Here is a 133,784-nt window from a genome sequence, read left to right as displayed (position 1 = left end):
CATTACAATAATACCTGAAACAAAGCAACATAGAGAATATCTTTAACCTTAAGACTACTTTTAGGTTTTGCTAACATTTTTAAAAAGTTATTTTATTTTTATTTGTTCATGAGAAAAATATAAAATGAAGTTGAATTTTTTTACATATTTCAATTATATTTCTGTTGTGTATCTCAAATCGTTGTTTCTGGGTCCATTTTCTCCACGGAGCTTTACTAGTAAACATATATTTCATTTGAACCTGCTTCAATTTCACTTAAATGTAATTAAACACGCAATAATTCACGATCGATTGACCAGAAGAAGGCTTTTCAAAATACTTTAACAACTCGGTAATACCACGAAATACAAGATAAATCATCCTTTGACGTCAAGTTCAAGTTCAAGCATAGTTCATAATGGATCGCTGGTCATCAAGCAGCGGTACACAAAGCCACCGGACTCCTAGCACGACCGGTTGCATGCTTACGAACATTTCCATTCAGTTAAAACGCATAATTATCAGTGGAACAGCTGTTACAGCTAGCAAAAACGAAACGAAAAAAAGCTGCATTGAGCTGCACAAAACAAAAGAAACGACGCTTATAGCACCGCATCGCTAGTAAGCATAATTTATTACGAAAATGACCATGTTTAGTGCTCCATTCGCGCTAGCTGCAACCGAGGAAGCTATGCCGGTCGTTGCAGCACGAAAAAGCCGTGAGGAAATCGACTGTTATTTTTTACGACAATGTTATACGCTTTCGAACGGCCTGCCCTGATTGGGTGATGATAGATGGATGCACCGGCATTGATCGAGGCTGGCAGGGATCAGATATGGGTTCGCTCTTCATCAACAGATACTTGACATCCGTTATATGTTAATGTAACGCACGGTGGGCTCATTGCTGGCAGTAAGGTAAATTTTTATGCGTCCCTTGCGTGTGCAGGGAAAAACCAACACTCGATCTATATTAGATTATGGAGGCGCAATAGAGCCTATGATCGACACGCACCGGCTGCTGATCCTACAGCAATTTTGATCATGTCGCGTGACGAACGAGCTGGATGCTGCACAGCACACAACTGTCGCACGGAGGTCCATCAACTCTGGTGCTACACGAACCGAACCCGACGCTGCACACCGCTCGATCGGGCGCTTACGTCACATCTTTCATCCCTTCTACTGATCATCCCCCGTCTTCAGCCACCAACCAACCCCACTGGGAGCTTTAGTGGCGTCATCGTCACGATCACAAACGAGCACGCGCGTTCAAGTTCAATGCTGAGGCCAGTCTTCAGCATGCTGGGCAGCGTGTTTCGCGTGTTTGTCTTCCTTCTCGCTTCGGCTGCGGTGGGAAACAGGCGTCTCGCTTCAATTGTACGTGTTTGTTTACCGTCGGATCGTTTGCGACCGCGTGCCACTAAGAAGCAAACCACAGTCGGCATTGCCTCTAGCGGCCAGCACCAGTCGTTCCTCTGCTCCTCCCCTCATCCCACCGGGCGAGTGAAAACTAGCGCGCACCAACCTTCCTTTGCCACCTACCCACCCTCCTTTTGGGGGGGTTGAACTCGATTCGTATCCCGGTTGGAGCTTCGGGTTGGCTGTCGCGAGCCCCGACTGAAGAAGTGCTTCCTGTGGGATGTCTTCGGAAAGAGCGTTGTCTTCTCGCTCACAGTTCCCAGCCATTCTCCCTCTATCATTGTGTTTCTATCTCGCTCGCTTGCGCGATTGTAGAATGATGGGTTTTTTTGCGTACTCGATCGCATGAACTTCCCGAAGATGCGGCTTCAAATGCGCTCTCGCTCACGCCAAGCTTTCGGCTCCCTCCTGGGGATGACCGGCACTGTTGGTGCGAAGGGGAGGAAGAGGAAGTAGAACCGTCGGAGAATGATCGCGAACGGTGGCCGAACCGGGGTGGACGGCAGAACAAACGATCCGCGCGATCCGCAAACCGCGATCCCGATGAAGGTATATAAGTAACCGCTGTAATCAGCACTGGAGCAATACTTTGTATCCGTCCGCGACTGGCCGCGGTCACAGGCGCAGTCTGGCCGTTTTGTCCGTGTAGGTGTAGCTAGTTACGTGCGTGACAGTGTCTGTAGATGAGTGTTTCCGCTGGAGGATCATTGCCTATTGAGATCCCGACAAAGAGCCAGTTCCGTATCAGTGCAACACAATAATCGATCTACCAAACCCAAATAGTGTGAACTTTGCTCCTGAATTCATTGGCCCTTAAGCGTTGGAAATAACTTTCCACGCCGTTCAACACCCGAGTGCAAAACGGAATAACAGAAAATTAAATTTACAGATACTGCCAATCTCGCATCTTAGTCCTGCAGGATCGCGAAACGATCTTTTTGTGTTAGTGGCAGGGTACAGGAACGGAAAAATTGGTGAAAGTTATCGTTCTTGCTCCGAGCAAGTGTGTTTCTTGTCAAGGAACAATTGTGGAATGACCGGACCAGCGACCTCAACAAAGTGAAGAAGCTGCGGAGAACATATAGCAGTGTGTGTATTTTTTTTTTATTCGCTTGTCCAACCGCAATCCAGTTAGTGCTAGTTTTTTTAACTCTAGTCCAAGGTATGTTGTGATATTCTTTGTGTTATTGTTAGTTTAAAGTTGTTCTAAACCTAAGCTGCACAAATTTATGTTTCGTATACAGCAATGTGAGGTTGTTTTTTCCCAAACCCGCCCAAAATTTGTGGCCAAAGATTTACGAGCCGTGTAAGTGATAATCATCTTGATGTCATGCAAATTATCAACTCTCTTACGGGTATGGTGTATGGTTCGTGACCCCAGCACACATGACGAAGTAGCGCCGAGGGTGCCAAGTGGATTCGGTCATAAATTTCTCACTCCATTCACCCAGATTCACCACTGATAGTGTGGTGGCTGAAGAATCCATTCCTATCTGCACTTTGCCACCGCAAAACCGGTACTTTTGGCGAAACGAGACGAAATCGAACCGATTGCCCTTAAGAACAGGCTATCATTATACGAACAGTACTTGTCGTGTTTGTAATGTAAAAAAAGGAAGAAACCGACGACTAGTGTTCTTTTTATCTTGCTAATGCAATATTCTTCATTGGTGAAAGTTGCTCGAGCATGTTAGGTTCCTCGGGTCATCCTGTTCGCCCAAATTGCGCGTACGCCGATATAGCTACGTTGTGCGATTGGCTTTTTGCTCGGTTTGTAAAAAGTTTAAAAATACCTTTGCGGGATAAAATCAATTTTCCATTTATGATAATTTAAATTTATGCCCCACGATTGCCCGATGGCAAGTGCGTAAATCACACAAAATATGGGAACACTTTTCCATTTAAAGCGAATAACGCGGCGACCAGTTCTGCTTTATTACACCCATGTTCAATTGGTATTTCATAATGAACTCGTGAACCACATTCGGAACGAGTTCTACGTTAAAACTTACTGTTCTCCGGCTCAAGTTGCACATCTGATCGCGAACGACAACGAAGTTGGTAACGCGTGGAATGCATCCGTCCCTTGGCAATCGCCTCTGGAACATGTACTTTCTGGTGACGTACCTCATCAAAAGAAGACAAAGAAAGAGAGAATAATGTAATTATGATTGATCTTCCTTTTTTCCTCATCGGTCCATTTGCTGGACGTTTTGCTCCCAATTATGTTGTATATGATTATGGATCCGACAAGAACGTCAAACAAGCGTCACGCATCGGAACCTTTGCGGTAGCGCGAAACCGGTGTAAAGAAAACGGCACGTTGCAGTCCATTTAATTTTTGACAATAATCGATTCTGAACGCTTACTCACCGCAACGGCTTTCGCTCGGAAGGACATAGCGAAATGGTTGTTATTAAGTTGTGTACTTTGGAACCGTTTTGCTCAATGACATTACCCAAATGAGTGTGACATTTCGTCGTTCGCCGTGGTTTTTCCGGAAGAAAACAAGGGTGAGCTGCCAAATTCACTTTACACACACACACATACTTTACGCCACCACGAAACTGGCTCGTAACAATCGCTGTTCAACATGCCATTCGACAGCAACGGATGACCTGTTGGTGCTGGGTTGTACTTCTCACGATTATGCTAATCATCGTCCGGTCAGATGGTGTACCGGTAGTAGCTTGTCGAATCGACCAATTTGGAGCACTTGAGCGCCAAAGAAGATGCGCGCCGCGTCAAAGAGATCACACAACCGGAACCATTCTGACGAAATCACGATGCCACGATCATTCTTCATTAGAATCGATCATACCTTCAACTGACTGCGGATGTTTTTGCTGTTCCTGCGGCTCCGTAATGGACTCATCAACGCTGACCCGCGAGGTCACCCGGGAAGCAGCCGTCACATTCCGACGCGACCTAATCATCGCCCAGCGTGCAGTTGAGGAGTAGTAGAATAAAAACAAATCCAAACATCGCAAAGCCCTTTTACTCATCGCTCATCATGGTGGAGGTCGCCATTTGAGTTCGCTGAATCGCACGCCATGTCACGTGAATAAACATATTCCAAATTATCGCACTCAAGCTCACACACCGATAATTAATAGGCAGGCGATCTAAGCGTCGCTCTTGGCGCATCTTTGCGCTCACGAAGCGACTAATTAATTTTGCCACATTACCTTCAACTGCGCGGTCAACGTATCGCCACAACAGCTCCAGCGACTAGTGCTACCCTTAGCTAAACGTCTAGAACCGATCGGATGTGGCAGCAATGATGTGTTATGTCTTTGGTTTTATTGCACCCAGCATCGTTACTGAAGTCATGTTTTCGAAAAGATTGATGATTTCCTTTCGCGCTTCGATTCCACGATACGATGAAGAGTTCGCTCATTGGTCAAAATAGGGTTCATTCCAATTAACCTACCGATAGACCAGTTAAAGAGCCTCTAGACAAAGCGATAAGAAGAGCTAACGCCGTATGGAAAACATTTATTTATCAGTATCCAATCAAGTTATTTTAATCAAATCGTTTAGCTATTTCTACCCTTAAGTAATTATTTGCTGTCGCGTTCCTAAGAGCATTTTATTTTTGCTCAAAATTCTTCCAAAAAGTAAACGAACACCCATTCATTCAATCACGCGATATGGTGAATGACCTTGACATTCGTTCTGCTTCATGTTTGGTCATTGGATTTTCCGCACAGCTGTCCGAGTAGCTCATTTTCATTTTTCCCACACAGTCTACACACACATACATACAGAAAATTCACTACCCCAATGACGCCGCAAAGCTTCCACCCAACTAACACTTGCTGTGAATCGTTGCCTGTTACCAAACTTGCTACCAAAAGCGACGTAATCGAGCGCTTCGGCATGCTTGTCCATGAAGACAGTTTTATTAACATTAACAGGCATGAGCCGCACCATCACGTTGCATGTTTGGTTGGTGCAATCGTCACCCGGAACACTGGTAACACGGTAACTGTCAATTGTCCAATTTAATGATAAGAACAACGCGCTTCCGCAATGTGAGCGTTACGTTGCGTATTCTACACCATAATCAGGCCTAGATTTTGGCAATGATGATCACTGCATTTAAAGCCACAACCTCGCAAGTTGAATGTTTTTTTTAATACGCTTTTTTGTTTCTTCCATCCTATCCGCCTCACCTAACACACGTCTCGCATCAAGCCATCTAAAATATACACAACGCTATTCAATGCATTCCAACCCATTTGCCAGTAGCTGTGGATCTCCTGCCGAAAACGTGTCGGAGTTTGACTGATTGTGTTTGTGTGAATATGTGTGTGTATGTGTCTACTCATGCCGTTGGCCTGCTTGATCAATTACCGAATTTTAATTTGATGACACGCTTCTCTACGCCACCATGAATACTGACAGCGTAGCAGAAGCAGAATGTCCTCGTTCACCCTGAAAAGACGACGTGCGCCCGGGATGCTACCCGGTATGGTGCGAACTCACCAGTCAAAAGATTACTATAAGATCGGTCCCAAAATCGACATTGATCAGTATTCCGCATGGGTGGCGAACGATTTGAGCATTCGCAGTTATGATTTTGCTTGGCGGTTTAGCCATTTTCTTCCAGCTAGCGTTGCGAGCCGAGTTTAAAAAAGCCTGCAAGAAACGAAGGAGAATTTCACTTGCAATGACGACAGCGCCGTTTATCTGGGACAGACGAATGAATACTGATCAGGAAAGTGGAACCATATGTAGAATACGATTTCCCTTTCTTGCCACTTATTTTGGCCAAATCAATTGAGTTCTTTGTTTTTTGTTGGGTTGTGTTAGTGTAAAACTTGTAACTTTTCTATTATTTAAAAAGCTCGAGCGATGCACAAAAATTACATTATCATTCTAGGTTGAATTTCATTTTTATCTCAATTAACATTTTTTATGAAACTAAGGAATGTTTTTAGAAATCTTGTCCCAATCCAATTCTGGAAACAGACTCAAAAACAAAGCGATCGTAAGTGAACGTACGCTAAGCTGATTCACGCATCCCGGTACAAAAGACTCCAACAGTACAACAAGTGACGAACCGGAAGATCCCCGACGCAGCATTGTATCTGCTTCTTGCTATCCACAAACCCGACGGCTTTGTTCATTGGCCGCTAGTTAATGTAAAAAAAAACCCTAATCGGTTAATAGATTGCGTCTTTCTTTGTGCACAGCGTGCTCCAGCTGTTGCTGATTATTAATGATGTAAAGATGCCTTATTCCATTGTTCCGCTGACACATTCACTTATCGCCTTTTGAGTCATATTTAAATCCCATCAAATTGACTGATAATCATGGTGATTTTGTTCCCCATTCTAATGAACATCAAACAACGCACATCGCCAACTTCAACCCCGTAGCTGGCAGGCGTCATGAGCGAACGACCTGCGCTTACCAACCTGTGATTTGGAACAAAACACCTCGCATTGTGTGCAGGCGCAAAATTCACTCAAGCACAAACATAAATAATTTGTTTGCTCTATCTATTGATCATTTTTGTGAAACTCAAACAGTGCTAAAAATCTAATTTTGTTTATAGCTTTTCAACTATCGAATGTCAATAGTGAGGATAGACTTTTCTACACAGCGACTTTAACATTCTCACCTTCACAAGTACGCTCGACATCATCAAACTTTTGCAGACATCGTTCGCTAAACTTTTACGATCTCCATTCGTCCCTTTTTCAACCTGCTCTTATCGCTTCCCTTGCTGTCGGTACGTCTTGCTGTTGTTAAGCTTGGCACGGCGTGAATCTTTTGGTGTAGTTTTCATCTTAAACCGCAGCAACCACTGCTAGTGTGTGTGAACCTTCTTCTGCGAATCTCAACGGTTACCGACCATTTACGACATGCTCCAGGAATTTGCATAATTTCGTCATATAAAATAATAAACGCTCTCGCGTGTACACCGGCACGGGTATGAAGATTCGCCTCGGCAAACGGACCAATCGACGCTAGGTACCGAATGACATAAAGACGGCTAGGACGCCTCAGCATACAAACTGGAGACGAGTAACCGAACGATTCGACCTAACACCATGGCGAATCATTAGCTCGGTACGGCTGCATTAACTACCAACATCCGCGCGGGTCACCCGCATGTAGTCAGCGTGTAGTGCCGACACAAGTCGCAAGTTCAAGGCCTATGGCATCATCATGATCATCATCATCATCATTTCATGATCTTCCTTGCCGTCGTCATGGTGCTGCCTCTTCCATTAGGTTCTTAATTCTTCGTTCGCCCAAGAACACCGAGCCAAAGAAACATTAGGGCACCACATACACAAACACACAAAGACAGGCTTTGGGTCTTGCTTGGGTTGGCGCTTCAAAGACGCGTTTTGCTGTATTATATTCCCGCACACATGCTGTAGATTGAAAAGAATGTCCAAGCGAAAGATCGTTCACCTCTATCGATGTGAAAGTCTGAAACTGACCAAAAATTGGGCCACCGGTATTGGTTGGTGACAATTTTTCTGCCACACGCAAACACACACACACACACACACACAAACCAAACAAGCCTTAAAACCTTTCGCATCCTGTTCTGTCTTTTGTTCGACGCTCGAAACATAACAACTGTGAATGCCAAGATTGCGACGCAGTGGCGGATGAGCTTCGCAAACTTGAGCCATCGGACCGGAAAGAAGATAATTTTTCGTTCTTCCCAACACACCGCCACTCAACAAACACATTAACCTGCTCCGGTGTATTCCAACGCCGGATTAAGAGAAATGGGTGGCACGACATACATTTTTACCGATATCTCTTCGGCCTCACGTCCTCCATGCGATGCGAACCATCCACACAAGGGCGTTAAGCATGAAAATACGGCCAGTAAAAATAAGAATCCGCACGCTCTGTAGAACTTTGATAAACAAAATATTCGCTAAAAATAAGGCCACCGAAGGGACCGCGATCTCATATGCATATCGGATAAAACCAGTTTATTTTGTTGTGAGTGTAAATATCTCCTTCTTTGCTCTTTCTTTCTTTGCCTTTTGAAAATGGCAACATTTCAACGAATTCTCCTGGACTGGATGGGCAACAAACTTGGCGACAGCTACAGTACAGTGCCAGCACCGGCTGAGAAGCCGAAAACCGATTCATTCAAGAGACATACAACAAATCGTACAACTACAAAAATCCCAAACAACAAACCCCTGCTCCCTATCGGTCAAAAACTGCACATGAGGACCACTACCGCTCTTATAAATGGCAAATAGTGACTGGCTTTTTTTGTTTGCTGCTAGCTCCCACGTAAAATCTGCATCCACAGCAGAGCGTATTTGTGGTTGTGGAAAGTTGTGTCCTCCTTCTCCTCCTCCTCCTTTCCTTGCGAACGAACTTCTTTCCTCCGTTCGCTCTCACGTACCTATCGCGACCAAAAACGGTGCTAATAAGACTGAAAATTAGACCAAATGTCAGTTCGCCGCAACCTCACGCAAACAGCCACAAACAGGTGGTTCGTTCTGGTTTCGCTTCCCTCTTTGCCTACTTCTTTCGGCAGGGCAGCGCTGGGAGCAGCAACAAAAAGAAAAGCATGCAGCTACTAACATGCCGCAAGCATGCACAAGCGACATCTAAATCTGACAAGTCTTTGCCGAACTAGGATTAGCGCGGTGGTGGGCTAAATTCGCGCTCAATGAGATGCACGGGCGTGATACTGATCGCGAAAAGGGGGTAGGAGCCGCTTGAATTATTCATACGAAGCGCATTGAAGGGGAAGAGGGTGTGCAGCTTGGTCCCAGATTGGCAGGAACGACCTTTAAGCATGCACCGTGATCGCACGTAACGATGTAAAACCACAGAAACGTACCGGGAAGTGGGGGACGGAGAGACCCTGGCTGGCGTCTTGGCCGAGTAGCAAAGCAAAGACAAAACAAACAAACACCCGCCACCACTTCGCCTCCGATAGGATCAATTCCCATTTTCCCTCTTTAGGTGAGCAGATTGATCAATCTGCGGCTTGTACAACGTATCGGTAGGATGAGATCGCAATACGAAATCGGGACTGGAAGGAAGAAAGGCAAGCGCACGGGCCCGTGAAACCCGGAGACCGTGCCCTAATGCCCCCGTATTCGATCGTACGGAATCAATAAATTAACCTCCTTGAAGCGGGAGCCATTGGCAATGAAGGCTGTACCGGAACCAGCGAAACACGGTAGAGAAAGTCGGAACAAGGATAATCCTGCTTAAGCTGAAATGAGACCAATGGTTGTAATAATATTTTATTTAAAAGAACATCATCCACTCACGGTGCCCGCCTGCCCGTGGGATGTTGCGGAGCTGCTTTGCGTTCAGAATTTCTTGCATCTTGTTCGCGTTTTTACATGCAAGCTCCTCTAATCCACTGAAGTTGGTTCATAATTTATCCCCTTTCTCCCTTTTCAGTCATCCGGGAACCCTCCTTCGTATGACCTTGTTGTGTTCGAACACTGTCTTACTTTAGCCGAGGTCGCGCCGTTTGCTTGTTTAATATGCCGTGGGCATCTTTCCGAATGGTCCCCATGGATGCATTTCTCCTCCCTACGGTTGCATCCAGGCCAGGCGCCTTACGTCACTCGATTGCAATGCAGCCACCGGCAACGCAGGAGTGTCACACTTCAGAACTGATTTTGAATGGAGATGCAAAGCCACACAAACGCACACACACACACACACAAACAGCTCTCCATCCACCGGGCACAACCATGGCGTGGCAATTTTCAGCAAGAGTGTGAAGTGAACCTGCACCAACCTTGCACCAAGGCCCCCGTTTAATAAACTCATCAGCAACAAAGCGCCGCAGAACAAATAATTGAACGCAAGCGTTAATACGCACGCATTGTTGTTTCGGCCCCTTTGTGTATTTGCTTTGGGGCGGGTTTTTATCCTGCTTTTGTTTTTACCGTTTCCCATCGGACGCGCGGGCACGCTCGCATTTCCAAAATGCAACCGCAAACAGTTTTCCATTCTGTTGCCAATTTTCGTTCCGGGTCGTGTTATCCGTTTTTTTTTGTCACTTTTTTACATCTCTATTTCGCACATGCACATGCATGCCTCGGTTGCTCCCCATCTTTTTTTTTTTTTGGTTCCATTTGGCATCTCAGGATGGGGAACTTAACGAACCATTCATAAATTCTCATCACTACCATTACCCTTCGAAAGGAGTGCACGCTGCATGCCGCAAACCTCAACCGACAACCACAATCGCTACCACCGCTCATCACCGCGAGACTACCACCAATCCGATGCACACCCGTCACACAAACCAAGCAATCGTAATCGATTGCATTTCTGAACGAATGCACCAATCGCGCACCAATCCCACACGGTGGATAAAGTTGAAAATGGTACAAAAGAATGCTTTCCACCGAAAAAAAAAGCACAGGCATTCCAACCCTGAACGGCAACACAAACATATACACGTTCGCGTCCTTTAATAAACACGCTCACGATTGCCGATGGGTTGAGACCAAGTAACGGAACACGCTTTGAAAAATCGACCGATAAACTGGAATCGATGGATGAATCCACATCTTCCTTTCCCTTCCTTTCCTGCAGACCAGCCACAGGAAATGGAAATGGCAAAACCTTTCTCCGCTCTGTCCAGTTCACTCTGCATGCGGCCTTTCGGTAGCGGAAAGGTGGGAAAAATCAACATCGTCCCAAAAGAATGGTTGGCAAGTGGTACTGGGGATGAAAAATCGTTCTCTCCCGTTGCATGGTAGCAGCCCAAACAAAAAAATGAGCACACATTTTTATACCAACCCCCGCCTCCCCTTGCCTCTCGTGTTGTCCCAGCAGCGTTGATGTTTATGTCTCCACCCTTTTCCCTCAATTGGAGCGTTATTATTTAGCAGCTCAATATCGGTCGGTTAATTTTCGCACCGGTCCCTCGCGCTCGATCCTTTCCCTCAGGTCTGACCAAAAACGGGCCGGGACATTCGATTGAAAATTGCATTTTTTACGTGCCGGGAATATTTGCGCTTTTAGTATTTTTGCAATTCACCGTACTTTCCGGTCTTCTATCAAAATGACCGAACCGCACATCTGAATGTTTGCTAGCCGAACAAACAACAGCAATATGGGCGGGCTGGGCTGGCGATGGTGCTGGGTGGGCCTGATTTATTTATTTCTAGACAGTTTGTGCCGGAATATACTGTACCTCGCTTACGCCAACATTCGTTTTCCTTTTGAGATTTGGTGATTTTTGTTTTTATTGAAATTTTTCATTGCCTCTAAATCCTGCGTTATGTCATGTTAGCATTAAAGAGAAGCATCGATGATGCTACACACATTCACTACAACTCACATGAGGTTTGAGGCGAACAATACAATACAATTTGAGTGCAATGCATTGGAATTTGGTCACTATTTGGCTAAAAATGTCAAGCATTTGGCACATCAAAGCTTAATAACCCTTTATGTTTGATCTTTTCGTTCGATGTTCGAAATGTGTAATTTCCCCATTATTCTACAGCCAAATGTACACCTCGTTGGCATGTGTTATCTGGTTCACGCATTACCCGATCATCATTACTGATGGCAAAATGCAAATGCCGATTCCCGGCTAGACGCACGCCCCTCCAAACATCAGTTGAACGTGCCGCGTTGCGCAGACAGGTGCTTAAAAGCTTACGCTTCGATTGGAATCGTGCGTGAATAATGACCCCCGAAGAAATGATTTTCCGCTCTCTTGACTAGTCCGCCATCAACAACTGTCGCTCGCCGATATATATGTATGTATGGCTACCCGTCGCCTCGCGGGCAACTTTGCACTGCACCAGAAAGATAATTATTGCATGCCATTCGTGCAATTATTACCGCTTGCCGGAAGGTGAAAATATATTCGCACGCGTGGCCACCCGTGTGCAATCCTCACATGCTTGAGATGAAAGCATCCCGCCGAGGATGCCCTTCAAATGGCTAAATTTGCGCTAACAGCGCTTCTGCATGGGGCCCACAGCCCGGTCACACAGGGCGTCGCGTTGGCCAACTCTAATTGATTTATGGCTTTGGCTCGTTGAAAGTCCTCCCTTTCCCGGCAGGCCTTGGACACCGCAACACCAAAAAGTCCAACACGTCCGGGCCCGGAAAGGATTACGATCAATTTTCCACCAAACATCGTGCTACCTTTGCCTTTGGTTTGGAAAAGCCCGACTCGTCCAACTCGTGCCCGTGTTTGGCCACCGATGATGTATTTCGGTCGGCGCTCGACACTGATGGCCTGGCTGGCGCCATGCCCTATCGTCGCCGGACCGAGGCGGAAGGATCAGTTCTAATTAGACGCCAATCGATTCTGATTACCACCGTGCAATTAGCGAAAGTGTTTCTACGACATCGGGCCAACCGTACTCTGTACGCGATTGGGCCGCCCTTATGCAAGTTATGGCATATTCTTTAATCTTTTGTTCGTCTTTTTTTCTTTCAGGTAACCTGTTTGTGGAAAATTTAGAATACACTTGGAATCAATAACAAACGATAACAAGAAGACCGACAGTATAACAGTGTGAGTAGTTTCGTTAAATCAACGTTTTACATAAAATGTTCATATTGACTGTAATATTCAAACCAAACACTTGAATAAAACCCCCCGAGTTACTGTTTAGAATGCAGCAAATGAAGAAAGATTCTTCAGGAATGAGTCAAATAGGACCGTCAGCTTCACGAGTAACCGGTCAAAACTGGTAGCTTTAAACACGTTACACAGCTACAGTACCCGGCTTAGGAATGTTTATGTCTCTTCACATCAAAAACGCCATAAAACGAGCCCCATCTTCACCGTTCTATGTTGTCTTTCCAACTCTCTTATCACCCCAAAGCGTTAAAAGTTCATAAAACCAGCACGGATTAAAACGCCATAAAATTTTTGCATTCCACCCGAGAGCAGTTCAACAATGGCATAGCTACGAGTCCAATTTTCATCCGATTAAAGCACAATGCAAACCCATTAACGAATGAATCGACTCCATTTCACAATACACACACACATCCCGATCTTCCGTTTTAGTCTTCCCATTCCCACCAATCGTCGATGATGATGGTATTTTATTTGTCAAACGTTTGTCTAATGACTCAACTCCATTGTCGCGGTAGCTGTATGGGGGAACCTTCGGGTGCGTCACAATTTCAGTGACCTACAAAGGCCCCGAAATCGAGCCACCGCCTTAATCCACCGACGCTTGCTTTCCTTCGAACGTGCCGGCACGTGACATCAGCGCGTACGCAAATGGGGACACCTTCGCATGCACACCCCATTTACTCCTTGTTCTTTGCCGAGGGCGCATCTTGGCACCGCGCGCCGAGGGTTTGCTGAGATTCTGCATCACCACCACTGGAATGGACCACGGCTTTATGTCGTGTGCGCTTGTTTGCGCAAAAATTGCAACAAATCTCCAGTGGCCGTGTCGCGAGACGCGAGCTTATTGAATTACCGAAACGTAGAAATATGAGCATCCTCCTGGCTTCGTGGTTTGAAATATTCTCCCCACGTACCCACCGCGAGGCAACTACGGGGAGGATGACGATAAAGCGAGGGCTGGAACTGCGAGTGGCGACAACACCACCCCGTTGACCCATTTCGCGACGTACGGCGAAACCGGTTCGATAAAGATCACCCCAAACTCATGTCCTCACCTATTTATTTTGTAGCTGTTGGAGTTTTGATTGTTTCTCCCTTTTTTGTTGTTGTAGTTGTTGTTATTTCACTGTGTCCCGCTTTTCACGGCACCCAAGCATCCTACGTGGAAGCGATCGCGAGCTTCGTGGTCGTCCCCCTTTTCCGTGGGTGCTCGTGGTTGGTTGCTACGTCGACGATATCCTGGCGTACACCGCTGCAAGTGCAAGTGCACTAACCACGGGAACCACGCGAACCACCATTAGAACGACAAAAGTTCAGGTGATGTGCCAGTTCGATTGGCCGCGCTGGCAAGAAGCTCGCGCGCTGCTACGGCAAGATCTAGCGGAATTTTGTGTCCTTACCCTGCGTCTTACCTTACCCGCTCTACCAGATGCACCGCATGTGTGTGCATCCGTGGACCAGGGCGACCATAATTTAGCGCAAATCGTGATGGTTCACGTACCGTCTGCATCGTTCTCGGGTGTTCTTTTTTTCGCTTCTTTTTTAACCTTTCTCCTGGTCCCTACCGTAACCTGATGGGGAAAGATTCTTCTCTATCGCGAACCGCGAATCCGAAACCAGTCTCAGCGAAGGTTTCACACTGGAGCTGCCGTTTTTGTGTGTCTATCAGTATCATCGTTACCGTCGCTGCCTGAACCCGGTTCAGCAAACACGGGGATACATGCACACTGATAAGCTATTATTAAAAGCTGCACATACGCGCATGAACGACGAAACTTTTAATACAAACCGATAGGGTACCCTGATTCACCGACACACTTGGAAACAACCACACAGGAGCAAACAAAAAAAAAGACTCACCGACCTCAATGAACAACTTTTTGTTAAGCCAAGTGAAGCACTCCATCAAAGTAGTGCCAGCTAGCGACAACACATATGCTTGTCATCCGTCAAAGTAGCATCTTTTGCCAGCTTTGTTCTTGCTCTACGAATACTCAACATCGATCCAACCATCCGCCGCTCTTGCCTATCTATCCATTCATCCATCTTGTCCAATCACAACATTCCAAACGTCAAACGGCGGCAAAGACGACACACTCACGTCAGCAAAAACGGAGCCATTAATTAGTGCCTGGGCACAGCAAGTTTATCGCCAATCACCAACCTGAAAGGGTTTAAAGCGCAACACAACCAAACTAAACCCTGCACAGACAACCTCGAAAGTTTGTTGCACGCGGTTGCGTTTTGCAGTGTGCATTAGAAGATTAGGGGCTGATCCATAATGCCCCTGTCTGAGGCTGAGCGAACGCGATACATCGCTGTCTGTGGCTGAGAGAACGCGACACATTGCTAGTAGACAAGGCGCTTTTTTTCAACGCCACATTGCACCGCATTAGTTCTGCCCGCGATCCATCTCATCTGACAATTGCTCCTGTCATGTCGTACATTGTGCTAAACTAGCCGATCAAAGCACGTTTGCTTTTTCTTCTGCTTTGTGCTTGAATCTCTCTTCAAGAATTCACAGCATTTAAATCATCACACAGACGAACAGATGTGAACTACGCTCCGTGGTGCGGAGTTCTCATCTTCCACGCATCCGTAACCTTCTCCTCATCCCCCCGGGGGAACGGGAATGATTGATTGCAGACGGGAAATATTTGATGAATCATTTCGAACAGGCACACTTTAGTCATTGAACTTTATCATCATATCATCATCATCATCGTCATCGCCACCACCAATAGTCTCGTGCTTTGGTCCGCATCTGGGGCTTTGAAGCCTGTGCGAAAAATCGCAACCCGCGGTATAATCATCGCTCGTGTGCTTCTCTGGCTGTCCTCGCTGCCGGGAAGCATGGGTATCATCCCTTCGCCAAGCAGCCGCGGCACCAGCTAAACATTAAGGCGTACCGAACTTGGGTGCTCGTAGCCAATTTTAGCTCCCCATGAGATCACTCTCGCACAACTTTACCATGTTAGGGAGGTGGATTGATTTTCCCTTGCACGAACACATCCCGATATTTTTATTTTGTTATTGCTAACTGCTCACATCCACCGGCCGCTCATTTTATGCGGTGGCGGCGGCGCAACAACACGGACCAGGATGGGTTATAAATTACCTTAGCATCCGGTTTCAGTGTCGGTTTCGGGATCGATCCACCATTTAGCCCATCCAGCACTGCCATCTCGTGCTATTTTTATTCCTCTTCTTAAAGCCCGAACTTGATTGATCGCTAACAATCGTTCAGTTCCATTCAGGGTTTAGAAAAGGGGTTCGCCGATTCAAACTTTTGCCTGCCCTGACTCGTCTTTTCCGGCACCAACAACGCCGCAATGGGAGATCGCTTCACGAAACCGCCAATGCTCATGCTAACCTACCCATGAGGCGGCATAATTCGCTTCAGCTAGTTTTACATCAAACACACCTTCCGCGACTCGCGGGCCACCCTCGGGCCATGTTGTTTATAGCAAACAGAAATTGTCAAATCAATTTGCTCAGCACACGTGTCCAGTGGAAATGAGAATTTGACTCCGTTTCGAGAAACGGGAGCTAGCGCCAGAACGCCACACAAGCGCTCGGGAAGGGAAGCCCGAATGCGTAATAGATTTCAAACGATCCCACCATGAACCGGCACCCGCAGCCTCGCCCACAAACCCTATCTCGACTTCCCGTCCCGTCCCGTCCACCCAAACGATCCAATATCTACTGTAGTGCGCCGGCGGTGGGAGGAACACGTGGGCCAGCTAACACGGCACGGTTGCGTTTGCTTAGCCATGTACGTGTCTCGGCAACTTGATGATAGGTGCCGTACCATTTGCTTCAATCAAACGAACCTCCCCAAAGTGTTGCCCGAACGCAGCTACCGTGCGCAGGATCCGGCAGGTAGGATCCTTGAAACCCGTAGCGTCGCTCCCACCTCCATTACCAAACCATTTACCACTAATCGTGAGGTAAGGGGCGGAGAAGTAGACGGAGTGGAGTCGAGCAGTATTTACGGTAGCTCCGTTTAGCCGGACCGTTCCTCCCGCCATCCATCGCTCACTGCCGTTTGATTCTTTGTTCTCAAAATGTGGAATATTTCACCTCCCAGCCGGCCGAAACTGCAATGGCTATTTTTACAGATGAGAAATACGTGAGGTGCCTTAATATTTCGATTAGCGTGCCCCATGCCCGCGAGAGTTCCTCCGCTGTGTGTGGAAAGACTTTGACGATTCGCATGTGTGGTAGCTGCCCGTCCCGCCCAATGCGCCCATGAAGTTATGCTGGGAAGCTCGCTGCTGTCGAAACAAATGGCTGGCAGTAAAAATTTATCCCACATTTACGCTCACCCTGCGTTTGTTTGCAGGCCTTCCCGGGTAGTCCCAGGGTCCTTGGGCAGTGCGTTTCGTTAATGTTTCATGGTTTTAAGGATGGGTTGAGCGACGGGCTCGATTCGGAATGGTGTGATGGAATATTCCGGGTTTGTAAAATGGGTTTGGAAAACGGCTATTAGATCCAATCGATAGGGCTATCGGCAGTCGTGGGAAAGCTGGGATATGCGTACGGTTACACATCCTTTCCGACAGTTTCGAATCAATCAACAACTGGTGGGCACGGTTTGGCGCATCGCTAACAGAGCGGTTTGGGTGTAGCAGTTTCGTTCGAATGCGATGGGTTGGTTTGTTTGCCATTTGTTTAGCATTGCAAATGTAATTTTAATACATGCAATACAAAAGATGTTTATGAGGCATCTAGTTTGAATGTGCAGTGGAATAACTCGTGACGCAAGCAAATTGCACATTTTCAGCAGCTCTTTTATGGGGCCTTTCATGTAGTTTCATCAAATTACTTCAGTATTTAAATCTTCTACATAATTTTAACTGTTATACAAGGTGCATAACACCGTTATTTTGCGACATAAATACAGCTAAATGAAGCGGCTAACCTACTCACATATTAAGCAAACTAAACCCCTATCATCACATAATACAGTTATTGAATTTGGAATTACTTCATTAAACTCGTTTAATATAAACTCATTGTGTATACATATATTACATAGTTATATGTTTAAACATTCGAAATATTTGCGAATGATTCTGAGTGAGAGCCTGAAAGATTTCGAATCTAATGAGTATTTAGCTGGCTTTATCTGTTAGTTGAACGATTCTCCGACAACAATCCGGAAAATTCGCTCCCCCTCTTTCTTATCGCATCTCTTCTCTGGCCTGGCCTGTAATACCCTTGCTGCATCTACAGTAAACGTTGATCCTCTACGCCTGCGGTGCAGCCTGCCTATCGCAAGAGACACAATTAACAAATAATTGACATCACAGACAAAATGTAATCCTCGATAAGTTAAAGTCTCCATAAACAGTCTAGCTGCATTCCGACAGCACAGCAGCAGTCCTTGTCTCCTCGTTATGGTGGTGGTACCGCCCATCCCATTTCTCCAAAGGGATCCAACGCCTTTTGCCTTTTACTGCCCATTACAACCGGGCCCAACAACGTGTAGTAGCGCCAATTGCAGAAAGACGGTGACTGCGGGTGACTGTGCTCCACGCAAGACGCGTCCATCTCCTACATTGGAGAGCAGAGGGGAAGATTCCGATCCGGTAAGCGTTTGTATAAATTATTAAACAGCGCACCAGAACAGCACAGCCCCACAGCCTGGTCCCGCTCGAGCCGAGCGCGAGGGTTTGGATCAAAATATTTTCCAGTCCATAAAGAAATGGCCGGCCGCGGGGAGGAAAGCTACGGCGTGTCCAGCAACACCCGTTAAAACCTATCACTCGAATAGGTGACGAGGGCCGAGGTGAGTGGCTCGGATAGGAAAAATGCTCCACCGCGAGGATCAGAACGAAGGTGACGATGGCACGAGGGAGGAATCCCAAAGATAGCTGTAAAATATGTAAAATAATTCCTCCCTTACCCATCGAAACCTTCTGGCCCGCAACAGGGCCCATTTGGGGTGGCGGTTTTGTTGCCGTTCGGTGTGCCTTTTTTATACTCTATTTGCCCATTCCTGTGGCTCATCCTTCGTGCTAACTCCCTCTTTCCCTCTCTCTCTCTCTCTCTCTCTCTCTCTCTCTATCTATCTATCTCTCTATCTCTCTCTCATTCTCTATGTATCACACTCTTTTCCTCGATCATTACACATTCTTTCTGGGCGTCCTTCGAGTGAATCTCTGATCCTTGTATGTGAAACCCCAAATTGATAGCAAGGGTAAAAATGGTCCATGGTTTACTGCTGAGGGGTAAACAACTTTTTAACGACCCTAACGCCACCATCCTCTACCTTAAACACACACACACACACACACACACACACAGATACTTTCAAACAATTCCAAAAACTGTGCCAACTGTTGCACGATTGCATCATGCCAGTGATCTTGCAGGAAGGTTCTACAAGCTCGAAAGATATGCAAATTAATTAACACACACACACACATTCTTGCTGCACTACACTTGTAAGATAAAACACACACACACGCTAAGAGTACGCCATAAAAAAGTCATAAAATCCGAATCAACTCCTCTTCTTTTTCATTCCGGCTTGACTCGCAGACGGATCAATCCGATTGCAAATTGTCATCACACTTCTGTACATCGCGGTGGTGCATCGCTCCACGAACGTATGGGTGAGAGATCAATGATCTCTACGGTACTTGCAGTTGCGCGAAGAAAAAATCCCACTCACACACCATCTCCTGCTCGTGTTTACCGTTGCGATTATCGCGTCAACAGTTTACACAGACAAAGCTGCCCAAGTACGAAGCAAACGCTCTGGAACACGGTCTAGCATAACGAGATCGCCCGCCGTGCCGTTTGTCACAGTTAGACCCTTACCATCCCCTTTCCCCCCGTCACCCTCTCGTCCCTTCCCAGAATGATACATCGACCTGCTACCACTGCTTTGTCATCGAGCCTCGCTGACTAATTGAGGCAGAAGTGCAGCAAGAGTGCACAAATATTTATCAACTCCTGTGTCACCCCGCGAATCGAAAATCCCTCCAGAACACAAAGAACGCGACACGGTGACGGCGTGCGAAGAACGGTGAATCAAATTAGGTTCTAACGATTTGTGCAATTGGTTCTGCCGCTACTTGTCGGCCCGGGTGTTCGAAACCGTGCACCGTCACCGTCCAGTGTGTTTCGTACGCCTTTTCCCAAAGCGCCTCACTGCAAGCTGCCTTCGTTAGCCCGCGGGCAAAGCCATTCAAAACACCGTTTGCCCTTTTCCGGTGACACTGAATCCATCGTCCGTCCGGTTACATCAGGATAAGGGAACTCCCCAGGACTCGGCCATCATTTAACCTCCTTTTTCGGATACTCTCCCTGTGCTGGCTGTTCGGTATGGTTGTAGCAAAGAGTCAACCAATTTCCTTCGAACAGGAGCATAACGATCACGATCGGTGAGAAATTTTATGTCCCCATTGTTTAAGTTCTTGTGCTGGAGTAAAAGGGAGCATTCGATTAAACGGGTGCAAGGCGAAGGGTTCCAATATGGCCACAGTATCTAACTGTAATCAAAAGCGTTTATGCTCTTACCTCATACCTATTTCACTGACTATTTTTGTACTGCATCTCTTCTTCGACTCCTTGGCGTCCAAATAACCTCTCAAACCTGCTCAAGTGGTACGCCCTAACTTCATTGCTGCTCGTCGCTTGGCTATGCAATTTTCTCCAGCCCTTCCAACGAAAATATCGGAACTTTTGGTCAATTACGTCGCGGATTTTCCAATTATCGGCCTTATTGCCTCATTAGTGGGTGAAGTTTTCAGCGCCGTTTCGTGCAGATTTCACACCCAACTTGCATCGAAGATTGGCAAGCCGAGATTGGCGCATTCTGATCATTAACGCGAAGTGCAATTCGAGATGGTCCCGAGACTTCCCCGGCTCGATAACGACACTATCGTGATCGTAATAAACTTCATTGAACGACTATGGCCCACAGGTTCACTTTGCAAATTAATGAAACAGAAAAAGAATTCTAATCTTCCATTACATTCTGTTTATTAAGCTAGCATTAATTGCGGTTGGGGTGCACTTTAGCTCAACCTAATCAACGACCTAATGCTGATATAATCTTTACCTAAGAATGTACTAAAAAGTATTCTTGCTATACACAAAAATTATATTGTTGCAAGCAACGCGTGACCATTTTTGATATTTTATAGGTACTTTTAGTTGAACGATGGACCATTTCCTCCATAGAATTTTTGCTTTGACAATCATAAAATTTAATTATCGTTGTGCAAAACTGTATAGTATATTGAGGAAGGCAAAATTGGTAAATTATTGAATAAAATTAGGCTTTGAACAATAAACATCCCATGTTTGCTTCATTATTTTATCGTACATCAATCCGTTTAGGTCACTAGGCTACACACCTGACTGTAAGATCATGAACTTGTATAATAAATTATCAAGTAAATATTTCAATAAAATCACCGTCTTGTTTTCTTTCCCTTGGTCTACTTTTTGTATAAATAATTAAAATAGTTTAAACCAACCACATAGTTTAAAAACCAAAAAGTAAGACCTTCGGTTCAATGTGTCGTTACTAGTATTGAATTCGAAACAAATGATGAGTCACTTTTTGGACCCAAAAGGTGATCGGTCAATCGTCTTGCTCCATTCCAAGTAATCGTGAGCGTTGGAACAAACAGCTCGGATAATGATCTTTTTCTCGGTTCAAATTCATCTGTTAGCCCAACTGTCCCGTCCCCTGCCAATGAACCTATAAATAAGCCGCCCGCAAACAACCACAACAAGGCAACTATAAATCCTTCCCTCGCTCTTGAGCAAACCATCAATCCAACGCGCTTTCGTTGAGAACAAATTGTTAAAATAAACAAAACACGGCCAATAGCATCTTTCTAAAAATCTTTCTTCTGGCCACGTTGCACGGCATAGGTTTTGCAACGTCGTGACATTGATCCAACCCTGCAACAGTTCGGTTTGCAACACGATCATCATGTCACACTTGAACTTGAACGTCACGCACGCAAACGGTTGTTGTCGGCGCGGTTGTTGACGGTGCGGTTGTTGGCTGCTTTACATCACTAGATCAAGGCGATCGTGTTTTTTTTCCTCCCAGACCGTTACGCTCGTAAACCTGTGAACTACACGATGACGCCGCTCATATTGGAGACTGTAGCGTTCGGTCCGGATGATGTGAATGTCCGATGCGTCCCCCGCTCCAATCACACCTTCTTGTGGTCCTTCTTGTGATTTTCTTGTCGCCGAAGAACCAGTTTCTTCATTCCGATAAAAAAGGTGCGATTCACGGCGTTCTCCCGTTTTAGCTTCGTCTACCCTCCCGCCTGTATCGCTCCGTAGTTTTGGCGAGATTTTATTTTCATGAATCATATGTAAATTTCTACTCGCTCTTTCGATTTCGCGTAGTACCGTTAGCGCACGGGAATGTGCATATGTGTCCAAGCTCCCTGGACAGAATTGGCTGTCCGCTAGTCAAGTGTCGAAGCGTGTCGACGTTAGCAGTCCACAACTCCACCAGCTCAAAAAGTGTAAATGATGACGAGAATGATGATGATAATGATGCTCTTCGGATCGTCATCATCGCAGCAGCACTCTGGACGTGCCGGAGCGTGCTTGTTAGAAGCGGACATCATTAGGATGCATGTGAGACTCGGTCAGCTGGACCGCGCACCGCACAGCTGGAGCCGTGTACAAATCATTTTCGCATTATCGATGCACTTTTGCCGAACTGCACTCACGCGGCCCTCAGCAGCAGTTGCCGCGTCCGGGCGACCGCACAGTTTGCAGATGGTAATGGGGAGCCCATAATTATTGCTATCGATTCCCTTTGCCAGCAATCGACGAGAGCTTCGCTTGGGAGAGAGATTCGCGTCGGAAGAATAATCACGCCTGTTCAGGGTTCGGTTAGGCTCACCGGCTGCTGCGTTGACTCGGGCCGCGTACTCATTAGAGCTCTCGGTCATCCCGTTGCCCATTATGAAGTATGTGGTAATGCTTAATGGCACTGATGTGTTATAATGCGATTAGGACGCGTTTACGCCATCGAACGCTGCGATCGTGATTTTCGCTTGCTTTTCGGTTAAGCGCTTCACTGGCCACAGTTTGGCAATTTGCAAACCCGTAACCGTAGCCTGACAGTGATCAAAGTACTTCAATGTCTCCCCGCTACCGTTCTGACCGTTCTCAAGGGACGGGTATGGGAAGAAGGCAAACGGCAAGATCCAGAACCTAAAATCAATATTTTTCCATCAGCGAACGTGTTATTTACCCTTGACTGAAGGTTGCATTCGACCGTCTCGTCCCAATTATTGAGGTCAGCGTTTGCAATGTGCTTTAAGTTCCGGGCAACAGCGTGCTGCAAAGCGTTAAAGGGTGTATGTGTTGTTTTTTTTTGTTTGTAATTATTTTCTTCTCACTCGCGCACGTTTCTTTGTGCCCATCACCTCGTAGGCTCAGGGCCAAAATACGGATATTAATAAACGATGAATAAAATTAAATACAAATTAAATCATCGCCCCCGGTAACCTCTCCGATGGGTTGCACCTGGGCCCCTATGTAAATCAGGTCCACAGGGCCATGCATCGCCAATTGTCGACAAATTATTAACAACGAAATTGATTTAAGATAATCGACATTGACAAGGGGTAGGTCATAATTTTTATTTTCCGGCCACTGTGCCACCCTACCCGCCTTGCATCCTCAACCACAGCAATCGCTTTGTTTTATCCCGTTGGCCATCGCAAACAGTGGAGATATTTTAAGCCCATTGTACAAGCCCCCCATCCTTCCTATCAGGATGCTGATTCACCGCCATTTCACTACGCCGGAGCAACCAATGTGATCAATTTCGTTGACACATGCGATTATTCATGGAGTTTTCGAAACAACAGGGACACCGCACAGACGGGCAAAACTGAACACGCGATCCCTGCGAGCTTTCTGCCATAAATTTTGCACCTTAACGGTAACTTTCGAATGCGACACTGGAACTCCATGGACTCGATATTGTCGTGTTAAAGTTTGTGAATAACGGCCATTGCTTAGGAAGGAATCCAATGGGAAGGAGTGGCAAATGGTTCTAGTTTTCTTGAATACTCCGCTTCTTGCACTACTATGTATTCATGTATTCGATTACATCTTGCAACCCGTTTTCCTAGCTTTCAGAACATACTGTGGGTTCGATGTAGGTCAACAAAACTAACTGAACCTGCTGATCGAAAATGAGTAGGAAGTGATTATTAACCTTTTGCCTGTTTGCTTTTATGGTGCGGCTCAAGGGCTTTTCGTTAGTAAAGTCGCATATCCAGAAATATCAAAGTTTACCTATAAGAATTGAATTGACTTGTCGTCTTCTTTATCTGACCACTTATCTCAATAATTTATTCAGACTCGGTCTGATCATATAACATCATGTCAATATGAATATAAAAAAGAATCTCCAACACCTTCGAGTTAGCTAGTGCCTAAACAAAAATTTGCATTATCATACCACCCTTAAGCCTCAACGACTTACGAGATCCAAATTCCTCGAATTAAATCCTATACTACCATCTTGACATGAGCCAAACAAAAAAATACACAAACAACGCGAAATTAAATTCTGCACAATTAAAACGGACCTCACGGATGGAACTTATCCCACAAACAAACGCACACATAACAACACCAAAAACAACAACACAATCCCGGCACTAACTCTGCTGTTGAAGGACACCGACGCCATCCGAAGGGGTCAAACGGAAATTGTGCCTCTAACCGGTTCAACCATCATTATCAATCATTCTCTTTCGACCGGCAACTCATCATTCACGCTCAATAGAATACGGAACGATGCTTTGTAGCGGAGCCATCCCTGGTCCAGCATCCGACCGGGGATGGACACATCCAGCCATAAAAAGTCCATTCCAAAGATTGCCATCGTAAAAGACTGCCAGGATCCGGAAAGTGCGGGCGCGAAAGGATCCCCATTTGCCCGTTGATCCTCCCTAATAGTAGAAACTCATTAAATCGTTGCTCACAAGCTCTGCCCGCTCGGTTAGCACAGTGCTGAGTGTTCCGGGCTGTTAATGCTGTGTGTCTCAATTTCCACCCCTCCGTTCCTCCCCACTCCATCCCAGACCGTGGGCAAACAAACGATAAGACGTTTTCCTTATAAGGGACGAGAGGTGGACAGTGGATTGCACCCATTTACTATTCCCCCCTTTTCCGCTTGATGCTAACCTGTTTGCAGCAAATGCATCGGGATAACTTGCACAAACATCTTCAGCGAATGAATGTACTGTGATGCTCCAGCAGGAACACAAACGATGCTGTCAATGCTGTGCAATTCCATCAAAAATCAAATCGAGCCCATTCCTTGCCCTTGGGGAGGGTAAACCGTCCGCCAGCGCTAAGAAGAGGGAAATAAAATTTATGATCAGTGAAATTAAATCCATCATGACTGCTCGTCTACCGTCTATCTGTCTGCAACTGACACTGGACCATTCCGACGTTGTTAGCTAGCTAGAGTAACAAGAAAAATCGATTTCAATCTTATCTATTCTCCTGATGATATCTATCACTGTCGTGGAATGATGGCACAGTAGGATTGCTCGTGACCGACCGCGCGTTAGCGAAGTCCGGGCACGGAATTTACTTTTCACCGACAGGGCTAGAGAAAGAACAAGACAGTGAAACATATTCCACCAGACAAGCTGCACCGTAAGCTTTAGCGTAATCCCATAATTTTCGTGCCCCTTAAGTGCCGAGCTAATTGAAGGGCTGGTGGTGGCTGGGCAAATTGTCACCTTTTACGTGAGGGAAGTGCTGGAATTATCGCTACCAATAGCGCCTTAAGGAGGATTTCAAAACAAAAACGGAAACAAAAACGCAACCAACTCCAACCATTCGGCTACAGATTTATGCTTCCGACGTACCCACTTCGCATGCCACTTTATCAGGCGGCACTCCTCACCTCAGACACCTTTCGGCAGTTGGGCAAGCTGTGGAGTCAATTTTTCGGGAAGTATTAAATTAAGCTCTCCCCCGGCATACCACCCTCCCAGGTTCCCCTCACCCCCTGCTCCTTGCCAACCATTACTTTGCCACGTGGTGCTCCTTTTTCAGCGAAGGAAGTTTGTGTGTTTGCCTGGTGGGCGCCTACGCACTGCCGAGCCTGCACCATTTCCACGGAAAATCGACTCGATCGAAACACGCACACGCCGTAACTCTTGGCTGACGCCGACCGGGACCAAAGGGCCTGTTGGCCCAAACTTTTCCCCTCTTTCTTGCCCCTAACCCTCCGAGAAGGGACCTTGCCCCCCACGCCTGGTTCGCGGCACCCGCCGAGCCAAAGGGAAACCGCGCACACACACACACACAACGCCACCATCTTAAAGTCCCGCTCGGCCGGGAGAGAACGCAATAAAAATAAATTAGCTGTAGCGATTGCTGTGGTTTATTTTACTTTTTTCGGCATTCTGCGTGTGTGTGTTTGTGTTTGTGTGCTTTCACGTTCTCCGCATTCCTTCCGAATGGTTGATCTCGATGAAAAACGGCAGGCATTTGGCCGTGGGCGAATGTGGAAACCTTACTGGCTAAATCCCAAATGCGAAGGGAGAGTGAGACGGCGCGTGTTGCAAAAAACAACAACAACAACAACAACAACAGCCAAAGCCACAATACCAAGGGAAAGGATGCAATGGGAAAACAAACGGTTCGGGCGAATGATTCCGAAGCAAAAGAAATGCCAGCGAACCGGTAATACGGTTGCTACACGTTGTTTATTGCAAAATCTCATCAGCCTGCTTAATTTAATACCCACCGCTCATTCAAAACCCATTCAACGTCAGCCAACCGCTGATGATAAGGACTCGCAAGGGGGTATTTCTCGGGCTCACGCTTTTCTCCTTTCTTTTACTGCCACGCGTTGCCTTCGTCTTTCCAGACACAATGCGGGCGGTACCGTCGAACGCGTCCTGTTGAACAATGATTCGACCATGTGGAACAAATGGATGAATGTGTTGAATTGTGAGATTAGTGTTGGATCGACGCGCCTTCAAGATGAGTGCAGGGAAGTGAAAAATATCATCCGAATCACTGAGGCGATCCTTATCACAGACAGGATTGATTTGATTGGCAAATTATTTGATGCACAGAGACAATCATTTTCCGCGTCTGTACATTATTGAACAGGAACAAATGTAGTCGAAATTTCTTTTATATTTCCCAACAAGTTTAAAAATGTTCAAAACGGACATATTTCACTAAAAAAAGCAAAAACTGTCGGCATGTGCGGTTTTGTTCACACTTTATCATGCAATATACTTACACTTATTATACACTTTATTTATTACGAAACTTATCGTTTCATTCCCATCATTAATTTGCATTAAAAAATAATTAAATCTGATAGCTGCCCACTGCTGTCAACCTATTGTGACGTTGAACTTCCCATTTTAATTAGCCGCCCATTCATCGAAAACTTGAAACGATTTAAAGACCGCAAGAGAAAGAGAAAAATACACCTTGAATTCATACAAAACACGCCTCCTCGCTCAAGCTGGCAGCTTCAAGTGCATCGAAACCGTTGCATTTACTGCTGCACCGCGTCCTCCCCGATCGCGTAGGCCGTTCTCCCTTGCAAAACAATATCCAAGCTTAAGGGCGTACGTTTGAAAACGAGCCACCGGTCAGCAACTCCTGACAGGTCGACGTCAAAACGAGCCACAATCGTGCAGCTCTGCCCCACCCGACATCGGGAATCATGAATAAATTAATGAAAATCCAGTTGCCCTGCTGCCGTCCTACGCCCATTGGCGTGGGGACGTTCTTGGGCAGGAACATCACAGCAGCAGAAACATTCCGAGTCGCGCTGGGTAGGAAAACCAGCCAGCAGGAAGGTAGTTTCCAATGGCATTGCTTGCACCAAGGGCGACCGGCTCAAGGATGTCCGCCTGCTGAAGTGCAAGATCTTCGGTGAGGGTAATGAGAATGTTGCATGATTTACGCCACATTGCGTCGATGGTCCCTCTCGGTGGGGGCTTATGTAACCGCGGGCGCAGCATGACCACGATCGGCCCATAACAGGTCTACCGGTTTCGTGGGTTCCAACGCCGGCTGAACAACTGGATGGTACGATCGCGACCACATCGGCTCGTTACTTTTAATTTCAATCGCAATGCGGGAAGGCTTGGCCACTGAGTTGAACGAACTCCCGGGCACGGCGTACCGTTGCCCGACGGGCGTACCGTTCTGACAGCAGTGCCAGACAAACCGAAGGAATTTACGATATGGAGCAAGCGTTGCGACTGAATCCAATGGGCTCGAGGGTGGACTGGTTTTGTCCTCCGATCAGCCTCCACTCCAATATACGTCTTAGAAGATCGCTACCAGCCGCAGCCAACCTTTGAAGATGCTCCCGGCAGCTATCATCAACAGCTTGAAACGCAGAAAGCAACGTCACCGAATGAAGTTGCTACCGTGTGGCGGCGGAAAGCTTCTGCCCATCCCCTCCGGCATCACGGGTCTCTATCAAATGGCTAGCGGACAGGGGCGTAAGGCAAAACAAGTTCCCGCGCTACCGTTCCATCGTGGCCGGATGGACGATCGGATGAATGCTTGCGCGAATGCATTCGTTCGTTACCGCGACAAATGAAGCGATCGGAACCGACGGTACAATCACTATCTAAACATGGCAAGTTACAAATTTCCCTGTCCAGCCATCGTTCAATCACGGTTACCAGTGGAATGTGATTGCAATCATTGCAAAGGGGAAAATGAGCCCCCCGTCTCCTTGTTAGCCGTTTGCAAGCCCATGCATTAGTTTTGTTTCCTTTATGCGGCGTCCTGCGTGGCTGCGAACAAAGAAAAACAACATAATTTGTTGGTTGACTGTCCCCACCCATACTCAAATCGGAATATTTGCAATGAAAATAATTAGATTTATGACAATTACGATTCATATTGCATTGGTGATTTACCTTTCATAATGTATTGCTGCAAATGTTTGTCATACTAATTATGCAATTTTGCGGTCATAAATAATCTTACATAGGGAAATAGTGGTAATAGTAGCCTTATAGGTAAAGGGAACAGACATGTTTGTATAGTTAAAATATTCATACAACTAGCAAAAATAGTTCATGGGGCCCTTCATGATTCTAGTCAGTTTTTTGTATGGAGTTTGACAGTTGGATGGCTGATACCATGTTAACACTTCATACAAAACCACACGCAAAACTAGCCTGCAATTTTCAGTCTAGATTACTCCAGCCTCAAAACTAGAATTAGATTCGAGTACCTGCTTGAAAAAATGGCAAAACAAGGTGGTGTTTACATGTATCCCAAGGTGCATTAAAGAGATTTGGTGATGGAATCTAGAATCAAAGTGTATCCAGGTGGTCTCATAGCATGTTTTCTATAACCAAATTTGAATATCACTTTTTGGCAGGGTTGGTGAAAACTTTTGTTCAAACAAGCTTTATGGAGGCTTGACGATTACTCAAAACACTCTTAAAATCTTCATGCAAAACCAGAAGCGATAAAAATCAGCCTTCTAAATTCATACACCTTGGGAGAATCCCAATATGATAAATGTGATTTTTTTCTTCGCTATTTGTTTTATTTCATGATAAAAAACGATTATTTTCGCACTAGACAACGTGTTGTATTCAGTAGCGGGTTTACAGTGTCGGGGGCCCCAAGCAGTAAGAATTGTTGAGGCCCTCTGTACATAATTACCGGGGGGTACTTGGCATCCGTCTTGAAAAATGTAACATTTCAACTTAAATTTTGTTGCTGCCGGGGGGAGGAGGGGGTGCTGGGTTGTCTAGCGCGGGGTCCCAACGTCCATCACCCACGGGGCCCTCCTTGCTAATACAGTGCCATATTCTATGAACTGTTATGGATAATCGACTAAAGATTCCGGGGCCCCTCATTGACGGGGCCTCCCGCAATTGCTTACTTTGCTTACCGTTAAATACGCCACTGGTTGTATTTCATTTGCAATTTATTGATAAATGCTTACATGTTCCTTATTGGCTAGTTCAATCATAAGACAATAACTGTACTTCACTTCATTTCACTTCATTTCACCACTATTACTATCACTACATTTACGTAAGATAATGATCACCATGGAGTTTTTCAGTATACATGACTTTAGACCTTCAGATACCTCGAGAGATAATAAAAAGTCACTGAAAGCCAAGCCCACTTCACTAGTGAGGACAGGCAGACCATGACCTTGAGAAGAATGGTCACCATGAATCAAAATAATTAAGCTGAAGAATATAATATTACTGTACTACATCAAATTCATACATCACTTCTCTTTGTCTTCTTCTCCGTGAGTACTAGCGTGGTGAGTATAGGCCCATCTAGCGCATTTTAGGAAGACATTGAAGACGGAGACGGATTTGCCAATCGATTCAAATACTGACTCATATAATCCGACGATCCTATCCCTTCAACCAGCACTCATTTAGACACTTAATACAGTTTTACCTATTTTACATTATGTTGAGGTCCACTGTAACTGGGCATTGTTAATTACTGCAACTCCTCCTATCGACATAAATTGAGCCACCTTTAGTGGAATACAGCTTGGTCTAGCTTCTATAGCATTGTGATGAAAATTGTACGCAAGGATTCTTTAATTTCGTATAAACCACTCACCGTCTGAGCTGTGAAGCTGTGCAAAACGATCAAAATAATATTAATGTACCAACGAAACAAACACAAACAACAAACGAATGCTTTCCCATTCATACCAGAAGCTACCCATCCATTGCCTTCCGATGTTAGCCACAGCAGTTCCACTGCTCCGATAGAACCGATCATTAATACGCCAAACAACTGTTTGCTGAACGAGCGAGCACTTGAGCATTTCCCCCAGAACTGCAGCCGCTGAACCGTGGCAGCAGTGCCAATAAATAGCGTAATCAATAAACCGTGCACAGCATAGCACAGCCAGCGTGACCCCTCTCCCAAGCATCTCACGGAGGCGGTGGTGGCTAAGAGAAAGGAATTTTCTCTCCACCGTGCTGCAATTTATGATTTTCCACAAAACACATAGCATACCAGACCGCCTCAGAAATAGAACGCTCGGGTCGGTGTTTTACGATAAATGTCTATTGCCACCGCCGCCACGCACACCGCAACCGTTCGGCATACGCTACCCGCGCACTGCATGACGTCTTTATCGCGATTGCTTCCAAGGTTGCGATCAGATAACAGCATGATGATGGCTGCAAATAAATTAAGTGCATGAGACAAGCATCCTTCTAATTATTTTTTTCATAATTTTATTTCCCACCCACCCGCAAGTCACTCGATACCCGGTGGCTTTTCATCACCGTTACACTAAGTGAGTCGAATGAAAACAGGAGAGAGCAGAAAGAGAGAGAGAAAGGGAAGAGAAAAAAACAAACCCAGCAGGAAAATGCGCCTGCAAAACGATAACAAGTGGGAAAGATTAATTTGACAGTTCACAAGAAAATTATCATCTGTCAAAGCGTAGCGTACGTTTGCTGCCTCGTGGGACACTGAGTGACGGGAGGCAAAATGACAGGGTGGGGGGGAGTGTAAAAAACACCATTCCAGCAAACAAAATAAATAGCTAGGATTGTGCGCATCAGCGAAGCATGTTGGAGGGATGAATAAGGACGCGGGTAGAATGGAGCATTTCTCATTATGATTTGGCCTGGCAGCGGGAGCGACCGGTGGTGGGGCTGTAGTATTGCTTTTAATTGGTGCCCAAGAACCAAGCTCGAAATGAGATACCAGCGGAGAAAACGGAGTATGCAAGAAGCAAAATGTACTGATTTTATTAATTAACTAACTCTCAACTCCCGCAACTCGGTGTTGGAGGGTTTGCATGGGTCCCGAAGTTTCCTATGGATCGTGTTTCGCTGGATCCTTTCTGACGTTTTTCATTTCTGAGTTGGGTTTTTTTTTTGTTTTAAGGTTGCTCTTCAAGTCGCTTGTACATACGAGGCAATCCGTGACTGCTCCCACTACTCACTTCCAGCTTCCTTGAATATCTTTTTCCTTTTTTTCCCGCTCCGCTTGCTTCTATTTGCCAAAGTCCGAAGGATATCCACGAACAAACACGAGCAAACACAAGCGTTAAAAAAAAAAAACAGGAAAAAAGGAGATGGAGATGCACACTCCATGCAAAAAAGGATGAGAGAAGCCGGCACAAGAATGATGATACATTATTAACGAGAAGGATGGTAATTTTGCGCTGTAATCATAAAAAATAATTGCTTCTAATTTATGCTTTTTTTAATCTACCTTCTCGCCTACCCGTGGCGCCCACATCATGATGCTATTAATTTTCCCCAGCTAGTCGCCTTTTTTTCACTGCATTTTGCTCCGGCTCTCGCCCTCTCGCTTCGATATTTTTTTTCCAAACCACCGCACACCCCCCCCCCTCCCCCCCTCTCCCTGACTGACCACATCCTGACATTGACGCATCCTTTGACCACCCATCCCGCGACGGCCTGCAACGGTTCAGCCCTTCCCACGTAGCATCGCCGAGCGCGATGCAATTAAGTGCAGCTTCCTGTGCGTATTTTCTATCTCACTCAATGGTTGCTGCTCGCCTACTTCGTCTTGCATAAATTGCATTTGCATTCTCGTGGGAGGTGAGAAAGGCGCAACGAAAGGCGATTCGATGCGGAAGCGAGAAAAATGCGTGTTTCAACATCACTCTGCATAACCGTCCCTGTACGGCTCTCACCCTTTCCACCCGCGGTCTCACGGCCGCGTGGACGTACCAGGTGCTTACTCAAATGACATTTAATTAGCTGTTCGTCACATAGGCGAAATGCATTCAGCACTCCCCCTGGTAGGGCACATCACACGGGGCCATAAAGAACGCATTCAATGCAAATTGGCCTCCTCCATTTTCTTTTGTCCCCCCTCCGCACGGAATGCCACAATCGCGCGCGAGTATATTTGTTTCATCTTATTTTGTTTATAAATCGACTGTAATAATCGGCAAACGCTGTACGTGCCGATCCAGGTGCAAAGATACATAACTAATTTTATTATCATGTAATGCAGCTAATCGAAACACTAGCACAGCAGCTCGCTGTGCACGCTACCAAGTTTACCTGTTGAGTGCATCGCGTTTAAAATTATCGTATCGGAAAGTGATCTGAGGGCGACTAATTGCGTTAAACTTTGCAAAGCTCTTATTAACCTTTTACTTTACCATTTTTTTCCTCTTTCCAGAATAACTTCATCATCGTACGAGCGGACGATCTACTGAAGTCAGGGCCGGTAGCAGGCTAACAAGATGGAGAACAAGCGGATCGTCTGGTCCGCGATGCTGCTTACGCTCGCAGCACTGGCAGCAACGGCTGAAGGTAACATTAACCAGCAACTAATTGTAGTGGGTGTAATGGCAAAAATCAAATCAGCTGGGTGGGCTGCTTTCTTTCAAAGGCGAACATCTGCCCTCCAAACTGCCTTACATAATTCATGCTCACCTCGTCGTCGTCGTGCGTCGTCTGGGCGGATTCTTTTCACTATCTCTCGCGAGCAGGGGAAGGGAGATCGTTCAATTTTCTTTCCCAAAGACATCTGTCTCTACGGCGCAACCGATTATTGTGGGCCAGCCTCCGTTTGTACACCAGCCTCCGTTATGTCAATTACCGTGGCTCGCAACACCTTCTGGGCACAGACAGCAAGAGAAACGACCTTGACAGTGAGTCCTTCCCGAGCCAGTTGTGCTGCGGGAAGGGCCGTGGCAGTGGCACAAAGAAACCAACATAAATAATCGTTCGTTTGACGCTAAGCCCGCGTGTCTCGTTGGCTCGGTTCAGCAACCCGCCAACGAAGGGCGGTAGGCCTCTTCAGAGCTATTTATCACCGAGGACGTCGAGCCTCTTCGTACGGTGTGGAGCGCCAACGGCAACACGTCCGCGCGGCCCAACCGCACACACGCGCGGTTGAAAATGAGACGTCGAGTCGAGCCCGGCCGACGTGCGAGGCTTAAGACAGGCGTCACTCCGACACGTTGAAAGGCAAACTATGCTTTATTCTGTTTTGCTGTTTCGTGGCAGTTTCTTTGCGCCTACCTAGCCTGCTCATCGTCTTTTGCGATGATGTTTGCGGCTGCCGGCCTTGCTGCCGGGTGGCACTGTCGGCTGGGGACTCGCGAGTCTGCAGAAAACAAAACCGCAGGTGATGGACGCATTTATGAAAGGTGTAAGAAGCAAACAGGGAGAAAGAGAAATGAGTGACAGGAGAATCAATTGAAACAATCAAACCATCTGTAGTTGGAGTACTCATCCACTTGGCCGACTGTGTAGGCAGCAATATATGGCAAGTGTAATGCAAACATAATCATTTGAAGCGTTACCGTGTAGAAGGTGATTTTTTTCATCCTCGTTCTCTTCACGGGGATAACTTTGCTACGAGTTTCATTTATTGTCTGTCAATTTTTTTCTATTGCTAGCAGTGCAACTGATAGTTGAATCAAAATGTCTTTTTATTTCGAAGCAAATTACCTGCATAACCGCCATTGCACTATGGTGATGCATTTCTAAAACAAACAAAAGAATAGCGCAACAACAACGTAATAATTAACCTGTCAAAATGTGAAGCTCCAAAATGCAATCAACTCCCAAGTCCCCGAGTCTATGCTCTGTCAGACGCATCGGCATCGATGAAGGCCGCACAGTTGCCGTCCACCCTGTAGATACACATCGTAAACGTCACACACGGCATTCGGGCCAAATGACTTCCAGCAGCTGCCGTGCAAGTGGTGCCGTAACGTGCCTTTTTCATTTTTTTTTATTTTGTTTGTACTGTTTGACAAGTGGCTACTTTGGTCGCCTTTGTGACTTTACTGGGCAAAGATTCGCCTCATCGAATTGAGGCAAAAATGCTCCCACCACTACCAGCGCTAGCATACTGCATTTGATGGGTTTTCTATTACGATCTAGGTTAAAGCTGAAGGAAAACAGTACACACACCCGCACAACCTGGGGTTCTATATAAAAATTGATATTTTTTATGCTTCTCCCTCCCTTACGTGGGTTTCTCCGTGTTTGCAAAGCATTTGCAATATTTTCTAAACCGACGTTGACAGCGTTGGATTGGAGGTTGGGAGTACGCTCCAACCTGCCTCCGTTGCTTCCGAAATCCGACCAAAACCGTTCGTAACCTAACCGTGCTACCGCTGACGATGCGATGACACCCATCATATCCTTTCCATGGTACAGCCGGTTGATTCACTCGGAAATACTGGCCCAGCCGGGCGATTCTAACCCACCCTTTCGGCTCCCTTTAACCTCCCCCAATGCATGCAGACACACACACACACACACACACACACACACACACACACACACACACACACACACACACACACACACACACACAGAAAGACAGGAACTCGTAACCCACTTCACTTCAGTGATCGATTTTGACCGATTGAAAATTGCATCTCTGTTGCAGAATCCATTTTAGATTCAAATCTGCCTCCCACCGGCAGCCCATTTTTCCGCCCATCCTTTCGAGGGGCCGCCTCCTAGCCAAGTTCCGACGAATCCATTAACCATTCTCTGCAAAACGATCTCGAGTGTGCACTCTACTCGGGGAGAACGTCACACACACATACACGCACACACACAGAGAGGCTACTTTCCTGTCTGGCTTTTCCAATGGTCGGCCTATACCGTACGGCTATCGGCACACTAAAGCAAAACGTTCAGGACGAGCCATACAAGCACACGTTTCGCGTGAGTTCAATTTGTTCGTATATGCTCAGCCAATCCTTTTACCCCTCCCCCCCTTCTCTACCCCACGAGAATGTCATCAAGCTGTGGGCTTCCGTTACCGTTGGCAGGCGCGTTTTCCACGTCGATAGAAAAATATTACGAGTCAATGGCGAATGAAAATAAATAAACCTTACCAACAACCGCTACGGGTGGGGCGGAAAAAGTCAATGTTGCTTATGGAATGATCCCCTCCCTTTCCCACATAGCTACCTGTTCGTCCCAACCTTGAAATGGCGAGTAATCTTCCGAGAGAAGGAAAGGGAGCAAGAAACGGTCACTGTACAGAACTTTGGGAGCGAGAGGACACTTGACAAAAAGTGCCATCAACAACGCGCGATGGTGGCACTGCGCGACGGTGTGATTGATGATCGTGTTTATGTATGGAATAATATTTATCCATTTGCCATTGGCCATCGGGTGGCGACACCGGAAATGGCAGCGCAGCGAAACCGATCCGAAACGCAGCAGGAACCGTGGCCTTCCAGAGGGCCGAATTTCCATACCAACCGCGAAAATGCGCATCCTTCACAGCTCGATATCGATCTGACCCGCGATCTTGGTGGCCATCATTCATCCAACACTCGCAGCCTTACACGCACACCCAACGGTGCGTTCTGCCAGCTACAGAAACCAGAACCGGGCAAAGGTGGTGTTGGGTCCTGGGCGACGCCAATTTCTCCGACGCAAAACAACACCGTACCGTGTCTTCCAAGTGCAATTAAAACCGATATTTATTGCGGTTTTATGCAAATGCAATTGCTCATAACGATACACTAACAAGTGGTGGTCGGGTCGGGTTGAGTGTGTCCCGATCTGCATCGCTGTAGCTCGGGTCGTTGCACTCACAGTGCCCTAGAAGCACAGCCGTCCGATGAGCAGGGACGTGCATCCTCTTGCGTAGCGGCAAGAAATGACTTCTGTCAAACCAGTTCATTAATGAAGTCGGGACGGGGCCAACCAACCCGCACAGCGCGCGACGCATTGCCGCAGGGCTTCGGAGACTGTCTGGTGGGAGTGGCACGGGAAGGCGAGAAGGGGAAGCTTATGGCCACTGTGCCACCATTGCATCGAGCGCCGTGTCACACCGAGGTCAAGGCAGAATCGGGTGGCACTGTGGCTACGATTAAGTATCGATGATGCCAATACAATTAGTCAGATGGATGACGGTTGGGGTGCAGATGGTTGAAATAACGGTGAGCCCGGGCTGGAATAAACCGCACATTGTGGCTTTGCGCGTAGCTAATGTCGCATCGGGAAGGAACTTCCTATCGTAGGCTGGCCACTTGCTCACAACACCTCGGGGCGATTACTCTGGAGTCTGGTTTGGCTGTTTGTTAGTTGAACGTTGAAGCTCTGCGGAAGCACGAACGCGATAGTGTAAGGAGAGATTCATGTTTAGAAGCTTACTCACCCAATCGGGAGGTTTGTTATATTGGATTTGTTGTTCGAAAATTGAAGCCAATGCTGAAAAGGACCATTAAGGGTCCGCGTGCACTAGTGCTGATGGTCGTTCATGTTAAGAAGAAAGTTTAAAAATGTACAAGACTTTTATTGTTTTTCAAACTTTAATTCAGTGTTTCAGGACATCACAATATTCCCTAATAATTTATTACAAAAACATCAAAAAGAAAAGTATCAACAGGTTGACTGGATGTATTAATTGGGAAGCCCGCCGCCTTCGCCAAATGCCGGAAAACTCACGTTCGCAAAGGAAATCTGCAATGAGAAAACAAAAAAAATAAGAAAAAGAATGAAATATTTCAATGAAATACATCTCTTTTCCAAATGCTAGTTAATTTGTACATAAAAAATCATTTAAACCTCTAGCCTCTAGAAAAACCCAATTCAAGTTAAAGAAATATTTCAAATACTCGATTTGGTAGTTTTCCTGCGTACAATTATGGTCTACAAGCACACATTTCTAAGAATAAATAGTATCAAAGTATCAAATACAAACCCTAAATAATCCGATTATAATAATAAATACGTTTGTTTTCAATAAACAACCATAGCCACATGTTAAGTTAAATTGCTTGGTATGTTTTGTTGCGATAAAACAATTTCTGTAATGAGTATTGTGAATAAAAACGAGTCCAAAGCAGAGATACAAAACGAAAAACAACAAACTTCCTTGAACCCTTTTTGCTCTACGACGACACACAGCGAGTCCAAACAGACCCACCATGATCTTAATAACTGGACTTCTTAATAATGATGAACCTCGACTCTATCAATTACGCTACAATAAGCAAATGAAAGCTAAATTATCCGTAATACGATCATAGCACGAAAGCGCTCTATCGCTCCACCACTCCCCTCACCCTTCTCATTCTCTCTCACTCTCTCTCTCTCTCCCTCGTTCTGTCAACGCCTATCAGCGGATGCATTACATTACATGAGCGTTCCGGTCAGTTCATGCGTGATGCTCCCGAGATATCAATTTCCCAATTAGCCACCAATGCGTCGGTGTTGTTGTTCGTTTTTATCCCTCCCCTCCTCGAACAGAGATTTCAATTTACTCGTTTTTTTTGCTCAGTGTCTTGCCGCTCAGTATTAAACCTGTTTAAGCGAAGGAAGCGCAAAAAATACCACACAACGCACGCACACACTCCAAACCGACCATCAAACGTCAACAACGATCAGTTTAACTGAGTGAAAATTAAAAACGACGGCAGAAATGAAGTGAAAAATCACACACCTTCTTCCACGCTTTCCAACGCTCGGTGGCAATCAATCGGCAACGGGGAGAATGGGCGGGTGGGGTGACCCGCCATCGTCATCCCTACAGCACGGTGCATTCCGTGGCTGAGTAAAACCAAGGAAGGAAATACTGGGCAAGGCAGGACAAATAAACGGTCCGCCGCGTTGCTACTAACGAGACCTCGGCACGGCGCGGCACATCTTCTCGCCCATCTGCTGCCTGTAGTGTACCTTAGTGTGCGGTTGTAATAATAGTCCACTCCACCGGCAATTGAGGGTATAATTTCGAAACGATGATCATTATCATTATCAGCACTGGTGCTGCTGCTGCTAGTGCTACTTTCCAGGCCGGCAGGCTGCAAAAGACGAGGTATCCTCGACCTTTATCAACCGTTTAGCTCATCGAGCCTCGAGCACGGGGTCGGGGTCATGCGTAAAGGTCCTTGGGCAGAAAACTACTGTCCGGGGGGGAAGGAAGGGGAAGGAGCGGTTCTTCGAGAGATTCGCCTGGAAGGCACATTTGGAGACGAGCCATTCCTTGACGGCACTTACGCAAAACGCCGAGGCAACTACACTCCCCCTTCGCACCCCCACGCGTACCCAGCCGGACTGCAGGGTCGTGACGCGTTGGAGTTTATTATCATTTGTAACTGTTATTGCGATTACATTAATCCCAGCCCTTGCGGGTCGGCACCCTTGCGGGCGAAGGACATCGACCCAGCCGCCACGTCTACTCGTCGCTTGTCTACAGCGCCCGCTTTGTTGAAAGTTGCATGATTAGAATCGGTCGGTCGCGGTTACGTTTTTCGTCGAGCCCGTTTTCCCTTTTTATCTTTCACCCATAATTCTCCCCCCTCCCGGACACTTCCGGACATCTCAGCCGCTGGAAATGGTTCTGTTTATGTTTTTAAAGCTACGACACGCGCTACCCAACCACTCTCGGCTACGGCTTTTTACGATGATACGATACCGCCCAGCTTCTTACGATACGCGGCGAATAAACATTTACGATCATTACACCCGGGCTGTTCGTGGCTTCAGGTGTCAATCTTATCGCCAACTTCGCCGGCACCCGTAGATTAACCCGGGACCGCTTGATTAAGCTATCAAGTGGCCAGGTGGAGGTAGGTGTAACGGCATCAGTTGTAACGCACCTCATAGTTGTGGCAATTGCCCCGGGAGGTAAACTATCCTCCATTATTGGCTGCCTTGCCACGGTCGCGGGATGCGGGATAGGGGAGTTAATGCTTCCAGCCACACCTCAAACCCTTTAAAACACCGAGTGTGCCAAAAATGCTATCCGAAAACTCCGACAACATCCGCCCCAAAAACTGTCTTTTTACCGTCGAGCAGCCACTAAAGTGGTGCCGAGATTGTGTCAGCAGGAATGTGCTTCGTTCCATTGTTTCGTTTGACGTTTGTCAGTGCCAAATGGCGCGAGAAGGGGGGGGAACTGAGAGAAAGGTAGTTTTGGTATGGAATACTTTTACGGCCCTTCAGCCAAACCCTTTTTCACGTGTGCTTTGTGTGTGTATGTCTGAAGCTATCATGTCAATAGCTGCCGGTAAGGCGCGGCTCGTACCTTCTCGTATGGCCACCGGTGGATCACGATGGGGTGGTGCCGAGGTCGAGATCGAGGTGGCAGATTCAGGTACGAAGCTCATCGGCAGCTGTCGCGTATAAAAGCAATTAAGGAGTCCATATTTTCACGACCTTCTTTCTTCGCTTTGCCGTGAAGCTCGTGCTAGAGCTTTTGACCGGTGGAAAGTTTGGTCGAAAGGAACGGAGTCCCGACCAAACTAAAATAAAAAAAAAATAAAAAAAAAGTTTCACACGGTCATGTCGAGGATCACATCCTTTTTTATTGCCACCGGATGAAGACGGCACCGAGTGACAACAGTGAACAAAATATGACAACAGCGATGAATTATAACCGATAATATTTATGGGCTTTTGCTTCCCGCACCACCCCGCCCCTGGGGTGCCTGGGAAAAGCTGCAAGTGGAGAAGTTTTATTTTTCGGTACTTTTTTCAATCTGAAAGGAGCGGGTTGCGCCAAAAAGTTTTTCATTACCCGTCAGCCTCTCTTCGTTACGAAAATTCTTGTCGTTTTATTACGCCGATCCAAGAGTTTTCGGTTCTCATATTGGCACATCTCTTTGCTGGCAAACTTATTCCTTGCCCGAAAGGCAGATTTTTCTTTCGCGTGTTTGAAACTCTCGTGACACATCAGGCAGCAAAAATAGGAATTAAATCCTCTTTTTTGGATTTGCAATCCATCCTTAGTACTATAAATAGCATCTAACGAAACGTCTATTTACAGGAACATAGAATTGGAATTTTTATCACAAGCCAACAATTAAGCTCCCATTCTCATCATAACCCAGCAATAAGAAAAACAAAACGTAGCTTCTTTGTGGTACTATTTTTCCTGTTTCAACTAAGCGAGCTTAGTTAAATATGTCATAAGTAATTAATCGTGGTTATAAATCGACATGTTCCTACACCATTAGCCTTCATTACAGCGCGTTAAATAACCTCACTCACTCAGCACTCATCAGCACTCAACCCATCACGTTTATGCAATCGAAAAAGCTCGTTTTCCCCGTACACTAATACTCCTTATATTGATTTTCATCAACCATTAAACAATGCTTCACCACGACCTCGCACACATACACACATACACCGATCGCAATGATCGCAAAATAAACAATCATCTAGCGCGGGGGCCATTTTGTGGGCGCTTTCCGTAAATCGATCTACCAATGCCGACTGCTGCCCTTTTGCATCAAAATGCACTGATTTATTATGCACATTGGCGGATCAAAATACCATTTCACCCCGACCAACAAACAGCAAATAAATCACCAGTCATCAGTCGACCGTAGCTATGATTTGCGGTGCTTTTCCACCGAACGGAAAATGCTACAGTTGCTGCTACAGTGTGTGTGTGTTCTACTCGGCCCGACCGTTTCTCCGGGGCCTGTTTTGGTTGGGGCTGTAAATGTATCGATATGCATTTACACCAGCGCTCGTCTCTCGTGTCTGGGAATGAGACTCCCGCGTGTGGGAAACGAACACCGTTGCACGGCAGGCGAGCCTAAGCAGCGTGAGCTGGTGTGCCAAATCTCCTGTAACGGGAGGAAACGGAGCTACATCCAGCACCAGTACCGGCACAACTTGCCCGACGACACCAGGGCAGAGTGAAAATTATTCGCAGTCAAAGTGCACTCATAATCGCATCGAAGGCTGACGTCCGACATGCCGAGCGTTTGCTGACCATAGTCCTAGCGCTGAGCCAAACCTGTTCCAAACGCTGGACCGACCACGCTTGGCAACCCATCCCGGGTCCAACAAACAACGCGCTTGGGTAAGATGCAACCGACCTTCCGATCGCCCTTAGCTCAAGCGCACCGTAGGCGCAACGGTGAAGCTTGTAAATTTTCCGCCAGTTTTCACACCCTGAGAACGCAAACATCCGCTCATCTCGACTTCGGAGAAGGGAAACTAGCGGTCGCCACCGCCACCGGCTGCATCGACGGAGGCCGGAGGCGGTACCGTGTGCGAATAAATCTGAACGAGTCACACGATACCGGGGCTAATAAATAATATCATACAATTATAAATAATCAGATTTAATAATTTATTCCCTCGGATGCGCAACGCCAACGGCAGACCTAGTCTAAGGACCGGAGCGCAAGGGAGACTAATGCGCGTGATGGCCCCGTGTTATTAGTGCACGTTCACGCACGGCTCTTGTATGTGGTGTGTGTGTTTGGAGCTGAAATACTTGTGCCTGGTGGGTGATGCCCTTCCGCCCGCGAAATAGAGTGTTTGTGCCCCCCATTTTCGTTTGCCCCCAGGCCTGAGCGGATGGTTGGTCGGCACAGTGTGGAGCAATATACTGAGAGCGTCAGAAGCTGCAGAAGCAAGTGATAACTTACTCTCATTCCTATCCAGTCTGTGGAACGGTTTATTACAAACTACCGGCCGCACTGATACTGCTGGGATACAAAATCGCACGAGGAACTGTTTCAGGTTCAGTTGTGGGAACCGGTGTCACGTGTCTCGGCAATGCTCCGGTGCTGGGGCTCGAAAGAAATTAATAATTATAATCTTCATTACTGTCCCGTTTGCTTGTGGGCGCATACTTTGGATTAGCAGGGTTTTTGGGTACTTTGCTGTAATCACACTAGACAACAATGTGTCCTTGCACTCAAATTCCAAATGCGTACCAATTAATTGCCGTGAAAGTTTACAGCTTATTCAAATTCTGCAACCAAAAAAACGGAATTTCCCAACAGATGAAATCCCCTGTCCTTTGCGAAACGAAAGAAACATCGCAGAGCAGTTCGCTTCGTTAAATGATAAAGTTCCTCGCTATTCCGGTCCGTGGAGCCCCCTAAAAAAAGGAACATAACCCCATTCCCAAACATCAGCAACGATCGTGTTTTTATTTCATTTCGCTCGGTGCAATATCGCTGCAATCTATCGCGGCCATTCCCGACCCCGTGGCCTGCAACGGCTAAAGGATATATGCTCGTGGGAGATCATAAACGAAGGCGCTTGTCGTTTGTCGCGCAACCCTAAGAATCGTTTCAAATATAAGCGGAAATGCTCCCGACCGGAACGGATTACAAGCACCGGGCGCTAAGTTTTGGGGTTCGTGCGAAATTCAACCAGCTGCTGGTGGTTGCGAGATTGGGTAGGAGCGGAGTGCAGGATGCGGGACGAAACTTGGTGCCGCCGCCTCCGGAAGCACGGTACACGGCGTTTGATTGTCGTGCCTTCCGACTGGGATTTACTAAGCCAGCAATAAGCTGGCTGCAGCTTTAGTTGAGTATTATGATTTAATGCTGGTGAGAAATGATTCGTCCCCGCTTAAGCATGCACCTCTCGACCCATGGGAAGAGGTAGAAGGAGCAAACTTTTTGACAGATGTGCCAGAATCCCGGGGGGTCTGGAAATGAAACATCTTTATTTGTTCTTACATCGCTCATTGTTTTGCGCATGTTCTTATTTATTTGTTTTTGGAACGCGTTCGGTGCGTCGGTTGGCGTCGAGTCTCTTCATCCGCCATCCTCCTCGCGACAATTTGCGCCAGCTCGTTGAGTCAGTATCACTGCTACTGCTGCTGCTGCTGCTGCTGCTGTCGTAAACAAATGATGAAATGTTTTTATTTTTCCCACTTCGGTGAAGCCTTCTGGAGCTTTTCGTCGGAGCAGAACTTTGGGGCTCCTTAGTTTTAAGCGACTTTTGCGGAATGATAAATACGCTTCCGCCCAGTTTCGTCGAGCGTGCAGCGGTGCCGCTCGTTTGTCGTTTGTTTTTCCGTCATGTTTGTGGTGTAAGAAATGTGTTTTCGTGCGAGTTTGCCGCGGTAAGGAAGGAAGTCAAATTGCATTCACAAATTCCAATTCCGAAAAACTCCACGCTAAGATCGCTGCTTACACTTTTCTACTCTGTTTGCGCACTCTGTGCCAAAACGAAGACAACGGGAAATCAAATTACATGCGCCAATTTTGTCCTACCGTTGCTTTTCTTTCACACAAAATAAGCCAGATATGTGTAGAGCACCCGGAATCAGAACAAGTGCAGGCAATTGAATTTTCCAAATACCTGCTCAACGCTTCCCATGTCTAGAAGGTGATTCGGATCGCTCTCCCCGAGTAGCGGCCGTGCTTTCACCGATGGGTACAAATTAAAACTTTTCCACCTTCGCGCACCGAGCAGAATCCAAACATAAACGATATGATCACACCGAACGACTTCGCTTAGAGGGGAGAGTTGGAGTACACAACAACAGAAGGGGAAAAAAGCAATTTCCTCTAATGCTACAACAACCAACCAGCCAGTGGGACATATTTTCCGCCCTTCTGCTTCACCCGAAGCCGTACGCAGCAAATAGGATTTCCAGTGTTTTTTTTTTCTTCTTCTTTCTAATCGATGGTTCGGTCGCCCACCTTCAGCAACAATTGCTTTCCCCAGTGCCGCACAACCATGTGGAAAATTCAATTTCATGCACTCGCACTTTCAAATAGGGGGCCCAACATTCAAATAGCTGCCGATGCGTTCAATGTGTTCCCTATTCCGCCGCCTTTCGCTCCGTGCGCGTTCGATTAAATTAGCCCATTCAGTGGGACGCTTTATATTCCACCTTTCAGTATTTGCAAGTCGCCTTTTTTGTTGTTAACCACCAACGTTTTACCACACCGGAGGCACTTGAGTCAGGGCCTCAAACCCCTAGAATGCTGAAATGCAAAACAGGCTCAAGGACCGGCGTCATTCAACTTCGCGGTCAGATGAAAAAGGTGGCCTATTGTTTGCTATCTTCACACCATCACCTACAAGCGTGAAGTAGAACGACATAAAAAAAATTATTCTCATACACACAAACACACAGTTTGCGTGGGCTTAAGACGAAAGCGCGTTCAATTATTCTAATCTCTCAATCAAACTACCTCCCCCCGTAGCTCGCAGACGGTCGGGCACACTGCGCTTCGCACACCCACGCACACCCGTCATTATCTAAACACCTTGTCACACCTTATCGCGCTAAATGAGGCTCGATTTACAACTTCTACTGCTACCGGGCTGCTATCCTGCTCTGTCGCGCTCGCTGCACATAATGAGGTGTAAATTTATGCAGATTGAAACGCTTTAATCAATCGCTAATCTGCACCACCGTCAGTACTGTCCACCGGAACCGGTTGTCCTGTCCCGTCGCTTCAAGTGTTGAATTATTTTTTTTTTATCCCTTCTCTACCCTATAGCCGCCTGCCTGCTGGTGGGCTGGTGTTGAGAATCGGTGAATTTTTCTTACCACTCTGCAAGGTGTCTCAGTAAGTGTGACTCGTCAGGCGTAGTTTCCGTTCAACAAGCAAGCAGTGGATGATTTTACTGGAAAAAAAACTGTCCGAAATCACTGGGCAAGCTCTTCATGAGCGAAGTGTATCAAATATCAAAACCCCGCAGTGATGCTGCTCCGTTTCGAGAAACCGTTTAGAATTGCCTACATCAGCCCGGCTATCGCAGTGATGGAAAATCCAAAGATGACATCCAATTAGGTTTATCGTGTTTCGAACGCATAAATAAACGATGGCTAGACTTGGTTCAGGGGGAGTGGGCCCGGCTTGTGGCGCCTAGTAAAATGCTCCATCGCGGCAACAGGCTGGAAGAAATGTATAGGAGCTCTGCGTTTTTCCACCACGATGGTTTCGATGCTGAACGAACGGGGCGGAAAATGAAGGAAGAAACAAGCAAAACGAAACGAAGACCTACTCAAGCCCTGCAAACCGAGGAGGAGAGTCCCTTTTCAACTGCTGATTTATTGACTGTTATAAAGGGATAATCTTGTTCGCGCTGACAGCACCTGAGATAGGTGTTTGCGTTACGTTTACCCTTCAGAATCCAGCATCAACAGACTACAGCTGAAGCCAGACGAGAGGCACAGAATAAAATAAAATCCACGCTTCGCCGCAGAAAGGTTCCGGGGCACCAAGCGCTCCGCTCCCGCACCAGTTCCCCCTGATTCGTATCATTACTTTTGCGCCCGGGCACAGATCGATCGAGCGAAATGCGAAACCTACTTCTTGGAACAAACGATAGCGCTAGCGATGGCGCAATGGGCGAGGAAATCAATTACACTTTTCATCGACACCATCTCATTGTGCGATCAGCTGTGTTTTTGCTTTGTACGGCACCGCTCCGAAGCTATCCTTAGCGAGCTGAGCTTACGCGACCTTTTGAGCCGTGCACGAGCGCGACAAACTTTTCTTAAAGCGGAGTCTTTTTTCTTATCCTTTTGCTGCTCTTTCTTCTTTTTCTTCTTTATTTTAACTCATCCCTGCTTGGTATCCAACGCAATTAGAAAACTCTATCGTAGACACCGAGCGACTGCATTCATCTACTTTTTATTGAACTTCTTGAGCGTTAATTGAGAAAACTTGCAAAGCTTTTGGGTCCAACCTTTGGTCAACTTGAAGATAATGATTTTCCCAAAGCCACAAGCTTTTAATGCAATGGGGTGTTGCGTATTGCATTGCTCATGATTACTTATGACGGACTCTCACTCATCCGTTAAACATGTTTATTTGTGGTGGTGCTGAGAGTAGTTCACTTGACTGCACTGCGACCGCAAAGGATGATTTAACACGTGGTAAATGATTTACTGTCAGCTTTAGATTTTTCAAAAGAATGCAATGCTGTTATATTTTGAAACTAACATTTTTTTATATTTTTCATTCCTTACAGCTGCCAAATTCCAATGTCAGGAGGAAGGCTTTGCCGTCGATCCCAACGACTGTGCCGTGTTCTATCGCTGCGTTCAGGAAGGTGATAGTTTGACGGCGTACAAGTTCCGCTGTGGACCAGGAACCGTTTTTTCGATGAACGAAAATGTGTGTGTACATCCACGCGACTCGGAGCGAGAGGAGTGCCGGGAGACTGGTAACGAAATCGACGGACCAGCGCCGGAACCCGAACCGGCGGTACCAGAGCCGGAACCTGCCGCGCCGGAACCCGAACCACAAACGATGGAGCAGAACGAGCAGGAACCGATGGCGATGGGTAATGGAGAACTCGAACAGAATGGTGATGCTGAAAACAGTGTAAATCCGGAAGGTAATTCACCCACCGGAACGGGACAGGAACAGCCAGCCACTGGGGATTCGGAAAAAGAGGACAAAAAGCCAATCATAGACGATGGAGTGCCGTGCGAAGAGGACGGTTTCGTTGGTGACAGGAATGATTGTCAGGTGTTCTACCGGTGCATTGCTCAAGCGGACGGTAGTTTTAATAAACTTCCATTCCGTTGCGGCGATGGAACGGTGTGGGATGATCGAATCAGTTCCTGCAACCATGCGAGTGCCGTCGAACGCTGTACACAGATTTCGCAAAGCGACTACATTGTGAACCAAGAATCGTTCAGTCAATCGAATGCCTCGATGGACAGAAACATGACCCAGGCCAGTAGTTCAATGACGCAGAATGGTATCACAACTAACACGACTAGCTCCCAAACGGCAGCAGCAAGTCAGATGAGCAACTACAATAACATGACAACTTTTACACAAGGAAACAATGGTCAGGGTTCGAGCAGCTCGAGCAGTTCTAGCAGCTCTAGCAGCTCCAGCAGCAGCAGTAGTAGCAGTAGTAGTAGCAGCAGCAGCTCCAGTTCCAGCAGTTCTGGAGGCAGTAATCAATGGAATAATCAAGGATCAGGTGGACAGTGGAGTAACCAGAACCAAGGTTCGAGTGGTAATAATCAATGGAACAACCAGTGGCAAAACCAAAATCAAGGTTCATCCGGTAGTAATCAGTGGAATAATCAGAATCAAGGACAAAATAGTCAGTGGAACAACAATAATCAAGGACAAAACAGCAACAATCAATGGAATAACCAAAACCAAGGTCAAAATAACCAGTGGAACAATCAGAACCAGGGTCAAAACAATAACAATCAGTGGAGTAATCAAAATCAGGGGTCTAACGGCCAGTGGCAAAATCAAAATCAAGGATCAGAAGGAAGCAATCAATGGAACAATCAGAATCAAGGTCAGAATCAGCAATGGAACAACAACAATCAAGGTCAGAGTAGTAACAACCAATGGAATGGTCAGAGCCAAGGTCAGAATAATCAATGGAGCAATCAGAATCAAGGTCAGAGTAGTAATAACCAATGGAATAACAACAACCAAGGCCAAAACAATCAATGGAACAATCAGAACCAAGGTCAAAACAGTAATAATCAATGGAACAATCAAAACCAAGGCCAAAACAACCAGTGGAGCAATCAAAATCAGGGCCAAAACAGTAACAACCAATGGAGTAACGAAAATCAAGGACAAAATAATCAATGGAACAATCAGAACCAAGGTCAAAATAGTAACAACCAATGGAATAACAACAACCAGGGTCAGAGTAGCCAGTGGAGTAATCAGAATCAAGGTCAAAATAATAACAACCAGTGGAATAATCAGAATCAGGGTCAAAATAATCAGTGGAACAATCAGAACCAAGGTCAAAACAGTAATAACCAATGGAACAACCAAAATCAGGGTCAAAGCAGTCAAAACCAAGGACAAAATAACAATAACCAGTGGAACAGTAATAACCAGGGTCAAAATAATCAGTGGAACAATCAGAATCAGCAATCTAACAGTAATACTCAGTGGAATAACCAAAGTCACAGCGAAAGTCAGCAAACGAGTATGCAAACTCACAATTCAACCAGTAATAATCAGTTTAACAATCAGGGCCAAGGCCAAAACAACCAGTGGAGCAATCAAAATCAGGGTCAAAACAATAACAATCAATCGAATAATCAGAATCAAGGTCAAAGTCAGCAAACGAGCAATCAAAATCAAGGACAAAATAGTAGCAACCAATCCAATAACAATAATCAAGGCCAAAGTCAGCAATCGTCTAATCAGAATCAAGGTTCAAGTAGTACTAACCAATGGAGCAATCAGAACCAAGGTCAAAATCAGCAAACAAACAATCAGAATCAAGGTCAGAGTAGTAGCAGCAACCAATCAAGTAACAATAATCAAGGCCAAAGTCAGCAATCGTCTAATCAGAATCAAGGTTCAAGTAGTACTAACCAATGGAGCAATCAGAACCAAGGTCAAAATCAGCAAACAAACAATCAGAATCAAGGTCAGAGTAGTAGCAGCAACCAATCAAGTAACAATAATCAAGGCCAAAGTCAGCAATCGTCTAATCAGAATCAAGGTTCAAGTAGTACTAACCAATGGAGCAATCAGAACCAAGGTCAAAATCAGCAAACAAACAATCAGAATCAAGGTCAAAGTAGTAGCAGCAGCAGCAACCAATCAAGTAACAATAATCAAGGTGAAAGTCAGCAATCGTCTAATCAGAATCAAGGTTCAAGTAGTACTAACCAATGGAACAATCAGAACCAAGGTCAAAATCAGCAAACAAACAATCAGAATCAAGGTCAGAGTAATAGCAGCAGCAGCAGTAGCAATCAATCGAGCAACAATAATCAAGGTGAAAGTCAACAGTCGAATAGCCAGGGCCAAGGATCTAGCAACAATAATCAGAATAACAGCAATAACCAGAGCTCCAACAGTAATCAAAATCAATCGAACCAACAGCAGGGTAATACTAATCAAAATCAAGGGTCTGGCAGCAATAATGAAAACCAAGGGTCCAGTAACAATGGCCAACATAATCAATCGAACAATAACAATTCAAATCAAAGCTCCAACAATAATGAAAACAATCAGAACAGTCAGTCAGGATCCATTGGTTCCAGCCAAGGCCATGAAAATAATCAACAGAATGCAGGAGGCAACCAACCATCTTCAGGGAATCAAAATATTGACAATCAAAGCCCTACTACTACTTCCACTGTTGCTCCACAAACAACTTCCGCTACGACAACAACAACCATGGCTCCAGAAATTCCATCCACAGCATCGACGACTGTCGAACAAACAACAACCACACCAACAACAATGCCAACAACAACAACGTCTACTACTACTGTTGCTACTACTAGCTCTAGCGTACAAACGCCTTCACCTGAACCAACAACGCTCTCTTCCTCCAGTACTCAATCGTCTACTACGGCTGTATCCTCAACACAATCTCCTGCTAGTGAAATGGCTTCCCCGAGTGCTTTACCAATCACTGAATTGTCCACTACTAGCCAAAGCACCGTTACAATTAGTACACTTACCACTACTACACAAACAACACTCACACCTAGTAGCATCGCTGCGGAACCTTCCACAACACAGAGTTCGAATAAGGAGGAAACTGTGACAACAGCTACTGCAAGCTCTACTACACTACCAACTACTTCTACGGAAGCACAAAACACACAGCCACCTACCACCGGTGAACCTACCATCTCCTCACACACCACACAAACACAAGTATCGCAACCATCCGTCACACAATCTCCCATAAACACATCTACAGAAACTAGTACACAACCTTCCTCGGTTGAAACTACCGCATCACCCTTACCCACACAATCTACCACACCTCAACAAACACCTACTACTGAGAGTGAACCTACGCCCTCAACATCTGCACCCGTTCAAACCACAACCACCGTCGATGAGTCGACAACACTACCCAGCACACTTTCACCCGAAACTACACCGCACAGTGAACACACTACACAAGAAACCACTACACAACAATTCACTACTCAATCATCTAGCACACAGGCACATTCAAGCACTGAGCAGCAGGTAACAACGTCTATTGAGCCGAGTACACAAGAACCTACAGTCACCGAACAGTCCACGATGCCGGAAAAATCAACCACCCCTAACACACCAACACAAGAAACAACTACTCTGGCACCTGTGGCAGAGGAATCCAACACAACACAACCAGCCTCTACGGAAGCAAGCACTACTACACAACAGCACACCACTACACTCGAACCCACAACACCACAGACAACGGAGTCCTCGGCTTCTATTTCTAGCTCGGAACAAACCGTTTCACATGCAACAACTACACAAACAGTACACACTACACAATCAGCGCCGCCATCTGCGTCTACAGAAACAACAACCGCACCAACATCAACCACAAACACAACACCAACTCCAAACACACAAACAACCACCATGCTCACAACGATTGTTATGCAAAGTACTCAGTCTACCACTCTTTCTCCTTCAGCACAACCATCAAGTACGACACAGCGACCAACCTCGGCGGCCACTACCGGAAGTAGCGGCAGCTCCGGCTCCAGCACTAGTCAACCAGCTGGATCGGGAATGGCCCCGGCCTGTACGGAGGATGGATTTATGGGTGATCCAAATGATTGTAAGAAGTTCTATCGCTGTGTTTCGAATGGCAATGGACAGTTTACGCGATACGAATTCCGCTGCGGCGATGGTACGGTGTGGGACGATAATGCCGGTAGCTGTAACCACGATTGGGCGGTACAGGATGGACGATGTGGTAAACCAAATGGACAAGGGTCTTCAAATGGTCAGCATGGCCCTGATGAAACCGGTAGTGGACCCAACGGACCAGAAGGTAACGGTAGCGGACCAAATGGACCTAGTGGTCCAAATGGTACTGATGGACCTGACGGATCAAGCAATGGGTCTAATGGACCTGATGGATCAAGTAATGGACCGAATGGATCAAACGGATCAAACAACGGACCAAGTGGGCCTGATGGACCAAACAATGGACCCAATGGACCAAATGGACCTGACGGACCCAATGAGTCTTCTAATGGACCTAATGGACCTAACGGACCGGATGGACCAAACGGACCCGGTGGATCTGAAGGACCAAACGGACCTAACGGACCAGAAGGACCAAACGGACCTAGCGGACCTAACGGACCGGATGGACCAAATGGCCCTGGTGGACCTGAAGGACCAAACGGACCTAATGGTCCAGAAGGATCTAACGGACCAGAAGGATCTAACGGACCTAACGGACCTAATGGGCCGAATGGACCTGAAGGACCAAATGAGTCAAACAGCTCGAACGGAACCGAAGATTCCACTGCTCCTGGACAACAGTCCACAACAGTTCCCCCATGTCAGCAGCAAACTACGACCACCACACAATCACCCGCAGTACCCGCTGGAAGTAATGGTGTATGTGAACAGGAAGGGTTCATGGAACATCCCTCAAACTGCAAGAAATTCTATCGATGCGTCGACAATGGTAACGGTGGATACGATCGGTACGAGTTCACTTGTGGGCCCGGAACAGTTTGGGACAATGACATTCTTGCCTGTAACCATCCAACGTCGGTTCAAAATTCCAAGTGTGGCACAGGAGGTGAAACTGCATCCTCCCAGTATCCGGGAAGTTCGTCAGGCCCCGGCAACACATATTTGCCCCCGGCACAATCGTCTACCGAATCCATGCCAAGCACGACGGAGCAGACAATGAGCAGCTTGGAACCAGAGTCTCTAACCACTGGTGCCACGGATGCTGCTAGTCAGGAAACGACCAGCAGCACTAGCACAACAGCCCAACCAGAAACGGCGCAATCAACTACTGAAGCAGCAAAGCCAGAAACTTCTTCAAGCGCTCAAGAACAAACTACCGAAACTCAAAATCAAACCACTGAAGCTTCCAAGGAAGAGGCAACTTCTAACGCCCAGGAGCAGACAACTGAATCGCAGAGTCAGACATCCACTACGGTGGCGGGAGATTCGTCGACAACTCCTGAAGGAGCTACCGAAACTTCGACAATGCCTTCATCTGAAGGATGCGATTCCGAAGGATTCAAACCCCATCCCACCAACTGCAAGATGTTCTATCGCTGTGTCGATAACGGCAAGGGAGGATACACGAAGTACGAGTTTACGTGCTCAGAAGGCACTGGCTGGGACGAAAGCAAGCAGGCCTGTAACTACGAGTACGAGATTCCCAACTGCGGCGCCGATCGTCCACCAGAGCCTGAACCAGAGCCGAGCGGCACGGACATGACGACGGGAGCAAGTGAAGGTACCACCGCAACAACCGATGTAGCCACCGATGGTACAACCCCCGCTCAGGAGAGTACCACCGCCAAACAAGAGACGACAACCACAGCAGCACAGGAAGCTACCACTACCTCTGCGAATCAGCAAACTACTACAACGGACCAAGCAAACCAGGAAACGACAACGGCTCCTAGCGATTCAACTACAAGTGCCTCGTCGTCGGCCCAAGAAACGACTACTACTGGCGCTACAGGACAGGAGATGACCACCTCCAATGAAATGGCATCCGAAATGACGACCGTACAGGGGCAGGAAATGACCACAGCTGGGGGTGCAACGACCACAACTGGTAGTGAGACGACCGCAGCTGGTAGTGAAATGACCACAGAAAGCTCTCAACAGACAACTACAATGGGTTCTTCGTCGGGTGAATGTACTGAGGAGGGTTTCATGGGAAGTCCGGACGATTGCCGCAAGTTCTACCGATGTGTAGACAACGGCAAGGGTGGATTCAATAAGTATGATTTCACTTGCGGCGAAGGTACCGCATGGGATCAAGCGCTTCAAACGTGCAATCATGAGAATGTTGTTGAAATGTGCGGCGGACAGACAGGTAACACTAGCAATAACACTAACCAAACACAATCATCATCAACATCATCTACAACAACTACATCTACTACTGCTTCTACTACCACTACTACTACTTCAACTACCACTACTACTACTTCAACTACCACTAAAGCACCTTCCACAACATCTACTACTACCACTACTACCACACAAGCTCCCTCCACAACTGCTTCTACTACCACTACCCAAACACAACCCCCATCCACCACTACACAAAGCACAACCTCCACTACCACCTCCTCCGCACAACCATCAACAACATCATCGTCATCATCATCATCATCCGCAACTACCCAAAGCATGCAATCCTCGTCCGAACCCACCACCACTGAGCGCATGAAAGCTTCTTCCTCCTCCTCGACGCCAGTGAACTGCACGGAGGCTGGCTTCTTTCCGAATCCGGACGACTGTACCAAGTTCTACCGTTGCGTTGACTGGGACGGTATGGGTGAAAACTTTTCCGTCTTTCACTTCGACTGCCCCGAGGGTACCATATGGGATCCCGCTGTAAATACCTGCAATCATGAGGACAGCGTCCAACCACCCCGCAATTGCTCCAAATCTGCCCCACCGGAAACTACTGAATCGAACGCTGAATCCACCACCTCTGTTACAGAAGAACCAGGTTCTACGACTGAGGGCGCACAAATGACAACGACTGCACAGCAAACGGAAGCGACTACTGCCGCCAGTGGGCAGCAGGAGACGACTACCGATTCCATGAGCACCGAAACAACAGCTGCCCCGAAGGAAGAAACCACGACACAGCAGCAAATGATGACGACCACGGATACGGCGGCTCAAGAAACGACCACCATGGCTGGTCAGGAAACTACCCAAGCGGCTGCTACGACTGAAGGATCTCAAGAAACGACAACAATGGCCGCCCAAGAAACGACAACGATGGCTGCCCAGGAATCCACCACGACGGCGGCACAGGAGACAACGACGATGGGTGCTCAGGAATCGACCACGATGGCAGCTCAGGAGACAACGACGATGGCTGCACAGGAAACAACAACCATGGCCGCACAGGAAACAACGACCATGGCGGCACAGGAAACAACGACTATGGCTGCCCAGGAATCTACCACTGGCAGTAACCAACAGGAGACAACTACAGCCTCTCCACAGGAAACAACAACGTCTTCTAGTGGAGAGCAGGAGATGACCACAATGGGTCAGTCCGAGATGACCACCGAAGCTGCCGGTCAGGAGCAAACAACCGAAGGTATGGAATCAAGCACGGAACCGGCCTCTCAGGAGTGTCCAGCTGGTTGCATGAGCTCATGCCCACCAGTTGACGAAGATCAGGATCGGTTCGTATGTCCGACCGGCTTCAAGCGTCATCCCAAGAACTGCAATCTATTCTATCAGTGTACGGAGAAACCCAACAGCTACGATTACAGCATCGTCGTGTTTAGCTGTCCCAACGACACCGTCTACCAGGAGGACCGAACACAGTGCACAGCACCTGCTGAGGGCGATGACCGCTGCACGGCAGCTAAATTACGATCGCAACTACGTAGTACACGGCAGCTGCCGGTTGTAAGTTTCTTAATACTTCAAACAACAACTCCGTCTCCTTTGCTGATGACATTATCTCCCCTTACAGATGCAGCTTGGCTCGATGGAACCGCTTTGCCCGACTGATGGTCACTTCGCGATCGACGATCAAAAATGCAGCTCCACCTTCTTGCGCTGTACACAAGGACGATCAGGTCTGCAGCCGAACATGTTCCGCTGCCCGAAGGGTTACGTCTACTGGCGAGTCAGTCGCCGCTGTGAGCGTGTCCAGAAGATCCCAGAGTGCCAATCGACACCGATGCAAGAACGCTCGGAACTTCCGGTCGAGTGGATTAACATCGGTAACCGTCGCCGAAGTTTGTTCTAGAGACGATAGCTATTCGTCTCCAAGGAGCAAACGAGCCCCATCTGCCATAGTTCTTCATCGTGTTTCAGCACAACCCTTTCAGCTGTCCTTTCTTTCCCGAAACGCAACTGAACGTACTCAACGTGAACTGGTGCCAGTGTGGATTGCGCTTGGTGCAGGTTCTTTCGGACAAACCTATACCGCTCACTCACTGCACTGCTGCGACAACCAGTTCTAGTCAGCAAGAAATGTCCCTGAGCGAGCGGCATAAAGCACTCCACAGCTAGCTGCCGTCGATCGAGCGCAGTTTGGTGTCTCGATCGCCAACTACGATATACAAACTACGCTAGGAAAACTAGTATTTAACGTCTAGCTTTAAGTGAGCGTCGGATGCAGCACGAAAGTGTAAATAATTCCTTCTTCCGTAAAATTCACCGTTTGCTTGGGGATTTTGCATGAAGATTGATTTCGATGATAAACAAAACCGACAAGAAATTTTTTGCCTCCGGATTTCTCTCCGGTTCACTGTCGTTCATACGAGCGAGTGTAGCTAGAATCGATTTTATGCTGTTCTAACTACTGAGCTTTCAAGCGCTTTGCGAAAATGAGCTTTCACGTGAGTTTGTACTGACATTTTGTACCATTGTTTTCGCAAAGCAAATGATGGTGAACCATTGAGCAATCGAGCTTTTGTGAGCTACTATCTTTTAATCACATACGACCAATAAGATTGTACTAGCATAGGACGAGTGCGCTTTTACAGCAATGCACGCCCAAATGAAACAGGTACATCGAAATAAAGCTGCTGTAATTTATTGTAATCTGTGTATCGTTTCTTCTTACCCAATTACTTCTTGTTGGAAAGAAACTATAAAACAACAATGAAACAGTCGTTTTTGTTATAGTTTTAATAAGCGCAGTGATTCATTTGTTTCACAATTCTTCACATTTCAATTGAAATATTTCATGAACGTTGTTATGAAATATTTCTGCCGATACAGATATGCGCACTTCATACAGGGGCAGTCAACTTAATTCGAATGCAGGAAAGTATATTGAAGTAATTCACCCAAAAATTAAAAAAGTTGTTTAAACTTCATCAATAACCTTTAAAACAAAAAAAATAAAGCGTTTATATTTCTTGCAGGCTGATCTAACCAGTTGGGTGACGTATAAATATCATATAACAGGGATTTTTTTTATTTGACTCATTTAGTTAGACAAACAGTCCCATTTCCTATCAAAAGTTAATGTCCCATAATATATACGAACATTCTTAATTTGTCCCGTTTTTTTTATTTGCTAGCCGGATGAAAATTGATTTCATAAATTATTCCTGGGGGAAGGTAGGTAAAGGCGGACACTGCAGGTAAGATGGACATTTCTCATAAATGCATGAAAAAGGTAATTTTCGAAAAAAATCAACAATGCATCCTTACTTAAAGTTAAACGACACATTTAAGAACATTTTTGGCATAATATATGCAACATGGTTTAAATCCACGAACAAAATAAATTTTTAATCGTGCGCACCCTATGTGGATCTAATTTGACTACTGCGGATCTTAAGCTCTACAACTTGTATTGTTTATATTTTTGGAAGTTTTATTTCATGAATGAGTTGTCGTGATAATTAATGAAAAAGCTGGCGAAAGAATGAGATAGAAAGCAATACAAAATATTGTTTTCTGGTGTTTTAAATATCATGACACTTGTAGCGACCAGACCGCCATCTGGCGTGAGAATCGTGAGCGATCGTGACATCCAGGGACAAAGACACGGATCTCCATGGAGCGCACTCACCAGGCACACGAATGTGTCAAAGTGACGTGCGCCGCGTGTCCAGCGCTACACTTCCTGCTGTCAGCGAGCACATTCTCTCTCTTGCGACCCAACCTCGAAAGCGAACAGACCTCTTCCTTCGCTCCGCGCTCGAAAATTCCTCAACGTGAAACCCTCTCGAACGAACGTGCGCAACCGTTCATATTATAGTGTAAAATAAAGTTCATTATTACCTACTCACGAAACCCAACGCGTTCGCGACATAAAAATAGGGACAAGATTAATCCGAACTAAATCGACCCCCCTAAACACTAATGCGGGAAAGACGAACACTTTAAATAAGCGAGAACACCGGTCAAAATAGTCGCCATTTATTATGCTATTACTCGCTCGGCGCTGATGACGCACTTCGCGAACCCCAAAATCTTGCCAAGAGTTGGACAACTTTTATCAACAAAAAGAGGAAACACTGATATGACATCAGAAATATTAAACTATTAACAAATCTCTTTACAATACTGGGGTCGTGGACTTTTTGTGCAGTATTTCCTAAAAGGAAGTTCTAGAGTGTTGTTCTGTAAGCTGGAGCAACGTCAGCTGTTACTACGCGATATTTCAATAATGCTTTAGATGCTGCATTCTACGATGTATTCGCGCCGCTTACAATTCCTAAATTCATGGCTGAATGAACCGTCGTTGCAATCGGCCTAGAATTGGTTTATGTACGTGCCATGATGTGGAAAGCAATAGGATATGTAAAAATACTATAAACCTCTTCAATTTCCAACGTTTTTTATAGGTGTCTATCCTATCTTTCATGGTGTCCATCTTTCCCATATCAGGTGGCCGTCTTACCCGAACATTTCAAAACTGGACGAAAAAAATCATGTTTTTCATTCATGAAAAAAACGCAAAAATCGATGAAAATATAAAAATTTTAAAACATTTTCTGATAAAACATGAGTGTAAGATAATGTATGCACAATTTCATGGTCGTTGCACTTATATATCCCTAGATTTTTACCATTTCCCTTAACGTGTTCATCTTTACCTACCTTCCCCTATGGAGATCAAGGATTGACATAAAACAGCGGTCAGCAAAGACTGGTCCGCAAATATGGCCCGCCGCAACATTAAATCTGGCCTGCGAAAAAGTATTTGCCTGATTTTTAAAGATGGCAAGAAACTATTCGTTTAAAAAATGTTGAACAAATTTTAGCATGAAAGTTGTATACAATACCTTTAAGTAGTAACATTACATCATCTTTCAACTGCTTGTTTATCGTGAAACCGTTAAGTGTATACAAATACGGTTTACGAATATACAGAAAATCTTTTAACCTTATATAAACCGACCCCATAAAAACGATCATTTTGCTTGTTCAAAGTTACCTCCATAGCAATCCATTTTTTATTCAAAAATAATGTTGTGACCAGCATGCGCTTTCAACAGCAACAGAGATCTAACTACCTACCGTACTACTATTACAATTAGTTTGAATAATAGGAATTACCTATTTTTAATTTTGTTTTGATGATTTTCACGTTTGCATTAAACAAATTTACAAAAATTTGATCCAACATACCCCAGCTGCGTTTCATCCAAATTTTCTGGACGAACATGATGCAAATGCTCTACTCCAACAGTTTTATCGCAAAAACTCAAGAGGAACTATTAAAAATCAAGATATGTCTTCAAAACATGCCTGCAAGCATGTCTTCGTTCGCCACAGCAAAAAATCTGAATAACTTTCGAAAGGCAGCTCGTATTGTCGTAGAATAATTTTAGCAAGAAAGCTTAAATAATAAGCTTTCAAAGGATATTAATGGTCTCGAAGTGTTGTGTCCATATAAATGAAACAATACACAAGCTTATACGACTCAAACAGAAAATGTGTATTTAACTATTCGTTGGTAAAGTTGTTACATGAAACACAGACATAATATCAATAAAACACACACACGCAATGCGGGGAGAGCATGACTTGTCTCTAGCGCGCCACTGAGGACGTAACAGGATGACAGCCCTGCTGTTAACAATGAGCCCTTAGGATAATCTGCTGTCTGTCCACAACACGAAGTCTTCTGAATCTCAGCAGATGGTGAAGTCCGCAGTTTTCTCGATTCCCCTTCACATTTCCCTACTGATGTCGTTGTATAAAGTAGCGACAGTCTCCAGATAGGATAACTCGTCTATCCCCTCGAAGTTGTCGGCGTCAATAAATACACTGCTTCCCAGTTGGGCCATATTACGGGCTGAAACAGGTATTTCGTCTTCATCGCATTTAAGGATAGCTAAAGATTACTGATCTTAAATCTTAATTTTTTTATTTAAATCTTTATCATAAATAGACAAATATACAGTATTTATGGGAAAAAAACAATTCATTTGATGAATAATACTTACTTACTTATCCGGCGCTACAACCGCTTTGCGGTCTTGGCCTGCCTCAGGAGTGTCCGAAACCGCTCACGGTCTCGCGCCTTCGTCTGCCAGTCCGTTATCCCGGCCTTAATGGCGGACGCCTCCACGCCATCTTGCCACCTCAATTTGGGCCTACCACGCCTCCTCTGTCCTTGTGGACGGCCTAAAAAGACTTTACGGGCTGGGTCGTCCGTTTCCATGCGTATAACATGGCCAGCCCACCGGAGCCTGGCGAGCTTTATACGCTGTACGACAGTGAGGTCGCCGTACATCTCGTATAGCTCGTCATTATAGCGGCTCCTCCATTGTCCTTCCACACATACGGGGCCAAGTATCCTTCTGAGCATCTTCCTCTCGAACGCGGCTAAGAGGGATTCGTCAGATTTGGACAGTGTCCATGTCTCAGAAGCGTATGTGAGTACTGGTACTATATAGGTACTATATAGTCCCAGCTTCGTCCGTCGCGACAGGTTCTTTGAGGTGAACTGCTTTTTCAGGCTGTAGAATGACCGGTTGGCAGCCAGCATCCTTGCGCGCAACTCAGCTTCCATGCTATTGTCGTTGCTGACCTTTGATCCCAGATAGGTGAATTGTGGGACGACTTCAAAAGTGCGTTCACCTATCTGCACGTCACGCCTACGTAGATTCTGATTATTTGTTGGCGGGCCCGCTGATGTTGCCACCATCAGTTTGGTCTTTGCCTCGTTTATCTGCAATCCGAGGTTCTCTGCCGCCTGCTCGATCCCTTGGTAGGCTTCTGCTACATAGGAGAGCCGCAGACCAATGATGTCTATATCATCAGCGTATGCCAGGATCTGGGTTGACTTATAGAAGATGGTTCCCGTAGTCTCCACCCTCGAGTCACGGATGGCTCTCTCTAGCGCCAAGTTGAATAGGAGACAGGCAAGCCCGTCCCCCTGGCGCAGACCCTTGGTGGTAGCAAAAGGTCCTGAGAGTTTTCCATCCACCCTAACCTGGCATGTGACGTTGGTCATAGTCATTCTAACTAGCCTTATCAGTTTGGCCGGGATTCCAAAAGAGCTCATAGCGTCGTACAGTTTTACCCTGGCTATGCTATCGTATGCGGCTTTGAAGTCTATGAAGAGATGGTATGTGTCGTTTTTGTATTCAGCCATCTTCTCCAAGATCTGCCGCATGGTGAAGATCTGATCAGTGGTTGATTTTCCGTTTCGGAATCCTCTTTGATAGTTTCCTACTATCTCTTCGACGTGCGGGACAAGGCGATCCTGAAGGATCAGGGAGAATATTTTATAGGCGGTATTCAACACCGTAATACCCCTGTAGTTGTTGCAGTCCAACCTATCTCCCTTCTTGTATATGGGGTAGATGATGCCGAGATTCCAATCACAAGGCATCGATTCGCTATCCCACACCTCAGTAACAATTTGATGAATCTCGTTTTCTAGTCGTGCACCTCCATTCTTGACCAGTTCGGCTGCAATTCCGTCGGTTCCGGGTGCCTTGTTATTTTTCAGCCGACGGATAGCCTTTCGTGTTTCATCTATGCTAGGTGGCAGTAGCATGACATTATCTGCTAGTGGCGCTTCTAGCTGTTCGCTAAACTGGTCATTGAGTAATTCATCAAAGTACTGAGCCCACCGCGAGAGGACCTCTGGCTGGTTACTGACCAGATCTCCATCCTTGTTGCGACAGCAGGTTACCTTAGGTACAACGTTGTTTCGGTGACCTGCTATCGCTTGGTAAAACTTTCGTGTCGGTCCGTACGCCTCTCTGGTTTGCTCGAGTTCCCGCATGTTTTGCTCTTCCAAAGCATGCTTCTTGGAGCGGTGAACTCGTTTCTCTTCGCGTCTAAGCCGTGAATATTCCTCTGCGCATGCCCGCGTTCTATGCCGTTGCTGCATTGCTCGGTATGCAGTATTCTTACGTTCGGTCACTTGTCTGCATTCATCGTCGAACCAGCCAGATTTGGTGTTGCCACGACGTGGTGGGAGTATATTTCTTGCACAGTTTATTATTTTTGTTTTTAGAGCGTTCCACCTCTCGCTCGTAGTTTCGTATCTGTCTTCTGGTAGTAGAGACTCTTCTAAAGCGGTTTTGAATTCCTGTTGGACAGCAATGTCCCTTAGAGAGTCCGTGTTGAGCCGAGCCTGCGTGTTTTCTCCGCCCCCATTGGCGCGGGGGCGGGCGATTCTACAACGTATCACTAAGCCAACCAAGTAGTGATCGGAATCGATATTGACTCTTCGATATGTTCTGACATTTAACAGACTCGACTGTCGTCGGCGGCTTATTAACACGTGGTCGATCTGGTTGAAGGATTCTCCACCCGGGTGCGCCCACGTAATCTTGTGGATTTTTTTGCGCGCAAATTTGGTACTTCCTACAACCAGATTGTTCGCTGCGGCGAACTGGACCAATCTACTACCATTATCATTACTGTGCTCATGCAGACTGTGACAGCCAGTGTATTGGCGGTACATTGGCTCCCTACCGACTTTTGCGTTGAAGTCCCCCAGGATGATTATGAGGTCATGCCTGGGGCAAGCATCTACAATTCTAGCGAGGCGGCCGTAAAAAAGGTCCTTCTCCTCTTCCTCTTTATCTTCGGTAGGGGCGTGAACGTTTATGAGGCTTATATTAAAGAATTTGCCTCGCATGCGCAGGGTGCATAGCCTATCGTTTATAGCCTTGAAATCCATGATTGCGGGTTTCAACCGGGGACCTACGGCGAAACCCGTTCCGAGCACGCGGTGGCGGTCGTGGCAGCTGAAATATATGTCGTAGCAATGCTTACCACGCCTGTTGTGCACACCGTTCCCTAGCCACCGAATCTCTTGTAAAGCTACGAGGTCCATGCTCAGTGTGGCTAGGGCATCATCAAGTTTTTTCAAGGCTCCGGCTTCGCTTAGAGTGCGTACGTTCCATGAGCCCATTTTCAGAGTAGTCCTGGGGCATTGCGTAGGGTCGGTATCGTTGGTTCCGTTTCGATGATTCCTGGTGCTTTCCGTAGTCGTTGATTCATGATATGAATGTCGTTGATGAATAATATGCAGCCAAAAATCACATGTAGCGTATTTTCGATTGTATTATTAAAACCAAAACATATAACGAAACATAATAACAAGAAAACTGTTTAAAATTGTGTGATAAAAAATTATCCATCGAGCCCATCATATCAACTCCAACTCCATACAATTTTGACCGGAGTTCGATGGGTTTGCTGAAGATTTTTCTGAGACTGAAGATTGTCATGTGTAATAGGTGGTTACATAAAGAAATTGGTTCAGACCCCATACCGATTCTAGTACTGTTGTCAACCCCATGTTCTTCCTGCCACTTTTAAATAACCCGCACCAAATCTGTCACTGATTCCAGGTCTTAGAGTTGGTCAATATCTTACATAGGCCGTCCCATACCTGCCGTGGACCTTATCCCATACTGGTTCCATACCTATACCAGAACTATCACTGAACCCATACCAGTCTTAGAACTTATTCCGAACTTATATTGGTCCTAGAATTTGTGATCTAGATTGGTTATCTATTTTGTAAATGATTTCGATCTCATACCAATCCTGGAAAAGATCCTAACCCCATTCGGATCTATATCCGTCTCAGTCAAGGTCCGTCAAAGAATTCTAGAGCCCAGTGGTTTTTTTTTATTTGTTTATTGATCAATTAGCGCCTACAGTTTCAATTGACCTACAGTAGCGGCAACAAAAAGTAGAATACTTATGTCTTACATTAAGTTTTCATTACACTAGCGAGTACGGACAATGTAACCCGGCTTTAATGATATGGGGTGCATTTAGCAGCTATGGGAAGTATGATTTGGCGATTATTCCAACACGAATGGACAGTGATTAGTACATCCATATCATAGACAATCATTTGAAACCTCACCTGAACATGTAAAACAACTACCAGTTGATATTCCAACGAGATAACGCTTCAGTACATGTTAGCAAGAAAACAAAGGATATCCTGGAAAGAGTGCAAATAAATACTATGACTTGGCCAGCCGTTTCTTCTCATCTAAATACTATCGAGAACGAATAGAAATGCCTGGCGAACGTTATCTATTCAGTCTTTGCTAAATCTTACCGATAGTATGCCAAAACTACTTGGATCAACTGATCACTAGATTTAAATAAACTTATCAATATATGTGTTATATTTTAGTTTTCTTTCGAAGAACGCTAAAGAAACGTTAGCGCGTTACTTCCTTTGAAACGAGGTAATCGGAATGTCCTAGTTTATTATAATTTACCTATAAACGATTTGTAAACACTTTGCTCCACGACCTTGCTCAAGCGCGCGCCATATCCTTCTCCTCTCCTATCGGCACTCACGCATCGTGCCGAGCGCGCCTTCGCTGACCTCCCGATAGATCGCACACACACTTCGATCTACGCCCGATGAGTGTCCTCGGTGGCGATCTACGGGATCATCAGGTTGGCCCATAACAATATGTTATTTCCCTTAGTTTTCAATGAAATACCGAAATGAGGCTATCATTTTCAAACGCATTGGAAAACGTATGATTTTTTTTCAAAATTATCCGATAATTTTTAACTCCCTTAAATCATAAAAAACTAGGTGAAGCCATAATCATGAAACGCAGTGTAGTTTAAAGAACTGTTCAATGTTAGGCGCCGATTATACGGGTAAGGAAAAGTGGTGCAAAATGGACATGTTAAGGATTTTGGTCTGTATCTTATTAGGTAAACCACTTTACACTAATATTTTGACGGCAATCGATACATCAACGTCTTATTCATGAAAACCAATCGGAAGATTACACAATAATAACAAACATATGCGTTTAAAATGAATCTTAAAAATCAACATCAAAAGTCGTGAAAATGTATTGTGCGGCGTAAAATGGTCTTTCTATGGGGCAAAATGCTTTAGGCTTTGGTTTAAGCTCTTGCATCACGGTAGAATTGTAAGACTAGAGATTTAAGTTTAGTATTTAAGTGTTTTGTCGAATAATTTAGTAAAATGTCTGAATTTTTCAATAATTCACGCGTTGTCAATAATTTTTTTTGTCGATATAGTATACACACAGCACAATTGTATGCATGTAAAGCTAGTATATTGTAGCAACCCTAGCTTATACCACAGCCTCATCATGTTGCTCGTGTAACATTTTGCCCCCAGCTGGAACGACTATTTTGCCCAAAGTGAAATATTTTACAAACTTAAAGTTAAAGTTAAGGGCCGGTCTGGTGGTACAGTCGTCAACTCGTACGACGTAACAACATGCCCGTCATGGGTTCAAGTCCCGAATAGACCGTGTCCCCATGCGTAGGGCTGACTATCGTGCTATGGTACCAATAAGTCACTGAAAGCCAAGCTCACTTCACTAGTGGGTGGTACAGGCAGGCCTTGACCGACAGCGGTTGTTGTGCCAAAAAAGAAGAAGAAGAAGAAAGTTAAACTTTAAAACTTTAAGGCCGGGTGACATTGCCCGTACACGCTAGTGTAAATACCGGAGAACATTGTCCGTACTCGCTAGTGTAATTTCGCTTTTCACTAGTTCATCTGGCGGTGGCTGGTGGAAGAATTTTACCAAAAAAAAATGGAGCCGCTTCAGAAAATATGTTATTTTTCCATGTTTTTTTCTTAAACCAGGCGTTAAATGTGTTGAAATTGATAGATAAATTTGTTGTGCAAGTATTTCAGCCATTTTCGCATAAAAAACGATGACTACTCAAATTTGAGATCCGGCACGACTATTTCCTTTTTGGCCAAAAAAAGCTTCCTCCAACCGCCGCCAGATTCGCTAGTGAAAATCGAAATTACACTAGCGAGTACGAACAATGTCTCCCGGCTTTGCATTAAATTAAAATAGATACTTTTGGGTTAAAAAATGGTTACGTGAATCATAGATAAATATCAGGTGCCTGGGTTCACATTCTTTTTTCTCTAATTATGTGTTAAATTCTAACGAAAGCTTATTTTCGAGACGGTGAAAATTACATCGTTTCTAGCAAACATTTTATTTGCTGCTTTATTCAATTATTTTGAAATCTTAAGTTATGAAATGTTCACGGTGGGCTTTAAACATTGTATTTGTTGTTTTTAAATCATTAGAAGTCATTATGAACGTGGAAATTTTCCAATAATGCAGGTGACGATTTCGTCCCACCTAACCAGTTTTCCCCAGGTTGCCCTACTTTTTATCCGGCTGTCCGGTTATCAGTGCTGTTAAGAAATGACAGTTTAATGCAAAGGTGACATTGCGTGCTGAGGAGGATGTTTGAAAAACGGTTATCCCCAAGTGCCACAAATCCACTAAACGACCACTAAACGGCTTCAAAACGACTCAAGCACTCTACCTAAACGGAATATAGAAAGACTTCATTTAGCAGACGGCAAACGACTCATGCATTCTAAAAATAGCAAAAAAGCTGGTGGCGCTTCTCTGTTGGTAGGATACCCCAACCAGTTGAGCTTTATCGCTTGGAGGAGAGCTTTCTCATTTCCTCTGTACTGTTGTATGGTTTCGCATTGAAGTTATGCATCGCTAGAACTAGAACGGCGATACAATTGTTTAAATACTAAACTCCAATGGAAACCACCGGCACTGAAGCAAGTGAGATTTGAGTAATGGTCGTTGGTGTTTATACCCACGTATCTGACCACACGACCATTTATATAGATTTTTGCTCGGAAAGTTAGAAGGCTATATAGGTCATGATAAGATGAAACTTGCCGAAACACATTGCAAGAAAAGGATAGCAATATAATAATCAGTTTTAATACGCCATCTATTGATCAAACCAATGAAGCTGTGGAGCTTTTTTTTTCTATGGATATTCAATTTTCCAGTCGTTTAAGCTTAATCTGTGGCGCTTGGGTCAGAGCACATTATCATAACAAGCTTTAATTTATGGCACATTTGAAATATCCTTTATGAAAAAACTGGCTAGGTTTTATCAAAACATAATATAAATTTCAAAAAAAAGTCAGGATTTTTTGATATAACATATACTTTGACTCATTGTCCTTGTTATTCGAGCATCCGTGCGAAATCGATTCCCGATGAGCCCGGATAAACGGCGCTCCACTGTAAGTACAAATATGGTGTATTGTATAAGAAAAATTAAATAAATTAAAAGCATCCAAGCATCCGCTAGCATCCGCGCCACGAACACCAAGTGGTTTTTTCTAGTTTTTCGTCAAGTTGCGAACGTAGATAAAACAATATGGCTATATTTTTTTCATATCATTTTTTATTTAAATTTTATTACATATATTTTTCTTTCACACTATCAAAATGGCATAGAGCAATACGGCCTTTTTTCTACCGTTCCACCTGAATAAAAAAAATATAATGGCCAAGTGTTTTTATATCATAAACATAATTGACATACCCATACCAATCAAAGGCACATTTAAACCGCTAACACTTTTCGGATAGCTTAATATTTTGTTCACAAACTGTCATCAACTTCGCTCCCTAGCTCTTTTTCTCTCACGTTATCGATTTTTTCTCCTGCTTCTGTTCCTCTCACGTTGCACCATTTCTCACATATCGTTCGTCACACGATGAGTGTTTCATGTCGGTTGTTTTGATTCTTGGTGTGCGCTGTATTTGCAGGTGTTGTGCAGTAAACTATCCAACACACGTATGTCATTTGTCATAGATTACACTTATTTGCTGCAACCGGCGGTAAATTTAAACAAAAAAAATCATTGTAAAAAGAACTGAACCCGGCTGGATTAATGGCAAGAGTGAACAATTTTATCCATCATTTGACAACTCCATGCGGGTTTGTGACGTTCTCTCACAAGCCACCGCCGTGCATTTGCCTTTGTTTGTGTGTGTGTGTGTGTGTGCGTGTCTGTGTGTGTGTGTGTGATGTTTTTCTCGCAATCCGATATGCACTCGCATTCTCACTCTCCCGCTCTGGCGCAACCCCCTTTCTCTCTTTCTCATTCTCATTTCAGACAGCAGCTGGTGCGGCGGCAATGGGCCCAGCAATAAAGAAGCAACGCGGGTGGGAAAAATTGCATTCGGAACCGATCTCAAAAACTTGCGCCTTGCAAACGACGTGCTCGTGGTCATAGTTTGTCCGTCGAGTGATATTGCCGCGGTACAACGCGATCCCCAGGTCCAACACACCGTCAAGTGGTTGTTGCGGTCGGCAGTGCGTGCAAAGAACAGCGGCAGCGAGAGCGTTCCGTTCTGAAAAGAGTGAGTGTGTGAGCAATAGCGGGCCCTCCCGTTTTGCCGCTGTGTATCTTAGTTGGCGGGGTGGCCTTACGTAATTTCTGCCACAGAACTATCGCGAAATTATCCGCTTAACTACAGCACCTCTCCCGTCTGGCCAAGGCCAACGGCCGTGTTTTCGGGGCCATACTCTGTGTGCAATATTACTCTGTCTTTTCCTTACGGGGGTTTCGTTTCCTTATACTAAAGTACACATTCTTTCCAGCAAACGGTCAACTGCGGGACAGTGTAAATTAGTCCCCGTCTCGGATACAGCGAGCGCGTTAAAGTGTGTGTGTGAGTGTGTGTGTGTGTTTGGTCTTGAAAGTCGTGCCGCACCAGTAGCCGCAGCACATCTTACTACAGAGTGAAGGTTCAATCGATCCACGGGAAATTCCGTACCGTCACGTAATCGCGTGAAAATTATCACCCCTACCGACCACCACCACCGGAAGCAGGAAAAGTAGCCACCGAGCAGCAGCAGCACCAGCAGCAGCAGCACAACATAACAACAATGTTCACCGTTTGCAAGAGTGCGGCAGGGACAACGCTGGTCGCCAGCCTGCAAAGGTCAGTTCAAAGCATCACACACCCCAAATGGTATCGCCCGATAAAGTTGGCGCAAAACTATTGTCAGCCGGTAAAAGAAGGCAAGCAGCGAGTGAAGCGATGCACCACCCCACAGACTGTGGCGAGGGTTCTATTTTCGTGCCCAACAAATTCGATACATCTTTCACGGATCATCGATCTGCAACAAAACTTTACATTTCCTTGCACTTGCCCACTTAGTTTCTTTTGGCTTTTTTTTTAATTGTACGTGGCCCTGCATTTGCTCGATGAGTAGCGGCAACAGCAGGAGCAGCAGCAACAGAAAGTAACTGTGGCAGTGCGCTCTTGTTTAGCACTCTCTCACACCAATCACTCTCCCGAAGCGAACAAACCCCTGTCGAATGCACCTCCTACGCCCACCAGAACTGCAACAGTGCACAGAGTTGCATATAATGAGCAGATATTTTCGGTTTCAAGGCCTTGCTTTTGCAAAGCAAATATTAACAGGAAGCTCACTGCGTATTCGAACCGTATGACGGATGTCTTGTGTTAACTACTATAATAGTTGTTAAGTTGCCAACTATGTGCTCTCAGCATTCAATCTGGGACAGATATTTGCATACCGGGCATATTAAACTATGCACAATCGTATGAGAGAATCGATAACCGCGATACGAAACAAGTGGCATTGGTAACATAATGGATCGTCCATACATGAAAAGCCTGTTACACAAACCCGTCCTACGGTCCTGGTATCCGAAGGGAGAGGAACACCATCGAGAGCAAATTGTTGTCAGCTCTGAAGGGTAGCAGGATTTGAAGTATGTTTATTTATCGTTAAATATTTCCCTCTCTCTCTCTCTCTCTCTCTCCTCGTCATTCGTTACAAGTCGATAGTAACCAGCACTGGGTTGTAAAGAGTATTCGTATCTTTTACGAGTCCTGGTACCATATCGAGGCGAAACTAGGATTATCTAATAATAGAAAAATCAAATCTCAATAGCTTTGAAATGGTTTGATTGTCCCACGCGTCGTTGCCTTCCACAATCGTCTCGGAAATGATAAGACTTTGCAAAACGAAATCAATACCGCCCCAAAGCGATTGGTTGCGATGTCAAAAATAGTACTTGCTATCAACCTGCAATCCAAGCAATCAGATAAATCATAGAAACAACCCAGCAACGCACGCTGTGCACATCACAACAATCTTGCGGCTGCTCTCTCGCTCTCTTTCTCTAACACACTCCTCACACACACGATACTGTTGTGTACTTGCACCTGCGCTCATGCGATCAATCTGTCTCGTTCCAACCGAACCGTATCTTAAGATAAAGAACATTTACTCACCTGTTCGCTAGAAATGCCTCGAACGAGCGTACCAACACACCTGCGGTTGACAATGCAATTCATATCTATGGCTCTTAATGCATTAGCTGTTGTTGTTTTGTTGCTTTACTTCTTTTTTGCTCGCTATTGCTGTGCTTTGTCAGCAATTATAAATCAGCTGACCACGGACAAAGCGCAGCTTAGGGCCGCCGTTCGCTTGCACTTTGGTACGATCAAATGTGTTCCACGACTATCCGGTGTACACACATGCATGGGGCTGGTCTCTGCTGGTCTGCCCAGCTTATCTTACAACACCAGCCAGCCCGTGTGAGTGGGCGATGCTTTACAATGTTTAGAAATAGTGCATATACTCTGGCTGCCGTCTTGTTTGCCGCATTAATGTTGCACCTCAACCTGTCGGGTAGAGGCTTGGAAGGACAAGGACACGCAAAAAAAACATCTAAACGCAACACTTTGTGTAGTAAATATAGCATAAGTGCTATATTTATCGACTGACGTCATCGTAGAGCGGAATATCCAATTGGTTGGATTGGGAAAGTGAAAAGCCGCGAAACATGGTTCTTTTGCTGTTGGCTTAAAGCTAGGGATCGAAATTTAAATATTTTAACTACAACAAAACAATTTATCCTCGAGCAGCCCGAGCTTGATGATTAATCGATGGTTCTTATGTTGTGGAACATTATGCGTCATAATTAAATACTCAAAACGTGCATGAAAGAGACTGCATACAAGTTCCCAGTTTTGGCATTAACTGGCCACAATTGGGGAAGAAAACTGTTGTGACCATGAGCGGCATCGACCATATTGGTTTATTGATTTTTTTCTTTTTCAAACAAATATCACGTGAATGCTGGATGTCCTCACTCATGTTTGCCTTTTTAATGTCCGGTGTGTGTATATTTCATGCCAAAATTCTAGAGAAATGTCGTTGTTTTTTTTACATGTAAACAAGACTTTTTTCAAACCAGTTCATACACTTCTATTCAGCTTTTGATCGTTCTTCACAATATCGTGCCAGTTATCGCCCTCAGTTGATCAGCTTCGCTGGATGTGTTTTCGTCATAAAAAACACACACACATTCACCCGCAACCACTTGTGCGGAATGCTTAATGAAATGATCATAAATTTGTTGATTCGCGGACAACGTCCGCTTACGCATCTGATTTCACGACCTTGTTTTGTTGCTTATATGTTTTTTATAGGTATGGCGTCCGCGCAATGTCGTCGTCGGTGGTGCATGCCCCCAAGCTGGCCGAATTCCCGCTGGAGAATGAACCTATTCTCGGCTACCGCAAAGGGTCGAAGGAACGCAAAGAGCTGGAAAGTGCGTTGAAGAAAGCCGCCTCCAAGATGGAAGACGTGCCGATCGTCATCGGCTCGGAAGAGATCCGCTCGAAGGAGGTGCGTCACCAGGTAATGCCACACAACCACAAACACAAGCTGGCCCAGTTCTACTACGCGGATCAAAAGCTGCTGCAGAAGGCGATCAAGACGGCCACGGAAACGCAGGTGAAGTGGGACCGCACCCCGCTCGATGAGCGCATTCGCATCTGGCAGAAGGCGGCCGATCTGATGGCCGGTCCGTACCGCCAGGAGCTGAACGCAGCCACCATGCTCGGGCAGGCGAAGACCGTGATCCAGGCGGAGATCGATTCCGCCGCCGAGCTGATCGATTTCATCCGCATGAACACGTACTACCTAAAGGAGGCGGCCAAATATCAGCCGATTAGCGAGGATGCGAAGGTGACGAAAAATTCGATGCGATTCCGTGGCATCGATGGGTTCATCGCTGCCGTCAGTCCGTTCAACTTCACTGCCATCGGCGGCAATCTGGCGTACACGCCCGCCCTCATGGGTAACGGTGTGCTGTGGAAGCCGTCCGACACTGCCCTGCTCTCCAACTACGTCATTTTCAAGATCATGCGTGAGGCTGGCGTACCACCGGGTGTGGTAAACTTCGTGCCCACTGATGGCCCTGTCTTTGGCGATACGATCACAGCCTCACCGCATCTGGCCGGTATCAACTTTACCGGATCAGTACCGTGAGTATCCTTAGAGAACAACATCGATGTAAAAATACACACACTAAACCCCCCGGGGTTCGATTCAATTCTTTTCAGAACGTTCAACCGGTTGTGGCGCCAGGTGGGCGAGAACATTAACAGCTACAACAATTTCCCCCGACTGATTGGCGAGTGCGGCGGCAAGAACTACCACTTTGTGCATCCGTCCGCGGATGTGGAGTCGGTGGTGAACGGCACGATCCGGTCCGCGTTCGAGTTTTGCGGCCAGAAGTGTTCGGCCTGTTCGCGTATGTACGTGCCCGAGTCGCTGTGGCCGAAGGTGAAGGACGGGCTGCTGATGATCCGCGACACGCTCAAGGTGGGCGACGTGACCGATTTTTCCAACTTCACTTCGGCCGTCATCGACGACAAAGCATTTGCGCGTATCAAATCGTACATCGAGCACGCCCGCAGCTCCAAAAATCTGACCATTCTCGGCGGCGGCAAGTGCGACGACAGCAAGGGTTACTTCATCGAGCCGACCATTGTGCAGACCACGGACCCGACCGATCGCATCATGACGGAGGAAATCTTTGGCCCGGTGCTCACGATCTACGTGTACAAGGATAAGGATCTCGACAGTGCGATGAAGCTGGTCGGTGGCTCGACCCGGTTCGCACTGACCGGTGCCGTGTTTGCGCAGGATCAGTAAGTGTACATCCTCCGCCGTGCCCCGGGGGAAGGATAGCTCGATCGCTCGCTCGCTCGGTTTTAACTGTAAATTATGTTCTTTTTCAGAGCATTCCTCAAACGAGCACTCGAAGAGTTCAAGATGACAGCCGGTAACTTCTACCTGAACGACAAATCAACCGGTTCGGTGGTCGGTCAGCAGCCGTTCGGCGGTGGCCGTATGTCCGGCACGAACGACAAGGCCGGCGGACCACACTACGTGCTGCGGTGGGCCACTCCGCAATCGATCAAGGAAACGTTCGTCCCGCTGAAGGACATCGATTATCCGTACATGCGTGAATAAGCGCACCACGCACTCGGCGTACGATAAAACAGCTGGCGATGTTTGTTTTGTTTTTGTTTTGTTTATAGAGTCGAACGATTAGTCCGCTTCCGCTCATGTTGGGTGAGAATTTTGCGTCTATTCCTTAACCGTCCGGTTTCCCCCATTGTTTTCCACATTTCAGCACATAGCGAGCTATTTATCAGTTGATTTTTTCTGTTATCGTACTCTTACGTTGCGTACGACGGACATTGCGTGGCGGATTTCCCATTACTCGTAGAGCCTAATTCAGTCGAGTCGACACCCCTCAGCAGCAGGACCTGTAGTTATGTTTTTCCTTGTTTTGCTTCCCAACATTAAGCTGAGCTTAATTGCAGCAATTTGTCTGCAAAAGATTCATTTTTTACATGGTTGCTTCTCACTTGCGGAAGACTATTTTGAGAAGGGGAGGGTAAGCAACTGGAAGCCGGACGTGAAATGAAATATTGTGTTGGTGTTACTATAACAAAACAGAACGCCGGTGCCCGGAATACAATTTGACAATACTTAGCGAAGCAACCGCGCGCCCCCGGACCGCCGCCGTTCCCGACGCAGGATGCAGTACTAAATGCAATCCGCATTACTAAGCTATCTCCTCCGTTCACACGGCCGTGCTGGTCCTTCTTTTCTGTTTGCCCTTCTCTCCGACGGCAGAAGCACGCTGTAAGACGGCCAGTGGGCGTGCTGCTGCTTACGCAAGGGAGAAGCGGGCCATTTTATAGTGTACCTACTTGTTGATTATGCGCTGATCTTCTTTTGCGAGAGCACGGGCTCGGACGATACGGAAACGGCTCTCACTGTGATTAATTAGAACGAATTGCAAAAAAATCCAGTTGCGAATTAAGTATTACCGATGCGGCGGTGTCAATGGAAAACACACAACAGCCATTCGATGACACGTGTGCCGATGTGGTGCCGGGTCGGGGTCTGATGAGAACGAACGAGATATACTACCACAGGTTACATAGAGCGATACATACTGACCGACCGACCGTATTTGTGTAGACTCCACTTCTATATGTAATCATCAGCGAACAACATAAAACCAAATCTCAACACAAAACCATCTATACCATGTTGTGTGGTGCGTGCGTCAGTATACCAGTAAACCACGTGCGTGCAACGGCATAACACACAGCAAACAATGCCCCCGGTTTGTTGCCGCATTACAGGCCGTACCAGACCAGTGTGGTGCAAGCAACTATCATAAGCGTAGTGTAAGAAATGAGACAACAATAATACTGGATAATATTGAACGAAAAACAAACACACACACACACACAATGGATAAGTTAATAAATGTTTTAAAAACTGAAAACAAATGGGGCGGTTAATTAATTATCACATAAATTAGATGCATCATAAAGGTGGTGTTATTAAAACGACAAATTACAACAAAATCCATAATAGAAAACCATGCATCATCACAGCGAAATAGCTTAAGTTTCTTACACAAATAACATACGTGCATGAGTGGATAAGAAAGAAGAAGGTCAGGTAAATCAATCAACAAGCTATTTGCTATTGGAACTATTCAATCGTCTCCCAAATAATGGCATAATACAACACATACACACCCTCTCTCACCTGCCAAACATATTTTCTTTATGTTATTTTTAATCTTATTTTTAATCTTTAACAAATTACAAATTTATTATTGTTTTGTTTACTGTGCTATACTACTTTACTTCACAGGTAAACAATAAGTTTCACAAAATAATCCGTTTCACACACATTCTTCCGTGACAGTGTTTTTATGACACTGCCGTGACCAGGATTCGAACCTGGGTTACTACGGCCACAACGTAGGGTCCTAACCACTAGACGATCACGGCTATCGAATGCTTGTGTTGGTGAGAGTTACAACTACAATTTTGTTGCTTACAATACACCAAAAACCTAATAAATATGTTATAATGATGATACATATTTTTTTACTAACATATTTTCAACAAGCCCAAGATTAAACATAACTGAATGTCTTGTAATGTAATGTTCGCTGATTTGAGGAGTTTATTTCTTTCCTACATTGCGCGTAGGTTGGTTGGTAAAATTAGCCATGATAACGGTCAAACTTTATTTAAAATGTTAAAAAAGCTTCGTGCGTCGGCCGGGAATCGAACCCGGATCAACTGCTTGGAAGGCAACTATGCTGACCATTACACCACCGACGCTCTGACAATTGGAGGCGAATTTTGCAAACTGCCCGCCAGTTCCTGGAAATCCAGCAAAAACGATGTATGATGCTGAATGCTTTGAAGCTTATACAGATGTTGGCCCCCTCGCCGGCATCTGTAGCCTTTTAGATTAGCGATACACTCTTATCACATTTGTGAACAATTATTTGTGTATGGTGCCATATTCTGGAAATGTTCACCGCCAAATGTTGTTTCGGATATATACGTTTATCTATCCAGTGAATTTAATTAAACATTCATCGTTAAAATTTCAAATAATATGTATTTTACGTACGTAGTATAATAGGCAAACGATTGGATATAACAAACATAAACGAACCGCTCATTACACGCCCTCCGCTGTAAACTGTGTCCTATACTTTTAATATGTATATCCACAAACCACACTGCATCGATCAGAACATTAAGAGGGAAGAAAGAAAAATAAAATCGAACACACGCTCACACACACACAATCAATGACATGATAAACTCAGTTACTTCATACACCGCACTCAGGCTGTATAGGGTAGCCCATGGCGCTGGACTTGTTCTGTGTAGGTTTGATACCTTTTTATACAATCATTTACTAATAGCCGTTCGGTAGTTGGTGCTGCGCATAGCGAGATCGATTCTACTTGTTGTCATATATATTTTACCAACTGCACTATGTAACCTGCATTTAACTCAGCGTAGACATGCACAGATCGATTTGTAAAAGATGATATTAAAGAGACATAGCATAAATAAGGCGTTTGAGTGACGATGTAAAACGTAATTTAGAAAACACTTTAAAAAAAACCTAACACCGCGTTCAAAAAGTGATTTAAGAAGGAGTAAACTAGATGAGTGTAATGCGTTGTTTCGTGTGTTATTGAACGCCACAACCTAGAGCCATTGGTTGCATCTCCGGAGGGCGCCGTGTTGTACCAAATCGAGCAGTCCTTCTTGAACAGTGCTCCCGCGACAGTTGACACTCTTTGGGCGAGTAATAGTCCAGGTATCCTAACGCCGGAAGCTGGTTTTGAAACCCTTCATGGAGGACAATACTTTTGCCATCATTGGAGCTTTGCGTGGTTTGGTGGGCTGAAAAACTGTACAGAATAGTTTCAACATTAATACTGCGCTGCGCTGTAACACGTTCACCGCCTGCAGCATTGTTATCTTACCTTGCGCTTGAGCATTATCGCGCACACCAGCCGCTACTCGTAACCGCGCGTCACCGGCCTGCGCCACATTGCCTGCCTTTAGTGCAGCTACACGTGCCGCGGGTGAAACGACCGGCGCACGAGCCGTGCCGTATTTGACCTGCTTGCTTATTACACTGCGCGGTGGCTTTACGGCGGAGTCGACGTACGCTAGCTGCGTTTTACGTATTGGAGCCGCCGCCTGTTCCTGCGACAGCTTAATATTCTGCGTGAGGCTTCTCAGCTTCGCATCCCGCTCCTCGGAGCAGCGCTGCAATATGGAAGGGGTGGGGGGGAGGGACGATAGAATTAGAATTTGTTGCATATCAGGGAGTACAAAACACGACACGATGATGATGTTAACTTACCAGGAACATTTCTCGCCACGTTTCCAGCTCCTCTTCGTTGCGCTGCTTCGAACGGAAGGTACGCTTACAGTGCTGCTCCCACAGAACATCACTGTCCTCGACAAAGTGCGGATTGAAGTGTTCCAGATGGAGCAGCTGAGTCGGATTGGCCCGTTCCAGCACCGGCTTCAGAATGTAGAACGGTATACCACCCGTCGCGCCTATCTCATCGATGTGGTCCTGCAGCAGGCGAATGCACAGCTCGTACAGTGTCGGAATGACGCCCTTCGAGTTCGTCTTCATGCCAGAGTACACTTTCGTGCGCATGTTCTTCGACTGCATGCTCTGCCCGAGCGCTTCCTCTTCCGTCAGGGGTCGACCTTTGTTGCCACGCCCGCTAGGACCACCCATAAACACACACTCCATCACGGTCTGGTTGAGCGGCATCGGGCGATAGTGGGGCGAAATCATCGGTAGCGATTCCACTATCTCCGACGCCTCCGGAAGCGGTTCCAGCTTAACGTTCTGTGAAAGCAGCTCCGAGGCCGTCGGTACGCCACCGTTACGCCCAACCGAGGAAGAGGAGGAAGACGAGGAAGGTCTGGCTGAATCTTGCTTGCTTCTCCCATACGATGCCGATTGGCCTTCTTGCGTGCGTGACGAAGAGGAAGAGGAGGAGGAGGAGGAAGGTTTCGTTACAGATACTTTCACCTTCTCCTTACTACCACCACCGGGGGGCTTTTTCTTCGACCCGGAAGGCATACCGATCATGGCTAGCGCATCGGCAAAACTCGCACCACCGGAACAGTCAAGGCCACCGTTGCCATCCTCGCCCGCGGAATCGTCGTTATTGGGCTCCTGGCTGTTGGCGGATGGTGAGCTAGATTTGTCTTTTCGTTTCGATTTGGACCTTGATTCGTCTACCCTTTCCAGGGATGATTCGGATTTCTCCTGATGCTCCCGCCGCTTCGAGGAGGAAGACGACGAGGAATGGCCTTTCGATTTGTCCTTCTTCGCATGTGATGATGATGATGTAGAAGTGTGTGAAGAGGACGGCATTGTGCCATCGGTAGTATCGCCGCGATCGGATCTATGTTCCTTGCGGGAACGCTTGCTGGAAGATGATGCTGAATCTCCGTCCACGTCCGCCTCGTCCGAAGCGTGTCTTTTTGAGCTCCCACTTGGCTCATCTCTCGATCGATGCCGGCTCTCTTTATGACTAGAATCTTTCCGTGCGTGACTGCTACCATTACTGCTAGTGCTACTGCTAATGCTAATATTATGAATGCTACTGCTGCCGCCGCCGCCGCCGCCACCATGCTCACTAGTGTTGTTGCTGCTGTGATGCTTTGAGGAACTGCGATCTTTGTGTCGTTCGCCGTCACTGTGGGATGACGATTTTTTCGCGGATCCATGATGGTCCACCCTCGAGGAGGAAGATTTGTGAGATTTCGATTCGCCTCCACTCGACGAATGGCGATGATGGTGGTCACTGTCGCTCTTGCGTTTGCTGCTGCTGCTACTGCTACTGCTGCTGCCGTGACTTTTGTGTTTGTCTCCACTCCCCGAACCGTTGGCCGATTTCGACGAGCTGGAGCTGTGATGATGATTTCGTGAGCTGCTACCGCTCGAGTGTCTCTTAATGCTACTATTATTACTAGACGAGCTATTGTGATGTTCATTCCACTGCATGGAAGCGGCTTTAAGCTCGGACCTTAGCTCATGATCTGGCTCTACCGCACGGTGATGGAAAACGTGGTGTACTTCTGGCTGGGCGATGTGGCCGTCCGACGATTCATCCCCGTTGCTGTCGCTGTTATTACCTTCAGGTTCTTCGCGATACTCCTCGTCCACGCGTAACGACGGTTCTTCGTATGATTCTGAAAACAAAACCACCCAATTATCATTAATACAAGCAATAGCTCTGGTAAAAAAGCCTCAGTTACCAACAGAAATCGAAGGTAAATGTTTGCCATCGCAACAGATTGCACAGCCCAATCTTACTTAATGCATCTATTTATGTGTCATTTTTAGCTACCAAGTGTTAACCGTTGCATTCAGTTCATCCTGTACACATCCCGTTGCTGCTATATTTGCTTAACTTGAAGCATTCACCTACCATTTTGATCTTCATTGTGCGATGCACGATCGTTATTATCGTCGTCCTCGTCGTCGTCATCTTCGTCATCCTCATCTTCGTCTTCTGGCTCTCTCGTCCGATGGTGATGACCCTCTTCTTCCTCCTGGTCGCTCATGTCGCTCCGATGCTGCCGGTCTTCGGTCTGTCTTCCGTCTGAATCCGCACCCTCACCATGGGAACCCGCATTACCGGTGTTATCGTCCGATTCCTCCGCTGCTACCATCGCTTTCCACTTGGTCACGAGGGCTTTGGCCGCAACACCCACTTCACCCTCGTACTTCCGCAAACTGTTGACCGTTCGTCCGATGCCGGTGTCCTGCAGATGTCGCACGGATATTGGCAGCTTATACAGCTTCCCGATACAATGCACAATCTGTGGTAAAAAAAACACATATTTGTATTAAAAACAATGCATTTTTTATATCCAATCGATCGTCATTCATTTGTTTCCGTCAAGCTTTTTCCGGTTAAGTTACTGAATCGAAATCAAATCGCTCAAACATTTTTGGTTTTAATTTTAGTTAGCTAAACTCACAAGAGAATCAAACGTTCTATCTAGTAGCTGCCGGTTATCTATGAACATGCAACACACAATAATCAAGCGAAACAGCATCACAAGTACCAAACCATATCTTTTCTCGGTTTGTGCGGTTAAATTCTCAGCTACCAACCACGTGGAGTGACCTTGCTACTAACGCATAATTATCAACGTCGATGTGGCACATCCAAGCAGGTCTTAGAACTCGGGGTACATTTTATGCTGCTGGCGGCGTTCAGACTTATGGAACCCCATGACATCCTTACAGCAAGGAGGCTTGTGTAAGGTTTTGTACTCACGGAAGACAGGTAAGTCGTTCAGAGTAACGGTATAAATCGGGTTGAGACATCTTTCGTAGCTGCCCAGAGACAGGCAGGGCCAAGTGCCATGGACCGTTGACTTTTTAATGAGTTGCAACCGATGTACTTACCCTTGCTGTATCGTTAAGCGATTTGTTGATACTCGTCTGGTAGTGATTGATAATGTCCACAATCGACGACATCTTGGCCACCGGGTTCTTCGACCTTCCTCGAGTTTGATGATGACGACGACGGATTTTCCCTTTCTCCTAAGGGGTGCTGTTTTCCAGACTGCCAGCCAGCAAATGCCCGTCTTCTTCTTCGTCACGCTTCCGTAACCTGCTTCTTTTGCGGTCCCTCACGGTCGCTCCCTGCGCTGCTCGGCTGTGCGCTGTTATTCCGCGGGCACACAAATCCAACAACCCATACACGCTCACTTCCTCGTGTTAAATTCTATACATACATGCAGCTTTGCGCACAGGTACGTACTGTTGAAAAGGGGGTACTACGATCGTATGGGCCCTTTTTTGCAAGGTTTTACGGATCGACCCGACTCTCCGTCCTTCGGGGAACTGTCACAACAATGCGCTGGCAATTCGTGGACTTCTAACGGCGATGACGACAGCAAAAGGACGAAGGCTGTATTAACAAAACCCACACACACACACATAAACTCACACATTAAAAGTATAATTCCTACATTCTGTTTCAACCGTCTCGGCAAAACTCACGAGTCCCCATTTGCACTTTTCCCTGTCTGCTGCATAGCTACAGCATAGCTGCTACTTTCTTACTGCTGCTGCTGCTGCTGCTGTTCGTTCACACACGCATATGCGTAAACATGACAGAGGTAAACACACAAACACACACACACATGCACATTCAAATACGCACTAGCAGATATGCAGACACCTGGTGGTGTGTTGCCTAGGGGAAAATCGCTTGCCAGCACATCGATCGTCGCCAGCTAGGATTTACTTTCGCTACAGAAACTGTCGCCCTCGGTGATTGCCCGTGAAGGAGGGGGGGCGATGACTAGAAACAATTGGGTGATGCATTCGCCAATTGCACCACTTTTCTTCCCCCGTTGACTGTTCGCTCACTTTCTATTACTTGCCAGTCACCGTCATCTGTTCTGAACAACCGTTACGCAATGTAAATCACAGGCAGGGACACAGAATGAACGACCAAACACACGGGCGATGCTGCTCTTGATGGCTCTGTTGCTGGATGAAATTGTTGTTGATTTTGCGATTTAATTTTCACCAATTAGAAGGTCAGCGATAACGTAAGCAAGACGACACAAATATGCTACTAACTTATCGTAGCACACACAGCATACACACTGCCTCGATACGCCATTCCTGCTTACGTTCATCAGCTGAAACGGGGGAAGTGCGGTTGTGTATGTGTGTGTTTGCGTGCACATTTGTTCCGCTGCGAGAGCTGTCAAACTTCGGGTATTCACCACTACCAATGCAAATACAGTGGACACACTTGCTAATTGAAAATTTACACCAGGCAGTTAAAGGGACCAGGTGAACAAGAAAAGGGTTTTTTTTACGATTATCATCGTTTTGGATCAATTATTTTGAAATCAAAAAAGATTCCTTCCCAAAATTAAAAGCTTGTTTAATAAGTTTAAAATAACATATCACCATCTCAATTCCACACTCCAAATTTAAATATTCCATAGGTATTCAAAGTTGAATGAAAGCTGTTTTAATTACAACAAAAAAGAGATCCTAAGCTAATTATTTCCTTTAAAAACATTCGAAGCAGCGCGGGAAATGTAAATATAGCTCACCATGCCCAAAATTAAAAGATTTTAGTTTTGTTCTATCGAATAAAGCTATAAAAATTCTATTTGAAATTTCAAAAACATTCTGCCAACCCAAAAAATCGAACGAGACCAATGCCTCTTCGTACACATTGTACATGTGGCTGTCAAATGTCAACATTCACAGATGCATGTGTGCGAGAGAGAGTGTGTGTATTTGTTGTTTACGGTGTTTGTTTTGCTTCTTCCTCCACGCCGGGTTCGTTGATCCAACACCTTCAAATGGCCATTTTTCTCCCCGGTGCGTGACGTCACTACCGAAAACCGGCAGTATCGAAAAATAGAAATCCCCCCTTTCACACACATACACACACACAGCGAGACGTCGCTCTATATGCTCTATGGCGCACGTGTGGGCGGTGTGTATGGGAAAGGATATGCGTTAGGTGTGGTGAGGTGCAAAGCAGAATCATATCAAAGCTCACGGGTCGGCACCATCATCGGGGGACATAAATTTCGAAGAAAACGCTCTCGCACGGTCAATCCGTCCCGTCGGTGCGTCGCGGGTAGTGCGAGATTTTCAGCCCATCAATCGCCAGTCACCACTGTCCACGAAACCGTTGCTGGGTGAGTATGCATGGTGTCTCTCAGGTCCACGTGTGCGTGCGTGCGTGTGTGCGTGGTAGTGTGTGTGTGAATGTGTACGAGGCGATATGAAAAAGAAAAAACGCGACGAGCGCAGGGAGAGTGTGTGCGCACTCTGGGCTGCGAATGCGCTTGTCAAAGCGAAACGCCACACCGCAGCAGCAGCAGCAGTGCCCGGATTTCGAACCGTGTGCTTTTCTCCGCCGTCAGCGACGTCGTATTCCATCGCCAACCGTGAAGGAAGGAACGCGGCCTGTGCGGTTCTTCGTTCTTCCGCAGTCTTTCGGGTAGCTCTGTGTGCGTGCGCGAGCGCTTTGTGTGTGGTTTTTCGTTCGGAATTTTCTATCCATTTTTCGGTGCGTAAAATATATTTTTCCCTAGCGCACCTTATTTCAGCAAAGCGGTATTCTTGATATGTAATTAAAAAAAAGTAACCACAAAAAATCACTCATTAACCCACCTGTGCGAGATGATTAATGGTGGCGTGATTCGGGTGTTCTCCTGAGTTTGTGTCTGTGTGTGTGTGTGTTGGTGCTTTTAGGACATAATTTTGAGAAGTGGAACACACCGTGAGCGTGAAAAATTTTGCATCTAATTTTGTTTCCTGCCTGCTTTTTTCTTCCTTTTTCTTTTATTTTTATTTTTAACTCGCTGCACATTTTGCGGGACACGGCGGTGCAACAGCAGCAGCAGTAAGTGAACCACCCAGCAGTAAAAAAAACCCTCACCATGTATCACCTGAAGACGATCGCGAAGAATGCCACCATCAAGCAGGAGGTGGCCACGCTGGTCAAGGCCGTTGCGGCCGTCCAGCAGCCGATGGCGATGAACCAGCAGCAGCCGAAGCGCACCTACGCCGAGCACCAGATCCCGGAGCGGCTGAAGGATGTGTCGACCGCGGCCAACCCGCGCTTCTTCGACATGGTCGAGTACTTCTTCCACCGCGCCTGCCAGATCTGCGAGGACAAGCTGGTGGAGGACATGAAGGGCCGTGCCTCGATGGACGAGAAGAAGAAGAAGGTGAAGGGCATTCTGATGCTGATGCAGCCGTGCGATCACATCATCGAGATTGCCTTTCCGCTGCGACGCGATTCCGGCGACTACGAGATGATTACCGGCTACCGTGCCCAGCACTGCACCCACCGTACCCCGACCAAGGGCGGTAAGTAGTTTTGGGGTGCCCGAAAACGAAAATCGAAAACCACACTCTGACAGCGATCCGATTATGTAACCGCGCCCGACCGAACCGACCGACACGAACCACACCACGTCGTGGCTCTAAGTGCGTTGGGTTACATTGGTTACGACGCGATGTGAACTAACAGGAAGCAAGAACTCTTGAACGCGTTGTAATGCTATCCCGTGCACTTTCGTTTCTTCCGTGCCGAGTGTGAATGGCTGCTGCTTTTCAATTACACTTTCTGCTGGTGTATCGTGTATCGCTCATAGAGTGGTGCAATGGTGGCCATGTGATGATTCATGCGTTCACGCCTACGATGGTGAAAAGAGGAAACGCGTTCAGAACGAATTTATCGTTTGGCAATGGCATGGAACCTCCAAGCGAACGAGATAATTCCGTCACATGGTGCCAGTAGTATGAGAAACTATGTGGAAAAAGGCGGTTCTCGCTACATGTGTTCCGGTGCAAGTGCAGAAAAAAATCATGGGAATTGTTTTCCAATCTTTCGTCACCACGTGATGATATCAAGCTCGCATTGATCAAATGATGAATTCAATAAGAAAATCATCGGTTCAGGGCCTTGCTCATCTGTACAGTTGTCAAGCACGATGTGTAAGATAGAGATAAGTGTGCGCTGTAGCACTCAACCCATGTTGCGGACCGTATCTTAATGCTGCAGCGTCCATTATCAATGGCCATTTGCTTGAAAGTCGAGAAGGCCCGATTGGCTCGATTGAAGACATTGGAAACTGTTGCTTTTTGTCCATTATTGTAGCATTTTCACTTCAAAAGTACATACACGTTAATGTAATTATACACTAAAAGAGAGACAATTACAGATTTCTTTCTCTTCTTCTTCTTCTTTTTCTTCTTCTTCTTCTTCTTCTTCTTCTTCGAATGAATTGAAAGTGTCTATTGAACGTTTTCTATTATTGAAACCAATTGAAACAGCCAACACCTCCCATAAGCAATAAAGATTAGATTAGAAATGTGGCCCCCGGTAAGAGACACCCGCCGTTACCCGCGCTAACAAACGAGTAGATGCATTGATGGTGCTGGCCGAGATCAGTTATACGCAATTGCCTTTTTACCCATGACGATCCCGTGACGATCAATCAAGCACAAGAATATCGGTTCTAATTGGCGTGGAGCTAAGCGCATGGGGGTCGCCATAGTACATTTGACTGGGTTAAAACAAATTTTCGTTCTAAAATCACCATTACAATGCAATTCTGTGCAATGTGCTGAATGAATGAACGGAACGATGCACAACATTGCTTGCACAAATAACAGATTTGTACGCTGTGCTCTGGTATGTTTAAAATGCAGAATGGCATGAAAATCCAGAAGGGGAGAAGGAACGGCTAACAAAGCAGTACCGCAGCAGTACAGCATGCCGCACACAGACGATAAAGCATAAAGCGCGCAAGACATACAATAAAAACACATGTACAAGATGTTGTCAAGCAAGCACGTGTTCGCTGTTCGGATCCTGTTCAGCCCTGTGTTCTTCAACTGCAATCATGGTGCATGTGCAATGCATAGGGCCGTTCAGTGGGGGGTTGTGCAGTGTAACGAGTTGATGGCCGAGCGCACTCGAGCCATCCCAGCCACTTGAGAAGCACATTCCATTACACACACTTTCACTTCAGCTGGAGGGGATGAAAACGAGAACGCTCCGGTATGATGTACGGTAACGGCTCGCTGTTGTCATAGCAGACACCATCCCGGCCAAGGGGTTGGGATGCATGGGGACATTCCCATCATCTCTCACTTCCAGCCGAGAAAGGGGTGTTGTTCTAGTTGCTGAAGGGTGTCGGTGCGATACGATTATCATCTATGGGGCCGCTAATCGCATACGTACGCATTGCCAGGGGCAAGCAGTATAGCGCCCTTTTACGGTGTGCCCATCGGACAGCAGGGGGAGAGCAGCATTCTCTTCTCCTCAAGGTCATCGGTGTATGTCGCGCAAGTTGATAAGGAGCGAGCGTTTGGAGAAGAAGCGCGGAAGCGACAAAAGGAAACAGCGCGAGTACTACCACCTCACTAGGTGGGTACGTCTGTCCGGTTTGGTGCAAAGCAGTGCGCGATCCGATTCTAATGTCGTAACTAATTTTTATAGTGCTGCCAGGCTCAGCTGATAACGGTAGCCAGGCCAGGAAACACTGTTGCAAAAAGCAGCAGCAGCGAAGGCGATCCCGCATAAGGCGGTCACGACGCTGGCAGGGAAAGTAAACATGTGCTTGAGTCTTGAGTATGGTTAAGGTGGTACGATGCACGTTACTCTTTTGCGTTGTGTTTTCGGGTTAAGTGGCACTTATCTCATAAATCCACGTTAACGCAGGGGTTGCTCGATTTTTGTGTGTTGAACCTAATTCTGTCCCGCTTGTGTATCGCACACATAAAAACGTACGATGCCATCCCACCCCTTGGGGGTGTGTCTCCGCAATGACCGCTTTGCGTCACCGCGAACGGAAAAATCGATCCACAGGCTAAAAATATTGCTGCACAATTCCTGCCGCTGGTGGGTTTATGGTAATCGCCGTTGTGGTGGCGCACAGCACTCTCCATTCAACCACCACCCATATGTAATGGGGGTTCGATGGGTGTGTGTGGTGCATTCTGCTAATGCTTGCGATTTGTTCGCACTGGCAAACACAGCGCACTGTATAGATTCTTGGCTGTTTATTTGCTTCTTCTACGATGATTGTGTCACTAAGTCACGAGGTCTAGTGCCGCCGGGATCGCGCCAGCGTGAGGATGTTACGTAAAACAACAAGCGTACGCGCGCGCTGCTGCTGCTCCGTGGTAGAGATCTCGTTTGTTCTATTGGCCACGATGCCGCTATCTAATAAATTTGCTGTTACTAGCCTACCGAAGATCGGTGGAGGAATCACGCGCAGCGTTAATGTAAAGTCGCGTGGCCATTTAGCACAGGTGAAAAACGATCTCTAATCGTTGTTAGCTAGTCCGATTAGCGCATGCCAACTTTGATCAACACGCACGCGGCTTGATCCAAGGTTTGTTTTTGTGTCAATTTTCACATCATGAATCTGGCTACGGGATGGAATGTTGTGAACAATCGCGATTTCCTTTTTTCTGCGCTGTGCTTGCCACATTAACCCAGTGTCCCCCCTGCGCTCATGATTTTTGGCATTTACGCTCACACCGGCTGGCGGCGCGCAATGGGTGACATTTTACGCACCTGTCGCGCGTGTATGAAATGAGAAGCAATTATAAATAGCCAAACAAACTAAATCTCAGCATTTCAAACCAATTCTGACTTTTCTTCGTAAATAGACCGAAGTGAAGCGCTCGATACACAGCAATATTTAACTCGGCCGATATTTTCTCGTTTTCACGGGTGCAATATATGTTGTTGTTTACCTGGGGCTACTTTCGCGTTTTACGATTAAATTAGCATACACATTAGAACTGACTGCCACCATGGGCCGCACATGTTTCCTGCTGTCGCATCTTACCTGCTTGGAATCAATGGGTTATGCAAATTTCGCTAATAAATAAACGAACACCTCCCTGTGGATGTCGTACACGCACCATCATCTGTGAAGGTTATACATATGATATCGTTAGCATGGTTCTCTCTCTATTGCCCTGGCAACAATTTCGATTGGTGGTGTGTCGTCTAAGTGCTGATGATTCGATGCCACATCACCTGTGTACGCTTACCAATTTACCTATCACATTAGACTCACCTTGTGGGGTGGTGGCTACATTGTTGCGCGTGGTGCGATATTTCGCTTCGATTAGAGTCGACCGATCGATTGGATTCGTAAATAGTTTGAATTGTTGTGTATTTACACACATACCGTCGTCGGGAGCGATCGCCATTTCCTGAACGACATTGGGATCATTTCGTACCTTCACGACCGCGGTTGCTATGATGTTACATAATGGCATAACGATTTAAAGGCCTTCTTCCTGAGTTTGTTTTTCGGCTTAATCGCTTCCCAGAGCGGAATTGTTTGTCTGCGAGGGGCGTTTTTTTGTTTTTGTCGTGCCGTGCGTGGAGTGTTGGGATGAAAGATATTCTAAATTTAGCCTGCACGCGGTCTTCTAACTCGACACACCATGCTCAAGTTTCATTGCTCGCAAGAAACAGACGAATCAAGGTGCATGTGTGTATGCGTGTTATGTTTTCCGGTTGGAGCACATCACATGCGTAGCACACTGCGATCAAAACAAACCCTTCAGCGAACGTACAGAAGATCGTCTGTTTCACCCGACGCCTACGTGTCAGCAGCAAGCAGAATTTTTGACCCAGCCGGTGACTAATCTTGTTATGCGCATGGCGGGTAGCATTCCCGTTCAAACATTCTAAACCGGTTGAGCGATGATGCGGTGAAGCTTAACGATCGTTCCACCGAGCCGCGGGAATACCAGTTCGATGGATGGTTCGATCGTTGTTGCCATGTTGCTGCCCTGTTGGCTTTCGCCTGCCCCAAAGAAGAGGTTAATGCGTTTGCTTTTGATACGAGCATACACACTGACGTATGTGTGTTTGTATGTTTGTGTGTCCTTTAGCCTTTCTAGATTTGTAGTTTTATTTTGCATCCATAGAAAACAAGGCTCTGTTCCTGCGTCAATGAACGAATTAGTATGCCATGCAAAACACAAAAGCCTTGAGGAAGACCGTTGTCTAGTAGGCCTTCGCTTCCCATACCTTGTTGATAAGCGCATCGAGTTCTTCCCAAGACCAAAACGCGACTGCAAAAATGGCAACTACAACAACAACAAAACCCGTCCGGGTGGTTAATATTTTTGAATATCTTATCTGCTACGGTTTGAGCGGGGCCAGTTCAATGTGACCCTGAATGTGACATCTTTTTTGAAGCTTCGTGCTTTGCTGTGTAACCCACCATCGCTGATAATCGTCCTATCTTTCTGCTTCCCCATTTGCCAGGTATTCGTTTCTCGCTGGACGTGTCGCGCGATGAAGTGAAAGCCCTGTCCGCGCTGATGACGTTCAAGTGCGCCTGTGTGGATGTACCGTTCGGTGGCGCCAAGGCCGGTGTCAAGATCGATCCCCGCAAGTACTCCGAGCATGAGCTGGAGAAGATTACCCGCCGTTTCGCGCTGGAGCTGTCCAAGAAGGGCTTCATCGGCCCGGGCATCGATGTGCCGGCCCCGGACATGGGAACGGGCGAGCGCGAGATGTCCTGGATTGCGGACACGTACGCCAAGACGATCGGCCATCTGGATATTAATGCGCACGCGTGCGTCACCGGCAAGCCGATCAACCAGGGCGGCATTCACGGCCGTGTGTCCGCCACCGGACGTGGTGTGTTCCACGGGCTGGACAACTTCATCAAGGAGGCGAACTATATGGCGCAGATAGGCACGACGCCCGGCTGGGGCGGCAAGACCTTCATCGTGCAGGGCTTCGGTAATGTCGGTCTGCACTCGTGCCGCTACCTGACCCGTGCCGGTGCCACCTGCATCGGTGTGATTGAGCACGACGGTTCGATCTTCAACCCGCAGGGTATCGACCCGAAGGTGAGTAATGCCTGCCCGACAAACCCGTCCTGCAAAATGGCACCAAAATGGCTCTGAATCCTCCGAATTTGTTGTAGGCTCTGGAAGATTACAAGAACGAGAAGGGCACGATCGTTGGCTTCCCAGGCGCGCAGCCGTATGAGGGCGAAAACCTGATGTACGAGCAGTGCGACATCTTCATCCCGGCTGCCGTCGAGAAGGTTATCACCGCCGAGAACGCTGGCAAAATTAATGCCAAGGTAACAAACACAATATAAACCCGCCGATAACGGTGTCAAAAATGTCCCTTACTAATTACGTGTACCCAATCATCACAGATCATTGCCGAAGCTGCCAACGGTCCCACTACCCCGGCCGCGGACAAGATCCTGATCGACCGCAACATTCTCGTCATTCCGGATCTGTACATCAACGCTGGTGGTGTGACGGTATCGTTCTTCGAATGGCTCAAGAACCTGAACCACGTCTCGTACGGTCGTCTGACGTTCAAGTACGAGCGAGAGTCGAACTACCATCTGCTCGGTGAGTTTTCCAGTATTGCATGCATACAGCTGGCTTCCCGAAAATTGCACTAGCCCGCAAATGCTTGCTCGCTGTTATATGCTATTATTTCACACCACCGGCGGACAATCGCGTCCCCGCCCCGCCTGCCTACAGTGGTGTTTACATCTAGTGAGTGAACTAGACGCGCAATAATAACACCGACACCGCACGCGGACGATCCTGTCCGAGGTGTCTTGCTTTAGGTTGCTTTATTTAGGTAGTGGAAAATCAATCGGCAATCGAACCACCACCACCTCCACACCATTCCACTGAAATTGTAGAGGCACTTAACAGGAATTGGCTTTGGAAGTGCGGCAGCAGCAGCTTCTCCACAGCATCAAGCTCATTGAACCATCATCCAAACAAACAAAAAACCAATCTAAACGTAGCTGCATGTGCAACCGATTAATTGGCAGCACGAGAGCGGTGAAGGGATGAAGGGAACAGTACTTCCAGTACTTGGCCATCATCACACCGTTTCCGTCATAACGTCTGCATGTTATGACGCCAAAATGTATGCAACATTCCACAAAATGCGCTTTATAGAGAAGCTGTTCGTTTGCGCTATGCATGCCCCAGTTGGCGCCAGTACCAATCGCACTTACCTTTATCAACCCGTTTTGTTTGTTGAATTGTTTTCTTTTATTTTCACATTATTTCCTTTCTTTCTTCTACTTTCTATACACTTTACTTGTACGGCCCTATTCTTCTTCTTCGGTGCAGCTTCCATTCAGCAATCGTTGGAGCGATTCGTATTTAGCGACGAAGAGAGTAAAGTATCCCTTATACAACGGCGGTCTCTCTTTGTGTGCTTGTGTACCCCGATACCGATGTGTTTTGTTGTCAATTTGGAATTTTACCTCCATTGTGTTACCCAACCACCCACACCCACCCATTGGAACAACGTGCAAAATTCGGCATGGTTTTGTTTTTGTTTTTGTGGGTTCTTTTTGTGCCATGATGTCAATCTACGCAATTGGTTTATCCCCTAAACCTAAATGTATCCATTTTCCACCAAACACCTACTTGGTTCACAAAATTGGTATTGCCGTACACACACACAACACGTGTCCTAACAACAACAAGCTGACTGTTCTCTACTACTCGGTTATGTCCTTGTTGCTGCCAACAACTCCCCACACTGAGCATCGTTGAGTGTAAAACATTCTTTGTCGTTCCGGTTCCCCTCGAATCCGCTTCCCGCGTGTTGTGAATTGGTTTTTTTAATGAAAAGATAGCCCCCTCTTCCTGCTACTGTTGCTACGGCACTACTGGCTTGCCCGTTTGAATGAAACTAACAGATACTTGACCCATAGAACTAACAGCGTGACGCATGGTTTGCCCTTCGTAGTGAAGTTTGAAATTAACCGTTTTTTTTTACATATCTATACTTTCGTTGCGGGCCCCTCTTGCTCATGTTGGGCCCGTTGCGCTTGTTGTGCTGTTTTGTGTGTATGTGGATGATGTTTTAACCACGGCTAATAACAGCAACACCAACAAACGGCCAACTGATTTGGATTTTCTATTCTCTTCTCTTGATTTCGGTTCGTTCGGCTTCCATTCTGTCTCTCCGTGTGCCGCGCACGTGGGTTGATCGCGCACAGAATCGGTTCAGCGATCACTTGAGGCACGGTTTGGCACGGTCGGAGGCAAGATCCCGATCGAAGCGTCCGAAGCCTTCAAGAAGCGCATCTCCGGTGCCTCGGAGAAGGACATCGTGCACTCCGGGCTGGACTACACGATGGAGCGTTCGGCGCGCGCCATCATGATCACCGCCATGCGCTACAACCTCGGACTGGACCTCCGCTCGGCCGCATACATCAACTCGATCGAAAAGATCTTCCAGACGTACCGTGACGCCGGTCTTGCCTTCTAAAAGCAACCAAGTGTGGAGCCACACAATCAGTGCCGGCAGTTTCGTTTATGCGTGTTTCTTTTTTAAATATTGATCCTTTGAACAGTGTGTGCTCTCTATACAACTATCTCCCTATCTCTCTCCATTAGTGCTAGGTTTTCTATAACCCGTTCTCTAAGACAAGGCATTTCGGTTCGATGGTGTACTTTTACGATGTAATGTTATACTCCTGCTTGCCCCTGCGGAGTACGACTGCGGGGTAGAAATACACACTAATTTTACTATATCTCATATATATATATTGCCGATAGCGTTACGTGCTTTTATTTATTCGCTTCTCTGCCAATCGCGATCTTTGGCCGATCTTGAATACATTTCTCACCCAGGATAATCTACAGTTTCTCGTTCATTTCGGGAACAGTGCATTTGGATAACACATAAAACATTTATGACACGGTTTATCTTCTATTCTCTTCTCTTTCTCTCTCTTTCTCTCTCTCTCTCTTCCCGTTATCTTACGAATTTCGTTTCGTATTCGGGGGGTGCGTGTGTGTGTGCGCGCGCGTGTGGTTTGCGTCCAACCATAAAAAAACGACTACTACTTCTACTCTACACCAACCCATCCATCCATCCATCCAGCATCCGTCCAGGAATCGCTCGAAAAGCATATGAGCGCGGAAGACAGTAAAGTATCCAAAGTTTCCCAGCTTTTACAACAAATGTTTTGCAACCCCACTGTGGTCGTTTCCCGTCACCGCAAGTTTCGTTTCACTTAGCGTGTTTATTTAGTTTTCTGGTGGCTCCTCCCGCTCATCGCACCCTCTCTCTCTCTCTTTACTTCCTTCTTGTTTCGCTGTTGTGCTAATAAGTTAGTTTAATGCATCACACATATTTCTTAGCCTCCGGTTGCATTCGAACGATCAAGCACAGCAGATTGTTACTGGACAAAAGAGAGATCTTTGTGTCACACTTTTGCGGGGAGGGCATGTGCACGATCGCGATCTTCCGATTCTCTCTTTGTAACTTACCGCAACCCTATAGTTAATCTTGTCTGCTTTCTATTGTGAAGTATATTTCCAAACCTTCATGGGTGATCCTTTCTCCTCTGTGGGTTAGGTTGTTGCTTTAAGTTTCTGTTCTTGATCGCTCTTCTAGGTTCGTGTGCGTGTGTGTGTGTTTTTTTTTATTTCATATTTTTATTAGGTTCTATTAATTGTTTCATTCTTTGCTACGGTTAGATATATAGGTGCAATAGTATTGAAAAATTAGTTAGAGTTTTTATCAAGCACAACCTGCCTTGTTGTTAGTTCGTGGCAATAGTCGTAATAGATAGTGATCCACTCCTTTCTAGGAAACAGAACGCGTCAATTCATTAAATTCAAAATTTTATGATCGAATTCATATTCATAACCTACATATAACTGTCAAAATTGTTCCCATCTCTGTTAGTGTTTAATCGCACGCATGTTTTTCGTTTTCATCATTGGAGTAAGACTTCTTTCATTCAAAAAAAAAAAAAAATCGGGGTATATATCGTATTGTTTGTTGTATTATAGTCAACCAAATGTACTAATTATCGACTTCAGCTAAACGAGAACTATGTTTTCAATGCTACAATTGCATAAAAGACTTGAGCAGGTCGGCCAGAAGTCATCTGTCCTTTGTCGTCCTTCTCGCGTTCATCAACTGGGTTCTTTTCTCATTCATCTCTCTTCCACTCGACTAATAAGGGACTGAACACTCTGATCCATCCATGTTTATCGCAATTGCACCCCATACCACCTCTAGTATACAACTTCTCACCGATCGAAACCGTCTTTATACGGCGACGATCGATAATTTGTATTGCTGGCAGTGTGTATCCTTTGAGCACCGGTTTAATCGTACCCATTTCCTGTTTCGTCACAGAATCCGTACAGGCCTCGCTGGAGCGTCGCTTCGGTAATGTCGGTGGCAAGATTCCGGTCACGCCCTCGGAAGCATTCCAGAAGCGCATCTCCGGTGCCTCGGAGAAGGACATCGTGCACTCCGGACTGGACTACACGATGGAGCGTTCGGCACGCGCCATCATGAAGACGGCCATGAAGTACAATCTCGGACTGGACCTTCGCTCGGCCGCTTACGTCAACTCGATCGAAAAGATCTTCCAGACGTACCGTGACGCCGGTCTCGCTTTCTAAGCCCGGACAGGGAGAAGATAAAACCCCGCTTACCTTTCATGCCAGCGAAGACACGCATTTCGATTCAAGACACACGGAGACGAACAAAACGAGCGCGCGCCAGCCAGCACAACTGGTTCTAAGTTAATTTGCCGGTGAGGGGGGAAATAGGATGCAACAGAACAGCCAGAGAGAGAGAGAGAGAGAGAGAGAGAGAGAGAGAGAGAGAGAGAGAGAGAGAGAGAGAGAGAGAGAGAGAGAGAGAGAGAGATAGGAGTGAAAACAGCCACCGGCGATCGTGCTTTTTCCCATTGTTAGATGTCTAAGGTTTCGTTTACCTACACCTACCTCATCGCCGTGCCGATGCGGAATGGCTACAAGTGATGATTCCCACATTCCACGAGTACGAGTACTATGAACAACTGTGGTGTGTTGCAATACTTTCTACACCGCGCACCGCATCTCAACACACACACACACATTCCATTTTTAATAATCTTTTTATTCGGCCAAAAGCGGTCTCTCTGCGTACGATCGGTGGTACTTGCTTGATGATTGTGTATGATGATACTGGTGGCTGTTGTGGGCAGGATTCGTTCCTCGGTTGGCACTGCACTTGTTGTTCGATAAGTTTTATTTGTATTCATGTACTTACATTCATCCATCGTGCGGTACAGTTTAACTTCTACAAGCGACGGAATGATTACGCATTAAGTTTCATTAGCACGCTATACCTTTGAAACAAACACAAACGCACCAAGAAGAACCGAAAAACGACGCAATTCAACATTCCCACAGCAGATCACAATCGGAAATCCGTCTCAACAGCACACCAGCAGTATATTTAGTCGTGTAATCGAGATTTAAAATCCGGGAAGGGTCCCCCCCCACCCCATACAAACACAACTGACTGCCACAATTTGCGAAAGTACACTCGGTGTTCTCTTGTGTTAGGTACTATTTTGCAACTTTGCGCCCTTCTGCACAGTTCTAAACGTAATGCCTCACCGGACGACGGAACCATTTGGAAAAAGCGTGTATTTTAAAAAACTACCAATGGCATGCGCACTCAAAAACTAAGCCTAACAGCCGCAAACAATCTTACCTAAACGATAAAGAAACTGGAGTAAGATGAAGTAAAACAAAAAAACAGCTGACGCGATGCAAAAGTGACCCACTCTAAATAAAGCGAAAGTAATCTAACAAAAAACAAAAACATACTGCGTTACTCCCTTTCATTGATGAGAAAGTTGATATTGTCCGAACGGTGCCACAGACGCACACTAAAGTCTTTCAATCGTGGGATGGGGTCTTTACTGTAAACTAATCGAATTTCATTCTTCGATTTGGTGCCACTTTCTTTCCAGCAAATGGTGCAATAATGTTGCTCAATGTTTATGTTATGTTATCGTACGTTTATTCTTCCGGGTTTCCAACATAATCCTACATAATCCTACACAATCTACACAATATACAAAACGGAACAATTGAAACAAATATGCAAAACACGATCTAGGGTTTACGAAAGATTAAGATATTTGTATTCCACTGTGTAATAAACGTAGCTTACAAAGAAAGAAAGAAAAAAACAAAACAAATAGTGTGTATCCTGTGTGTCGCGTAATCGCACCGAGGAGCATAAAAATATTACACAATTTTACCTTACTATCCTTCTGTTTGCTTCCACAATATTGCAATTCGTTCAAACGCGTTGGTTTAAAACGAAGAAATTTAAAAAAAAAATGCCTAACCACACATGTTGTCTTTATGCGTGCGCTTCACGTCCTACAGGTGCACCAAGCGAATGCTGATGGCTGACTATGACTACCACTTTCTGCTACAAAACTAATGACCGACTGACTGACTGTTTCTGCGGGATTTGTTCCCTAACCATTGCTAACCGTCGCTCTCTATTAGCGAACTCGAATTTGTAGCAAAACCAACGAAATGATTTGCGTGATTAAAAGAAAGATAGAGAGAGAAGCGTGGCTTGCGTGTCTTAACTAACTGCTCAGAGCGTTCCCGGCCAGTGAGTGGGGCTTGTGAGAAGAGCGGGGGTGCATGGTTTGGTGGCAGTGGTGATACCAACAAAAACAAAGATAGTTACATGTTTATCGCACATAAAATAACCAGTCAGTTCTGCTTGATAAGCTATCAAAAGGCGCTCAAACAAGCATGGTTGATCACGTAAAAGAGAGATAAGTTATGAAAGAACTGCTGCATAGCGTGTGTGTGGAGGGGTAGAGAGGATTGCGGTAACCTGCTCTATCCTGCGCGTAAACCTAGAATCTTTTTCATTTCAGAGCAGCCCGCCGACTTTACATTCTCACAGAACGACCGGATGTTCACTGAAACAATCACAGATATTATTATTTTTAATTTTCTTTTGTCAGCCTAAGTGGTGTTTGCCCTTTCAGATTGGTATGCTGCTGCTACTGCTGCTTGGTGAGTGAGAAACACACACACACAGTTTCCTTTTGCAAGTCCTATCCTATATGTTGCCATTACTGCTTTACCAAATGGTTTTGGTAAAAAGCGGATGCGGATCCCGAATCAACAGATAACCGTGGCCACATGCACTGAAAATCTTATTATTGTGAAACATGAGGTAGAATGAAGGAAACAACTTCCTAACAACACTTCGGTTCCATCGTTCTGAAACCATTGCTGCCGTTTTTGTTGCCGCCGCTGTTGCTGATACCCGATCGTTCGTTCCCTCCCAATGGCTGTCTGGTGCTCGATGATGGCTTTCCCATCGATTCGTAAATCTACCCAACTGCCATCACCTGACGCCCTCCTGCTTAGCCAGCGGCAGTGAGGTCAAGTTTTCCGCGCACATATCTCTTTCTTAAACTTCTTCAGCAAGTCGTCGAAGCTTTCACCTGCACCGCCACCGCTTCCGATGGCGCCGACGCCACCGCCACCACCACCACCACCGCCACCGCCGTACGTCGGTTCTTTGTGGCACATGGCAGGGACACTGTACGGTAGTGGACCTCTGGCCGGCAGCAACAGTGCTCCATCGAGCGTCACGTACGGCATCTGATGATCGTGGTCGTTGGACAGTTCTCCGTCTATTCCAGTTTTGTAGCAGCATGGGTATTAGTTAAAAAAAAAGTAAAAAAAAATCCATTCATTTCATAATTTCTTCGATTCTTCGCATCATTATCGTCTGATGCACGTGAATTGGTAGCAACGGTTTCTTGAACGGTGTCCAGTGGAATAAGCCTTGCGAATGTATTGACAATTTGTAAGCAGGTGGGTGAGTGAATTTAGAGGTTTTTGGTAGTGTAATTATCTTTAATGCATTTACTATAAACCCAATTCAAATGGGTATGAGAAGGACGAAGCTAAACCACTTGGCCAAAACATGTATGCATCAACACTTACCCAAATCAGCATACTGTGTGCGACAGAACGCACGGCGTCCGCCGAAGCTGACGTCATAATTGCGCAGGTTGGGATCAGTACCGCGAGCATCAATTGCATCGTACGCATGCTGCGGCTTCTCAAACGTCACAAACCCATACCGAGACCTGTGTGTGTGTGAGAGAAAGAAAGGAGAGACGTAACAACAAAACAAGGTGAGCTTTTTTAGTCGAGATTTAAATAGAATAAGTATCCTAGAGGCGCACAACTGAATGCCGCAGCGGGCAACACCAAACCAACTCCAGACGCGGGTAGAAAATAGAACCTCTTTCACACACACTCACACTTACCCGTTGGCCTTCATGTGCAAAGTAATTTTGACGATTTTACCGTACGGTTGGAATTTCTGCTGTAAATCTTCTTTACGTGTGGTGCTCTCCAACCGACCGACGTACACGATATTACGCTCTGTGAAAAATAATTTAGATAAAAGTGTTACAACGATATTTAAAAATCCGATAAAAAAAACGAAACATTAATGAAAAGAAAAATTACTTAAAAATGTAAATAAAATAGAATTTGATAAAGTAATTTAAGCATCTTTGAATCTTTGACACTTGAAATTCAAATAATAGGAAAACCATCATATGATTTTAAAAGACAAAATCAAATTAATTTGAGACCATTTGACATAGTATTTGACACTTACCTGGTGAGATCGCCCGACGCTGATTGGCATGGTCTCGCGGGTGGTATCGTTGCCGATCCGGCGTACTCGAACGCATGCCCGAGCGGGAACGTGATCGCGGCGAACGTGACCGGCTGCGGGAAGAGCGCGACGCACCACCACCATGGCCACCGTCACCGCCGCGGCGCGAAAAGTCACCGTCCGACGCGTCGGAAGAAGACATCGAACTGCACGATGACGAGGACGACAGCGAGCGGCGACCCCGGCTACCGTACCGCGATGATGACGTCGAGGAGGAAGACCTCGAGCACGTGCGCGATTTTCGACGACTGCGCGAATAGCGACTGCCGTTGTTGCACCCGCTTCCGCCACTCCCGGCGATACTCGTCGGCTGGTGCTGGCTGTGATGGTTGGGATGCACGCGGGCCGAGTAGCCGCTTCGTGAGCGCGAACGTGAGCCAGACGAGCACGAAGATCGACGTCGCGAGGAACGGTGTCGACTGCGGCTACGGCTGCGACTGCGACTATGGCGATCCCACGCCCGATGCCGGTCCTGGTGTGACTTCGATCGGCTGCACGGTGGTCGATCGGTTGCATCGGAATCTGCATCAGAGGGCGATTCGCTGCGATTTCTGCGGCGATGCCGACGGTAGGAACGGCGTTCGGTGCGCTTTTGCTCGCGATGTGTAGCAACAGAAACCTTCTTGTTGTCACCAACACCACCAGCCGATACCACCTTCAGTGGGGCAAGTTTGCACAACGGAGGAAACCGACCGGATGGCTCGGTTTGCGTCGCTGCATCGACGCGCTGCGTGCGCACGCGATCTTTTCGCAAATGCATGATTACTTTGTCTTCGCCGTGCTCTACCACCACGGCGGCTGCATTGTCGGTCGCTGTCGTCTGCGCCGCCATGGTAACAGGTGAAGAACGCATCGTTTTCGTCTCATCTACGTTCGTCTTTGAGCTGCGGCTTTGTTTGCTCGGACTGTACACAAGATATTCACCGTTCCGAGTGTTCGAGATGTGTGCTCGTTCCGGCTTGCCTGGGGAGAAGGAACTAGGAGGCGAGACACCCACGTAGGGAGAGCTCTGGTGTAGCAGGTACTGTTGCTGTTGCTGCTCGTGTGTTCTTCCTCCGTCCGTGCCGTTGCAGACCGCACCAACCGACATTGATTCGGCTTTAAGCGTTACCGCTCTCTCTGCAACGGACGCTTCATCGCCGACCAATACAGTTTGCGACGATGTTGTCGCATTTACACCACCACCAGCACCATTTGCATGGTTGGATGAGCAAATGTTTGATTTTTTTATCACCACCTCCTGTATGCTCGCTATGAGCGAATTGCCCGGCATGGTATCGACCGAGGGACAACATCTCTTAATCGTATCCGATATGTTCAGCAAGCGTGAGGCTTCTTTATTAGAGCTGCACAAAGCATGCGGATTATTGTGTGCCTGCTGGTGCTGCTGCTGCTGCTGAACACCATCCTCGAAATTACATTGCGGTGCGTGTACCAAGGCATCCACACCCTTTTCAGCCGGCGATATCGTGAGTGCTGTATTGCAACCGATCGACACGATAATTATTTCCTCGTAATCTGGATGCAATTTGAGCGCATCATGGTGCCCGGCAGTGCCCGCACCCGGTTTTCCTGCCTTTGCTTCATTCAACGGCAGCGGATTACCATGCTCGTCGAACTCAAGGGAAGTGATCTGTGCCAGCGGTACGATCGGCATTAGCGGAATCGTTTTTTGGCTCAATTTCGCTTCGTTCGATTTGATTGCAGCTTCCTTCTTTAGCTGCTGCATGCGCAGAGCCTTCATTTTTGCGGCCGAAATGGGATCCAGCGGTTCCGATGCAGCCACTGCGGGCTTACTGGGCTTCGTCGGTAGCGGCTGGTCTGGTTTGGCTACCGTAGGTTCCGGTTTCGCTAACACGCTAACAGCATTTGACACCGGCAACGTACCGTTGCTATACCCGCTTGTAGAATTGACCGCACTATCATTATGCCTATCGCTCCTGACTGGTGGCCGCTGGAAGCTATCGTTAACCTTTGGTGCACCTTCCAATACCATCGAAGCCGGATGTTCGCGGCGCTTTTTGTACTCCTGGAGATTAAGCTTTTTACGCACTACCACTTCACTTGTTTTGTTAGACACTTCCACCTCAGGCGTCGTTGGTTCGGGAATCGCAAGCGTTTCTTTTTTAACGCTTCCCCCTTCAACGGCTCGGTTTGTTGCTCCATCCAGTGCTGCTGAAATGCTACCGCTTATCGTCGTATCACCAATTTTCACCTGTGAACTGGCGCTCACATGACTAGCGGCTCCATCATCGGCTGGTTTCGCGAGGGCGGCTGTTGGTTGATTTACCTTCAGTAGTGAAATCTGCCGTTTAACACCACCAACACCACCACCACCACCACCACCGGTAGTATTTGGAATTGCAAACTTCTTCACCTCACCAGCACTCTCGTCCGGGTGGCTCGTTTCATTAGCGCCACTGCTATCACTGCTACCGGTGACAATCCTATTTACACACGTTTTATCTACATTAGTTCGTTTAGCATTCACTGCGGATAGCAAATGCTCGCCGCCATCGGATACCGGAGGGATGGCGTTAGGCGATGCTATCTTCTGCACACTATTCGTCGGACTAACGCTGTCTTTGCCGTTGCAGCTTCGATGGGGCGGTTGAGTTTGCTTATCTTTACCATTATTATCAGATGAGGTGGACACAGCACCCAACTGTGACGGATGCTTTTTTGCTGGCACTGATTGTTCGACACGTTTCTTTTCCTTTTGCAATTTGCGCTCCTGTTTCAGCTGCTCTTTCATCGGCATCAGAAAAGGTATCTCAATCGTTTTGCGCGGCTGTCCACCGATTGCACCGAGAGTGCCCGGAATATTGCTACCAGATGTGCCGTGCCGTTTTGGTGAACAATAGTCGTGATCAAGTTTAACGTTTGTCTTCTTGCGATGGACATTATTAGTTTGAGCTTGCTGATCACGGGCCATTGTTTTAACGGCGGAATCCTTCTGGGGAGTGTTGGTGAGAGATTTTTTGGACAAACTGACCGGCAGCAACCTGGCAGCAGAAGATTCAGTCTTAATCACCTGTCCAAATTTAACTCCCTTCGTCACCATCGAAGAAGGTTTTGATACGCTTGTATCCCCCTCTTCACTGCTGCTTGTACACTGATTGGCGCTAGTATCTGCTACTTTACTAGAACCGGTTGGAACGTTAGAGGCCGCTACCGCATCTTCGCCAACCACTACGTTGTTTGTTATTGCCTGTTTATGAATCGATTGTTTGACTTCAGTTTTCGATTTGCTACTTCCACCGTTCGGATTCCAGGTAGGATCCTTGTCGGTATCATCTGCTGCCTTCCTTTTGCGACCTCTTCGTATTCCACTCAACTCCTCTCTTTTATCGGGCCGTTGGCTGTTTCTTTGTGCTATATCTTCTTCCTCCGCCTCACTGCTTTCCTCTTCGTCCATCGTTAGCTTCCGCACCGCTTTTGTTGCGCTATCACGTTTCCCATTCGATACTGCTTCGTCCTTTTTTACGTTCGCATTTGTCGCCTGGACGGGCGGACGTTCTTCGGGAAGCATCAGCTGGCGCAGAACCTTTAGTTCTTTGCCACGGGATTTTTGTAGGGAACGTTTTGGAGGAGATTTTAGCTGAGCAACAGTACGCTGTGTACCTACGACACCTCTCTTGGTGGTCGCTTTGCTTTCGCACGCTGTGAAACGTTCCGAGTTGGTATCGCACGAGGTCGAATCATCTCCTGTAATATAAGCGGTCAAATCGAAATTTTCCGGATCGACTAATTGATCGTCTAGTAAATCCTCCTCATCGCCAGCCTCTAGCTCGTTGTTCGAAACTCTGCCTACTGGTAAAATCTTAGTTGGACTCAGATCGCAAACGAGCGAATCTAGATCGTCAAAGCTCAAGCTGGTTGGCAGCAGTCCAGCTACAGCACCGCCATTATTAAGCGTCCCGGCACCAACCGGCGACTGCGGCATCGAGAAAGATTGCCGTTGACTAGAGGAGCAACGTTTCCGGCGCCCGGGCGGTTTCGTTTTCGATTTCTTTGAGCCCGACTTATCCTGCAGCAGCTTCGCCGGAAGCTCCCAAAGCGTATTTTTCGTAGGACTAAAGTCTAAATCTGGATCATCATCTTCCTCATCATCCTCTTCGTCGTCGTCATCGTCGTCCTCATCCTCGTATATGTCTTTATAGGAATGGTACGAGTCTTGCTGGTTTTGGGATATTGTTTCGGGTTTATCTAGCTTTACCGTAGATTGATTGGAGCAAATAGTTGGATTGTTGCTATCTGCAATATTAGCATTGCTGTACGTACTGCTAGTGCTACTGTCACGACTAGAGCTGCTAGTGGAGCTGGAGGAGGCGTCCGTATTGCTACAACTTCTACTTCTGCTACGGTCGCCAGTAACTACCGTTTCCTCCATTATTTGACAATGCAATGCATTCACGTGCCCATCGCACTCTGCTTCGCTCTGTGCATCTGACAAAGCACTGCTACGTGACTGCGTAAAGACATTTGTCCCAACTTCTTGTGTCTCCTCCTCATCCTCATCCTCATTCTCCTCCTCCTCCTCCTCCTCCTCCTCGATTTCATTATCTTGAACATTTTGCACATGTATTCTATTCTCATACTGGTCTTCTTCATCATTTTCATCGTCTTCCTCATCCGTATCATAATCACAATTCGGATCAATCGATATCACCTCCACCGCGGTAGACATTTCCACGTCTTCATCCTAACAAAATACACAAGAATGCATACGTAAATATACATAACAATGGTTACAGTACTATAAAAATTAGGTGCCATGTTTTAGCCATTTGTTTGTCAAACTTACATCATCATCGTCTTCTGCAATGTGTTCCTCCATGATGGTCTGCACGTCCGTTTCTGTGAGATGGTGATGCTCGATGAACAAATCGGACACCTCTTCATCGTCCTCGCCCAAGTGAAATGCATTCCCATAGTGCTGCCCGACCGTGGGTATTTCGTACTGAAATCTGTACGCCCGTGTAGGCACGACCGCGTCGACGGCGATAGAATGAATGCGTGCACAAATAAATAAGATAGAGATAGGTCGAATGGCTACGAACATACACGCGGCACTGTCTTTCAAGTGTCTAATACTAACCGATTATTTCGGAAGCCATTAATGTTGGCATATCCTGGGCCGAGCATATCTAGACCACCGCCAGTGCCTATCACACTGTCAGTGCCCACGCCGTCGGTAGTTCCAACAGTGTGGCGAAGGGAGCGGGAGCTTCTACTATTGGACACATCCCTACCGACCACCATACCGCTTCCGGTGGTACGACAAGCGTAAGCATGTGCCGCTGTCGATGTGGAGAGATTGATCATGATTTCCGCTCAATTTCGGGCCGAACACCTCCTCTTTGCTGGTTTTGAGTGTGTGGTTTGTGTAGGTGTGAGATTGTAATATCTCACACTTCCCCGTGTGCACTTGCTGCACCGGACAGCAAGTCGGCTCCCTGTTCTCCCGAAACTCTGTCTCTTACGTTTTTTTACGATATACCAACAATCAAACACCGGTGTAATGAACGTCTCGGTTCTGAAAGATTGCTCTCAGAACCGAGATCTCGAATGATCTAAGCTAAGCTACACCCGGTTGTGTTATATACGTTGACTACAACTGCGAAAAGAAACAAAAATACAGTATTAGTTTAAATGAAATCCTAAATCACGCAATAAGTGCGCCAATCAAATAACAAATCACAACCTTTCCGTAAAAACCACACTCAAACACACCGCTAACTTGATTTCAAATTTGTTTCTTCCACAGCCATTGTGCTACTTTGCACACTTGGTTGCCGGTGGTAACATCTACGGTTGCTAGGAATGCAATAGCGTTGTAATGAAGTTGAAGTTCTCTTTTTCAACCACGATGAAGAAAACGGAAACCGACAGTGGGGGACTGACGAACCAAAACAGTTGCACTCTCCTACACTGCTGACTGCATACACAAGCTGGGAAGCATTCAACATCTTCTAATTTTACCCACGTGAATTGTGCAGGCGTGTGCTGAGTGGCAATATCGAACAACGCCCGAAACAAACTGTTCAATTGCATAATTACTAGCTATCGATAGTGAACCGAGTGCACACCATGCAGCACCCACCTTGAGCTGTGTGTCACTTCTTTCTTCGACAGTGAGTGATGCAAAAATAAACGAGTCGAGCAACTGAAAAGGTGAGCGGCTACTAAATGGTACCGTTTTTGGGTAGCTGTTCTATCTCGCTTGCTAGCGGTGTGCTGTATGCATAATGCACATTCATTGTCTTACCACTGCTCTTATGCCACAAAGAACGTGCGTCTGTTTCAACATAATGTACGAAAGCGAAAAGTTGTCGAATGATACGTTGCTTACGAACGCCAATCGCCAGATGGTATCCTAAACATACGCATGATACGCAATCGTATTTTACTCGTCATCAAAAAATCACGTGCCAACCATGCCAACGTAAATGAAGGATAGAAATATGCGCCAAAATGTCATCGTTTTCAATCTTTTAGGTTCCTGCCAGCTCTCGCCCAACCCAGCATTTGATCCGCCACCCCGCCAGGACTGCCAGGCTGCGACGACCGGCGGCCTTTCCAATGACGTACAGGAAGCTGTGCAAAGACTAGTGCCATAGAACACAACCGTACATACGCGGGACGAGAAGCTATTTTCATTTTGTTGATGATTCTATTAATAGCGACCGTAAACAAGCAGCGATTGGACATTCTTTGTGAAAATGGACAACGAACGATTCAAACACCTTTCGGTGGTCCGTTCAAATTTTCGTCCATGTTGGAGAAGCCCAACATTGAATTTATAAAACAAAACGGCTATTATTAACTAATTCGATCATCAAAGAACTGACAACGTAACAGTGGAGAGTAGCAAATTGAAAACCAATCCAAACGAACGCACCACACTATTATCCGATACCCCTTAACACCAGCACTTTACGCAAACGAAAGGTGATACAAACAATGTTAAAAATGTTGCAATAGTGGGGGTACAATTATAGACACACAGATTAATTTGTAATTGTGCCATGTATGTGCCATGTTTATAACACACTTCATACCCTCCTGCATGATGCGCGGGAAATTGCCCCCTAGAGCCCGATAACGCTCACCGTGTGCGGCTGTACCGTTTTGACAGATCAACAAAAACACGTGGCTGTGACGTCTAATCTAACAGCCATGTGCGCGCGCCAGCCTTGTGTTTTGATTGTGTCAAATTGTGCGTATGAATTGGTTTGCGGTCTTTCAATACTTTTCGCATCATCCGCAACGACCGTAGCCGTCGTTTGCGTTGTTCGAGGATGCCATACTGTAAATATAAAATAAAAAAATACCACCCTAAAAATCCTTCACATCACATCGTTCGACCAACTCTTTGTTCCAAGACGCCCCACCGGTGTAAAAACGATCGCATGAGCGCATAGTAAAACAAGACCAATTAAATGGTCCATTTCTTGGTGAAGGTAAGGTGAAAGGGTGCTGTCCTGCTTTCAAGGGAAAAGAAAGCACAGAACCTGTTGTTACCAGCGGACTCGATCTGAAGCAAACCCGCCGCTTGGGAAAGGGATATGCGTGTGCAGGGTGACAACGAGAGAGAGCCGACACACACACACTGCCAATCGAGAGAAAATTGTTCATTCTTTTCTCATCCATTTTGCGCATCATCTCGTACTTCCCCGGATGAGCGCAAACCAGGATAAGAAGGATAAAACGACGATACATCGTTGCTTATTTGGTTTTGTTAACTCGCTCCATTCGCACCGAAGGTGGAAGAATTTTCATCGCCAACGGGGAAAAACGAGGCCAACGCTTTGTTTGAATATCATTCCCAACACATCCTTGCGTGGTGTTACGTTCCGAAAATGGAAGCCAATAGTGGGGAGGGTTCGGTTCAATTCCGCCGCTGTACCACAGACGCAACACACAAAGTGACCAACCGTAAAATGTCGGCCAATACCGCAGCAAAGCTACCACTAGCGACAGACACAGTCACCAGAGAGAAGAAGGTTGATGGCCGTTGCAGCTTGCCTCAGACACCTTCCTTCGCGCGTCTGCCGTACTAAAAAACCCCCCCTGCAAGATACACTCTTCGCGTTCGTACGAGGCCACATTACGTAAAGTGTCCGTGAACGCGATTAGATTTCTTCCTACTCAACGCAAATGAATCCTGCGATTTGTGTTGTTCGTAAATTAAATGTGAACATGCTCGGTGGTAATGCTCGCGGTCGAGTGATGGCCACCTCCCTATTCATATTCTACGAGCCTCCTTCGACAGTATCAAGGTAGCTGGGAGTAACATAGCAACCGTGTTTCTAAAATGTAGCAGACACACATACATCACCAAACTGAAGCGGGCCCCAAGCTCCCCACTCTACTCAGCGACCAAATCCACTCTTCATCGGTGTCCCCGCCCATCCTCCTACTACGACCACCATTTAGCTCTGCTGCAAAGTTGAACTCGTTTGACATCCGCATGAGAGCGAACCTTTCACTTGAGCACACGTTTTGATTCCACGTTATCAAACACACCTCAGCATAAATCAAACGCCAACATCACACACACCTCGCGCGGGCAGGCAGCCTGCGGCTACCATATGCTTTGGCGTTTGATTCCGCCATCGGCTTCGTCCCGGCCTTGAAACATTACCGAATTTAACCACTCTTCGCTCAGTAACAGTATGCGTACGCAAGCTGAGCAAGCCGGCATTATTTCCGCCGGGCAAGGTGCATTCCTTCCTGCCAGGCGAGAGGGTTAGTCCGCCACAACACAGTCCCTTGCATACATGCGCATCTACACCAACACTACCAAACATCCACGTACGCACACACACACACACACACACACACACACACACACACACACACACACACGCAGCCATCACACTTTCGCATACCGTGCCATACACGTACCATACACACGAAGGCTCCCGGCGTTTTCAGTGGGGGAGCGCATTCAACACCGGATGCCAACACATTTATCCCGTCTCGCCGAACCACGGTGGGACGATGGGACACCGTTGCTTCTTCGCCGGAAATCGTTCGCTATTGGGCGCACAATTTTCACCACCATTCATGCTCTTTTCCACACTTGATGCTGTACGGTGTCTGCTTCGCACACATCTACACACACTGGGGTCCTACACACACGGTGCGGGAACTTTGACGATACCGTCCACGTGTTTCTGGGACCACTTCACAGACGGTTTTAGCGCACCGATTCGATTTGCATGCAATTTTCACGATGGTTTGTGATTTTCCGGCAGGTCTGTGCGTGTTACTATCGCACTGCCGGCTTTGTAGAGTTAGCCGCGTTGGAGGAATTGGTACGGCAACAGCAGCAACACACATGCACCTACTCAGAAAATCACATGGAAAACCAACCGAGATGTGCGAGAGGTAGGTGATACCCTGCACGTTTGACAGTTGAGCAATAGTGCCCAGGTGAAATCATTTGTTTTCTAGCCATGCTGTTTTATGTTTGACAATCGTTGCGCTGTTCTTTTGCGATGTCTTCGGGATGCTTGCAGAAAAGGAAACGAAAGGCTGGAAATAGAAGATCCGAAATCGTCGTGGTACGGCGAAATTCGCGCCTTGTTTATAATAGTTGTAAAACAGTTGGGCTGTCAAATCTTCCGCTACTCCGATCGCACCCGCTGTTTCGCACCCAACTTCGGGATTCTTGAGATTTTCGCGGTAGCGCGAACCGATTGTTTTAACTTTTTCTGGTGAGTTTGTTTGAAAAAACGTGTAGAGAAACGTGTTTTGTATTTTATTTTGCATAAACTATGTGAAATAAATAATTTGATTCGCAAATTGATAAAAATAATTTTTCATACGCGATTTCCGCGGTACCGCGACGATCTCGGATCGTCTATTTCCAGCCAAACAGAGAAAACTTGTACACAATTCAAGGAGAAGAATAGCATAATTTGTTAAAAATAATAACCCAAAAATATGCAACTTTCATCTGAAAACACTAGTTTGATAGCAACCAGATTTTTATTTAACGGTACGCCAAACATGTGCTGTTCAAAGATAAAGAAAAAATTTGCCGTGCATGTTTTTTCAATTTTAATAAAATCATTTTCCTAAACCTTCCTTCAATAAAATTCCATTTTTCCACTGTAGCTGCCAACAGGAAATTTAAACCGATGAAGCTTTTTAACGAAACCAATCTATGCAAACGTCAATGTCTCCAAGCTTTAACGAAAGCACTCGGACTGACAGCTGACGCCGGTTTGTTTGGTTGCGGTTGTTTACAGTTGTTGTTTTGCGGCAAACGTTTCGTGTTGGCGGTCGCGTCGCGCGCTCTAATTTACAGTTTTTACTCTCGAAAATGGCATCAGCGCTAGATATTGATCCAACGTTCAAACATGCACTTAAGCTTCTCCACTCGCCCCACTCGGATGCGACAGAAAAGATACGTAATCTGCTGGACGAACTCATCAAGCAACGGTATGGCAGTGGGAAAACGCTAATTAACACCTTGAGCAAGAAGCACCTTGCCGAGGAGCCGCTTGCGGGTGGAAGCAATCTATACGTGCGCAAGCAGAAAGTAATCGAACCGAAGCCCATCCCGGTGATAAATCTCGATCCGGATCCGGAACCGATCGCAACCGGTACGATCGAGTGCATAGTGAGCGCACCGGAAGCACTGACCATGCCGCCGCTGTCGTCTGGTTCGATACTGATCTCTACCTCCGACCTGGAGGGTAACGACGAGGACGATGACGTCATCATGGAGGAAGATAAGCTGAAGGAACTGGAAGACTTGATGTGTGTCGTTTGCCGCTTGATGGACGTTAGCTCCCGTAACCGGCTGGTCGAATGTGCCGACTGTCACGCACTGTACCATCAGGAATGCCACAAACCCGTGATTTCGGAAGCGGACGCCAACGACGAGGAGAACGCTTGGTACTGCACGATCTGTCGCAGCAAACAGACGGTCGCCAAGCTGGCAACTCCAGCGGTGGTGCCCACACCGCCCATACCCGTCGCAACATCGCCGTCGCCAACTATTGGCAGCTCGTCGTCAAAGTCATCGTCCCATTCGAAGAGTGGTAGCAGCAGCAAGTCTGCCGAATCGTCATCCAGCTCTAGCTCGTCCAGCAGTAGCAAGCACAAATCATCCAAGAGTGGCAACAAATCGTCCGATTCTTCGCACGAACGTGATAGGGATCGTGACCGTGACCGAGGCGAGCGCGATCGCGATCGCGAGCGGGACCGTGATCGCGATCGTGACCGCGACCGTGATCGCGAAAGAGATCGCGATAGGTCGTCCAAATCTTCTTCTAGCGGTGGTGGCACTGGCTCCTCGTCGTCGTCCAGTGGGGCTGCGAATGCTGGCTCCAGTGCTGGAAATTCGGTTGGCACACCGAACATTAACATCATCAGCGCAGATAAACGATTGCAAATGATGAAGAAAAAGGCTGCCAAAATGCAAGATAGCAAAAGGAAGCACAAGTAGACTTGAAATGAGCGTTATTGCACTATATGTTGCGAAAAAAAAGGATAAATGGATGTATGTCATTTTTTATGTAATTGCTACATTTTTAGAAATATAATTATGGAAAGAATGTAATGATTGCAAAGCATAATGTTGAGCTCTGATGAGAGATACAGAGCGTGAGGAGACAGACACACACACAATTTTGCAAATTTAATAGAACAAATATAGGTCCATAAAGTGTCCAAGAATTTCGTTTTCGTTTCACGCGGTTTAATCATTTAAAAACCTAACCAATAAATACGGTCTAGCCGTGTAGAAAGAACATTAGTAGGATATACGATTGCTTGTATTGTACCGCGATGTTTGTGCATGTTCAACACGTTACAAGGACACAACATCGTTCACTAGTGAAACAGCAAGCAATTCGAAATTCAGCAACCCAAAAATATTCTGGTTGCAGGCATTATATAGGGGTTTACAGGGGTTCTCATGATTTTGGGGCGCTTTACTCTTTCTACGGGAGGGAATTTTATATGACGGTTCCTTTATGTACATGCTCAAATGGAATCTAACAATTTACAAAGGGCAATTGGAAATCCAATAAGAATTTCCTATTTGCTAATCCTAAAAGGAGGCCGTAGAATCCATTTCCCCACTCATAAAGTTCACATGCCGTACGAAAAAGTGTCTCAAAATTATGAGAAATTCTGAACAATCGTTTTTTTTATAACAGAAGAACATAGCATTCAGTAAAAAAAGTCTACACAGGATAATACATGTTTGACGTTAAATTTAAATAAATCATACAATTTACGAATAAACTTCAGTCTGTTTGTCTATTAATTGCTACAAAAAAAAATACTTAAAATATTACTTAGTTATTTCTCTGTTTTGTGGCGCCAACGACCTAACATGGACGTATACTAACGTTATTACATTCTTGCTAAACTTACTTACACCGCCTAACCCAGTGGCAGACAACTTTGCGGCAATACGAGCCAAAATCTGCAGAAAAAACACGACATTTTCTACGTAATAAAGCACGTTGATAAAATCAAGTATCTGCATTTATACTGTACCGATGACGAACATTTTGCGTCTCCAGGATGTTTGTTAAAAATTATTTATTTTTTTCAGAAGACAGAGGGAAAATCGCAAAAATTGTCTTATTTTTTACACCTGGAAAAAGATTTAAGGAAATCTAATGAAGAATAAGGAGAAAAAAATGCATTTTTTTCTTAATAAAACACGTTTGTAACAGCTGCATTTTTGTAAAAGCAGCTCGTTGGCTGCGTCGCTTAACATTTTGCTGCTGAGTGCGACTACTCGTACGTAACGCACTGTATTACTAAGGCAGTGCGCATGTATATAAACACGCCAGTGGATATACATAGTTCTTGTTCGGCAGCCGAGCAGTGAAGACCTACTTCTCGATGCTTCACGGCACCACCCTCACGAATTTTACAGTGGCAAAAGTGTCCCTCGCCGGATAGGGTTCCGGTAACAAAAAAAAAAAACAGAAAAGAAATTAAAACAAATGCTGGAAAGACTGTGAAAAGTGGAGTGTGTGATAAGACGGTGTTTGCATTGGGACGGGTTGTTGCGTTAGACTGTTAACAGTTGGAAGAGTGGAAAAAGAAAGAGCAATGCAAAAGAAATTAAAAAAAGAAGGTTCTCCATAGAAAATAGTTCGCAAACGTTCGCATCCCAAGTGCCAAACTGTTAGCCCTCGTCGAAGGTGTGAACTGCAGTGAAGTGTGTCATTGTAGATTCCTCCCAAGTGAACATTTTGTTTCTCGACGAGATCATCTGAATCGCAATCTAAAATACACTGCTTTTTTCCACATTTCGTGTTCTTGAATCCGGAAACACGCGCGCTGGGTTGCGCAAGAGAAATAGATTAATGCATACGCCGATTTTATCACACGCTTCGTGCAGACTGGTACCGGCATAGTTTCCAAGAGAGAGAGAAAGAGAGATTAATTCAATAATTACCTAGCACACACGCATATACACTGTCTGGACAGAGTCACTTGGCGCCACCGGTCAAGTGTCCGACAGTTTAAGCACCGAACCAAACTAAGCCTCCCTCCGGGCGGCATTAGACTGCACTACATTTCACCATCCTGTCAGCGCGACCAAGGAAAACGCGCAAAAATCAATAATCAACCCTCCCGCTTGATAGGCACAGTGGTGTAGGCGACGTGTGTGTGTGTAGTATATTTTCTATCCTCGACTTTCCACAGTTAAACAAAAAAACAGTAACGTTGCGAAATTAATAGTTCCGTACTGGAGAAAGAGAGAGAGAGAGTGGCTGAATTTTGGCGGGCATGTTTGCAGGAATTAGTGCGCAACGAAACAAGAGCAAGTGAAAACGAACACACCCTTGACCAAAACGGGCAATCAGAGGGCTCTGCCGCATCCTTCGCTGGAATGTCATCATCGTCAGCCGAAAGGACACCCGTTGCCAAAGGAAACGAAGGGGCCGCCGCCAGCGCACCCGCGTCGATGGATCCAAGCGTGCCGAAGAAAATTGTCAGCGCTATACCGAAGCAAAGGTTCGTTTCCACGGGTTTTTTTGCTGTTCGTGCATGATTGCTATGTAATTGTGTGCATTGTGCGTTTGTATGGGTGTTGTAATTACACGCTTTTTGTTCCTCGTCGCTCGTTCCTTTTAGTTGGCAAAACCCTGTGCTGCACGTTTCCCCGGGACAGAGGGACATAAATGTAGGTAGGCTGAGTAGTCTAAGGTTGTTCTTTCCCAAGAGGGTTTGGAAGGATCTAGCTTGCTGTGAATGTGTTACACGATTGTGTCGAGAGAACCGTGCAAACGATTTTCCACGCTAAAAAAAGATAGAGAGAGAGAGCGCGGAGAGAGAGAGTTTCTAACAAAAAGTGAGCGCACGCACGGAGTTTTCCGAACCCGTTTTCCAAGGGGTTCCACACCATCCTTTTACATAAACCGGCTCTGTCTCTCTTTGCCTCCGTTCGTTGACCGCATTCGAACGGAGGACACGCGCGTGTTCGGGCTGAATTTTCCCACTGCCGTTACACTTACACCTATAACCGGGAGTCTGTTTGTTTTGGATAGGTTTCGACGCGCTACCAACCACATGGCCATTCGCTTACCGTTCGTCGATGCTTCGGTTTTACTGTGTACTCTTGTATTCGTGTGTTGGTGCCGGCCGGTACAGGAGCATCGTTTTTTTTCTCTACTTTCTTTCCAGAGGTGATGAGAACACGTGCTTACCGGAAGCAGATTCTCACGCCACGATATATTCGATGTAGGTTTTCCGGAACGCAAACGTTTGTTTTGCTGCGACTGTTTTTCAGTTGCCATTATAAGCAAAGTTGAGAAGCTATATTATTCTACAGTAATTTTAGATGTACAATTCTTTTCTTTGAAACAGATTCATATATCGTTTTAATCTGTGCGTTGATTGTTCACTATGCTGATGGTTTTATTTTAAATTAATTTCTTTGTATGATTAATCCAGATATGAAATTAAAATTGAAAAATTATGTTGCTCCCATCGATTCATTAATTTGAGGAAATTTAATGGTCGAAGCAGATTGTCTAATGAAGCAATCCATTAAATCACTAGTCCAGCAACCACCTCCACCATTCTCCAACCAAGCGAACCTTACACGAGCTATGCGTTATGATTATAGCCGTCTACCATCCAAATAATACGCTTAAGCAGCGAAGAACCGCGGTACAAGTATGCGGCCAAATATAGGCCAGACACTTGTGGCATTTCCCATCACCAGCTCGGCAACCGGTCCAAGCACTAAAAATAGTAGAATAAATGAGTGTTTGCCATTGAACAAGTGAGTTAAAATGGGACCGGGCTCGTGTTACGGTGTATGATGATGTACTTCCGGACGTTATTTTAAACTCATGTGAAGCGATCTTTTTTTAAACTCCAGTTGGTGCTGCACTGGCACTGATGGCAAAAGGCACTATCTTTCTCAAACTTCCGAGCAATTGTTTGCTAGCTATTGGGGGTTTATCGTTCACTCCCGGCACTCCCGGGACCGTTCCTGTTCGTAACGTTAGTGGATTATCTAATCAGGTACCTTTGGCATGACTGCTGATTGCACAACTGATGGGCGGGTGATGTCATCGACACCGAGCCCTTTTTAGATTGAAGCCCCGTTCCGGCTTCCGGCTATCTATCGGTCTGATAAGAAACGTTGACCCAATAAAGACTTTTGAATGTAATCCATCACACTGTGTTCCTAGCGCATGGTATATAAAATGGTAAAATGCGGGAAAATATACGCAATTTTAATCTTTCTGTGGCTAGACAAAAATTAAGGCACATACGACACAATGAAAGAATAAAAAAACCACTACGTCTTATTCTTCTTCTATTTGGCGTAACGTCTTACGCGGACATGCCGGCCTATACAGGATTTCGAGACTTAATGCATTACCACGCAGCCGGATAGTCAATCCTTGCTACGGGGGAACGGTCCATTTGGGGCTTGAACCCTTGGCGGGTATGTTATTCAGTCGTTCGAGTTTACGTCTGTATCGCGAGACCGCCCCACTACGTACAATGCTTCGAAATGGATTTTTTACCTTAATACACAATCTCATCTAACACTTTGGCTGCATTATGACTGCTTTATAGAAACATTCGATTTGATTAAGGTTTGTCAATTTCTTTAAAAAAACGTCCAAATTGAATTAATTTCAGAGGCTGCAGCCCAGCTGAACAAAGCTTTCATGTTTTAACATGTATATATGATTGTATAGAAAATCGTTTATTTCTTTAGATTTTCCTATAGTATTAACATAATCAGATGCGCTAGTGAGAATCAAAATTACACTAGCAAGTACGGACAATGTATCCCGGTCTTTACACTTTTTTTTTTACTTTCTCCCTTCGTTTATAGACAGCAATTGCTCAAATGGAATGGCTGGGGTTACAAGGATTCGCGCTTTCTCTACCAGGATGGAACGATCATATTCACTGGCGATAGGTGAGCAAGACACCTTCCCAAAGGCGCCCAAACCCTTCTCAAACTCATATTGATTCGCTAAAAACCCAAATCTTATCGTTCAAGGTATCCCATTGGTGGAAAGGTGTCGCTGCCACACTTTCGCGACTACGTGATCGAGAACTTCAACGTGGATCTGTCCGATCGGCGCGAAGGTGTCCCGGTGCCGAACGAGTATCCCGCCCCAGTGCCCTGTCCCGAGTTTCTGGCCGACATACGAGGCCACGGTATCGACTGCACGCAGAACGGCGAAGATCGGTTGATCCGGTGCCATGGACAAACGCTACACGACGTGCACATGATGCGCACCGGTACGTTCAAGCGCATTCCGGACGTGGTCCTGTTTCCCACCTCCCACGAGCAGGTGGAGCAGATCGTGCAGTCTGCCAACAAGCGCAACGTGGTGCTGATACCGTACGGTGGCGGTACGTCAGTGTCCGGCTCGGTCACCTGTCCGGAGGGTGAAACGCGCCCGATAGCGGCCCTCGACACGTCGCAGATGAATCGGATGCTGTGGATCGATCGCCAGAATCTGGTCGCCTGCTTCGAGGCGGGAATCGTCGGCCAGGACCTGGAGCGTGAGTTGCGCCAGCTTGGGTTCACCGTCGGGCACGAGCCCGACAGCTACGAGTTTTCCACGCTTGGCGGCTGGGTGGCCACGCGTGCTTCCGGCATGAAGAAGAACGTGTACGGCAACATCGAGGATCTGCTGGTGCGCGTGAAGATGGTGACCAGCAAGGGTGTGCTGGAGCGAAGTTTGGCCGTGCCGCGGGTATCCTGCGGGCCCGACTTTAACCATCTCGTGCTCGGCTCGGAAGGTACGCTCGGTGTGATCACGGAGGTGGTCATCAAGATACGGCCCCTGCCCCAGGTCAAGCGGTACGGGTCGCTCGTCTTTCCCGACTTCGGGTCCGGCATCCGATGTTTGCGCGAGGTGGCCCGCGAGCGGCTGCAGCCGGCCAGCATACGGCTCATCGACAACGAGCAGTTCGTGTTTGGCCAGGCGCTCAAAATACCGGGCGGCCCGCTGGCGACGGTGGGCGAGAAGCTGAAAAAGGTGTACCTAACGCGGTGGAAGCGGTTGCAGCTCGATCGTATCGCGATCGCGACACTGCTGTTCGAGGGGCACGACGCGCAGGTGAAGCAGCACGAGGCAAAGATTTTCGCCATCGCCAAACGGTACGGTGGGTTCTCGGCCGGCAGCAGCAACGGCGAGAAGGGCTACATTCTTACCTTCGTCATCGCGTACATCAGGGTGAGTTAGGGGCATCAGTGAGGTGCACAATAGGGTCGACCGCGCAATTAGAATCTATTTGACTAGCGTGCATCGTGAAGTGCTTGTCAAGTGCTCTTTACCCATGCAGCGGTTTGTTTAATTTCATCGACGGCATTGCAAATCAAACACGTATACGCAATGAACACATGGACACATGGTGTTCGCGCTGGACAAGCGAAAAAAAAAACAATCACTAATAATATGCCTCTTTGCCATTGCATCTCTCCGGATATTTGCAGGACCTGGCCCTGGATTACAGCATTGTGGCGGAATCGTTCGAAACCTCCGTATCGTGGGATCGCTGCGAAGCTCTCTGTACCAACGTCAAAAGCTGCGTTCGCAAGGTATGAACCAATTCAATGTCACTGTTGGAGTGTGCTGTTTAACAGATAGACAATCTTTACAACAGCCTAGGAGGTGGTGAGAGCAAAAAGGTTGGACCGGTGTTTCAGCTTCGGTGCACATGACGTAACATTACAGTGATAAGTGGCAACCCACTTGGGATGTAGGTGCTACAATCAAATATCCGCTAATTACCTCGGTGTTTAGATAATATTTACACTGCTTGATTTGTTTCGAGCTGAACCACTGAAGCTAGAAGCTACATTAGTGAATGAATGTTTTGTTGGTTGAAACTTAAATAAGGGAAAAAGGTCAGTACTTGGGCATTGTCAACGATACTCATCTGACCCAATGAGAGCCTGTCCGCTGTACCATTAAAGAGCTTTAGTCTGTTTACAATGCGCACTTTATTTGTCCAGCATTCTCTCTAATTCCCGTTCGTAATCACTCGAATCGTTAAATTATCCTAACGTGTTAGCAACCATGCGTCTCCATTGTTTACACGTCTCCACCCCCTTGTTCGTTGCAGGAATGTGCCAAACATAACATCCAACACTACCTCATCTCCTGCCGGGTAACGCAAACGTACGATGCTGGCGCGTGCGTGTACTTTTACTTCGGCTTTAACCATGCCGGCTTCTCGAACCCCGTCACCATTTACGAGGAAATCGAAAACAAGGCGCGCGATGAAATCCTCGCCTCCGGTGGTTCCATCTCGCACCATCACGGTGTGGGCAAGATACGATCGCGCTGGTACCCGCAGAGCGTCTCCGATGTCGGTGTGCAGCTGTACAAGGCAACCAAGCGGGAGCTGGATCCAAACAACATCTTTGCCGCTGGCAATCTCATCCCGGCCCAGCTGCAGGACACCAACGAACCCACCAGTCTGAAAGCAAAGCTGTAAAGGCACACACATGACGCGCCCCGTTCAATGATCCCGTCTAGCAAGCATGGCAATAATGGCAAAACAAAACAAACAAAAAACTCAACAAAACCCATACAACTAGTAAACTGCTCCACCGCTTCACAGCGGCGGAAGTGATGCAACGGTCGTGCTGCATATGATGCACGATCAGTCGTGATCACTTTTGTCCCATCACCGGAAGCAATGTGTTCGTCGTTTTCGTTACAGCAGAAAAAACAAGGTCACAGTAAAAAGGCGAGACACAGAGAGAGAGAGAGAGAGAGAGAGAGAGAGAGAGAGAGAGAAAAGGAGAGAGAGAGAGAAAGAAAGAGAGAGAGCAATATTCTTCATTCTGTGTCGGCTTACATCGCAATAGAGGGAACGATTTTTATCTTCGCCGGCTTCAACGTAGCAGAAACAAGTTAACATACACATTCCATGCCCTCCCGTAGTAGCTTGTAGCTGAACGTAATGTATTATTTAGGTGTTTTTGGGTTTGCTCAGTGACATTTTATGGTTATTTGTTTTGCGCTCCTTTGATAAGCTGCCAGCAGTCAATTTTATGGGGCAACAAAAGGTAGATGATAACGAATTGAATTGTGTGATTAATTTTGTTAGCGTAATTTTACATCCATTACACACCCCGGAGCGCTTTTTGCTAAGACCGTCAATTTTAGTTGCAAATTGAAAAAAAATAATACAAATATCTTTACTTTTGATTCCACACCATCTGTTTCTTGCATGAGAAAGAAAAAAAGCGTTTATGTTCAATAACAATCAATAAAACACATTTAAACATTTTAAGTTTCGGAATCCAGCTTTCGAGGAACGATTCGAATCGAGCTACAACATATAATGACCTGTATTACTGCGATGTACTACATATCCTATGCAAAGCGATTCAGGCCAAGCTGTATAGTGATTATACGATGCGTTATTACGTACGGTAGGTAATGAAATGTATAATTAACATTAATAATAATACAGTGAGGTAAGTCTACAACCGTAGATTTCTACATTTATTTTATTAGTCAGTCAACGCATGAACTTGACTTGTTGAACTTGTCTTTTTAACCCGCAAATAAACCGTAACTGAGGTATCGCACTAATTTGCACCTTTACTGACTCTGGTACTATGCTATGAACTATACATTTTCTTTATTTTTTTATTCGTTTGTACCCATATGTGTCTTGCTCAATCAGTAGTTATGTTAAAATTAAAATGTTGTTTTTTTTAATCACTACATTTAATACTGTCGGGAAGGGGCAGACCGGTTTATGTATGGATAGACACGTAGACGTCTTCTACAACACAGAACGTGATTCCTATACCTAGAATTGTGACTAAAAATCACATAGAGTTAATCCTAGTTAACTAATTAATTACTAATACTAACTTTACTTTACGAGTAATTACTAATACTAATAAATTACTCGTAACTAATAAAAAATCGTTTGCAAAAGATTTCCCTATCCGCAAAAGGCGGTTTTCGCCGCGATTTACGACGTAGGGAAAATATTTTTTTGGCAATTTGTATGGAGCGAAGACACGCACCCAAGTTATAGTCGCAAATAATTCTCACAATCCCATCGGCTCTACTGTTTGGTTGTTGCTGCTCTTTCTCGCACGTGAGGGAGTTTTCTTTCTCATTGTTTTTCCTATGTGTGACATTGGCTGCGAACGATCATCATCCTCGTGATCCGTTAGTTAGGGTTAAAGGGTAAATTGTTAGAAGCAATGACTCTGGCACACCAAATGCTGTACAAATTCGTGCCAGTTTATGTGCCACGCTGTACGGAAAGCGTCTTGTGATTAGCACAACCTCAAACACAGTATTATGATGTGTGTAGATTTGGGACACATGGTGGCAAACTTTTTATGAGGACGAGCAACAATTAAATGCCGCATATTGTATACCCTTTAAACCAAAAGGCGGAATGCATTTTAATCATAATTCTGCTGCTCTATTCAACATGCGTAGCGACTCATTTGACGCAGTCGATCATCACAACGAGACCGGTTCCTACGAGGCCATACGAGATCGATTCCCATCCGGACCATTCCCCCGATAGCAAGAACCGACTATCGTATAGCTTGATTTTAGTAAGGTTAAGAAGCCGTTTCAGCTCGATCCACAGCATTGTTCGTTACATCAAAGAAGAAGAAGAAAATTTATACGGGAGGCAATTGGCTTGGTACGCAGATGGCACGGAGCTGTGGGGTCTTATCGGCCACGGGCTGTAATCGACTACGTGGTTCCAAGGAGCGCTGATATTTGGTCAGCGGAGTGCCAGGTAGTTTGGAAGGTACACTTCCGACTCGTGGGAGCAGCGATTTGGAATAGAATAGCACCTCCCAAATGATCCGGATGGTTCCGACCCGGTAACTTCGACCCGCATCCAGTGGCGTATTAGCACGAGTGGAGGTCCTAAGTGGACACACGAATGTTGAACATAGTTTACATTTACATCCTAAACCATGCTAGCCTTATTGAAAAGCAACACGAATAAAAAGGAAAGAAGCGAGAAAGGAGTAAGGAAAAGGGGGGCAAACAAGAGCGGAAGGAGGAGTGGGAAGGGTGATAATCGAAGAGGTGAGATGAGAAGATGAAGGTGTGGGTTGCGTGCAGCAGCGCGCATTGTTCCGAAGCGACGATGGGTTCTAAACAATGGGGGACGAGAGTGAAGCGAGCTGAAGGGAGCATACAGGAACGGGAAGGACATACCGGAAGGGAGCAACATGCATTTTTTGTAGGTCGATGTTCTTCCTCCCAGCTACACTTTGGAAAGTAATTTCTGTCAAAAATGAATTGTCCACATCAATCTTATAAGCGAAGGATCGTAGAAAGTTTCTTTATCTTAATCTTATTTGACACATCCGGCATTTGAGTCTCCCGGGGGGCCGGTCGCCACAACCAATCCCCGACCGCAGCCGCAGCGCTATCGACAATGCAGTATAAACGTCACTTACACATGCTGCGTCAATGGCGAGTGCAGCGACGGGCTAGAATACAACTCTCTATGCCACCCTCCAGATATCGATATGGCCGCGCAGCACCATCCGCAACGATGATGCGTTTCAGAAAAAAAGCTAGAAAAGGAGCAAGCCAGCCTCCTCACTTACAGCATCGACCAAGAGGCAGGGGAGACATGCCTTTCTCTCTTCCGGAGAGGAGCCCCCATTAATTAAGAAGAAGACGGTACAACATGGTGGTTAAATCCTTACTTGCATTCCCTATGGTGTGGAAATGATGGAGAGGGGGGGGGGATTGGAGGAATTGTGCATTGTTGAATAAAAACAATAAAAAAATGAAGAGAAAAATGTGTTCAAAGACATCATCCCTCATTTCAATATTTGACAATTTTAAGCATTGGTTGGCTTCACATGATATGCTGTGTGTGCTAGTGCATTGATGATCGTCCTTTGATTCATTATTATTATTATTGATTTTCACAAGTGCAACTAACTGTACTAAAAAACAATATAAAACCCGTGCGCGGCATGCAAACGATCGATCCAGCAAATAGCTCCAACCGAAAATCTATTCATACATCCACACGACTACTGGAGCGTAGATCAAATCCGGATTCGAACGACGGCTGTAGACAACGCGCAATGCATCAAGCAGCCAAAAAAACGGGAAGGAAAAAACAATAACCAAGTCAAGCACACAAGGCAAGGTAAAGCATTCGCCAATAACTGCTGGGAGAGAAAGGTGGGAATGAAGGAGATGGGGAAGCGACGTCACTCAAAGCGAATATGATCTGGTGAACGGATAAAAAAGATAGCAGACAAGCGATATCACTCCCGCTACCATGTGAGAAAAGCTGGCTGGATTGTACGGTACCCACAAGGAAAGAGTAAGGGGGAGAGAGAGTATCGACTTTTTGAACCACCTTTTTTATAACCATTATCGTAGACAAAAACCATGAGCAAAAAACTCCAGAAAATCTGCCCTATTTTTGGTGAATTTCGGCTTAAAAAAAATTCGCTTCGTCGTATATTGACTTAAATGCGACGAGCACCCGACGTCGGGTGAACGTTCACACGACGTACACACGACGTCGAAAATATTTGAAATTGTTGGTTGGGAATTTATTTTTACACTCGCGTCATCTAGCGGTGGCTAGCATATTTGATAAAACACGTGAAATATTTCAATAATTCAAAAATGAGCGTCAACGGTTGTTGTCTGCTATTTATTTGAACAGGGAAAATTGCATATAATTCAGTGAAGGTATCTTCAAGCAATTACAATGGTGCTGCACTTTATTATAATAATTGTTGCATGAATAATAACTTTTTTATATGATAATAATAGCCGCTCCATCTCCTCCAACGATCGCTTCGAGTTATGGTGACTTTGCCGACAGCTCCGAAACCAGTGATCGCCACTTCCGTTTCCTTACATATATGTTCATGTTCCCGAAGTACTTTTTCACTCTTTGGTCGAAACGCATCAAGGTAGCGACTTTTTCCTCAGTATTTGTTTTCAGCATCATATGTAGCTTCTTGCCGCTCAGGGTCGTCGACCATTCGGAACTGGGCTTTCTTTCGTTACTCGGATTGTAATTTAATAGTGTTAAGATGTTGTAGATGCTAGAACAGGCTTATACGACATTGATGCTGCATGGGAATTTTCGTTAGTTATGGTTAGTTATGTTATGATAAACCCCTGAAATATTCTATTGCTTTTAATTCAAAAGTTACTTAAATGATGCATTGCATCAAAATTCATTAAAATTTTGTACATGTTTTGCTCAAATTAATAGCAAGCAGATAATCCCTCACAGTAATGCATTAAAAAGAAACGTCAGTGGTAAATGCCTTATAATCGCATATTTAATAAAATAAATTAAATAAAAACATAATACATGTGTTCTAGTATGTACTATTACAAATATTACTTCATGAGTTAAAATTCTAAAGGCCCGGGGACACTGCGCGTACTCGCAAGTGTAATTTCGATTTTCACTAGCGCATCTGGCGATGCGAAAATTCCCATGAGTACGGACAATGTCCTCCGGCCTTAACGTTAGCGCTGCCGTGAGTTAGAATGTGCAAACTAGCGTTTTTAACCCATTGTGTCGTCCAAAACCTGTGACATAAGTGCAAAGATTGTGTACGCCTGTTTGATCACCTGTAGAAACACCAAAACAATAGTTGGTTTATAAACACATTCTTTCAATAAAACGAAATCAAAATTTACCTGGGTGAAGGAGTCACGTGTTACAACGAACAACTTGGCGGCAGTCAATTTCACCGGCCTCTTTGCTCGCATCATCAAGAAACACATGTCTTTCTGTCTGTTCAGCTTCTGCGTGTACCATTTGCTGTGGAAAATTGCATCCGCTACTGCTTCGCATTGCTCAATGAGCTCAGTGCCGAGGTAAGAGAAGGAAAAGGTTTGAAAAATACAGTAACCAAATACGGCCATGGTAGTCAACAGCACATACACCTCATTGACAGCCTATAACGAAAGCATTCCGTGAGATAAAAATCTTTTTAGAAATTGAGATAAGGTAACATTCAAAAATTCCATTAGGCAAGCATGAGTTCTTAACCATTTTAAGTTTAACTAGTATAATATCTAGCCGGTCTCGTAGTACAGTCGTCAACTCGTACGACTTAACAACATGCCCGTCATGGGTTCGTTTGACCGTGCCGCCATACGTAGGACTGACTATCCTGCTATGGGGGATGATCCATAAGTCACTGAAAGCCAACCCCACAAGTGGGTACAGGCAGGCCTTGACCGACAACAGTTGTTGAGCCAAAAGAAGAAGAAGTATAATATCTAATAATAAAAAAAAAAACAGATTTAAACTGTAATGTTGCACAACATGCGTGCCGTTTTAAACATATTAAACTTCAACAACATGCCCGCCATGGGTTCAAGCCCCGAATAGACCGTGCTCCCATACGTAGGACTGACTATCCAGCTATGGGGGTAATCAATCAGTCAAAGAAAGCCAAGCTCACTTCACCAGTGGGTACAGGTAGACCTTGACCGACAACGGTCGTCGTGCCAAAGAAGAAGAAGAAGAAACTTCAACAAGTTACTCTAAGAATTTGATCATAAGCATGATCGACCAAATCTTGATTGAAAAATGCAACAACTTACCAAAGACAGCACGACCATACCCAGACACAGAGCCAAAATGGTCGATATGTAAAGTAATAACATCTGCAAACTCAATATTTCCTCCAGTGTTTCAGCCGATCTGTAGTAAAATACACACTATCATAGCTACTGTACGAAAATGTTCGAAATGTATTTGCTTCTTACCTTAGCACAGAATCATGCAGAGCTATGAATGTTTTAAGCTTGCCATTCCATTCCTTTTCATTTCGACATTGATGCGAAAGCTCGTTGGCCAGGATTTGCAGAATTCGAAACATACAGGATGTGGCATACACAAGATTCCATGTGAAGGTTTCAACGAAAAACAAAGCAAAGCCATGCAACTCCAGCATCGCGCTTAGTGTTAAATTCACCGGCAACCAAACCCAAAAGTTTGTACGCAGGCCGGGGATAAAATAGCTGCAAAACAAATCATCACAATTTCAGATTACAGTGTTTCAGGCTAATTTTAAGTTTTATTTGCCATTGCATACTTTGCCTCGATCGGTGTTGAAAGCGGCACGTCGTACGAGCCCGTCACGGCATATTTAACCACTATGAACAACATTGGAAATAAGCCGTACGCAGCACAGTTGAAGCTTACTGTAGAACAGTAGTATTTAGTAAGGTTATGAGTCGATTTCGTTACGTGTCCCAATATGGTTTGAATCTCTAGATTTGGATTGTTCAGAACGGTGCTGAACGAACGTTGCAGATCGTAATACAGCTTCTCCCAACGACGAAAATGAATTGCGTAGAAGCACAACTTGCAGCAGATAAGAGAAAACACTATCTGCTCGTTAGCTGCCTTCATGAAACGTGTGATATTGTCCTGCGAGCTCACAAGAAACAACCAGCTAGGGATAAGCCATATTAGTGGATATATGGCAGTAACCAGCAAACCGAAGGAAGGAATCCTTTGTCCCGGGGAATCGTTCCAAAAACGAATGATTCTTAACAACTTTGTAGAGAGTTTTACCAGCGGAAATTCACCTTGCTTACTCACAATGTCCATTTTCGCTGTTTTTTGTGGCACTGAGCGTTTAAATTGTTTTACTATTCACGAATGAGTGCCGACGATCGACGATGAGTCTCCTTTTAAATTGCTGCAAATTAAAACATCTGTAGGAGAAAAGGTATGAGAATGATAAAATATGTATCACTCTGTATTCCCTATTGTAGATTATGAAGGCCATACCTATTCTCAAGGTTGGTAAATGTGCTAGAAATTGACTGATTTAATTCCTAGCAATCCTTTCAACAACAAATCTACCACATTGGCAATTTCCATACATGCCTAATTGGCCATATTACAGGGTTACCACGATTTATTGGTTGGTTCCCATCAATTTTTGGTGGGTTCCCATATTTTTTTTTTGGTGCGTTCCCACGATTTTTTGCCCGTTTCCCAAAATTTTTTAGTCCAGTTGTATTGATATCCAATCGGAAAATACCAATAAATTATGGGAACAAACCAAAAATCTATGGGATACGATCAAAAAATCGTGGGAACGCACCAAAAAATCATGGGAACTGACCAATAAATCGTAGGAAACCCTGTATTGTGCTAAGTGTTTTGATTGGATAGCTGAATAATTGGATGTTTTTGCCAATGTTCAAGCTAAAATAGCGACAGTTATTATTTGTTTTATTAAATTTAATATATTTTAAAAATGACCACAATTGCTGTGGTACCAGTTGGAAAGTGAAACAAATCCATAAATAACCACAATGGTAAGCTTACATAACTGCTTAATTCTCATTTAAATGGAATATATCTTTTATCGGTAGTATAAATAACTGTTACCAGTAAGGGTTGATCTTACGTGTTCATATTGGCGAAAACTAAGTATCGTAAAACAAAAATTATGAATTAAATGTCTGGTATCCCTGTTCTATACGTGGATGATACCCACCATTCTTCGGGATCGCAACGCAGCTTCAGTTGTCACAACGAATTTCAATCACTTCATCCGCATTCGTCAGTTTCGCAGAAAGTCCGCGCCACCATGAGGCTTCCTGTACCGCCACCGATACAGACATGTATTCAGCTTCACACGTAGATAAGGCTACCGTCGGTTGCTTCTTGCACATCCATGAAATAGCTCCTCCTTGCACCATAACGATGTTGCCAGTGCACAATGGGCAGTTTAGAACAAATTTCGGAATAAAAATAATTTTGCAGAAATTGTTAGTTTTTATCGTTTGTAGTAAAGTATTATGATAGTAAACAACATTTTATATGTAGTTCGCATCCATACCACTAGGTGGCGCTACATAAAATAGTGTTTTAAGAGATCTTTGCTTAGTTTTATTAATTGTGTGTGTTTTTTTCTTGTATTTGTTGTTTCTAATAGTATAAACCATTTTAAAATATACTGTAATGTAATAACAATGAACTGTAATAATATATGAACGAAACACCATAATTTTGAATAAGATAATATTTTCTGCTTTGTACAGGACAATTGTAGCTAATTCTCATCATTTTTACTCACAGGTAGTACGTATACAAAAAAAATTACATACACAACTTAGGTGAATGCTATTACAAGCTCCTGTCGTCTAGTTCACATTTCTAAAGACATGAATAAAGGCATTTAAATAATTAACGAAGTTCCCAAATTCGTAATGAAAAGCAGCATGTATTGTTTGTCTTTGAAGGTTAAAATTTTAAATCTGTTGTTTAAAACAAATAGGAATTACACATTTTCCTGGGCATTGATATCACACAATATTCATCCAATACTTTTCCAAGTCCTGTACTGCCTTCAGAAGGGGTAATAAAACTAAAAATCCGATGTTCTTGGTTTTACAACTTTTTGAAAAAATCAGAATTCAACGATAACTACAAATAAAGTATTTACTTCATTTGTAAAGTTAAACTCTGTGTTTGTTTTAGTGCGTGTAGCTACTGATATTGAACTGGCTAACGAATCAGAGGAATACAGCTCATTATACAAAATGTCCTTCTGGATGCATTTTCTTTCTTGCAAAATATTCTTTGCAGCATACTCCCCTCTATCCTTATATTTAGTTTCTCATGACTCTTGGGAGTTTCTTCTCCCAAAACACCAAAAGATGCTGGTGCATTCATAACATTTCTTGTAATGCGTGTAATTTTAGAATTATTTTCCTTACATCCATCTTTAATTTGGAGTAGGACGAAAAGGTATTTGGTTATGATTTGCTTCATTATATTTAATGATAAAGTTAGGTTAGAATAGAAATTTATATATTAGATAAGTACATGAGCTGAAACTAAGATGCACAGCTTTGTAATGGAAATTAAAGGTGATCAAAAGCACGTAGAATATATTTTTGTAGAATACAAGAAATAAGCTACACTAGGCACCTATGGAGCCGCCTAGTTACGCATGTGTCTGTTTTTAGAAAAAGTTGATGTGAAAAAACTTCAATAAAATTCGCGTTCGCAAACTTTCGCAGAATGATTTTTCATAGTTTGATAGTATATATATTACACTATTATGTGACATATATGAGACAACGCCATTCTACGCCACTTTCATGATGGCATCAAGTCAAAAATTAAAATGATAAAAATTTTCACGGGGTTTCTTCAGTTATTATCGTATATTTTAGCATTAAATTAACTTGACTCAAAATCTTCAATGTATTTATAAAGATAACTAAACATTATTTTTACAATGTCTAAATTTATCAAAATCGGTCCATATTTGAAAAAGTTACAAAGGTTCAAAGTTTTCAAAAAAAGTGAAGATTTTTCTACGTTTTTTTAACAAGTCTCGACTTTGAGAGGTCTTTTCTAGAGAACCAGAAAAGATAAAGAGCTCATATTTGGTATTTTTCTTAGTTTAACCCTTAGTATAAAAACCTATAATTCGGAATTGCGCTATTACAAAGTTGAGTTTTTGAATTTCATCCTGGCAAATGCCCATTGTGCAGTGGTGGATTTTCGTTCATCTGGATCAGATCCCCAATCAGCATCACAGTAACCGATAATTTTCGAATCTACATTCTTTCTGTAAACCAATTTGAGATTAGAAGTCCCTCGAAGATAGCGCATGCTTCACTGCGTTCCAGTGTTTTTGTCCTGGATTTTTGTTGAATCGACTCAGCATGTTCACCGCGTACAGAATGTCTGGTCGAGTACTTTGTGCCAAATACATCAAACACCCAACGGCTTCTTGAAACGGCATATCTTTCATCGCAGCAGTTTCAGTGTTACTCTTCGGACTTTCTTCCTTGGTCAGCTTCTCGCTGTTGTTCATTGGAACTGTCACTGGTTTACATTTATCCATATTGAACCTCTTTAAAATAGATTCTATGTAGACTTCTTGATCCAACTTGATGGTGTCTTTTGTCCGTTGAATCCTTATACCTAGGCAGTGCTGTGCTACTCCTAAATCCTTTATACGGAAACAACTACAAAGATGTTTCTTCAGCTGCTTTTTCCATGCCACATCTTTGCTAAAAATCATCATGTCGTCAATGTATATAGCAACGATAATGATCTTACCTCCTTTGCTGCCAACATACACGCAAGGATCGGGGAATTAGGGGACTTGGGGGAAAAACTTCCCTAGGCGGAAAAACGAGTTGAGGCCCCTGTAAATTGTAACTGATGACCGGGAGGAGGGGGTACTGCCAGCTGTTGGGAGATTGAACAGTATACTTAAATTGTGGCGGAGGAAGGAGGTGGCCATGAGACTCCTATGATCATCGGTCATAGGCTCTAAAATTGTTGCCTGCATGGGGGGGAGGGTGCAAATGGTTCTCCAGCCACGGGGCCCCAACGACCATCTTTCCGAGGGCCCTTGACGCTAATACTCTGTCTACTTGTAGACTTACGGCATACTACAGACTAGAGATCTACGAGGCCCTTAAATCGGCCGAGCCCCAGGCGACCGCCTAGTCCGCCAACCATTAGATCCGCCGCTGTACCACGGAAGCGTACGTTTCATCAAAATCTTCCCCCTTTCGCTGTGAGAATCCTTTGACGATCAAACGAGCCTTGTATCGAGTTAAATTTCCAGATGAATCGCATTTGGTCCGATACACCCATTTGCATTTTATCGCTTGTCTTCCTTTCGGGAGCGAAGTTAGCGTCCAGGTTTTGTTCTCCATCAGAACGTTATACTCCTCCTGCATGGCAGTCCGCCATTCTTTGCTATCATCCCTAGCGAGTGCTTCTTGGTGTGAAACAGGATCAGCACCTGTTCCACTGTACATACCAGATGCAACTGCTACAAAGCCATCGACATCGCTTCCGGAAAACCCAAGAAAATCACCTTCAGATTGTACCATCGTTTCTGTACTATTCGTTTTCGTCGTCTGTCGTACTTTCATCGAGTTCACCATTCGTTTCTGCATCATTTTCTTCCAACGTGCTGTCTGATCCAGCATCAGGTGCAAAATTGGGAACCGCGATATGCACAGGTTGGTTTACAGCTTTTTCCTCGATGTCCAGTCTAACGAATGTTCTTCTTGGCTCTTGCATTGCTGTAACTTTCACGTCCGATGAACAACCTTCATCTATAAAAATTCCTTCGCGGCTGATGATCGTTTGCTTCTTTTTATAGTCATACAGACGATATCCTTTCCTTTCTTCATCAAAGCCAGTCAGAACGCACTCATGAGATTTCGGATCCCATTTACGTCGCTTATCCTTCGGAATCATCACCATCGTTTTCGTTCCATACACACGCAGATGTGAAAGGTCAGGCTTTCTTCCATTCCTCGCTTCCTCAGCAGTTAAACTGTGTCCACGTGTAGGAGAACGATTGATAAGATAAACCGCTGTTGAAACCGCCTCCGCCCAAAAACCTTTGGTAATGTTTCCTTGGAACAGTAAACGCACCATTTTGACGATAGTTCTGTTGGCACGTTCCGCCAGTCCATTTTGCTGTGGTATGTATCCGTTCGAAGTATCATGGCGGATGTCTTCTTTCTGCAAGAATGTTGTTAGGGATTTGTTCATGTATTCCTTACCGTTATCTGTACGTAGTGTTTTAAGCTTCCTTCCGCTTTGACGCTCCGCCATCACGTGGAATCTCTTGAAGACCTCGAAATCTTCTATTTTAGATTTCGTCTTGAGCAAATAAACGAATATACGCCTCGTCTTGTCAACGATGAACGTGATGTAGTATCGATGTCCACCAAGCGAGTGCGTTGACTAATGTCCGAATGAACCATATCCAAGACATTTTCAGCTCGAGAAGCTTTCTTCGGAAACGGTAACTTCGAATGTTTTCCTAACGGGCAAACTCTGCAATCCGCATCGTCCATATTTTTCAATGTGATGCCGGTTGCCAATCCACCAGCAAGTTTCTTGAGATTCACAGCTCCCAGATGCCCCATCCGTTTATGCCACAATTTGAAACTTTCTGCTGTGTTACACTACAGAGCCTTCTGCATGCTGTTCGCTACCTGTTCCACCTTGAACTGATTATTGTTGTGAATACCAGTAAGCACCAACTTGCCGCTAGGGTTATATACTTTACAACCTTTGGTGTTGAATCGAACAGTACATCCCTTTTCTACCATCCTGCTAACCGAAAGTAAATTCGATGTTAGACCTGGAATCAGCTTTACATCGCTGATCGTTACAGTCTCTTCCATGTTTTTCGATTGTATTATAGCAGTTCCACGAGCGACAACGTCCAGAGTTCCTCCGTTAGCAGCAACTCCTTTACCTGTTGCGTTTTGAAGGTTTCTCAAAAAATCCTTGTTGCTAGTCATGTGCGCATACGCTGCCGAATCCAAACTCCACTCGTTAGCTTCACTGTTTCCAAATGTTGATAGCACCTTACACAACGTTGTTCCTCCTTTTTGATCATCCTTGCAGAATTTCGCAATATGACCATACCGGCCACATTTGCTGCATTGCGGACCTTTCGACGAAGAAGGCTGCTGTTTTGGCTTGAAAACTTCACGACGTTTGTTAGTGGCTAACGTTTGAACATTTTCGTTACGTAGTGACGGCCTCTCTTGAAGAAGTTTTGTCTTCACATAGTCGCCTGTGATCGCCCAGAACAACAGAAATCTCCATAGCCAAGATCATCGGTCGATACTTTTCCGGTAAACCAGCCAAAAGAATCATTCCTGCCCATAAGTCGGGCAACTTGAAACCAATGGCATTTAGTTGGTTTGCCGTGGATATTACCTGATTCACGTATGAATTCATTGAGTCACATGAATCCAAATCAGACTTAATCAGCTTGTGAAGCAAGCCGATTTGCCTAGTGAGCCTTTTATTCTCAAACGCCATTTCCAATTTGTGCCTAGCAGATCGAGCCGATCCCCCGTCTTCAATATGGACATAGATTGTTGGGTCGAGTAAATGTATGAGCTTCAATCTGGCTTGCAAATCCTTTTTTTCGTCCACCGTTTTGAAAGTTTCATCCTTTTTTTGCACAGGTTTTACTACTTCCCAAAGTCCTTCGAGTTGTAAAAACTTTTTAGCAGCAAACTTCCAGGATGTCCAATTATCCCGACCGAGCAGACGGTCAATGGAGGGAATACTTGTCGAACCGACGAAACTTGACGAGGAATTGCTTGAGCTAGGAAGCGCCATTGTCACTAAACTTTCTAGATTCAAGTCTTCGATATTCTGGATCTTTAATAAACTTTCGAGTCTGGGCCCATAACCTGTAGAGAGTAGCTGTGTAAAGGTTGCTGGTTGGAACAAGACTACATTTCAAGAACCTCACATTAATAATCATAGCCTACTATTTTTCTCAAAGCTTGCTGTTCAACAAAAAATAAATTTTGATTAATGTTATAATACAAATAGCGTAATGATTTATGAATTAAAACATTATTCATTTATAAATTCCTACAATTATAATTTCCTTGTTAATTGTATTATGGGTACAGTCAAGAATTAATTGTATTATCATAGTCAAGATGTTATCGCGATCATCACTATTGGCCCAAATCATAGTGGAGTAAGACTGTGCTTCATAGGATCATAAACAAATCGACGAAGCCCCCCGCGGTCGCTAAGTCTGCTGACTTAGCACCGACAAACCGACATGACACTTCGAACAAAAAGAGCTTTAAAAGTTGTCTCCTTATTTCAAATGAAAATACGTTAAACACTAGCGCCATCTCTATAATGATTCGCTTACTACACTGACACAGAGAAGAAACTGCTAAACCCCCTTTTTGTTTTTCTTCGCAAATTCCAATGCGTATTATTTTATGTACTTCTCACATCTTTTGCATTGTTTTGAAAACTTATAAAACGATTTTCCTGGGTGTTTTGTCCAATAATACTCACAAAATCTTGCCTCACACTTCCTTCGCCATTTGTATTTAGAAAAGTTGTTTACATCGAAGCAGCAGTGAACAGAGCTTACTTTGACAGGAGTGTTCGCCTCACTGGTAAATGACAGTAATTTCGTGTGGGACACTTTTGTAACGCCAGTGTCACGTCGGTTTGTCGGTGGACTTAGCTCGACTTAGCACGAGGCTGCTGACCGCACCGAAAGAGCTCACAACCCCATACAAACACATTGCAAAGAAATACATTGCAGTGTGCATAAATAATGGAGTGCAATAACGAATATTTCATTTCATTTCATTTCATTTCATTTCATTTAATTTCATTTATTAATACAATATCCGCCATCAAGGCTAAATAAGGCAGACTTAAAACTAAATAAACCCTAACAAATAAACAAAATAATTCATGAAAAACTAAGCATAACTAAACTAGTCTAGACCTAGCAAAAAAATTAAAGAAAAAAAACATAGGTAGAGCGTAGAGACTATCAAAACTTAATGAAACTTAGAAGAATAATTAAAGAGAATTAGAAGAAAAAATACGGTTACGGAAAGAGTTGAGAGAGGAGTCGAAATCAAAGAGATAGTAAAAGTGGTTAAACAACCTGAAACAGGATAGAATAGGATCATTGAAAGTATAAAGAGTATGACGTGTTTCAATTGACAGAGGATCACGAGGACGAAGGGAACGAGAGGGAACATACAACGAGATGGACGAGAGTAAATCAGGAGCATCAGTATCAGAAAGTAATAAGCCACCAATAAAACATGCCTGAGACACTTGGCGGCGGAAGCTTAAAGAGTGAAGATTGAATAACTGCAATCGCGTTTCATAGGGAGGTAGTGGGGCAGCACCGAACAAACGACGAAAAGCAACCCTGGTAAAAAGGCGCTGAATACTTTCAATTCTCGAACAGCCATCAATAGTAGGAGGATTCCAGATTATGCTAGCATATTCAAGAAGAGGCCTTACCAGAGCACAATAAAGGTTTCTTAAGAAGCTTTGATCTCTAAAAATAGAGGTAAAACGTAAAATAAACCCAAGAGTTCGATTAGCTTTTAGTAGAACCTCATCAAGCTGCAGTTTAAAGTTAAGACGACTGTCGAGTATAATACCAAGGTCACGGATGGACAAAACACGAGAGAGAGACGAGTTAGAGAGAGTATAGTTAAATGAAATAGGAGAAAGAGAGTGAGAGAAAGAAATAACAGAACATTTATCAGGGCACAAGCGAAGTAAGTTGGATGAACACCAATGAACAAATGCATTAAGGTAATGCTGAAGACTCATACAATCAGAAGAAGAGGACACAGGTAAAAAGATTTTGATATCATCCGCATAAAGGAGATGACCATCAGGAGGTAAAACATTACAGACATCATTGATGAACAAAGAAAACAGAAGTGGACTTAGCACACAACCCTGAGGGACACCTGACGTACAAAAAAACTCCTCAGATAAGTACGACCCGGTTTTAACCCTGCAAGATCGATTACTTAAGTATGAGGACAGCCAGCTAATAATGCCATCACCAAAACCAAGTTTAGATAGTTTAGCTAATAGTAAAGAGTGGGGCAAACTATCAAATGCAGCATGAAAGTCAGTGTATATTGCATCAAGTTGGGTACCTGCCTCAAAAGATCTGAAAATATTGGTAACAAAAGACATGAGATTAGTAGAAGTAGACCTACCAGGCATAAACCCATGCTGTTTAGGGCTAATAGCGGAACTACAACTATGAAGTATGGTTGGAAAGATACATAGCTCAAAAGTTTTGGCTGTGGCACATGTTTGAGTTATCCCACGATAATTAGAGACAATGCTACGGCATCCCTTTTTGTGTACCGGAAAAAGCCAACAGGATTTCCAAAGAGCAGGAAAGACCCCGAGAGAAAGTGAAAGGTTGAAAATTTTAGCAAGGTGTGGAGCAAGCACGTCCTTACAGTTTATTAAAACTGAGGCAGGAATGCCATCTGGACCAGGAGTAAAAGAACGTTTCAACCCAAATAACACCTGTACAACTGTTTCAGAGCTAACCGAAATATCGGAGAGATTAATTAAGTTCTCTGGCGTGTAGAGTAGCCCACCCTCAATAAGGTTAGGGTCACTAACCGGTGGCTCAAACATTTGGGAAAAATGTGCAGAGAATAGCTCACAGATCTCAACAGGCGTAGAGGCAGTTCGAGAATCAAGTACCATTTCATTAGGTAACGTATTGCACCCTCTTCGAATCCTAACAAATTGCCAGAAGGATGCTGGATCAGAACGGAAACGCGATTGCAGTCTACTCGAATAGGCCTCAAAACGAGCCCTGTTGTATAGTCGATGCGCAGAGGCAGCGTACTTAAATAAACGAAAGTTGAAAGCAGATCGGTTCAGACGATACCTCCTAAGATATTTCATTCTATCCTTTTTCAGGTTGCGAAGAGTACGATTGGACCAGGGAGGATTAGGAGGGGAACGAAAAATAGGTGTACATGAAAGGAGTGCAGAGGTTAACAAAGCATTAAACGATTGGACAGCCTCGTCGACCGATGTACATTGATAAAAAAAAGACCAGTCGGCAAGAGATAGAATAGAATTAAGTTTACGATAGTCTGTAAGACGAAAATTATAACGAACACTCAATGAATTAGGAGCAGAAGGCAATTCATTCCTAACCCTACTAGCCCTAAATAAAGAAGACGGTAACGCAATTTCCAGAGCAGGATGATGGGCATCCTGGGGCAGGAGCAGTGACGAAGCAGGATACACAGAAGAACAAGCAGCAGCAGCAGAGTTAGAGAGCACCAGGTCCAGATAATGATTTGAATGGTTATGCACCCCGTTCAGCTGATAGAGTTCATGCAAATTTAACACATCCAAAAAGCAGGAACTGGATGAATTCAAAGAGATATGAGGCACATAATGTCTCATAGGTAAAGATGAATCTGACCTTACTGCGGCTGCAGGCGACCACCCTAACGCCGGTTGATTGAAGTCGCCAAGAAGGATAAGATGATCATTCGGTTTCATATGCATGTATGCATCGCTGATGAAAGCAGAAAGGGATTCGAAATAGTTGCGGTCGCTGCTCAAATACGGTGGCACATAAACAATCCCCACATAAAGACGAAAC

General features: G+C 45.6%; 7 protein-coding genes and 2 non-coding genes across 36 annotated transcripts; 5 read left to right on the top strand and 4 right to left on the bottom strand.

Moving 5' to 3' along the window:
• Positions 1 to 1,977: 1,977 nt before the first annotated feature.
• On the top strand, positions 1,978 to 56,241 carry LOC1274513 (mucin-22). Of its 3 annotated transcripts, none has more exons than XM_061647058.1 (6): positions 1,978 to 2,564; positions 33,204 to 33,337; positions 46,715 to 47,083; positions 51,134 to 53,527; positions 54,164 to 55,095; positions 55,163 to 56,241. In XM_061647058.1, exons 2-6 carry the CDS (start codon positions 33,268 to 33,270, stop codon positions 55,439 to 55,441), a joined length of 4,044 nt encoding a protein of 1,347 aa, XP_061503042.1. In that variant the 5' UTR covers positions 1,978 to 2,564; positions 33,204 to 33,267; the 3' UTR covers positions 55,442 to 56,241. The 3 variants fall into 3 exon arrangements, with proteins under 3 accessions (XP_061503042.1, XP_061503040.1, XP_061503039.1); XM_061647056.1 differs by adding an exon at positions 12,846 to 12,923 and having other exon boundaries at positions 51,134 to 55,095; XM_061647055.1 differs by having other exon boundaries at positions 51,134 to 55,095.
• Positions 56,242 to 67,139: 10,898 nt separating this feature from the next.
• Positions 67,140 to 74,102, top strand: LOC1274512 (delta-1-pyrroline-5-carboxylate dehydrogenase, mitochondrial). Of its 2 annotated transcripts, XM_313649.5 has the most exons (6): positions 67,140 to 67,245; positions 67,568 to 67,814; positions 68,056 to 68,399; positions 70,929 to 71,768; positions 71,847 to 72,437; positions 72,528 to 74,102. In XM_313649.5, exons 3-6 carry the CDS (start codon positions 68,344 to 68,346, stop codon positions 72,760 to 72,762), a joined length of 1,722 nt encoding a protein of 573 aa, XP_313649.4. In that variant the 5' UTR covers positions 67,140 to 67,245; positions 67,568 to 67,814; positions 68,056 to 68,343; the 3' UTR covers positions 72,763 to 74,102. The 2 variants fall into 2 exon arrangements, with proteins under 2 accessions (XP_313649.4, XP_061503043.1); XM_061647059.1 differs by lacking the exons at positions 67,140 to 67,245; positions 67,568 to 67,814 and adding an exon at positions 67,843 to 67,983.
• A 441-nt stretch (positions 74,103 to 74,543) lies between these two features.
• Positions 74,544 to 74,615, bottom strand: Trnah-gug (transfer RNA histidin (anticodon GUG)). The gene has a single exon. It is a non-coding gene; the product is annotated as a tRNA-His (tRNA).
• Positions 74,616 to 74,882: 267 nt separating this feature from the next.
• Trnag-ucc (transfer RNA glycine (anticodon UCC)) lies at positions 74,883 to 74,954 on the bottom strand. The gene has a single exon. It is a non-coding gene; the product is annotated as a tRNA-Gly (tRNA).
• Positions 74,955 to 75,220: 266 nt separating this feature from the next.
• On the bottom strand, positions 75,221 to 81,347 carry LOC1274511 (transcription elongation factor B polypeptide 3). Of its 3 annotated transcripts, none has more exons than XM_061647033.1 (5): positions 79,600 to 81,347; positions 78,611 to 79,004; positions 76,513 to 78,371; positions 76,127 to 76,415; positions 75,221 to 76,051 (listed from the first exon to the last, which is right to left on the bottom strand). In XM_061647033.1, the coding sequence occupies exons 1-5, from the start codon at positions 79,669 to 79,671 to the stop codon at positions 75,963 to 75,965; spliced, it is 2,703 nt and encodes a 900-aa protein (XP_061503017.1). In that variant the 5' UTR covers positions 79,672 to 81,347; the 3' UTR covers positions 75,221 to 75,962. The 3 variants fall into 3 exon arrangements, with proteins under 3 accessions (XP_061503017.1, XP_061503019.1, XP_061503016.1); XM_061647035.1 differs by having other exon boundaries at positions 80,363 to 80,872; XM_061647032.1 differs by having other exon boundaries at positions 75,221 to 76,415; positions 79,600 to 80,876.
• A 138-nt stretch (positions 81,348 to 81,485) lies between these two features.
• Positions 81,486 to 94,365, top strand: LOC1274510 (glutamate dehydrogenase, mitochondrial). Of its 21 annotated transcripts, none has more exons than XM_061647050.1 (7): positions 81,611 to 81,875; positions 82,578 to 83,055; positions 87,998 to 88,590; positions 88,668 to 88,829; positions 88,908 to 89,112; positions 91,628 to 91,672; positions 92,897 to 94,365. In XM_061647050.1, the coding sequence occupies exons 2-7, from the start codon at positions 82,623 to 82,625 to the stop codon at positions 93,166 to 93,168; spliced, it is 1,710 nt and encodes a 569-aa protein (XP_061503034.1). In that variant the 5' UTR covers positions 81,611 to 81,875; positions 82,578 to 82,622; the 3' UTR covers positions 93,169 to 94,365. The 21 variants fall into 21 exon arrangements, with proteins under 21 accessions (XP_061503038.1, XP_061503034.1, XP_061503022.1 ...); XM_061647038.1 differs by having other exon boundaries at positions 91,628 to 91,744; XM_003436747.2 differs by lacking the exons at positions 91,628 to 91,672; positions 92,897 to 94,365 and adding exons at positions 89,857 to 89,904; positions 90,738 to 91,281.
• Positions 94,366 to 94,541: 176 nt separating this feature from the next.
• On the bottom strand, positions 94,542 to 106,723 carry LOC1274509 (uncharacterized). 2 transcript variants are annotated; one of them, XM_061647030.1, is made up of 7 exons: positions 106,199 to 106,723; positions 102,387 to 102,905; positions 102,093 to 102,255; positions 97,226 to 101,990; positions 96,867 to 96,984; positions 96,538 to 96,683; positions 94,542 to 96,221 (listed from the first exon to the last, which is right to left on the bottom strand). In XM_061647030.1, exons 2-7 carry the CDS (start codon positions 102,611 to 102,613, stop codon positions 95,968 to 95,970), a joined length of 5,673 nt encoding a protein of 1,890 aa, XP_061503014.1. In that variant the 5' UTR covers positions 102,614 to 102,905; positions 106,199 to 106,723; the 3' UTR covers positions 94,542 to 95,967. The 2 variants fall into 2 exon arrangements, with proteins under 2 accessions (XP_061503014.1, XP_061503015.1); XM_061647031.1 differs by having other exon boundaries at positions 105,818 to 106,699.
• A 751-nt stretch (positions 106,724 to 107,474) lies between these two features.
• LOC1274508 (integrator complex subunit 12) lies at positions 107,475 to 108,985 on the top strand. Its single transcript, XM_313643.6, has one exon. It carries the CDS (start codon positions 107,625 to 107,627, stop codon positions 108,753 to 108,755), a length of 1,131 nt encoding a protein of 376 aa, XP_313643.5. The 5' UTR covers positions 107,475 to 107,624; the 3' UTR covers positions 108,756 to 108,985.
• A 1,127-nt stretch (positions 108,986 to 110,112) lies between these two features.
• Positions 110,113 to 116,988, top strand: LOC1274507 (alkyldihydroxyacetonephosphate synthase). Of its 2 annotated transcripts, XM_061643668.1 has the most exons (6): positions 110,113 to 110,237; positions 110,984 to 111,295; positions 113,643 to 113,729; positions 113,814 to 115,002; positions 115,263 to 115,367; positions 115,895 to 116,988. In XM_061643668.1, exons 2-6 carry the CDS (start codon positions 111,171 to 111,173, stop codon positions 116,267 to 116,269), a joined length of 1,881 nt encoding a protein of 626 aa, XP_061499652.1. In that variant the 5' UTR covers positions 110,113 to 110,237; positions 110,984 to 111,170; the 3' UTR covers positions 116,270 to 116,988. The 2 variants fall into 2 exon arrangements, with proteins under 2 accessions (XP_061499652.1, XP_061499653.1); XM_061643669.1 differs by lacking the exon at positions 110,113 to 110,237 and having other exon boundaries at positions 110,948 to 111,295.
• The last annotated feature ends 16,796 nt before the right edge of the window (positions 116,989 to 133,784 follow it).

Source organism: Anopheles gambiae, chromosome 2, assembly GCF_943734735.2.
Source record: "Anopheles gambiae chromosome 2, idAnoGambNW_F1_1, whole genome shotgun sequence".
NCBI classification, from domain to species: Eukaryota; Metazoa; Arthropoda; class Insecta; order Diptera; family Culicidae; genus Anopheles; species Anopheles gambiae.
Note: the sequence above shows the minus strand (reverse complement) of the source record. Positions and strands in the feature narration are given on the sequence as shown.

Bases quoted from the DNA above. Each gene is read 5' to 3' on its own strand.
- LOC1274510 (XM_061647038.1), top strand. From the start codon at position 82,623: ATGTATCACCTGAAGACGATCGCGAAGAATGCCACCATCAAGCAGGAG. The intron at 83,056-87,997 runs GTAAGTAGTTTT...CCCATTTGCCAG, and splicing joins CCGTACCCCGACCAAGGGCG to GTATTCGTTTCTCGCTGGAC. The intron at 88,830-88,907 runs GTAACAAACACA...CAATCATCACAG, and splicing joins CTGGCAAAATTAATGCCAAG to ATCATTGCCGAAGCTGCCAA.
- LOC1274512 (XM_313649.5), top strand. From the start codon at position 68,344: ATGTTCACCGTTTGCAAGAGTGCGGCAGGGACAACGCTGGTCGCCAGC. The intron at 68,400-70,928 runs GTCAGTTCAAAG...TGTTTTTTATAG, and splicing joins CTGGTCGCCAGCCTGCAAAG to GTATGGCGTCCGCGCAATGT. The intron at 71,769-71,846 runs GTGAGTATCCTT...AATTCTTTTCAG, and splicing joins AACTTTACCGGATCAGTACC to AACGTTCAACCGGTTGTGGC.
- LOC1274513 (XM_061647055.1), top strand. From the start codon at position 33,268: ATGGAGAACAAGCGGATCGTCTGGTCCGCGATGCTGCTTACGCTCGCA. The intron at 33,338-46,714 runs GTAACATTAACC...CATTCCTTACAG, and splicing joins ACTGGCAGCAACGGCTGAAG to CTGCCAAATTCCAATGTCAG. The intron at 55,096-55,162 runs GTAAGTTTCTTA...CTCCCCTTACAG, and splicing joins GTACACGGCAGCTGCCGGTT to ATGCAGCTTGGCTCGATGGA.
- LOC1274509 (XM_061647030.1), bottom strand. From the start codon at position 102,613: ATGATCAATCTCTCCACATCGACAGCGGCACATGCTTACGCTTGTCGT. The intron at 101,991-102,092 runs GTAAGTTTGACA...GTATTTTGTTAG, and splicing joins TTGCAGAAGACGATGATGAT to GATGAAGACGTGGAAATGTC. The intron at 96,985-97,225 runs GTAAGTGTCAAA...TATTTTTCACAG, and splicing joins GCGTCGGGCGATCTCACCAG to AGCGTAATATCGTGTACGTC.
- LOC1274508 (XM_313643.6), top strand. From the start codon at position 107,625: ATGGCATCAGCGCTAGATATTGATCCAACGTTCAAACATGCACTTAAG.
- LOC1274511 (XM_061647032.1), bottom strand. From the start codon at position 79,671: ATGTCGTCGATTGTGGACATTATCAATCACTACCAGACGAGTATCAAC. The intron at 79,005-79,599 runs GTAAGTACATCG...TTTTTACCACAG, and splicing joins CGCTTAACGATACAGCAAGG to ATTGTGCATTGTATCGGGAA. The intron at 78,372-78,610 runs GTAGGTGAATGC...TTTTGTTTTCAG, and splicing joins GCACAATGAAGATCAAAATG to AATCATACGAAGAACCGTCG.
- LOC1274507 (XM_061643668.1), top strand. From the start codon at position 111,171: ATGTCATCATCGTCAGCCGAAAGGACACCCGTTGCCAAAGGAAACGAA. The intron at 113,730-113,813 runs GTGAGCAAGACA...TTATCGTTCAAG, and splicing joins ATCATATTCACTGGCGATAG to GTATCCCATTGGTGGAAAGG. The intron at 115,368-115,894 runs GTATGAACCAAT...TGTTCGTTGCAG, and splicing joins TCAAAAGCTGCGTTCGCAAG to GAATGTGCCAAACATAACAT.